This window comes from Moschus berezovskii, chromosome X (genome assembly GCF_049115385.1).
Source record: "Moschus berezovskii isolate FMDL1 chromosome X, NW_MosBer_1.0, whole genome shotgun sequence".
NCBI classification, from domain to species: Eukaryota; Metazoa; Chordata; class Mammalia; order Artiodactyla; family Moschidae; genus Moschus; species Moschus berezovskii.
Genome location: NC_142488.1, coordinates 46,909,700 through 47,053,878, shown reverse-complemented (window position 1 = coordinate 47,053,878; position 144,179 = coordinate 46,909,700). Strand labels below are relative to the sequence as shown.

Sequence of the window (144,179 nt, the reverse complement as noted above, 5' to 3'; positions counted from 1 at the left end):
GAAAAAAAATTCAGAATAATGATACTAAAGATGATCCAAAATCTTGAAAACAAAATGGAGTTACAGATAAATAGACTAGAGACAAGGGTTGAAAAGATGCAAGAAATGTTTAGAGTCCCAGAAGAAGAAGACAAAAAGAAAGACCATGAGAAAATGCTTGAGGAGATAATAGTTGAAAAATTCCCTTAAATGGGAAAGGAAATAGCCACCCAATTCAAAGAAACGCAGAGAGTCCCAAACAGGATAAACCCAAGGCGAAACACCCCAAGACACATTAAACAAATTAGCAAAGATCAAACACAAAGAACAAATACTAAAAGCAGCAAGGGAAAAGCAATAAATAACACACAAGGGGATCCCCATAAGGGTAACAGCTGATCTTTCAGTAGAAACTTTTCAGGCAAGAAGGGAATGGCAGGACATACTTAAAGTGATGAAAGAGAAAAACCTAAAAACCAGATTACTGTATGCAACAAGGATCTCTTTCAAATATGGAGGAGAAATCAAAAGCTTTACAGACAAGTAAAAGCTGGGAGAATTTAGCACCACCAAACCAGCTCTTCAACAAATGCCAAAGGATCTTCTCTAGACAGGAAACACAGAAAAAGTGTATAAACTTGAACCCAAAACAATGAAGTAAATGGCAATGGGATCAAACTTATCAATAATTACCTTAAATGTAAATGGGTTGAATGCCCCAATCAAAAAGCAAAGACTGGTTGAATGGATACAAAAACAAGACCCTTATATATGTTGTCTACAAGAGACCCACCTCAAAATAAGGGACACACACAGACTGAAAGTGAAGGGCTGGAAAAAGATATTTCATGCAAATGGAGACAAAAAAAAAGCAGGAGTAGCAATACTCATATCAGATAAAATAGACTTTGAAATAAAGCCTGTGAAAAGAGACAAAGAAGGACATTACATAATGATCAAAGGATCAATCCAAGAAGAAAATATTACAATTATCAATATGCTTGCACCCAACATAGGAGCACCACAATATGTACGGTAAATGCTAATAAGTATGAAAAGGCAAATTAACAGTAACACAATAGTAGTGGGAGACTTTAATACCCCACTTATACTTATGGGTAGAGAAACTAAACAGAAAATTAGCAAGGAAACACAAACTTTAAATGACGCAATGGACCAGCTAAACCTAATTGATATCTATAGGTCATTTCACCCAAAAACAATGAATTTCACCTTTTTCTCAAGTGCACACATACCAATCTCCAGGATAGATCACATCCTGGGCCATAAATCTAGCCTTGGTAAATTCAAAAAAAAAAAAAAAATGAAATCATTCCAAGCAGTTTTTCTGATCACAACGCAATAAGATTCAATGTCAACTACAGGAAAAAAACCTACTAAAAATACAAACATATGGGGGTTAGAAAACATGCTTTTGAATAACCAACAAATCACTGAAAAAGATCAAGAAAGAAATAAAAATATTCATAGAAACGTATGAAAATGAAAGCACAAAACCCCAAAACCTATGGGACTCAGTAAAAGCAATGCTAATGGGAAGGTTCATAGCAAAACAGGCTTACCTCAAGAAACAAGAGAAAAATCAAATAAATAACCTAACTCTACACCTAAAACAACTAGAAAAAGAAGAAACAAAGAACCCCAGGATTAGTAGAAGGAAAGAAATCATAAGATTTAGGGCAGAAATAAATGAAAAAGAAACAAAGGAGACTATAGCAAAAATCAACAAAGGTAAAAGCTGGTTCTTTGAGAAGATAAACAAAATAGGCAAACCATTAGCCAGACCCATCAAGAATAAAAGGAGAAGGATCAAATCAACAAAATTAGAAATGAAAATGGAGAAATCACAAAAGACAACACAGAAACACAAAGGATCATAAGAGACTACTGTCAGCAACTGCATGCCAATAAAATGGACGACTTGGAAGAAATGGATGAATTCTTAGAAAAGTATAACTTTCAAAAACTGAACCAGGAAGAAATAGAAAATTTTAACAGACCCATCAGAAGCATAGAAAATAAAACTGTAATCAAAAATCATCCAACAAACAAAAGCCCAGGACCAGATGGCTTCACATGTGAATTCTACCAAAAATTTAGATAAGAACTAACACCTATCCTACTCAAACACTTCCAGAAATTGCAGAGGAAGGTAAACTTCCAAACTCTTTCTATGAGGCCACCATCACTCTATTACCAAAATCAGACAAAGATCCCACACATAAAAAAGAAAACTACAGGCCAATATCACTGATGAATATAGACGAAAAATCATCAACTAAATTCTAGCAAGCAGAATCCAACAGCATATTAAAAATTTCATACGTCATGACCAAGTGACCTTTATCCCAGGAATGCAAGGATTCTTCAATATTTGCAAATCAATCAATGTGATACAACATATTAACAAATTGAAAGGTAAAGCCATATGATTATCTCAATAGATGCAGAAAAAGCCTTTGACAAAATTCAACATTCATTTATGATTAAAAAAAAAAAAACACAAACCTCCAGAAAGCAGGCATAGAAGGAACATACCTCAACATAGAAAACCCTAAAAACACCTGCAGAAAAATACTAGAGCTAATCAATGAATATAGTAAAGCTGCAGGATATAAAATCAACACAGAGAAATCCCTTGCATTCCTATACAATAACAATGAGAAAACAGAAAGAGAAATTAAGGAAACAATCCAATTCACCATTGCAATGAAAATAATAAAATACTTAGGAATAAAACTGCCTAAAGAAACAAAAGACCTATAAATAGAAAACTATAAAACACTGATGAAAGAAATCAAAGATGACACAAACAGATGGAGAAATATCCATGTTCATGGATGAGAAGAATCAATACAGTGAAAATGAGTATACTACCCAAACCAATGTATAGATTCAATGCAATCCCTATCAAGCTACCAATATTTTTCAGAGAACTAGAATTAATAATTTCACAATTTGTATGGAAATACAAAAAACTTCGAATAGCCAAAGCAATCGTGAGAAAGAAGAATAGAATTGGAGGAATCAACCTGCCTGACTTCAGACTATACTACAAAGCCACATTCATCAAGACAGTATGGTACTGGCACAAAGACAGAAATATAGATCAATGGAATATTCAGTGGAGAAAAGACAATCAATTTCTTTAACAATTGGTGCTGAATATTCGTGCCTCCTTTGTCAAAGATAAGGTGCCCATAGGTGTGTGGATTTATCTCTGGGCTTTCTTTTTTGTTCCATTGATACCTTCTCATGGAAGATTTGTTTCTTGTTTTCAGGGGAACAAAGGAGGGTCAGAGTATTCTTTTTGTACCCCATGAATCACAGCACGCCAGGCCTCCCTGTCCATCACCAACTCCTGGAGTTCACTCAAACTCATGTCCACAGAGTCGGTGATGCCATCCAGCCATCTCATTCTCGGTCGTCCCCTTCTCCTCCCGCCCCCAACCTTTCCCAGCATCAGAGTCTTTTCCAGTGAGTCAACTCGTCGCATGAGGTGGCCAAAGTATTGCAGTTTCAGCTTTAGCATCAGTCCCTCCAATGAACATCCAGGATTGATCTCCTTTAGAATGGACTGGTTGGATCTCCTTGCAGTATAAGGGACTCTCAAGAGTCTTCTCCAACACCACAGTTCAAAAGCATCGATTCTTCGGCGATCAGCCTTCTTCACAGTCCAACTCTCACATCCATACATGACCATGGGAAAAACCATTGCCTTGACTAGACGGACCTTGGTTGGCAAAGTAATGTCTCTGCTTTTTAATATAATATCAAGGTTGGTCATAACTTTCCTTCCAAGGAGCAAGCGTCTTTTAATTTCATGGCTTCAATCAGCATCTGCAGTGATTTTGGAGCCCAAAAAAATAAAGTCTGACACTGTTTCCACTGTTTTTCCATCTATTTCCCATGAAGTGATGGGACCAGATGCCATGATCTTTGTTTTCTGAATGTTGAGCTTCAAACCAACCTTTTCACTCTCCTCTTTCACTTTCATTAAGAGGCTTTTGAGTTCCTCTTCACTTTCTGCCATAAGGGTAGTGTCATCTGCATATCTGAGGTTATTGATATTTCTCCCAGCAATCTTTTTTTTTTTTTGTTTTTTAGTGCATGTATTTAAAAGACTTTCCATTCTCCATTGAATTGCCTTGGCATCTTTGTCAAAAATTGGAAACAATCCAAATATTAAATGGATTAGTCTATTTCTTGACTCTATTTTGTTCCATTGATCTAAATGTCCATCCCTAAATGATATCTAACAGTCTGAATTGCTATAACTTTATAGTTAGTGTTGAAATCAAGTAGAATAAATCTTCCAACTATGTTATTTGTTAAAATTGCTTTGGTTACTCTAAGTTCTTTGAATTTCCATATAAATCTTAGAATTGGCTTGTCAGTTTCTACAAAAATTTTTGTAGGAATTTTGATTGAAATTATTATTGAATGGTGGGGAGAATTGGGACAGAAATGGTATGGACCTAACAGAAGCAGAAGGCCAAGCATTTAATTTTAGTCTATTTCTCTTTGGTTATGAAGTAAACAAGCCTAAGCTATTACTGTTTCTTTGGCTCTAAGGGCTTTATCATAAAAACCAAAAATGGTTATTTACGAAAACTCTCCCAGCAATCTTGATTCCAGCTTGTGCTTCTTCCAGCCCAGCGTTCCTCATGATGTACTCTGCATAGAAGTTAAATAAGCAAGGTGACAATATACAACCTTGACGTACACATTTTCCTATTTGGAACCAGTCTGTTGTTCCATGTCTAGTTCTAACTGTTGCTTCCTGACCTGATACAGGTTTTTCAAGAGGCAGGTCAGGTGGTCTGGGATTCCCATCTCTTTCAGAATGTTCCACAGTTTATTGTGATCCACACAGTCAAAGGCTTTGGCATAGTCAATGAAGCAGAAATAGATGTTTTTCTGGAACTCTCTTGCTTTCTCCATGATCCAGCGGATGTTGGCAATTTGATCTCTGGTGCCTCTGCCTTTTCTAAAACCTGCTTGAACATCTGGGAGTTCACGGTTTACATATTGCTGAAGCCTGGCTTGGAGAATTTTGAGCATGACTTTACTAGCATGTGAGATGAGGGCAATTGTGCGGTAGTTTGAGCATTCTTTGGCATTGCCTTTCTTTGGGATTGGAATGAAGACTGACCTCTTCCAGTCCTGTGGCCACTGCTGAGTTTTCCAAATCTGCTGGCATATTGAGTGCAGCACTTTCACAGCACCATCTTTCAAGACTTGAAATAGCTCAACTGGAATTCCATCACCTCCACTAGCTTTGTTCATAGTGATGCTTTCTAAGGCCCACTTGACCTCACATGACAAGATGTCTGGCTCTAGGTCGGTGATCACGTTATCGTGACTATCTTGGTCGTGAAGATCTTTTTTGTACAGTTCTTCTCTGTATTCTTGCCACCTCTTCTTAATATCTTCTGCTTCTGTTAGGTCCATACCATTTCTGTCCTTTATCGAGCCCATCTTTGCATGAAATGTTCCCTTGGAATCTCTAATTTTCTTGAAGAGGTCTCTTGTTTTTCCTATTGTGTTGTTTTCCTCTATTTCTTTGCATTGATCACTGAGGAAGTCTTTCTTATCTCTCCTTGCTATTCTTTGGAACTCTGCATTCAGATGCTTATATCTTTCCTTTTCTCCTTTGCTTTTCGCCTCTCTTCTTTTCACAGCTATTTGTAAGGCCTCCTCAGACAGCCATTTCGCTCTTCTGCATTTCTTTTCCATGGGGATGGTCTTGGTCCCTGTCTCCTGTACAATGTCACAAACCTCCGTCCAGAGTTCATCAGGCACTCTATCAATCAGATCTAGTCCCTTAAATCTATTTCCCACTTCCACTGTATAATTATAAGGGATTTGATTGAGGTCATATCTGAATGGTCTAGTGGTTTTCCCTACTTTCTTCAATTTAAGTCTGAACTTCACAATAAGGAGTTCATGATCTGAGCCACAGTCAGCTCCTGGTTTTGTTTTCGCTAACTGTATACAGCTTCTCCATCTTTGGCTGCAAAGAATATAATCAATCTGATTTCGGTGTTGACCATCTGGTGATGTCCATGTGTAGAGTCTTCTCTTGTGTTGTTGGAAGAGGGTGTTGGCTATGACCAGTGCATTCTCTTGACAAAACTCTATTAGCCTTTGCCCTGCTTCATTCCGTGCTCCAAGGCCAAATTTGCCAGTTACTCCAGGTGTTTCTTGATTTCCACAGAGTCCAAAAGTCTGTTCTATACATCTGTGTCTCCTTTGCTGTCTCGGATACAGGGTTATCATGACCATCTTTCTAAATTCCATATATATGCATTAATATACTGCATGGGTGTTTTTTCTTTCTGACTTAATTCACTCTGTATAATAGGCTCCAGTTTCATCCACCTCATTAGAACTGATTCAAATGTATTCTTTATAATGGCTGAGTAGTACTCCATTGTGTATATGTACCACAGCTTTCTTATCCATTTGTCTGCTGATGGACATCTAGGTTGCTTCCATGTCTTGGCTATTATAAACAGTGCTGCAATGAACATTGGGATACACGTGTCTGTTTCAATTCTGGTTTCTTCAGTGTGTATGCCCAGAAGTGGGATAGCTGGGTCGTATGGCATCTTGAACAGACCCAGGAGATGATATCCACTACTTTTCTCAGCTCTATCTACAGTTGCCATGGGAGTCAGTAGCACTGTTCAGTAAGTTTGGGCCAGGTCCAGTGAGCACCCAGAAACACACTTAAGCTGTACGACATTATTAGTTTAGTTTCTAACTAATCCATTCCACAAGCATTCCCAGAGTTCCTACTCTGAGTTAGACACTGTGTCCAGCATCAGGGATGCAATGGAGACTAAGACCCAGTCTCTACCAGAGGAATGCTGAAACTTATGAAAAAATTATCGCAATACCTTCCATATCATTGTCACATGTCTTTTTGGGAATGTGGCAGTGTTTGAATTAATCCATACTATATGGAATATGCATATTTAAATATGTGTTCTGTTAGAGGTATGCACAGAGTGCTAGTGAAGTTCAAAAGAGGGGAAGCAGACCAGGTCTCAGAGACAAGGAGACATTTGAACTGGGACTTAAAGGACGAATAGTTTTCCAGGAAAGCTAGATAAAGGGAAATCCAAGTGGAGGAAATTCCACATGAAAAATCAGGCATGTAGGCATGTAAAGGGATGGTGTTTTCCAGAATAACAAAGGATTTCATGGAGCTAAAATATGAAAGAGGGCCTAAGGTTGAAAAGACTGGTAGAGGCTTGATTATGAAGGGCCTTGAATGCTGTGCTAAATTTGTAATTTTTTTTTAATAATAGCAAGGAACCAATGGGAAAATAAATTACTTAGCTTGGGTTTTAAAGCAAATAATCCTTAAGCAAAGGGATTCCAGGGTCTTTAATCAAGACTTAATTCTTTTTTTAATATAAATTTATTTTAATTGGAGGCTAATTACAATTTTGTATTGGTTTTGCCATACATTGACTTGAATCCACTACGGGTGTACATATATTCCCCATCCTGAACACCCCTCTCACCTCCCTCCCTATCCCCTCCCTCTGAGTCATCCCAGTGCACCAGCCCTGGGCACCCTGTATCATGCATCGAATCTGGACTGGCAATTCATTTCACATATGATAATATACATGTTTCAATGCCATTCTCCCAAATCATCCCACACTCGCCCTCTCCCACAGAGTCCAAAAGACTTCTATATATTTGTGTCTCTTTTGCTGCAAGACTGAATTCTTAAGCCATCTTGGGAGCAATGTTTCTCAAACTACAGTGAGTTCTGAAATAGACTTTAAAAAGGCCAGGTTTTTTTTTTTTTTAAATGAAATTAAAAAGAATAGATAGATAAGTTCAGAGTACATCACACATGGTAAGAGTAGATATTGTTTCATGAAACTTTTGTTTAAGGGGTGTGTGTGGCACCCCACTCCAGTACTCTTGCCTGGAAACTCCCATGGGTGGAGGAGCCTGGTGGGCTGCAGTCCATGGGGTCGCTACGAGTCGGACACGACTGGGCGACTTCACTTTCACTTTTCACTTTCATGCACTGGAGAAGGAAATGGCAACCCACTCCAGCGTTCTTGCCTGGAGAATCCCAGGGACGGGGGAGCCTGGTGGGCTGCCGTCTACGGGGTCGCACAGAGTCGGACACGACTGAAGCGACTTAGCAGCAGCAGCAGCAGCAGTGTGTGTGTGTGTGTGTGTGTGCGCACATGCATGCACATCCCCATACTCATGAAGGGGGGTAGTATGTGAAATGTATTTCTTAGTGTGGGTCTTTGTCAAAAAGTTTGAATACCCTAACCGTAGAAGCCTAGGTTAGACAAGTGGATTTACAAGGGGATTTTAGGCTCTGAGATATGAGGAATTCCAGCCCCATTCCTAAGGGGACGTTTCCCATCATTCTCCGATGGCTCTGATCTAACTCTTTCCAGGAAGTCTGCTCAAACAGGTTGTGGCAAGTCAGATCAAAAGCCCAGTACTTGGTACTGGGAAAACTCCAGAAAGGTAGGGAAAAATTCGTGTACATGGTACCAAGCCAGATGGGATATGACCTGTAGTGCAGTCTCCTTCACTTTGGTGATGTGAATGAGAATTACCAATGAGAATTATTGGTAAATCCACTTTTCTATGCCAGTCACTTGGAAGGGACATATGATCTGGAAATGAGCTGGGTTTGAGGGAGATGCTCATCACCAGCCACCTTCAGTTTTGCAGCTCTCTGAGAAAAATCATATGAATAGGATTTTTAAATATACTTTGTGGGACAGGCGGGGGATGAATACACAGAACACAGAGGGTTTTAGGGCAATGAAAACACTAAGTATGTTTCTATAATGATGGATACATGTTACTATATGTTTGTCCAAACTCATGTGCAACACCAAAAATGAACCCTAAGGTAAACTATGGACCTTGGGTGATTGTGGTATGTTGATGTTATATCATTCTTGGTAAAAGAATGTACCATTCTGGTGAGTAATGTTGATATGGTGGAGCCTATTCAAGTGTGAAGACTGGGGATGTGTGTGAAATCTCTGTAAATTCCTCTGTTTTTCTGTGAGCCTAAAATGGCTCTTAAAAAAATGAAATCCTTTTAAAACAGCTCTTTTCCACTCCTTCAGGAGAGCATTAGCCCCTTTTGCCACCACTGCAAACAGTGACTGCAATTGTACAAAAAGGTTGTGTTCAGAGGCTTGCCCCCCGCGACCATACCCTGTCTTTGAAAGAGTACTTTTTGTGTTGAATGGACTCTCGTTCTTTGTTACTTTGTTGTGCAACCTCTGGTTTGCTGTGCATTATGCTTTTGAACTGTGGTGCTGGAGAAGACTCTTGAGAGTCCCTTGTACTGCAAGGAGATCCAACCAGTCCATTCTAAAGGAGATCAATCCTGGGTGTTCATTGGAAGGACTGATGCTAAAGCTAAAAATGCAATACTTTGGCCATCTCATGCGACGAGTTGACTCACTGGAAAAGACTCTGATGCTGGGAAAGGTTGGGGGAGGGAGGAGAAGGGGACGACCGAGAACGAGATGGCTGGATGGCATCACCGACTCTGTGGACATGAGTTTGAGTGAACTCCGGGAGTTGGTGATGGACAGGGAGGCCTGGCGTGCTGTGATTCATGGGGTCGCAAAGAGTCGGACACGACTGAGCAACTGAACTGAACTGAACTGAACTGACATCTGTCAGGAGTGTCACAGCCTGAGGTTAGCTCCCCAGAGGAGACACATGGCATACCTGGGACTGTGCTCTCACAGCGCACCCATGAAACCGAGTGACCTGGACCAGGGAGGCTATTAAGATGCATGTCCCACCTTGAACGGTGCGCTCACCAAGCACCTGGTTGCCTGAGCTGCTCAGAACTGAGAAAGACACAAAACACACAGCCAACTTGGGTCTGTGCCCTTGTGGAGCACCCGAGAACCTGAGTGGCTTAGACTTGGGAAGTGCACAAATGGTAAGGTGTACCTGGAACAGTTCCCTTGCAGAGCAGCCTGTAGCCCAAACAGTGTAGACCCGGGAAGGACACATCACCTTGGGCTGTGGCAAACCCAGTGTGGCCCATTCACTGTGAGCACTCCCCACACACCCCGGAGGTATTTGTTTGCAGTGTCCACCCCCCTCCCCCCCGCAAACACAAATGAACAAGTGAGCCCAAATAAGTGGCCACCATCTCCCCCTTATGTCAGGGCAGCAATTAGACACTGAAGAGACTTGCAAACAGAGGAAGCCAAAATAAACAAATAAAAGGGAACTGCTCTGGAAGTTACAGGCGAAACAGATTAAAACCCTGCATTTAATACTGGAGATTGTATTTGAGGGGCAACTATAGACCTTGAGTGGAGACGGCAATGGCAACCCACTCCAGTACTCTTGCCTGGAAAATCCCATGGACGGAGGAACCTGGTAGGCTGCAGTCCATGGGGTCCCTAAGAGTAGGACACAAATGAGGGACTTCACTTTCACTTTTCACTTTCAAGCATTGGAGAAGGAAATGGCAACCCACTCCAGTGTTCTTGCCTGGAGAATCCCAGGGACGGGAGAGGCTGGTGGGCTGCTGTCTATGGGGTCGCACAGAGTCGGACACTACCGAAGCGACTTAGCAGCAGCAGCATAAATCTTGAGAACAAGTACAAGCTGGAACAAGGGACTATCTGACACTGAACTGACCCCACACTGCCCACAACAGCTCCAGAGAAATCCCTAGATATATTTTTACTATTCTCACTTTTTAATTTTTTAAAATAGTTCTTTATTACTACTTTAACTTTCTTTTTTAAATTTATTTTTTATTGAAGGATAATTACTTTATAGAATTTTCTGTCAAACGTCAACATGAATCAGTCATAAGTGAAGTGAAGTCGCTTAGTCGTGTCCGACTCTTTGCAACCACATGGAGTGTAGACTATCAGTCTTCTCAGTCCATGGGATTTTCCAGGCAAGAATACTGGAGTGGGTGGCCATTTCCTTTTCCAGGAGATCTTTCTGACCCAGGGATCGAAAGCGGATCTCCCGCATTGTAGGCAGACGCTTTACCGTCTGAGCTACCATGAATCAGCCATAGGTATATATATATATCCCCTCCCTTTTGAAACTCCCTCCGATCTCCCTCCCCATCCCACCCCTCTAGGTTAACACAGAGCCCCTGTTTGAGGTTCCTGAGCCATACAGCAAATTCCTATTGGCTATCTATTTTGCATATGGTAATATAAGTTTCCATGTTACTCTGTCCATACATCTCACCCTCTCCTCCCCTCTCCCCATGTCCATAAGTATATTCTCTATGTCTGTTTCTCCAGTGTTGCCCTGTAAATAAATTCTTCAGTACCATTTTGCTAGATTCTGTATATATATGTTCAGTTTAGTTCAGTCCAGTTCAGTTGCTCAGTCATGTCCGACTCTTTGCGACTCCATGAATCACAGCACGCCAGGCCTACCTGTCCATCACCAACTCCCGGAGTTCACTCAAACTCATGTCCATCAAGTCAGTGGTGCCATCCAGCCATCTCATACTCTGTCGTCCCCGTCTCCTCCCACCCCCAATCCCTCCCAGCATTAGACTTTTCCAGTGAGTTAACTCGTCGCATGAGGTGGCCAAAGTATTGGAGTTTCAGCTTTAGCATCAGTCCTTCCAATGAACACCCAGGATTGATCTCCTTTAGAATGGCCTGGTTGGATCTCCTTGCAGTACAAGGGACTCTCAAGAGTCTTCTCCAGCACCACAGTTCAAAAGCATCAATTCTTCGGCAATCAGCTTTCTTCACAGTCCAACTCTCACATCCATACATGACCATGGGAAAAAACATAGCCTTGACTAGACGGACCTTGGTTGGCAAAGTAATGTCTCTGCTTTTTAATATGCTATCTAGGTTGGTCATAACTTTCCTTCCAAGGAGTAAGTGTCTTTTAATTTCATGACTGTAATCAGCATCTGCAGTGATTTTGGAGATCCAAAAATAAAGTCTGACACTGTTTCCACTGTTTTTCCTTCTATTTCCCATGAAGTGAGGGGCCAGATGCCATGATCTTTGTTTTCTGAATGTTGAGCTTCAAGCAAACCTTTTCACTCTCCTCTTTCACTTTCATCAAGAAGCTTTTGAGTTCCTCTTCACTTTCTGCCATAAGGGTGGTGTCATCTGCATACCTGAGGTTATTGATATTTCTCCCAGCAATCTTGATTCCAGCTTGTGCTTCTTCCAGCCCAGTGTTCCTCATGATGTACTCTGCATATAAGTTAAATAAGCAGGGTAACAAGATACAACCTTGACGTACTCCTTTTCCTATTTGGAACCAGTCTGCTGTTCCATGTCCAGTTCTAACTGTTGCTTCCTGACCTGCATACAGATTTCTCAAGAGGCAGGTCAGGTGGTCTGGTATTCCCATCTCTTTCAGAATTTTCCACAGTCTATTGTGATCCACACAGTCAAAGGCTTTGGCATAGTCAATGAAGTAGAAATAAATGTTTTTCTGGAACTCTCTTGCTTTCTCCATGATCCAGCGGATGTTGGCAATTTGATCTCTGGTGCCTCTGCCTTTTCTGAAACCTGCTTGAACATCTGGAAGTTCATGGTTTACATATTGCTGAAGCCTGGCTTGGAGAATTTTGAGCATGACTTTACTAGTGTGTGAGATGAGTGCAATTGTGCAGTAGTTTGAGCATTCTTTGGCATTACCTTTCTTTCAGATTGGAATGACGACTGACTTTTTCCAGTCCTGTGGCCATTGCTGAGTTTTCCAAATTTGCTGGCATATTGAGTGCAGCACTTTCAAAGCATCATCTTTCAGGATTTGAAATAGCTCAATTGGAATTCCATCACTTCCCCTAGCTTTGTTCATCGTGATGCTCTCTAAGGCCCACTTGACTTCACATTCCAAGATGTCTTGCTCCAGGTGAGTGATCATGCCATCATGATTATCTTCATCGTGAAGATCTTTTTTATACATTTCTTCTGTACAAAAGGGCATCAGAGGGCAGACACACTGAAATCATAATCACAGAAAACTAGTTGATCTGATCACATGAACCACAGCCCTGTCTAACTCAATGAAACTAAGCCATGCCATGTGGGGCCATCCAAGACGGACGGGTCATGGTGGAGAGGTCTGACAGAATGTGGTCCACTGGAGAAGGGAATGACAAACCACTTCAGTATACTTGCCTTGAGAACCCCATAACAGTATCAAAAGTCAAAATGATAGGATACTAAATGAGGAATTCTCCAGGTCGGTAGGTGCCCAGTATGCTACTGGAGATCAGTGGAGACATAACTCCAGAAAGAATGAAGGGATGGACCCAAAGCAAAACAAATAGCCAGTTGTGGATTTGACTGGTGATAGAAGCAAGGTCCGATGCTGTAAAGAGCAATATTGCATAGGAACCTGGAATGTTAGGTCCACGAATCAAGGCAAATTGGAAGTGGTCAAACAGGAGATGGCAAGAGTGAACATAGACATTCTAGGAATCAGTGAACTAAAATGGACTGGAACGGGTGAATTTAACTCAGATGACCATTATATCTACTACTGTGGGCAGGAATTCCTTAGAAGAAATGGAGTAGCCATCATGGTCAACAAAAGAGTCTAAAATGAAGTACTTGGATGCAATCTTAAAAACGACAGAATGATTTCCGTTTGTTTCCAAGGCAAACCATCTAACATCATAGTAATCCAAGTCTATTCCCCAACCAGTAATGCTGAAGAAGCTGAAGTTGAACAGTTCTATGTAAACCTACAAGACCTTCAAGAACTAACATCCATAAAAGATATCCTTTTCATTATAGGGGATTGGAATGCAAAAGTAAGAAGTCAAGAAACACCTGGAGTAACAGTAAAATTTGGCCTTGGAATACAGAATGAAGTAGGGCAATGACTAATAGAGTTTTGCGAAGAGAATGCACTGGTCATAGCAAACACCCTCCTCCAACAACCCAAGACTCTACACACGGACATCACTGCATGATCAACACTGAAATCAGATAGATTATATTCTTTGCAGCCAAAGATGGAGAAGCTCTATACAGTCAGCAGAATCAAGACTGGTAGCTGACTGTGGCTCAGATCATGAGCTCTTTATTGCTAAATTCAGACTTAAATTGAAGAAAGTAGGGGGGCAGTCCTAAGATGGCAGAGGAATAGGACGGGGAGACCACTTTTTCCCCCACAAATTCATCAAAAAGAACATTTGAACGCTGAATAAATTCCACAAAACAACTTTTGAATGCTGGCAGAGGACATCAGGCACCCAGAAAAGCAGCCCATTGTCTTCAAAAGGAGGTGGGGAAAAATATGAAAGATAAAAAGAGAGACAAAAAAGGTAGGGATGGAGATCAGTCCTGGGAAAGGAGTCTTAAAAAAGAGAGAAGTTTCCAAACACCAGGAAACTCTCAGTGGCGAGTCTGTGGCAAGCTTTGGAACCTCAGAGGGCAACATAACTGGGAGGAAAAATAAATAAATAATTAAAAACCCATAGATTATGTGCCCAACGATAATTCCACTAGCAAGCGGGGGCTGGGCAGGGAGTCGCGGGCTGCGTTGCTCAGAGTAAGGACCGGGACTGAAAGGCCCCAGGGGCAATCTGAGGGAGGTAACTTGAGATATCAAAGTAGACTGTGGTATAGCTACCCCACAAAAAGGCGAAAAGCCCTAACCTAAGACACTGCGAGTCCATTTTAGTTCACTGATTCCTAGAATGTCGACGTTCACTCTTGCCATTTCCTATTTGACCACTTCCAATTTGCCTTGATTCATGGACCTAACATTCCAGATTCCTATGCAATATTGCTCTTTACAGCATTGGTCCTTGCTTCTATCACCAGTCACATCCACAACTGGGTATCGTTTTTGCTTTGGGTCCATCCCTTCATTCTTTCTGGAGTTATATCTCCACTGATCTCCAGTAGCATACTGGGCACCTACCAGACTGGGGACTTCCTCTTTCAGTATCCTATCATTTTGCCTTTTCATAATCATGATTGGAATGGGTGAATTTAACTCAGATGACCATTATATCTACTACTGTGGGCAGGAATCCCTTGGAAGAAATGGAGTAGCCATCATGGTCAACGAAAGAAATGCAGTACTTGGATGCAATCTCAAAAATGACAGAATGATCTATCTCAAAAATGACAGAATGATCTCTGTTCGTTTCCAAGGCAATATCACAGTAATTCAAGCCTATGCCCCAACCAGTAATGCTGAAGAAGCTGAAGTTGAACGGTTCTATGAAGACCTACAAGATCTTTTAGAAATAACACCCAAAAAAAGATGTCCTTTTCATTATAGGGGACTGGTGTGCAAAAGTTGGAAGTCAAGAACACCTGGAGTAACAGGCAAATTTGGCCTTGGAATACGGAACGAAGCAGGGCATAGGCTAATAGAGTTTTGTCAAGAGAACGCACTGGTCATCGCAAACACCCTCTTCCAACAACACAAGAGAAGACTCTACACATGGACATCACCAGATGGTCAACACCGAAATCAGACTGATTATATTCTTTGCAGCCAAAAATGGAGAAACTCTATACAGTTAGCAAAAACAAGACCAGGAGCTGAATGTGGCTCAGATCATGAACTCCTTATTGCCAAATTCAAACTTAAATTAAAGAAAATAGGAAAACCACTAGACCATTCAGATATGACCTAAATCAAATCCCTTATGATTATACAGTGGAAACGAGAAGTAGATTTAAGGGACTAGATCTGATAGAGTGCCTGATGAACTATGGACGGAGGTTCATGACATTGTATAGGAGAGAGGCATCAAGACCATCCCCATGGAAAAGAAATGCAAAAAAAGCAAAATGGCTGTTTGAGGAGGCCTTAAAAATAACTTTGAAAAGAAGAGAAGTGAAAAGCAAAGGGGAAAAGGAAAGATATAAGCATCTGAATGCAGAGTTCCAAAGAATAGCAAGGAGAGATAAGAAAGCCTTTCTCAGTGATTAATGCAAAGAAATAGAGGAAAACAACAGAATAGGAAAGACTAGAGATCTCTTCAAGAAAATTAGAGATACCAAGGGAACATTTCATGCCAAGATGGGCTCGATAAAGGACAGAAATGGTATGGACCTAACAGAAGCAGAAGGTACTAAGAGGAGGTGGCAAGAATACACAGAAGAGCTGTACAAAACAGATCTTCATGACCAAGATAATCACGATGGTGTGATCACTCACCTAGAGCCAGACATCCTGGAATGTAAAGTCAAGTGGGCCTTAGAAAGCTAGTGGAGGTGATGGAATTCCAGTTGAGCTATTTCAAATCTTGAAAGATGATGCTGTGAAAGTGCTGCACTCAATATGCCAGCAAATTTGGAAAATTCAGCAGTGGCCACAGGACTGGAAAAGTCAGTCTTCATTCCAATCCCAAAGAAAGGCAATGCCAAAGAATGCTCAAACTACCGCACAATTGCCCTCATCTCACATGCTAGTAAAGTCATGCTCAAAATTCTCCAAGCCAGGCTTCAGCAATATGTGAACCGTGAACTCCCAGATGTTCAAGCAGGTTTTAGAAAAGGCAGAAGCACCAGAGATCAAATTGCCAACATCCGCTGGATCATGGAGAAAGCAAGAGAGTTCCAGAAAAACATCTATTTTTGCTTCATTGACTATGCCAAAGCCTTTGACTGTGTGGATCACAATAAACTGTGGAAAATTCTGAAAGAGATGGGAATCCCAGACCACCTGACCTGCCTCTTGAGAAACCTGTATGCAGGTCAGGAAGCAACAGTCAGAACTGTACATGGAACAACAGACTGGTTCCAAATAGGAAAAGGAGTACGTCAAGGCTGTATATTGTCACCTTGCTTATTTAACTTGTATGCAGAGTACAGCATGAGGAACGCTGGGCTGGAAGAAACACAAGCTGGAATCAAGATTGCCGGGAGAAATATCAATAACCTCAGATATGCAGATGACACTACCCTTATGGCAGAAAGTGAAGAGGAACTCAAAATCCACTTGACGAAAGTGAAAGAGGAGAGTGAAAAGGTTGGCTTGAAGCTTAACATTCAGAAAACAAAGACCATGGCATCTGGTCCCATCACTTCATGGGAAATAGATGGAAAAACAGTGGAAACAGTGTCAGACTTTATTTTTTTGGGGCTCCAAAATCACTGCAGATGCTGATTGCAGCCATGAAATTAAAAGACGCTTGCTCCTTGGAAGGAAAGTTATGACCAACCTTGATAGTATATTAAAAAGCAGAGACATTACTTTGCCAACAAAGTTCCATCTAGTCAAGGCTATGGTTTTTCCTGTGGTCATGTATGGATGTGAGATTTGGACTGTGAAGAAAGCTGATCGCCGAAAAATTGATGCTTTTGAACTGTGGAGTTGGAGAAGACTCTTGAGAGTCCCTTGTACTGCAAGGAGATCCAATCAGTCCATTCTAAAGGAGGTCAATCCTGGGTGTTCATTGGAAGGACTGATGCTAAAGCTGAAACTGCAATACTTTGGCCACCTCATGCGACGAGTTGACTCACTGGAAAAGACTCTGATGCTAGGAAATGTTGGGGGCGGGAGGAGAAAGAGACGACAGAGAATGAGATGGCTGGATGGAATTTCCGACTCTGTGGACATGAGTTTGAGTGAACTCCAGGAGTTGGTGATGGACAGGGAGGCCTGGCGAGCTGTGATTCATGGGGTCGCAGAAAGTCGGACACGACTGAGCGACTGAACTGAACTGAATTAGTTATTACAGTGAATCAGAAGAATATCTGGAGGTTGTAAAGACCTCACTGGACCTACTCCCATAATTTACACCTTAAGATAACAGGATTAGCCTGAAGGTTTTTTCCAGAGACTATCCTCAAGCAGGATACATGATTGTTATATAACCCTAAGGAATGTAGAGAGACAAAAAAGTTTGTCTTTTCCTCCTCCTTGAGAATTCCAGACCCCTCTCTCCTTAGGGACCACTAGACTTTTTATCAATTTTTCCAGGAAATTACTCTCTCACTGCCAATGCCAAGAGGCACCCAAGGTCCCTGTGAGGGGAGCAACCAGAAATGGGGGAAGCATGTAGACCAAACTTTCCTTTCTCGGTCACCTTTTCCTGGTCTCTTTGACCATTTCATAATTGTGTGGGAAATTAGAATTACTAACCTAATCTGTCAGATCATAGACTTTAAATGGACTTGTAATTCATGCTCTTATTGTGTACTTTTACTTAGATTCCACACTTGATAGTCTTGGGAACCCAGACTTGCTAGGAACATGTTTAAGAACTAAGTGGAACTAGTGAGTCCTGGTTGTAGCTGTGCCTCCAAACTATATGGATGGAAGCGCTGCTAGTGTGCATGAGGTTTGTAAGAACATAGGTCAGGAATCCCAGTTTGGGAGTACAGTGGGCTTCTTCCTTTGGTAGTAGTAGCTCTTAGAGGACTAGATATATCTCTCCAATGGCTTACTGATGTGACAATGATTCATCACTTCTACTGTAGTCAGGACTGTGCTCAGGAATGTGAATGGGCACATGGAAGACAGATGCTTCCCCTGGTAGTACTAGCTTGGGAAACATTCCAGAAAACTACTCTGGCAAATCAAACAAAGTTGTGGTGGTATGGGACTAGAAATCAATTCAGGATGCCATCAGGTCTACCCCTGGTGCATCTCCACCCTGCCTCAGTGGTAGAACCGGGAAGGTCAAGTAAGGTGCCTGTGTCAATAAGGGACAGACTAAGTCCAGCCAGGGAAGGGAAGCTGTGGTGGAAAGTATGTCTACACTCCCATCTAGAGCAGGAAGGGATGCTTCCGATGGAAGGGAGCAAAGGTGCTGGTCACTGCTTTTTTTCTGTCTTACAGATGGGAGCTACTCAAAGTTCCAGACTTGAACCCTTGGATTGTGTGTCCTAAAAAACCAGGATAAGGTTGACCCCCAGAGTTTAAAGAAGACACACCTGACTTTCTTTTGCAAATCTGCATGCCACAATATCCGTTGGAGGTTGGCAGACAATGGCTGGTTGAAGGGTCTCTTAATTATATACTATTTTACAACTAGACCAGTTCTTTATAAGACGAGGGAAATGGGTAGAAGAGCCATATGTGTTACTTTTTTTCTCTCTGCAAGATATGCCAGACTTATATCCCAAGGGTACAGATTTGGGTTAAAGCCTTCAGCTCCCTTCTGTTCTCTTATTCTGCCTCTGTCTCTGAATCCGGAGATCACAACTGAGCAAGCTGAGGATCAAGGAATCCCTTCAGGAAGGGTTGCCTCAGTCTCAATAGAAGTTCAAACAACTCCAGTTCCAATGCAGCCTCAGACTACTTTGGTTTTAATAGGAACTCAGGCAGTCAAAGTAGAGGAGGCACAGAAAACCAAAACTAAGGATGAGACAGAGGACAAGAAAGAGGATGTGGATGAAAAAAGGCAGGTTTCTCTAATCTATCCCTGGGAACATATGTGAGGGATAGCTAAAAGGACTGAGGAACAGCCACACAACTTACTGCCTCTTCAGGAGCCCCCCACTGGGAAAATTAACCAATCCATAAAAATCCATAAGCCCTTTTCTTACCCAGAGGTACAACAGATAAAGAGAGATCTGGGAGACTATCTAGAAGATCTATAAAAGTACATAGAAGACTTTATGGGACTAACTTTACTTTATGAGCTTACTTGGAGAGATGTAATGTATGTTTTGGGACAGACGCTGACTCCTGACTAGAGAACTCGAGTTTAGGGGGAAGATACTGTTTTTGGAGATGAATGGTTTGAGTGTGAGGCAAGGGGAAAGAGGGAACATAAAATAGCTCTTCTCCCTATGGGGAGTCAAGTGTTTCTCATAGCAGAGCCAGATTGGGATTATCACAAAGAGAAAAGGATATGGGAGCAGACCCATTTCATCAATTGCATTAATGAAGGGCTTAAGAAAGCTCAAACTAAGCCTCTAAATTATGCTAAGTTGGCTGACATAGAACAAGGAGAGAAGGAAAATCCTGGCAGATTCCTAGAGAGACTTTGGGAAGGCCTTCGAAAGTTCACTAATATATCTCCTGAGAGTGCAGAGGGAGAGACAATCCTAAAAGATAAATTTCTCACTCAGTCAGCTCCAGATATCCACCATAATTTACAAAAACAGGCGTTCAGACAGAAACAGTCTTTAGAAAAACTGTTGGAACTGGCTCAGATATATTACAGTAGAGAATACAAGGAGGAAAATAAGAGGCAAATAAGAACCAGGCAAAAGACTGAAGCCCCAACAATGGCTGTTTGACCTGCTCTGAAACAGCCTGAGGGAAAATGCCCAGAGGAACCCAGGTGAAAAGGGATAGACTTGCTACTACTGTGGAAAGGAGGGGCATCTCAAGTGAAGCTGCTCTCAGGCATCTAAGCCGCCCATGGCTTCCTATCCAGTCTGTAGAGGACCACCTGGAGGAGAGATTGCCCCAAAGTTGTGGGCCCCAGAGGTCGGGCTCTCAGGACAATCAGGACTGAAGATGTCCAGTGGTCCCCACACAAGCTCCCATCCTAATAACACATGAGGAACTCTGGGTATTAGTTGCTGTGGGGGGCCAAGAAGTCGATTTTCTTTTGGACACTGAGGCAACTTTCTCTGTGCTCACTGAAGCCCCTGGTCCACTTTCCTCCCGATCCACTACTGTAATGGGACTGTCAGGATGAGTTAAATACTATTATTTCAGTCATCCTTTAAGCTACAACTGGGACTCTGTGCTGTTTTCTCACGAATTTCTGATTGTGCTGGAATCTCCCTCACCCCTCTGGGGAGGGATATACTGAGGAAGGCCTGGCCTCTGTTTTCCTGAATATGGAAGCTGCTCTTTCCCATTAAGTGAACAAAATGTAAATCCTAAATTGTGGGCTGATGGAAAAACGGTGGCTTGAGCACAAAATGCTGTTCTTGTCATTATCAAGTTCAAAGACCCTCAACTATTTCCACATCAAAAGCAGTACCCACTAAAGCCTGAGGTTAATGAAGGGTTAAAACCCATCATTGAGAATTTAAAGGAGCAGGGGCTGTTAATTCCCTGTAATAGTCCATGCAATACTCCTATTTTGGGTGTGAAAAAGTCAAATGATGAATGGAGACTAGTCCAAGTTTTACAAACAATAAATGAGGCTCTGGTTCCTTTACACACTGTGGTACCTAATCCTTATACTTTATTGTTTGAAATTCCTGCACAGGAAAAAATATTTCTCAGTAATTGATTTAAAAGATACATTCTATTCTGTACCTTTGGCAGAGGCAAGTCAATTTCTATTTCCCTTTGAGGATCCTACTCAGCTACCTTCTCAGTTAACTTGGACAGTTTTGCCACAGGGATTTTGTGACAGCTTCCATCTATTTGGGCAAAGTTTGACACAGGATCTACAAAACTTTAATAGCTCCAAGGCAGTGGTACTGCAGTACAATATGTAGATGATATTCTACTCTGTGCTGAGACAGAGGAACCTTGCTCACAAGCCTCAGATTTCTTAAACTTTCTGGCAGGTTGCGGTTATAAAGCATCAAGGGAAAAGGCTCAGCTTTGTCAACAATCTGTTAAATATTTGGGCCTAATCATATCAGAAGGGACTAGGGCCATAGGTCCCAAGAGAATTAAGTCTATACTAAATCATCCCCTACCTATGACTTTCAGACAATTGAGAGAATTGGAGGGAATCATAGGCTACTGCTGTTTTTGGATTCTGGGTTATGGGGAACTTGCCCGGCCTTTATATAAACTTATAACTGAACCTCAGCAGGTCCAAACCGACAAATTGGTTTGGTCTCCAGATACTCAAAGGGTTTTACGTCTCGTCAGATTGCTTTTCTGCAAGCTCCCACTTTGAGCTTGCCCACAGGGTCAGAATTTAAAGTGTTTGTCATTGAAAGAAAAGGTATGGCCTTGGGAGATTTGACACAACCCCGAGGGCCTCACCAGCAAACTATAGCTTACCTGAGCAAAGAATTAGATGTAGTGTCATATGGGTGGCCACATTGTCTAAGAGTGATTGCAGTGACTGCTTTATTAACACCTGAAGCCCTCAAAATAATGGGCAAAATCTTACTGTACTGACTTCTCATGATGTGAGTGGAATCTTAAAATCTAAGGTTAATACTTGGATGACAGCTTCTTAAATGTCAGTCATTGGTGTTAGAAGGACCAGTAACTAAGCTTAAAATTTGTGGAAACTTAAATCCTGACACTTTCTTTCCTGAAAAGGAAGATGAAACACCTGGTCGTGATTGTTCCCAATTTCTAACTTTAAACTATGCAGCCAGGGAAGAGTCAATGGACACCCCATTAGACAATTCTGACGTGGATATATTTACAGATGGCAGTTCTTTTGTTTGGGATGGGAAGCAGACAGCAGGTTATGCTGTGGTTACATCTGAACAGGTTTTAGAGGTAAAGTCTCTTCCTCCCAGTACAAGTGCCGAATTGCCAGAGCTTGCTGCTTTGACCCAAGCCCTAGAGTTAAGCAAAGGGCAGCGAGTAAATATCTACACTGATTCTAAATACACTATTTGACTTTACATGCTCATGCTGCAATATGGAAAGAGAGACAATTTAAAACAGCAACAGGAGAACCTATTAAACATTTCAAAGAGATTGAGAGACTTTTAACTGCTGTATATTGTCCTAAAGAAGTAGCTGTTCTACATTGCAAAGGGCACAGCAGTAACGGGAGAAAAGTAGCCAAGGTAAATCAGTTGGCTGATTCCCAAGCCAGAAAAACAGTGCTTTATGAACTCCCTCTCCTACATACGCCCTTAGTCTGGACAGGTCCTGCTGAATAAGAAACACCACAATATGCTGAAGAAGAATTAGAAAGATATGAGAAAAGAGGAGGAAAAATCACTGATAAAAATTGGTTATAGTCTGAAGATGGACGATTAATAATTTCTGAAAATGTTCAGTGGAAAATTCTTAAGGGTTTACGCCAGAGTTTTCATTTATATGTTGAAAGCACTTACCAGATGGGCCTGATAATCTATGTGGGCCTGCTTCTGCTGACTCCAGAAGTCCTGAGCCTGCCGTTTGACTCTCAAGACAATGCCTTCCTGCCCTGGGCTCATTCTTACACTGCATTCTACCATCGGTCTAATTGCTGGGTCTGTGGAGCGCTCCCCTCTTCACCAGTTGAAGGCTTCCCATGGAGGATTTCTCCATCTCAAGGAAAAGACTTTCTTCAACTCTGTGACATATATACCAGATTTGAGTACTAATGTTACTCAGTTTACTAAACACACGGACAAGATGATTCAGGCTATGGATTCTCCTGAAGCCTCAGTCACCTCACTTTGGGAAATGTTAACTAGCTCCCCGTGGAGTAAAACTATCTTAATCATGATAATTCTAATTGTTCTGTTTTTACTGTTTGCTCCCTGCATCTGTAACTGTGTAACTGGATTTCTTTCTAAACCGTCTGAAAATTTTGTTTGTTTTGGTTCCATTTCTTTTCTTTTTTTTAATTGGAGGCTAATTACAATATTATATTGGTTGGTTTTGCCATACATTGACATGAATCCGCCCCGGGTGTACATGTGTCCCCCTTCTTGAACCCCCCTCCCACTTCCCTTCTCCCCATATCCTCCCGCTGGGTCATCCCCGTGCACCAGCCCCGAGCATCCTGTATCATGCGTCGAACCTGGACTGGTGTGATTCGTTTCACATATAATAATATACATGTTTCAATGCCATTCTCCCAAATCATCCCACCCTCACCCTCTCCCACAGAGTCCCTGAAAATTTTTAAGTTACAAATGGTTGTCCAGGCTCCTACGAGTGCCACAGACTCCTAAAACTATTATTTGGGGGCCCTGGATCAGAGACCCTCAATATGAGGGTAAGGAGAATTTGTTGCCTCAACAATTTAGGGATGATACCCTTCAACAGCAGGTAGTAGTTATGGAATGAAAACGACTCCCCTTTCTCTTGGCAACATAATTACCCTAAAATAAAAGGGGGGAATGAGAGAATTCCTAGGCAGGCTGATAAGAAGCCCAGGGGTCCCCGAGGAGAGAGGGGGTATGGAATTCTCAAAGAGGAGGAAAGGACAAAATTTAAATTTTTTTTCTCTACATTCCTTAGTCTTAGTCACATTTTTTTTTTTCTTTAAGCCTGGAACTGATGTTTACACAACAAACAACTCCATTTAAACTCTGTACTAGGGATTATATAACAACAATGTATCCTGCTTGAGGACAGTTTCTCCTTCCTGAAAATCTTCTGACTAATCCTGATATCTTAGAATGTATATTATGAGAGTGGGTCTGGTAGGATCTTTCTATTGTTAAGTTCTAATCCTGTTATCCTAAAATGTAAATTGTGGGAGTGGCTCTGATAAAAGTTTTACAACCTTGACACATTCTTTTGATTTATTGTAATAACTAATTTAAAAAGTATATAATTTCCTTGCTAAAGACTAGTGAGTGGGCACTTTCCATTCCCCTTCTGATATCTATGTCAGAAGCTTTCTCTGTCCCTTTTCATACTTTAATAAAACTCTGCTATACAAACGCTTTTGAGTGATCAAGTCTGTCCCTGGTCCCGAGATCAGGACCTTCTTCAGAGATCACAAATCTGACATCATTCACTGTAAGCTATCAAGATCCCACAAGCCACGTAGTGTGGCCAAAGAACAAAAACAAAAAACAGCAGTGCTAATAAATCCTGACCTTTGATCAAAAGATATTCATGGAAATGTTAGGAGCCCTAACATCTGAGTAGCCAGGATAGGCCTGAGACCTTGCTTAGGCCTAAGTTTTGATTTCCTGGAGAGAGGGTGGAGGCTAAGTCCACAGAAACTCCTCCCTAAGAAGATCCCGCCGGTTCCAAAATTAAGAAACTCCTCCCTAGAAAAGTCCCACCAAAAGTCGGGCCAATCAGAGTAAAAAGGGAAATCCCCCAGAAAAACCCCACGCGCGCGCGTATAAACTGGCCAATGAGCTTCCGGGCGTGCATGAACTGGCCAATGAGCTTCTGCCAGCTTGATCTTTTGAACAGAAATAGATGCTTATGTAACCTGAGACTATAAAAACCGCTGTGACCTGGGCTCAGGGCTCTTGTCCCACTCCACTGCACTGGAGGAGGCATGAGCCCTAGCTCGAGCTAGAAATAAACCCCATTCTTGCTTTTGCATTGCTGCGAGTGTCTTATTCTACCAGTATGGGGGGACCGGACTCAGGGCATAACAGAAAGAATTGAGCAGCTTAGATTCTACTGTAGGTACTACGGGCAAATTCAAGTCTGTTTTCAAGTTGCTAAGGCTAGAGTGAGGATAGCTTTTTAGGACATCAAAATGCAGGCAAGGAGAGTAGAAGAGACAGACAGCATCTTTCCAGCAATTAACAGAGAAAGCCCCAGACTTCCCAAAGGAAAATTCCCCATTCCAGAAAAGAAAGCTTTCTTCCAAAAGGCCTGGCAAGAGCTTATGATGTGAGACCATTAAGCAGACTTTTCCAGGGGCAGAACTTTATTTCAGTAAAAGTTTGGGTAGAGTATTGAGGATTCCTGGGAAATGATGGTGCACTGAGGAAATATAAGTCCCAGAATGGCACAGTGGATTTGCTATATCTTTTCTCCTGTTACCCCATTCACCTCTCCTACCCCACCTCCTCCTACTCAAGGATAATGTCTCAAGAGAAGCCAAGACAATCTTACAGATGCTTCTTCCGGCCCACCCTCCCCAATTCCTTATTACGATCTCTTTGCCTTTGGAGATGATTTTCCCGATGAAGAGTATTTTCTGAGGAGGTTCGTTCAAGTCCACTTCATGCTGAAGGCTTTGGACTTGATATGTTCAGAATCATATGCCCATGCTCTCATTATCAAGTTCCTGACTGTATCTTTGGCCAAGCACTCAGAGATAATAGACCCCAGAGTGAGGCAGAAGGAAGTCTGGATCATCCCACTGGGTTTTTGGAAGGCCTGAAACCATTTCACCTCATTTGCCCATATGCCTGCATCTAGCCCATCCTACTGCACTGAGTCTTGGTTACCTATCCAAGGAAATAAAGATAGTACTTTCACAAAAACTATAATAAACAGAAACCTCAAGTAAATGGGGTCAGGAGAACAGAAGAGGGAGTTCTCACACCCTATGACATAGCAGAGCAGAACAGAAGTTTAACCTTTCAATTTGTTTGTCTGACTTATCAAAAAAAAAAAAAAAAGGCTTGGGTTAAAAACAACATTTGAGAAAAACTACAATACTACCTTAGTAGGAGTTGATGTGGTTTATTCAGGGTTTCATTCAACAAACAAGGATTAGGCTGATTGGAGTCCTGGATTTCCCCACTTCTGAAGCTTTCGTGGTCTGAAGCAGATCTGTAAACAGGTAAATTATAGCCCATGTCTGATTTTATGGGAAGCCTGGGCTTCAGAGCCGTATATACCTGGGAAGGAATTGCATTCCCTACTTTCTTTTTAATTTTTTTTTAAACTGAAGAATAATTGCTTTACAGAATTTTGTTGTTTTCTGCCAAATATCAACATTAATCAGCCATAGGTATACATATGCCCCCTCCCTCTTGAACCTCCCTCCCATCTGCCTCCCCATCCCACCCCTCTAGGTTGATACAGAGCCCCAGTTTGGGTTCCCTGAGTCATATAGCAAATTCCCATTGGCTACCTATTTTACATATGGTGATGTAAGTTTCCATGTTACTCTCTTCATACATCTCACCTTCTCCTTCCTTCCCCGCCCTGGGTCCATAATCTACATTCTTTTTTAAAAAAAATTATTTATTTTTTAATTGAAGGATAATTGCTTTACAGAATTTTGTTGTTTTCTGTCAAGCCTCAACATGAATCAGCCATAGGTATACATATCCGCTCCCTTTTGAACTTCTCTCCCATATCCCTCCCCCTCTAGGTTGATACAGAACCCATTTGAGTTTCCTGAGACATACAGCAAATTCCCATCGGCTATCTATTTTACATATGGTAATGCAAGTTTCCATGTTACTCTCTCCACACATCTTACCCTCTCCTTCCTCCCTTCCCCTACCTCATGTCCATAACCTACTTTCTTCATGGTACCACCTTAGTCCATGCAGCTGAGTTTTGGTTTTCTTATCTGCAAACTGTTTAGAATAAAACCAACTTCATAGAATTGTGAGGACTATGTGAAAGATAAAAAGAAAAGGGCAATTAAGGGGATGATTTTATTCAGGCTATAAAGACATAAGGCTTAAAGAAAAGAAAGTAAATCTAGAGTTTTACAGAGGCAAGTAAACAAAGGAGTCACCACAAGTCTATGAGATCATGAGGAAGTATGAAGAGGGTCTGACCTCAGAATATGCCAGGTCATTGTGTTACTCTACAATTTTCATCTATTTTTTAGAACAAGAAAGAGCAAAAGAGTTTCTTAACTGTGGTTGCTTTCTTGGAGCTCAGGGATCAGATAAAGTTTAATGTTATCAAGCACTTAGCATAGGGCCTGGCCCATGGCAGGCATCCAGCAAGTGTTCCTTTGCTTTTCTTCCTCCACTAGAAGAATGTATAAAGTAGTGTGGTGGTTCAGAGATGGGCCTGATGGATTTACTCTGCTTCAGAGAACTAGATTTGACAAAGGATGTCGAATATTAAAGGATAAATAGTGGTTTGCCAAAATGATGGAAGAAAGAAGAACATTCTAGATAGTGTAGTGCTAATGTAATAGACAAAGGCATAGAGGCTTACATGAGATTTGCCTATTCAGAGACCAGCTACTTCTTCAATGTGGTATAGGGAGTAACTGAATATAAGGTAGGTTAGAATCAGATTGTAAAAACCCTTCAAAAGTCATTTAATACCCAATGTTTCGGGAAAATAGTCCAGGAATTTATAATTATAACAAGATTAAGTTCCAGTTTATGAGAACCCCTTCCCTGCTGTGTATGAGATGGAGGCGGGGAGACCAGTTATGAAAGTAGTACTTGATCCAGAGAGGATCAACGCCTGAACTAGAGCAATGACCATGAGGATGTCTAGGAGAGGACTGAATTTAAAAAATAGTAGGGGAGATTCCCTAAAGCAGGTCATGCAACCCACTCCAGTATTCTTTCCTGGTGGGCTACAGTCCATGGGGTTGCAAAGAATCAGATGCAACTGAAGCGATTTAGCATGCATACATGCAAGTAAAATCTACTGAACAGATTATGTAATTGTGGGAAAGGTCAGCATGGAGATGAGGAAGTGGAATAGTGGAAGATGATACTGTTAAAAGCAGTATAAGTTAAAATGTCAAGTGCTTATAATGTGCTGAGCACAGTTCTAAGGGCTTTACACTAATCTCTTTTAATCCACATAAGCATCCTATGAAGTAAGTGTTCTTTTTCCCTCCATTTTTAAATGAATAAAATGAGGCATATAGAAGTTAAATAACTTGCTCAAGTTTTCATCAATAGCAGGTGGTGAAACAAGAATTCAAGCTGAAGTTGTTTAAGGCAGAGATTTAAGTTTGGATGGCTGTGTGAACACTGTCACCATTTAGGATTGAAGAATATTGATTGGATGGTGAAAGACATATGGGGAAAATACTTTAGTTTTGGAGTGGTTGATATTGAGTGCAATGATTAAATGGGTCTGGAGCTTCAGACAAAGATTAGGATCAGAGCTGGAAACCTAAAGGGCATCAGCCGACAGGTAGGTTGCTCAGTAGGGGACTTAGGACTTCCTTCTATGAGTGGGATACACAAAAGTGAAGGTACATAGAGGAAGGGAAATGGTGAAACATATAAGGGGAAGCAGTAGTCAGTCTTCATCCCAATCACAAAGAAAGGCAATGCCAAAGAATGCTTAAACTACCGTACAATTGCACTCATCTCACACACTAAGAAAGTCGTGCTCAGAATTCTCCAAGCCAGGCTTCAACAATACATGAACCGTGAACTTACAGATGTTCAAGCTGGTTTTAGAAAAGGCAGAGGAACCAGAGATCAAATTGCCAACATTAGCTGGATCATGGAGAAAGCAAGAGAGTTCCAGTAAAACATCTATTTCTGCTTCATTGACTATGCCAAAGCTTTTGACTATGTGGATCACAATAAACTGTGGAAAATTCTGAAAGAGATGGGAATACCAGACCACCTGACCTGCCTCTTGAGAAACCTGAATGCAGGACAGGAAGCCACAGTTAAAACTGAATATGGAACAACAGATGTCAAAGTTGTATATTGTCACCCTGCTTATTAACTTATATGCAGAGAACATCATGAGGAACGCTGGGCTGGAAGAAGCACAAGCTGGAATCAAGGTTGCTGGGAGAAATATCAATAACCTCAGATATGCAGATGACACCACCCTTATGGCAGAAAGTGAAGAGGAACTCAAAAGCCTCTTGATGAAAGTGAAAGAGGAGAGTGAAAAGATTGGCTTGAAGCTCAACATCCAGAAAACTAAGACCATGACATCTGGTCCCATCACTTCATGAGAATAGATGGAAAAACAGTGGAAACTGTGTCAGACTTTATATTTTTGGGCTCCAAGATCACTGCGGATGCTGATTGCAGCCATGAAATTAAAAGACGCTTACTCCTTGGAAGGAAAGTTATGACCAACCTAGATAGCATATTAAAAAGCAGAGACATTACTTTGCCAACAAAGGTCCATCTAGTCAAGGTTATGGTTTTTCCACTGGTCATGTATGGATGTGAGACCTGGATTGTGAAGAAAGCTGATCACCGAAGAATTGATGCTTTTGAACTGTGGTGCTGGAGAAGACTCTTGAGTCCCTTGGACTGCAAGGAGATCCAATCAGTCCATTCTAAAGGAGATAAGTCCTGGGTGTTCACTGGAAAGACTGATGCTAAAGCTGAAACTCCAATACTTTGGCCACCTCATGTGACGAGTTGACTCACTGGAAAAGACTCTGATGATTGGGGGCAGGAGGAGACGGGGACGACAGAGAATGAGATGGCTGGATGGCATCACCGACTCGATGGACATGAGTTTGAGTGAACTCTGGGAGTTGGTGATAGACAGGGAGGCCTGGCGTGCTGTGATTCATGGGGTCGCAAAGAGTTGGACACAACTGAGCGACTGAACTGAACTGAACTGAACTGAAGGAGATCCCCTGGAGAAGGAAATGACAAGCCACTCCAGTATTCTTGCCTGGAGAATCCCAGGGACAGGGAGCCTGGTAGGCTGCTGTCTGTGGGGTCGCACAGAGTTGGACACGACTGAAGAAACTTAGCAGCAGCAGCAGTAGTAGCAGCAGCAAGGAGATACCCTGGAGAAGGAAATGAGAACCCACTCCAGTATTCTTGCCTGGAGAATCCCATGGGTCGCAAAGAGTCGGACACTACTGAGCGACTACACTACACTAAGGAATGCAGAGGAAAAAAACTTTGTCTTTTTCTCCTCCTTGAGAATTCCAGACCTCCAATCTCCACTTCGAGAGCCCCAGACCCCTTTCTCCTCCTTGGGGGCCCTGAACTTCTTATCAACCTGCCTAGGAACTGACTCTCATTCCCCCCTTTTCTTTGAGGAGAATTATGTTGCCTAGGGTAAAGGGGGTCGTTCTCATTCCACAACTGCTTCCGAGCTGATAAGCGTTGTTGTCCCTAAATTGGAGAGGCAACATATTCTCCTAATCCTCAAATAGAGGGTTTCTGATCCAGGGGCCCCAAGTAATAGTTGGAGAATGCTTTGGCACTCCTAGGAGCTTGGACAACCATTTGTAACTTAAAAGCCTTTATGCAACTAGAAACAAATCCATTTACACCGTTACAGGTGCAGGGAGCAAACAGAAAAAAGAGAACAATCAGAATTATTGTAATTAAGATAGTTTTCCTCCATGGGGAACTAGTTAATGCCTTCCAAAGTGAGGCAATTGAGGCTTCAGGGGTATCCATAGCCTCAATCATCTTGTTCATGTGTTTAGTAAAATGAGTAACATTAGTGCTCATATCAGGTACACTGGGTATGAATAATGGCACAAGTTCCTCCTTGTGCAGCTGTCAGAATATCTAAAGCCGGTTTGTTTTGTAAGACCACATTTTTCATTTGTGTTTGCTAGGCATTAAGAGCTGAAATAGCTTTTTGAGAATCTTGTAATACCTGTTGAGTAAAATTAGTCAAAGCATCCACTCATAGTATAACATCTGTACTTCCCAGAAAGGGAACAAACACTGCAGCAAAATAATCATACCAGTGAAATATAAACCTTGCCCACTGAGTTTTAAGGTGGGGTAAATTAGCAGGCTTTTTTGGAAGCTCTGAAAATATAAAGCTGCGAGTAAAAGCTAGATCTAGGGTGCATCTCCCTATCTAACCAGGCGGAAGCCATGTCCATTGGTAAGAGCCACATATTCAATAGGTCCCATTTGGAGCAAGCCAGCGTGACTGAGATATCCAGTTCCAATCAGTGTCTGGCCAGCCAAAGGGAGGACTTGAATTGGGGTTTGAAAACATGGGAATGATTACAATGCATATATGCTGAGGCAAAAATTCCAATTGTTTCCAATCATTATAATTGTTGGCTAACTTCTGGGGATGGCTCTATTTGTTCCCAGCATATAGGGGCAGTAGATATTAGATGTCCTTTTTCAGGAGTTAGCCATATAACCTCATCCCATATTTGATAAATGTCAGGTAAAAAAAAAACATTAGATCTAGACCCATTTACCTTATGTGTAGCGAAATAGTCATTAAACTGAGACAATGTATAATCAAAATTAAAAGTCACATTATGCCCATAGTTAAAGTACAAAGTGTTGCCCCAGTCTGTCTTAGGGTTGTTAGATGTCATCAGTTTAAGAAGAGGCATCACATACAATTGTTGTTGAAGTTATTCATAGACTTGGAGAGTCTTTTCCTTGAAGTGTAGATGTGCACCACGGGAAGTCTTCCACTGATGAAGAGGGGAGCATTCCACAGACCCAGCAGTTAGACTGATTGTGGAATGCAGCGTAGGAGTGAGCCCAGGACAGGAAATCATTGTCTTGTCAAATGGCAGACTCAGGACTTTTGGAGTCAGCAGAAGTAGGTTTACATAGATTATCAGGTCCATCTGAAAAGTACAAAGTCAGAGCAGAGAAAGTAAAGACATAAAATGATGCTACTTAGCTCTGGTCAGTGTGTCACCTCTTAATTCGAGTGTGATGTACCCACAAATCAATTCCTTGCACTTTGACAGCTGTGGGAGAAGAAAGAATAACCTGGTAAGGGCCTTCCCAGAGGGGCTCAAGGGATTGGCCCCAGATCCAAATATTTTTATGCGGACCTTGGTTCCTGGCTCAAATAGAGGATTGCTTGACTCAGAGGCTGGGTCAAGAGTCATCTCCTGGAGTTCTGTTAATGCCTGTTGAAAAGCTGAGAGCTGAGTTTCATAATTAGTTAACTCCAAGGCTTCAGGGTCTATAACAATGTCTGTGCATAAGAAAGGCCTTCCATAAATACATTCAAAGGAGGACAGTCCCTCCTTTTGCGGGGGAGTCTGAGCCCTCATTATAGCTATGGGTAGAACTTTAATCCAATTGTCTTGCGTCTCTTGATTTATATTACACAGATGTCTTTTGATAATGTCATTAGCCTTTTCAACCTTTCCTGAGGATTGGGGTCTCTAGGAACACTGTAAGTGATATTCTATTCCTAGAGCTTTAGATATCCCCTGAGTTACAGCAGCTTTAAAGGCGCAGCCATTGTCACTCTGAAAGCTCCATGGCAGCCCAAACCTGGGGATAATTTCATGGATTAAAATCTTTATAACCTCCTTAGCCTGTTCACTATGACAGGGAAAAGCCTCAATCCATCCAGTAAAAGTATCCACTCAAACTTGTAAGCAAGAATATCCATTAACTTTTGGCATATGAGTAAAATCAATTTCCCAGTCCTCTCCAGGATACTTTCCACTTTGTTGTAATCCAAATTTTGCTAGCTTTTCAGACTTTGGGTTATTTTTCTGACAAACATCACACATTTTGATAATGTTCTTTAAAGTTTTCATTACATTTTTACCTACGGCCCTGGGGACAGTCTGTCCTCCATTGTGGTCCCTTCCAGACCGGACATGGAGCCAGGGGTGGCCTAGAGGCCTGAAGGCAATCCCCCTTGAGGTGCCCCTCCTTTCCACAGTAATAGCAAGCCCATCCCTTTTCACCTGGGTCGCTCTGGACATTTTTCTCAGGCTGTTTCAGAATGGTTCTTACAGCCATTACAAGGGCTTCTGCCTGTTCCTTTGTCTTTTTTTGCCTTTCTTTCTTTTTCTCATATTCCCTACCATAATACACTGTCTAAACCAGTTGTAACAGATTATCTAAAGTCTGATTTGGTCCATACACCCATTTTAATAGCCTACGGCAGATATCTGGAGCCAACTGAGTGAGAATCTATCTTTTAAGATCGCTCTTCCCTCTTCACTTTCGGGATCAATCTCAGTGAACCTGAAAAGGGCTTCTCTCAGTCTATTTAGGAATTTACCAATAGCTTCCTTCTCCTCCTGTTCTATGTTTGCCAATTTGGCATAGTTTAAAGGCTTAGCCTTTAAGCACACTTGCTTGAGTACTTCAAGAATACATCTGACAAAATGACTCATCCCATCTTCCTTTAGCCGTGTTACAGTCCCAGTCTGGTTTCCTGTCCTCCATCTCATCCTGTATTTCACCCTTAGTTTGTGCTGTCTGAGCTTCTCTTACTTCGATGGTCTGAGTTTCTATTGAAACCAGAGTAGTCTGAGGTCGTACTGAGACAGGAGTTGTTTGGACCTCTACTTGGGCAGTTTGAATCTCAGTTTGGGTTTTTACTGAGACCAAGGCAACCCTTCTTGGGGGGGTTCTCTGACTTTCAGTTTGCTCATTTTGGAGCCCCAGGTACAGGGGTAGCATTACAAAAGGGAAAAAACCCATTGCAGTTCCAATTTGAGTAACCTTTAACCTCAGAGATTCTCTTGGAGCTAGAGCTCCATCTAACTTCTGAACTTTCAATTCCTAGCGAGGCTAGATGCTTCCTGACTACCAATCCAAGTTTGCGACATAATTAACAGTACACATTAACAGCATAGATCACAAGACCCTTGAAAGTCTATGATCCGACAGATTAGGTTAGTAGTAGTTCACAAGAAGTTATGAAATGGTCAAAGAGACCGGAAAGTTTGACCAAGAAAGGAGAGTTTGGTCCGCACACTTTGCCCATTTTCTGTTAGGTCCCTGAAGGAGATATTGGGTACCTCTTGGCATTGGCTGGTCGGTATAAAGCCCTGACAGGTTTCTGCCATAAGCCATATGAGGTCACTGCGGAACTGCAGAGCAGGGCTCTGTAAGAATGCGCCACGGCAAGATAGAAAGAGCGCCAGAAGGGTGATCAAGAGGCTTTATTGGGCAATCGCTCTCGGGCAGAACTCCCAGGCGCGAGCAGGGAGGGGCGGGAGTCTGCAACTTCAGGGAAGGGAGGCGACACTTTTATACCCGAGTGACTGAGGATGTGGCAGATCCTTTCCATATAGGGTAAGGATCGGACCCTGAGGTGCTGGTTGGTCTATATGGCCTCGTGTAGGTTTTTAATTGGCCGGCATCTTGGCGCCTCTGTGTCCATCAGTCTGCCTGGCAACGGGCCATTGATTGGTGGATGGCTGTCTCCAGGACCTTCCTCGGGACCTTCCGACGGGGGCCTCTTGCTGGCGCTCTCCGTCCGGTACTTTCTGCCTGCGGTCAGCGTGACCTTTCAGGCTCCTCACTTGCTTCACGCAGGGCGTGTCATTCATTCATGCAAGCACACTGTAGAGTTAGCAAAGTACAGCAGAAAACGTGTTCACTAGGAGAACAAAGAACTAGAGCTCCAAGCATCTTACCTTGTCCTGAAGAAACCCGGACAGGCCCCCAAGATGAAAGGTTGTCACTGACCCATGAAAGACGCCAGGATTCTTGGCCTCTGGAAGAGAAGAATTCAATCTGGGGCCAGAGATGAGGCTTGATCACTTAGAGCTTTTGTACAATAGAGTTTTATTAAAGTCTAAAAGGGATAGAGAGAGCTTCTGACATAGACATCAGAAGGGGGCAGAAAGAGTACCCCCTTGCTAGTGTTAGCAAAGGAGTTATATACGTTTTAATTAGGTATTACAATGAATCAAAAGAATGTCTCAAGTTTGTGAAAATTTTACCAGACCTACTCTCACAATTTACATTTTAGGATAACAAGATTAGAATTTAACAACAGAAAGATCCTTGGGACCCACACCCATAATATACATTCTAAGATATCAGGATTAGTCAGAAGATTTTCAGGAAGGAGAAACTGTCCTCCAGCAGGATTGCTGTTGTATAATCCCTAGTATAGAGTTTAAACTGAGTTGTGCAATTGACTAAGACTAAGGAATGTGTGAACTGTGAACTTCCAGATGTTCAAGCAGGTTTTAGAAAAGGCAGAGGCACCAGAGATCAAATTGCCAGCATCCACTGGATCATGGAGAAAGCAAGAGAGTTCCAGAAAAACATCTATTTCTGCTTCATTGACTATGCCAAAGCCTTTGACTGTGTGGATCACAGTAAACTGTGGTAAATCCTGAAAGAGATGGGAATACCAGACCACCTGACCTGCCTCTTGAGAAACCTGTATGCCGGTTAGGTAGCAACAGTTAGAACTGAACGTGGAACAACAGACTGGTTCCAAATAGGAAAAGGAGTACGTCAAGGCAGTATCTTGTCACCCTGCTTATTTAACTTATATGCAGAGTACATCATGAGGAATGCTGAGCTGGAAGAAGCACAGGCTGGAATCAAGATTGCTGGGAGAAATATCAATAACCTCAGATATGCAGATGACACCACCCTTATGGCAGAAAGTGAAGAGGAACTCAAAAGGCTCTTGATGAAAGTGAAAGAGGTGAGTGAAAAGGTTGGCTTGAAGCTCAACATTCAGAAAACAAATATCATGGCATCTGGTCCCATCACTTCATGGGAAATAGATGGGGAAACAGTGGAAACAGTGTCAGACTTTATTTTTTGGGCTCCAAAATCACTGCAGATGCTGATTGCAGCCATGAAATTAAAAGACGCTTACTCCTTGGAAAGAAAGTTATGACCAACCTAGATAGCATATTGAAAAGCAGAGACATTACTTTGCCAACCAAGGTCCGTCTAGTCAAGGCTATGGTTTTTCCCATGGTCATGTATGGATGTGAGTTGGACTGTGAAGAAAGCTGATTGCCGAAGAATTGATGCTTTTGAACTGTGGTGCTGGAGAAGACTCTTGAGAGTCCCTTGTACTGCAAGGAGATCCAACCAGTCCATTCTAAAGGAGATCAATCCTGGGTGTTCATTGGAAGGACTGATGCTAAAGCTAAAACTCCAATACTTTGTCCACCACATGCAACGAGTTGACTCACTGGAAAAGAGTCTGATGCTGGGAGGGGTTGGGGGTGGGAGAAGACGGGGACGACAGAGAATGAGATGGCTGGATGGCATCACCGACTCGATGGACATGAGTTTGAATGAACTCCGGGAGTTGGTGATGGACAGGGAGGCCTAGTGTGCTGTGATTCATGGGGTCGTGGAGAGTCGGACACGACTGAGCGACTGAACTGAACTGAAGGAATGCAGAGGACAAAAAGTTTGTCCTTTTCTCCTCGTCGAGAATTCCAGACCTCCAAACTCCACTTCAAGAGCCCCAGACCCCTTTCTCCTCCTTGGGGGCCCTGAACTTCTTATCAATCTGCCTAGGAATTGACTCTCTCACTAGGACATGGAAGCAACCTATATGTCCACCAACAGATGAATGGATAAGAAAGTTGTGGGACATATACACAATGGAATATTACTCAGCTATAAAAAGAACACATTTGAGTCAGCTCTAATGAGGTGAGTGAACTTAGATTCTTAGGATTATTGAGCCAGGATAGATTCCATAGTGCTTGTGGTAGGCTGAATCCCCTCCCCCACCCAAAGACATCAACATCCTAATCCTGGATACTGGTGAATATTACTTTACATGGTAAAATAAATGAAAGAATGCTCTTTTACACAGTAAAATAAAACTTAAAATAAATTTAATTGCAGATAAAGATCTTATAATGGGGAGATTACCTTGGATTATCCAGATGTGCCCTAAATTTAATCAGGTGTAGTAGAGGAAGGTAGACAGAGTTCTTACACACATTGAGAAAAGGTGAAGTGAAGATGAAGCAGAGACTTTGAGGATGCTTCTCTTGAAGACTGAAGTGACGTGGCTATAAGCCCAGGAATGCCAGTAGCCTCCAGAAGCTGGAAAACACAAGGAATGGATTTTCCCATAGAGTAGCCAGAGGGACTATAGTCCTCCCAGCATCTTGATTTCAGCCAAATAATATCGACTTCTGACTTCCAGAACTGTGAGATAATTTTTATTGTTTCAAGCCACCAAGTTTGTGGAAGATTGTTATAGCAGTCACAGGAAACTAATATGGTGCCTCCTCAAAGCTATCACTACTTAACAGACTTGATACAGTAATTTCTAATTCTTAATAGGTCTCAGGCCTCATTTTCCATATACTAGACATGGTTCTCTTAAGTGCTTTGGTCAAGTTTTCTTGGAACACATCGTTCTTTGGATTCATGGAGAAGGAATAGGGAAGCATAGGGCCCTTTACCTGAAAAGTACTATAGAGTATCCCATGAACTATACAGTAAATAGAATTCTCCAGGACAGAATACTATAGTGGGTAGCCTTTTCCTTCTCCAGGCGATCTTCCCAACCCAAGGATAGAACCCAGGTCTCCCACATTGTAGGCAGACTCTTTACCAGCTGAGCCACCAGGGAAGCCCTACCTGAAAAGTACTATCCAAAAATAACCTCTAAACCACCAAAATATTCATAAATGAGTTCTGCAGACCTGGCAGCTCTTCTGCCTGATTTGGATCTTAAGGGCTCATATAAGCCATCTACCCATCTTTGCCTGCACACAGCTAAGATTCTGAACATGGCAAGGGTATCTGGTTTCTGGAAGATGCTTGGGCTGCTCAGAACAGAGTAACTGTCATTCAAGAACTATGGGCAGACTAGATCTTAGGAGAAGCTGGCTGGAGAAAGAAGCACATAGAAAATGGATTGGAATTTATTGCTATAAAGTGAAAAAGAATTACTCCCAGCAATGCTGCTGGTGTGTTAGCAACAGTTCTCTCTCAAGTGTTAGATTAGGAAATAAATTCTGTGAAAAAAAGATTAGAACAGAGTCTTGAACACATTTTAACCAGCCTGTAAAATTCAACCCTGAATATTCATTGGAAGGATTGTTGCTGAAGCTCCAATACTTTGGCCACCTAATGGGAAGAGCCAATTCTTTGGAAATCACCCTGATGCTGGAAAGACAGAAGGCCAAAGGAAAAGAGGATAGCATAGGATGAGACAGTTCATTAGACTGTATAACCGGACTCAACGGACATGAATTTGAGCAAACTCTGGGAGATAGTGGAGAACAGAGAAGACTGGTATGCCACAATCCATGGAGTTACAGAGTTGGACACGACTCAATGAACAATAACAACAACAAAATTAGAAGGGCTTCATAATATTGCTTTCCCCTCCAGAAAGCCGGAATCCCAAGGAACCGTGCAGAAGAACTAAGTATACCTTTGTGGATGTGGTAACCAACATAGCAGTGGAATGCCGGCAGAGTAAAATCCTACGATTTTCAGCTATAGAAAAGAACCTAGAAATTACCCAATCTAAACTCCTCAGTGTACAGGTGTGAAAACCCAGCAGATTTTTTTAACCCAAATTTAGTTATTTAGATACTAGATGATATTTGCTGTGTAGTCTTGCTTTACTGTCCACAGTGTTTTACTGGATCAGGGGCTGATTCACGGCAATAAAAGCAGAAGCGCATTTCCAGTACACTGAACGACCATAATCCCGCCGCCGCCCGCCAAGGAGCTCAAACTAAAACTCCTCCTGCCGTCCAGACACGTCCCGCCGCCGCCCGCCAAGGAGCTCAAACTAAAATTCCTCCTGCCGTCCAGACACGTCCCGCCAGGTACCAGGAAATTAGCGGAACGTTGGGGCTGAACGTTAGGACGATTGCAGTTAGGACGATTGCTTTAACGAAAGAACACTTCCGGCTCGCGAGGCGTTTCCCTAGCCTTTAGCTCTCGCGTTTCGATTTGCTACGCTAACGCTGGGAGGCGGGCTTGCGTCGGGGTCACGCTCTCCCATTGGCTGCTGGTACGGGCGGAGGTTTGGCGTGTAGCACGTTGATATGGAGGCCGATCATGAGATGGAGGCTGATCTTCAGTGTGGAGGCGCAAGGCCTGAGCTCGATGTTGAGCCCGTTGAGCCCGTTGAGCCCGGTGTTGAGTCCGATGTTGAGCCCGATGTCCGATCGGAATCCGAGATTGAGCCAGGTCTGGGTCCCCGGGGAATGGATCTTGTGTGGAGTGCGTGGTGCGGGAAGTGCGTCAAAGAGAAAGGGTCGTCGCCACTCTGGGCCCAGCGCATCGTGGTCGCCTGGCTCAGCAGGGCCGAGTGGGATCAGGTGATGGTGTATCTGTTCAGTGACGACTATAAATTGCAGCGGTACGCGCTGAACCGCATCACGGTGTGGAGGAGCAGGTAAGGCGGTTGGCTTAGCCCTCCTGCCTGCGTGCTGGTGGCACTTCACTTCTTTCTCTATAGGATTTCTTAAGGCCTTACAATCTAGTCTTCTCCTAAATGCTTAATGGTTCCCCCCCCGCGCGGTTTGGGCATTGCTTGTCTCAGTGTGCCTGGGGGAAAGTCCCAGCAAAGCTCTTGCACTAATCCCATTTGCGGAAAGAAACGGGTGTGCCTCAACAGCCCTTTTGTCAAATCTGTGAGCTTTAACCCTTACCTTCTCTCATCTTGGGGTGGGTACTGAAGGAACTGCTGTGGCTGAGCCAGGCAGGGCTTAAGGATTTCTATTCGAATTAGAAAGGGTGGTGGGAGCTTGCCTGAAAAATCCATGTTTGAATGGGGCGCTTCAGTCTAGTTGGTGAGATTGAGTTGGGAGCAGACAAGGGACTAGTGTCTCCAAGAATAAGGTTTTTTTCCTAGCTGAATGAGTTGAGGGTGAAAGGGGTGTGTCCACACTTAACTGTTGATTGGTTGTGTAGCGGTTAGGCATCCTGTATACTGTTGGATCCCAGGGACATTACCTACCCACCCCACCCCCCCAGCCCCATCTTTCCAGCTTCTTGATTTGTGTCTGTTAACACACTCTTTAGCCAGTATATAATTGGAATAACCTACAGAAAGCTAGATTCTGAGGTGGAGGGTGGGCCAGTGTAAAGGACCTTTATGATGGTGCTGGACTGTGGCCCTTTAGGTTAGGCAACGAACTCCCCCTGGCAGTGGCTTCTACTGCTGACCTGGTACGCTGTAAGCTCATGGATGTAACTGGTGGCTTGGGCACTGATGAACTTAGACTGCTCTATGGCATGGCATTGGTCAGGTAAGACCTACATGGGTAGGGGTGTGTGGGGGGTGGTTTTGAGGGTGGGGGGCATGGGGCTTGCACGATAAGCCGAGTTTGGCTTTGGGTGCTCCCTGAAGCAAAATGCTTTGTGTGTCCTTGTGTATGGGTCACCCTGTGATTGCTTAACTTGACAGCTTTTGGTAACCCCCTGTTAACACACATTCCTCTTTTTTCCTGAGAGCCTTCTCTCCTCAGTTGTTCTTCCCCTCTCTTTGGAATATAGGGTGAGGGTGATTTAGACCAAATGGTCTCTTTGGGTCTCTTCCAGGCTTTACAGTTCGATTTATTTTCTCCCTTTTACTCTTTTACCTAGAGGAACCTTTCTGAATGCTTCGATGTTCTTGACCATGATTAAATGTGGTTTTTCTAATCCTACCCTTGTCTACACCTTTATCCCATTCTCTTTACGAACACTGAAAGGTTGCTGAGTTGTGGAAACCGAGATGTGGGCCAGGAGTTCCTGACTTAAAGAGTGGCTCAGAGTGGGTCTAGCTGTCTCATGTACCTCAAGAAAAAGGTTGCATCTGTCAAAGTTTTTGCTTAGCTCATATTGTTTCCCTTGTTTGCCTTAAGGTCCTCCTTAGCTCTTCTTACCTTATCCATTGTTTAACTGTGCTCCCCATATCGTTTGATGTAGTCATTTGTTCTAGCATTTATAACATATTATGCCCTAGCATAGTATGTTATATTATGTCATGGTTATTTATCCTAGACTGAGCTCTTCAAGGCCAGAGCAGTGTCTTATTCATCTGTATGGCTTCAGTATAGGGCAGACTCAGTAATGTTGGACTGGATGGAACCATTCCTGCTCTGGCTGACACCAACCATAAGAACAGGACAGAACAGTCATTGGAAAAGTTGTGGAAATGCAAGGTGTTAGTAACTCAGCAAGGTGTTTTGAAGCCCCACTGGTTTGAATAAAGCAGTTACTTGGGCTCTGCCACTTATTTCTCCCCCAAACTCAGGTTTGTGAACCTTATCTCGGAGAGGAAGACAAAGTTTGCCAAGCTCCCTCTCAAATTCCTGGCTCAGGAGGTGTGTATGATAAAGTGGCCTTGCTCAATTCTCTCTCCTCAGAAGGGCTCACTAAATGGGTCATTTAGTGGGTACAGTCAGACTAGCTTATCCCACCACTGTCACCCAAGCCCAGCAAGAACCCCAGAGCCTCAGCTTTTAGCTTGAAAGAAGTAGACTTGCTTTCTTGCTCATGGCTGCTGTCTTCAATGGGCTTGGCCTGCCCAGCTTTCTGGGTATGGACCAGGTGAAGCTGAGGCACCCCAGTGCACCACTGGGTGGGGACAGGAAAGAGGTGGCAGTTAAAGTGCCTGCCCTCTGGCTGTTGACAGTCTGAGGGAGGAGACAAATCCAGCCAAACAGCGTGAAAATGTAAGACATTTCTGCTTTGGGTGAGTATATGAGGTGTGTAGAGACCCAGATGGCAGACAGGTTCTCAGCCATCAAGAGAAGCTTCCTGGAGGAAGTCTGGGAGGGAAGGAGGAAGGAAGGGAGAAAGAGAAGGGTAGAGGGTACCCTGGGAGAGGAACTGGTACAGGCAGGGCAAAAGGAGGCTGAAGAAGGTGATTATTAACACTCATTCACAGGAATCTTATTCATTGGAGGAAGGTAGTTGGTGGTTGGGGGAGGCAAGTATCTTCTGATTTTCAGGATCACCTCCACAGAGCCTAAAGAAAATCAGGAGTCCTGGTTTCTAATTTTGCTTTGCCACTAAGACCAGAACCTCCTCTTAGGACCTCCATTTCTCTATCTGTAAAATGGGGAGAAGCCAGGCTAATTCATCTCTGTGGCCCTTTCTGCTTTAATATTTTCTAATTTCTGCGCGCACACCCTCCTCCACAATCAGGTGAACATTCCGGATTGGATTGTTGAACTTCGCCATGAGTTAACCCACAAGAAAATGCCCCATATAAATGACTGCCGTAGGGGTGAGTCCCCAGGGAGTATACATATCACAGTTAAGCCCAGAAGCCTGGGCTGGGTGGCACTGTGGGGAGAGAGAGAGGGAGGAGGGTCTTCACATGGGGTCAGAGCTGAGACTAGGGTGAGGCAAGTGAAGCATTCACCTTGGACACAAACTTTAAGGGGATGTCAAAAGCTCAGTAATCAAGATAAATAACATTTAATATAGAAAAACTTAGATGATCAAAATACCAAACATTTTGAATAAAAATATGATTAATAATACTGATTTCTCCTTTTGCTTTAGGCTCCAATATAGTGTGGCAGGGCACTCTTCTGATCTTGTTTTATTGTCTCAATTATTGAGTTTTTTTGGCATCCCCTTAAATTTTGTGCCTGAGGAGGGGAATGGGGAGTGGGTTGAGAGGTGTGAGCTATCAAATATCATGAGTCCAGGAGTTCTTTGGACACCCCGTTCCAACTAAGAACCCCTGATTCAGCCTAACCCCTTCATGTTGGGGAAACTGAGATCTAGAAAAGGGAAGAGACCTGATTGGCTAAGGCTGTGTAACTAGCTAGTGGGGCTGGGTCTCTATTCTTCCACTTGCTAGCCCCAATCCATTTTTGGCATCCCATGTTCAAGTCTGGTATTAGTTTTTTTCTAGGAAATGTGCTGGTGAGTGGGAGGAAGCAAACAGCAGGGGGATAACCCAGAGCAAGAGGGGCTGTTTCTGGATATGTGAGATTTGTGTCTTCTTGGAGCCAAGCCTCTTTCCCTGGGACTTTCCCATAATGTTTGCAAGATGAGACTGGGGGCCTGCTGAGGAGCTGCTTGCCTATGACTGTTACTATGGCACTGCTTTCCTTCCTCCCCTCCTTTAGGCTGTTATTTCGTCCTGGATTGGCTCCAGAACACCTATTGGTGCCGCCAAATGGAGAATAGCCTGAGAGAGACCTGGGAGTTGGAGGAGGAGAAGGAAGAGATAGATGAAGAAGACCAAAAGGAAGATAAGAAAATTGTTGTTGATGACATCACAGAACAGAATCCAGAACCTAAGGATGAGGAGAAAGGTGTAGAGCTGAATGTCAAGGCTGATGGAGACCGCGAAGGCAACAAAGACAGCAAAGAGGTTGATCCGCTTTTACAAAAGGCTCTGAGACATAAACAGTTGTATGGTAGGTGTCTGGTGCAGAAAGGGGCTTGGAAGACTCAGGCTTATGATTGACTCTGGTTATTTCACTGGCTCGGTATTTCCTTTGGGATTGTGGTGAGGCTTAGCTTAAAAAAATTACTGTCAAAAAGCATCTTCGTTGAGCCTTGTGAAACAAGAGAGCCAAGAATTCTAGTTCCCATTTTACAACTCAGGAAATGAGGTGAGGGGGCTCAAAATTCCACCAGGAGTAGGACACAGGGTTGGCTGCTCTATCTGTTCCCCTATTCTATTTTCAGAAAGAGCCCGAGAACTGCTGGTATCCTATGAAGAGGAGCAGTTTAAGGTAGGAATGTGCCCTTGACTTGGCCTGTTGTCACCTGCCCTAGCCATTTCTTCCCTCTTACCAGCTACCTGAGAGAAATCCTGAGAAGGAAATTGAAAGAAAAGTGGCAAAGCTTGAGGGAACTTCTTAGAAATGAGGAGGGGGGGAGTGGGAACCAGATAAGAGGAGCAGAGTTCGGTTGGCTGACCTTCCCCATCAATGGAAGGGAGCAGATGATGGAAGTTTGTGGATAATTGGCCCCACTGTGTGGTAGGGAACAACCAGATGTAAGTGGTTGCACAGACCTACTGTATTGCAGCTGATCAGCAAATGGTGTCCAGGAGCCTTCCTAGATCAGGTGAGCTTATGGGTTGCTATTTTAGCAGGAAGGCAGGTAGCTTACAAACCATTCAGCTCAACTCTTCCTTTTCACAGATGAAGAAATTGAAGCCATGGATGAGTGAAGGGACTGGCCTAAGGTCACATATGCATTTAGTGATAAAACCAGGAGAAGAACCTGGGTCTCCTGATTCACTTTCTTCCATAACTCATTGCTTCCTCTCACCCTTTAGTCCAGGCGTCTCTGCCCAACTCCAACCAAATGCCCCCATTGGATGTATATGTATTATATTATTTGGTTATTGGGAGCTGCAGGGAATTTAGGGGGTGGGGAGGGAGGAAGAGGAAGAAGAGAAAATCTGGAGCTTGAGGGTCAGGATATTTTTAGTTGCAGAGCCAATAGGGACATTGTGAGCTCACCCCTGCATACCCTGCCATATCCCCTGAAGGGAAGTGCTGAGAGGTCCTATGAGAAGGAATCCTGGAGGTGGGGGAGGGTTACCTGGCTGAACTAGCCTTCTGATGGGACCCTCTTTGCTGGCAGGTGCTGGAGAAATATAGGCATTTACCTCAGGCCATTAAAGCGTGGAATAACCTGTCCCCACCTGTAGAATGCATCATGGCAGAGCTCAAGGGCATTACATTCGAGAACAGGTGTGTAACTAGGTAATCAGGGGCTGCTACTCTGCTAGGGCAGCCCCCCTGAAATTGGTTTTCATATCCCAGCTTGCCAGCCTCTGCTATAGGAAATTCCAGGGATAATCCTGACCCGCCGTGGGTAACCCTGTATTTCGCATGATCCACTTTTGGAAGCCCTGCAAGCTACCAGGTGTGGTTTGCCTACTCTGAGTCACAGAAATGTCTACAGGCAGTAGTGTTTACTGTCATGCCTCCCCTGGCCAGCTTTGTTTCTCTGTGTCCAATGGTACATGAAACTCTTGGCAACTAGGAAGCGCCCTGAATCTTTTGCTTTTTCACTGCCTATCTCTTATCTGAGTTTGAGATAAAGGATATTTGGTAGGCACTGCCGGTTTCTTAAACTGCTATGAGAGGGTGTCAGCATCCCCTGGATAGTTGTGGTTGAGGGGACAGAGGAGGGTCCTTCCCAAGGCCTGGATCATTGAAAGACTAAGTTCCCACTGACCCACCCATTATGGCCATGAGTCTTGTTTCCCCCCCAAAGTAGTACTTGGTTTAACCAGAACAGACAGTGTCTATTCATTCCTCTCCTCCCTGGCTCTTTGGGGCTTGCTACCTAAATTCAGCTGGAAAGGGCTTTGGGAAGAGGTTGGAAAGAATCTGGGATGAAGCTGACAGTATAGGAAGGTGGTGTAGGTGACAGAGTGGGCCTAGGTAGCAGGCAGTAACTGCAGCACAGATTAGGGTTGTTCCTAATGTCTTTATTCCTAGGACACTGATAGTTCAGATGGTGTTTTTATCAGTGTCTGCCCAGCCTAGGCTTCTTAGCTGTACCCGTCAGGAAGGAGGTGAGTGGTGACTACCTCAGTAGTTGGGAAAACTATCATTGTGCTATACAGTAGTGTCTGCCTGATCATGCTGAGCAGGCAATTGGTTGACTGTTTTAAGTGCTATTCCTGGATATTGACCTGAGGAGACAGGAGATGGATAGGACAACTCTTTCCTCCTTGAGCCTGAGCATGACAACCCAACCATCCAGACGTTGAGACACCTTGAGAGCTCTTGTTCCCCCTCAGCCCAGTCAGCTAAGAGAGACTCACTTAGGGAACTTCTAGCTTCGGAGGACACAGCTGATGCTGATGTTGGTTTGAGCTAGATGGGAATGAGAGATTACCCCTATTGCTTAGGCTTCAACCTCTGTATCTTAGTTCTGGATTCTTGCAGTCCATAGGAATGAGAATAATATTTGTTCCAGCAATTGAGTCCCCAAAGTTTCTGCTTCTAAGATTTGAATGAAGGCAACCAGGGAGAAAGGGAAGGGTAGGAGACTGGGCAGCTATCAAGAGAAAAGACTGAGCAGGACCTTGACACTATGACCGCAGGCATTTAACTTTGTTGTGGGCCTGGGACTTTCCTTCATCTGTGCTTTCGGGCTTGTTCAGCTATTGCTGCCTTTGTTATGGGCCTTAGATTAGTATGTGCTTAGTAGGTGCTTGTTCAAAACCCACTGATCCCAGTTTTTGGCTCAGCCCTTGACCCAGGAGGCAGGGGCCTGAAAGCTCAACTGTCAGCTGCCTTCCTTTTTTCCCATGCTGGTTTGGCCTTTGAGTCAGAGGCATTGGCAGCCTTGGGAGTGGGTAGGGGAGTAGAAGGGGGTCTTCTGCCTGCTTCAGTTTACTTAATTTAGTGTCCTCTTGCTCCAGGGAGGCTGTGCTAGATGCTTTTCTGGATGACGGCTTTCTCATCCCCACATTTGAACAGTTGGCAGCTTTGCAGATAGAGTATGAAGGTAGGGTCCTGGAGACTCACTACAGCCTTAGGGTACAGGTATCCTGGACAAGAACACCAGGGGTGGGCTGGGTGGCCCTGGACGGGGCGTAAGGGCTCTTTCCTGCCATTCCATAGCTACTGGAAGCCCCTCCTGGCAGAGCGGAATGTAGCCCCACTGAAAAGTAGTTGTTGGTTTGGGCTATTCTTAGGTGGCCTGGAATTGGGTGGGGTGAGATGGGGTGGATTGGGATTGGGGTGGGGGGTCTTAATGCCATTATTTTGCTATATTAATTGTGATTTAGCCACTTGCTAGAGAGCTAGAACAACAGAACTGGAAGGGCCTTGTAAGGTCATGTAGTACAACATCCTCATGTTACAGATGGGCAGACTGAGGTCCAGAGAGGGGAAGGTACTGACCCAAAGTCACACAGTGAGTTATTGACAAAGTTGAAGCTAGAACCAGAGCTCTCTTTCTTTTGTACTCTGTTTTGAGTCAGTTGTTGTTTGCCAGATACTAACTGGTTTCTCTCCCTGCTGTTCTGCTCTCATGTTTCTTTTTGTTCTGCGGTGGCAACTCTGTTATTATTGGTGGGGCCCCCCTCTTCTTCTCCCTCTCTCTACTCGATTTCTTCCCTTCCTTCTCTCTCTCCCTCTTCTCTCCTCCTCCTTCCCTCTCACTCCCTGCCTCCCCTTTTCCTGTCAATGGATGTTTCTCACAAACCAGAAAACTTGGACTTGGATGACATCGTGGTGCCAAAGCCGTTCTCTCAATTCTGGCAGCCCCTGCTTAGGGGCCTGCACTCCCAGACCTTCACGCAGGCCCTGTTGGAGAGGATGCTTTCTGAGCTGCCAGCCTTGGGGAACACTGGGATCCGGCCCAGCTACATCCTCAGATGGACCACTGAACTGATTGTGGCTAACACCAAAACTGGTGAGGAAGGACTAGTCCTAGCCCCAGGGCTTAATGCAGCCCAGGCAAGAGCATCTGCTATTGTCCTCATACTAAATAGCACCAGGCATATACATCCCGTGTTAAAGGCTAAAACTTTTAGGTCAGCCCAAGAGGGCCCTGCAGCAGCAGTGGACAAATATCCCTTCACCTTTCTCTTCTCAGAGCCAAGTAGACTGGGCTGGGGCCAAGGGTTCTGAATGCTTTGAGCAATGGGGAGGTTTAGAATGAGGAGTTGAAGTCTGGTGGGACAGGGAAGGACAGCTAAACTTTTTAGATGCAAGATTGGGTGGGGGGGCTTTCTCTTTCCTTCTTCTCAGGCCCTGTCTCCTTTCTCAGGACGGAACGCCCGCCGGTTTTCTGCCAGCCAGTGGGAAGCAAGAAAGAACTGGAGGCTCTTCAACTGCTCTGCCTCCCTTGACTGGCCCCAGGTGGTTGAGTCCTGTTTGGGCTCACCTTGCTGGGCCAGCCCCCAACTCCTTCAGCTGTAAGTCTTTTGAATACCATCCAGTAAGAGGGTGAGATGCTGCAGGCCTCAGGGCCACAGGCCTAGAATGGCAGAGATGGTTGAGCCCTTGAAAAGACCCCCCTCCTTGCAAAGATCTCTCCTCCAGATGAGAGAATTATTCTGAGTCCCAGAGAGGGAAGGGGTAGGATATATTCTTGCCTAAGATCACAGAGATTAAGTTAAAGTGGCTGAACTGAGTCCAGTATGAAAATGGATAAAACACCCCCCTATAGTGCTTAGCACAGTGGCCTGTACAGAGTAAGTGCACAATAAATGGTAGCTGCTGTTGATTATTGAATCCATTTCACTGACTCTATACCCAGTGGTGTCTCTATTATCTTCCCAAAATGTACCTCTGATAGGTACTTAACAACCTTCAGTCGCTCCTTATTGCTTTCCTAATGAAGACTAGGCTTCTTAGCCTGACATTCAAAGATCTCTCTGCTTCTGCCCCAACCTATTGTGATAATCGTACCTCCTTGACTCCCCTTTGCCCAGTCCAGTCTGAGCACTATGGTCAAAATGAATATTGCACTGGTTCTGTAGATACATGTGGTTGTCTCCCTTTCCTTTTTTCTGTCATTTCATGACCCCACACCACTCCCCTCATACTCACGGAAGGCTTTAGGACCCAATTCTCTTCCTGCTTTTTGGAGCAGTATTTGTTTAATTTGAGTGATCCATCTGACACTGCAGTTCCTCAACTTCAGTGACCTTTATCCTCCACTACACTGAGCAACTCATTTCCATTACTCAAAGCCGTTCCACCTCTGAAAGCTTACATCCCAGCATCCCACTTTGTGACTACCACCTCTTGTCCTACCAGTTCTCACCCTTGCATCCCATAGCGTCTGTCTTTGCCTGCATCCACACCTCCATCCCTCCATTTCTTACCTGCCTCAGTCTTGCTTCTACTCAGTCTTGTCTTTGGTTGATCACTTCAGTCACCTATCATCAACACCCTCCACTCTGCCCATCCTTTGGCATATCTGACTTACAAACCGCCAAGCTGGAATTGATCCTTCCCAGTCTACTTCTCCCACTCCTCAGCTCAGGTAGCTGAGCACTGCTGGAGAAAACCACATAGCCCTGCAGATTGCTACCACTGCAGAGGTATGATTTTTTATCTCAGGCCAGGTCTCAGTTTGGCTTGTCTGAGCTTTTACTTGTTTTCTGCCCACTTTCTCTCCTGTCTCCTGACTGTTCGAAACCCTTACTAGTCACCTCAAACCCCTCCCCCATTTTACCCTAGTTTCCTCGAGCACATGGAGGCCTCTGGCAGGGCCCCCATGACCTGAGGTCCAAACCTCATGAGCTGATCTGCGGCTATGCTCAGCATTGTCGCTAGTCTCAAGATGAGGTGGCCTTACCCAACCTCAAAGCCTATTCCTCCACCTGTTCTTTGGAGCTACCTCTACCAGCATCACTGGGGCCTCACCCCAGCCTCTCGCTTGCTCTACTGACTCTTGTTCTTCAAGCTGTGAACAGTGTCTGAATTTTTCTTATCTTAAAACAACAATACAAGCCAAATCTCCTTTGACCCTGCATCCCCCTATTGGGTTATCAGCAACTTAATCACTCTTTTCTCTCCTGTCAAAACATCCCAGAAAAGTAGTCTACATTCAGCAGTCTCAGTTTCCTCACTACTTTCTTACTCCTCAACCTGCTGCAATCTGGCAGTCACCCCTAGAGGTGCTTTGACCTAATTACCAAATCCAGTGGGCCCTTGTCCATTGCCTGTCTGCTGCATTGATACTGTTTGCTACTCCTTCCTTGAAATGCCTGTGCTTTTTTAAAAAAAAACTATTTCCTGTAAAGTACCAAGGCCCAAATCTCTTTATCTAACTCAGGCCTTTCCCCAGAAATTCAACCTCCTGTATTTGACTGCATGCCAGATATTTCCCCTTGAATGGCCTCTAGGCACCTTACTGTGACTGAAAGAGCATTAGTTGTCTTACTCCCCACTCCAGCCCCAAAATGATCTTCCTGCTCTGCTCCCTGTCTCACTTGGTGGTAACACTATCTACCCTGTCATTTTGATACTCTCAAGTGTTTCTCATATCTGAGATTTTCTCTTGTCATGTCTATTTCTCCTAGTGTCTCCTTCCCTCTGTCAGACTAAGCTTTTCAAGGGCAAGGGCTCTGCATTAGCCATTTATGTCCCAGCACACTTGCAAGTCCAGGCTCTGAACAAACCTCAGCAAATATTGTTGAACTAAATTATACTCTGCTGTCATTGCCAGCAGTGTTCTCTTTGGTAGGAGTTGAAGAATAAATGAAGTGGGAGTCTGGATGCTCAGACTGTTTTAGCCCCCCTTATCCTCTCCCCATGGAGTCAGAAAGTCTTGAATCCTAATGACATTTGGGTCACAGTTGTATCTTATAAGTAACTTAAAAGAGAAAAAAGCAGTCTTGTTGACAAAGTCATCAAGTGCAAGACCTCCAGGAGATGGGACGGAACCAAACAGCTAAATCTCCAGATTTGTCTGCTATAGACTGAAAATGATACAAATGGGTGGGAAACTGGGAGGAGAACCAGAAAGTCCTAGAGGCATTTGAGCAATTCCAGCAAGAGAAAAAGGAAATTTCAAAGTTCTGAAGGAATATGGCATGTGTATGTAATGGGGGAGGGAATGAAAAGAGCAGCATGGAGAGGTTTGGATAGGTGGCCTTTAAAGTACTTTCCAGTACTAAATGTCTGCAGAGTAGAAGCTGCTGGTCTTGGAGAAGTCTGGACCACAGAGATCTTCTCCAAACCCAAGCATACCAGAGGGATGCGACACATGCCAGCAGTAATAGCGGCTCACTTGGGTATGATTTCTTGTACACAGATCCTGCCTTTCCTAGATAATCAGTGAGTTGAGTCCTAATCACACCAGTACACAGGTTGGGAAATGGGATTTCCTCAGGTATTATGCTGTAAGTCAGTAGTTAAGTCTTCAGGTCAGAGCTGGGACCAGAATCCAGATATACTGTCCTTCCTCCTGTGTTCTTTATACAGTGTTCCATTAGATTGCACATATAGAACATGACTTCTGTTTTCCACAGAGGAAAAGTAAAATATACCATTGGCAGTTAAGTGTCAGACAAGTATGCTGTGTTTGTAGGAGCTTTTTCATTTGACACAGCAATCTTTTGGAGTCAGAGATATTAAAGACACTGAATTTAATAGATAAGAAAGACACTGAGGCTCTGAATAGAGTGAAGTGACTTATCTAAAAGTCATACAATTTGTTGATGGTGGGACAGTGATTTGGGCCCAGGGCTTATGAGTCCAGAGTTCACCTTATTTCCACCAGTGCGATCTGTGACCTTCTCAGTCCCTAGATGTAACCAGGCTAACCTGAGGAAGGAGATGGATTTTAGGATTCTTATCACCCGTATACCTCAGTGGTCAGACTAGACAGCTTAAGAGGGTAATAATCAGTAGTTATATGGTGTCTTGCCAAGACCAAGTGCCTAAGAATATTTATTATTAATCGTACTAATGGACCGCAGTGAGAGGGAAGAAAATTTCTCTCTGGCTTTGCTTCTTAGTAAGGCTAGAAGCTTTTTTGAGAGCTTCCCCCCACCCCCACCAGCCAGCCAATATCAATTCACTTTGAGCCAGTGCCATCTTAGAATATGAAATTAGCCCTGCAGAGAGGGTCTCCCAGTCTCCCAGTGGAGTCACTAGCTCTCAGCCTTGTCCCCAGCAGCCAGTGACCAGCAACCACACCTATGTGGCTGGTCTGCATATGCGCCCCAGAGAGAAAACAGTCCACTGAGCACATGGCCCTTCCTTCCATGAGCAACCTACAAATCGAACTCTATACACTTAGAAGGAAACTATCCATCTATGCATCCTTCCCATGCCTCCAGCAGTGATCAGGTGTCTACTAGGTGCCTGGTTCTCTGTGAGGCTCTGCAAGGGATACTCACCCTCTTCCTCCCCAGGAGCTCTCCTTCCCAGTGGCTTTGTATCTGTTGTTGGTTTTGCTGTTAGCACTGTCCTTTGTGTGCATGATGTCATCATCTTTAACTTTCCTCTGCCTGTCCCCTACCATCTGGTCAGCAAGCCCTGCTGTCTTTCTGTCCGTTCTTCACAGCTTCTCTCTCCCCATCTCCACTGCCAGTGCCCTGTGTCAGTCCTCACTGACTCCCTGGTCTCCCTGACTTCAGGCTGCCCCACCCAGGCCATCCTCCACATGGTCACCCTGGCGATCTTCAGAAAGGCAGCCTTCACCTGTGCTCAGAAACATCCGATGACCCCCTCCACCCAACATACATACACCCTAACCTTTGCAGGCTTCTCTTGCTCCCACAGCTCCTCAGCAAAGCTCTACTCCTCCAGCCAGGCTAGTCTCACTGCATACACACAGCCCTGTGTGCTTGCTCTTGTCTCTGCACAAAGCCCTCCCTTGATCTTTCCTGCCCACCTTGTGCTCTCTGCCTCCCCCCAGCTATTGTAGTGCCTGAGTCTTCAGTGCTCATCTGGCCTCCCTTCCACACCCTGCTTTGTCTTGTCAGCTGCTGCTTTTCCTCCATTCCAGGCTTGGCTGTAGTTGTTCCCAGAAAGGGATCACACTTTGTTTTCCATGAGGAAGGAGTACCGCATACTTCCAGTATATCTTTGGAGCTCAGGATAGATTGCCTAGCTAAAGAAAGGGATCTGCCATTTTCATGTCCAGCCCTGCAGGCATGTTGGCTAGTTTCTCTATTTATATAGCCTGTCAGTACAGTTAATAGCTATCATTTATTGCTTGCTCACTATGTGCCAGGCACTCTATGTGAGCTATCCTATTTACTTCATTCAACAACCCTTTGAGTTAGGTACCGTTATTGTCCTCATTTTACTGAGAATGGAAGTGAACCACAGAGATGAATTATAGAGCTTATTCAGGGTCCATGGTCCTGTGTTCTGTCTGCTCTTCTGAACTGCCTTTCAGGGGAGGTCTGGAAGCTCAGAGACCAAATTCAAACTGGAATTTGTGTATGAAGTGACTTGAGATTTTGAATCTTTCTTACTCCATTCCTCCCTTTGCTTAGCATCTTCAAAGCCATGGGGCAGTTCCTGCCAGACGAGGAGCAGGAGAAGCTGCTACGCATCTGTTCCATTTATACCCAGAGCGGAGAAAACCTGGTGCAGGAGGGTTCAGAGGCTTCCCCCATTGGGAAGTCTCCGTACACAGTGGACAACCTATATTTGATCCTCAAACCAGCAGGCTCAAGCTCTGGGCCTGAAGGAGAAGCCCAGCAACAGGAGGAGCAGGGCAGCCTGAATGATGTCAAGGAAGATGAGAAGGAGAACAAAGAAGCCGTGGAAGACCAGGTAGAAGAGGATGAAGAAGAGGAAGAGGAAAATGATCACCAGAAGTGGGAAGAAGAGGAGGAAGATGATGGTGACGATGACAACGATGATGATGATGAAGATGAGGAAGAAGACAGGATGGAGGTGGGACCTTTCTCTGCAGAGGAAGAGTCCCCCACTGCCGAGAATGCCAGGCTCCTAGCCCAGAAAAGAGGAGCTTTGCAGGACTCTGCATGGCAAGTTAGCTCAGGTAAGAAGCCTGTTAACCACTTCTCCCCACATATATCTTCCCTCTCTGGCTGGTTCTTGAAGCTTCCCTTCACCTCAAGAAAGGATGGCAAGTAGCAGGAAGTAGCCAGCATCAGGCAACCTGGTGTGTGGATGACAGCTGGTTTCCCTCCCCCTTAGGATGGAACATGTGAGCATCAGGGACCTTAGCACTGTCATGCTGCCAGCTGCCCCATGCAGAGAGTGCATTCAGAGGAGTTGGTGTAGATGTAGGCACTGGGCAGCAAAACAGAAAGTGACAAGTTGGGGTTGGATATATGTGTGATTCTGCATGTGTGTTTTGCATGCAGTGATTAGGTGCAGGGAGCTGAAGTATAGTGCTGTCTGTGTATACCTGAATGTATATGGACATGTGGAGGCTGAGTGGTGATAGGACAGGATTTTGCTGTATGTATGAGAAAGAAGGAACCCAGAGGTATTTAGTTAGAGGAAGTGGAAATGAGATCAGAAGGGGGAGAATAAGGAACAGGACAGTGTTTTGGTGAGCATACAAGTTAGTGAGACAAAGCCAGTAGGGAGCAGGGGACTTGGATGATAGGTGGGAGGAACATGAATCTGCTCCTGAGGGTGGTGAATATCCTCGTTTGGGTTTGGGAGCAGGGACCTTAAGGCAGGGGGATGCCAAAGGAATGAAAAGTCTGAGATGTGCACATAGGCATGTGTACACACTTGAAGCAGGGGTAGTTGTTGTGCATAGCCTGTGTGATGGAGCCTGGGGGAGGGAGGGAAGGAAAACAGCTGGGACTGGGTGTAGTGTGGGGTAGACATGGTAGATTATAGAGGGAGAGGGGGAGGCAGTGAAGGAGCTTAGGGTAAAAATGAAGTCTTTGCTTTTACATGGATGGAAGGGCTGAGACCCTGAGTACTAGGGACCAGGGAACATGTTTATGTTTGCGTGTATGCCCATGGGTTTGTGCTTGCATGTGCTGGACACACCAAGGCACAGTGACAGAGAACTGTCTTAGGATAGGTAGGACTGTGCTTGAAAATATCTAAAGGGAGGGGCAGTGACTGAGGAGAAGTGTGTATGTGTGTGTGTGTATGAGAGAGAGAGAGAAGTAGGGGGAGGGAGGGAGAGAGAGTAAGGGTTGTAGAAGGTGTGAAGTGGGCTATCAGTGCATCTGTGCATACGTACATGGTCATATATGATTTTGGAAAAGGAGACAGGGTTGCCAAGACCCATGGGGACCAGGAGGCATATGTATGTGGGAGAGAAATGGAAGCAATAAGGGAGGGAGTGATATGGAAAGGCCTGAGAACAGGCAGTGAAACAGCCATCCATGGATGGCCTGTGTGGTCTGTGCTATCACTGAGGGGACATGTACAAGGGTATAAGGCTAGAGGGGCAGGGGCAATGATGTAGACATAATTGGGAGCATTAGTGATGGGGAGGGAGGAAGGATGGTCAGGTCAGTGACAGACATGGAGGGGAGTGGTCCATGTGTACAGAGGTATCTTTGTATGCATAGGGCAATGCAGTCACAAACTCCTTGTAAGAGAACCAGGGGTTAGGGAATGGGCAGGCAGAGGTACATCCCTTCCTGAGGGAGTTCTTTGAGTCACATAAAAGTTTGTAGTCCTGGGTTGATACTTCCCAGAATGCCAGGGGAGAATTCTTTGGGTACCAGGGCGATGCAAGAGGCCAGAAACTGGATCTGTTTGGAAGAGCTCACCAGTGAAGGCTTTGCTTGCAAACACTGAATGCACTAGTGTAAGGATGGGGAGGGGATTCTTTTTTTGGGGGGGTAGGTTAATATAATACTGTGTGGAAGGTACTTAAATGATAAGACATAATAGGTGGGGAGTGCCTGACATCATCCATTCCTAAGTGGAGTATGGGGGGCTGGGCCAGGGGGTGGTGGTGGTGTTATGAACAGGGAAAGGCTAGGGCATTGAAATCTTTCTCTCTCCCCCTCGCTGTTGCTTTCTCTGTATGTGTATATACATATGTGGGGATGCAGGGACATTAAAATTTCTGGTTTGTGTATGAGAGGCAGAGAGTAAAACTGGAAACACTGAGTGGAGGGTTAGGTCTGTGTGCTTATGTATGTATATTTAGGCGTCTGTAGAGCATGGGATATGCAGTGATACAGCCCTTCCTTAGAGAAGGGATGTTCTTTGTGTATGCATCTGGGGGCAATAGGACCTTGCAGTGGGGAGGAAGAGCATGATACCTCTGAGAGAATATTCACCGTGAGGTAGTATGTGGGCCTGTATATGTATCTTATATGTATCTCTCAAGGCAAGGCCACTAAGAAATGGTGTGGCTCTCAGACATATTGGGGGGACATATGTATGTAGGGTATCTAGGTTATTCAGATATATAGAGGTATCTGGTTTTGAGGAGGAGATGCAGTGGGAATTCTGTTTGTGTAGGGACATATTTGGGGAAATGGAAGAAGAGCAGAGAGGAACAAAAATGTCTATAGTTGTGTACATGGTATGCAGGGGGTGGGCTGTGGTGGGGGTGCTGAACACAGAACAGCCACAAAGAGTATGGGGTACTATGGAAGAGATAGGGAGTGCTAAGGTGGAGAAAAGCTCATGAGAAATGATGCGTAGAGGAGTGGGGTTGGAGTTACACACACAGAACCTGTGCTAAGTGGGGAAGTAAAGTGGGTCGATGGACAGGATACGTGGGCTTGTGCACCCATCAGAGAACTAGCTCATCAGCCCTCACTTGCCTCCTTTTGCTCCACAGAAGATGTGCGATGGGACACTTTCCCCTTAGGTCGAATGCCAGGTCAGACTGAGGACCCAGCAGAGCTTATGCTGGAGAATTATGACACCATGTATCTTTTGGACCAGCCTGTGTTAGAGCAGCGGCTAGAACCCCCAGCATGCAAGACTGGGTGAGTGCCCATGGCAGCAGGATTTCTCACTCCTTTCTTTGCCTTCTGCAGGAGGGAGGAAGGGAGGGAGAGAAGAACATAGAATGGAGTGGATTGGGGAGGTAACTGTCCCCAGTCAGGGTCTAAATGAATGAAGTATAAGCTCCAGTCAGTCCCTGGCTGGGCCCTTGTGTGGTTTGTGTGTGTCTGGTTTGTGTGTACATATGTGCATGTGTGTGTTCGTATGTATGTATGTGTCTGTATTTTGGGAAGGGTCCATAGCTTTCAACAGTTTCTCTAAAGGGATCCTTACTCCTAAAAAGTCAAGAACACCTGGGTGCTCTAATTCAACTCTTCATGTTCCTGAAGCAAAAACTGAGGCGCAGAAAAGGGTAGGGATTTGAGCAAAGGTGCACAGAGTGATCAGTAGGCCTCCCTGCACTGTCCAGGCATCTTGGTAGCCTATGCAGGGCTCCATGCTGTCCCTCAAAACTGACCTCTGGATCACAAGTGTAGGAGCCCTTGGGTCATCAGGGAGTCAGGAACCAAGCAATCCTTGCTGTGGGGTTCTGCTAGTAACACAAAGGAGCTCATCCAGAGGGCCTGTACATTCTGAAATGCGGGGCTTTTGTGACTAGGACAATCCTGTGAGTACAAGACAGAGACCTCTGTGGGCCCCTGAAACAGTCTGTCCCTGTGCCACCTGCCCACTTCATAGGAGATGAGCCCTTCTTCCTCTAGACATTCAGAGAGTGAGCTATGGAACCCAGGGACCCCAGCAGCATGCCAGGCCCCAGGCAGTGTTGTGGACTCTGTTGTAGGTTGGGGCAGCAGGCCTCTTGGAGAGGAAAGGAAGCAGCTGGGAAGCCAGGTGGTCTGTAGTTGGGAGTGGGTCCCATATGTCTTGCGAGAGAGACCTCCTCTCCTTTGGGTAAGGCTGTCTTGATGAATATCAAGTTATCAAGGGTGAAGTGTGGGCAGGTAGAGCTATTCAATCCAGAAGGAGGCCCAGTCCTACATCCCTTGTAGTTGGGAGAATTCTTTAGCTGGGGCTGGCATGCCCACTCCTGCTCCTTGTCTCAGCTCTACTCTGATTTGTCTGTCTGACCTTGAGCAAGTCCCTTCTCATCTCTGAGCCTCAGTTCCCTTGTCTGTGAGATGGTGAGTAGTGGGAGGGGATGAGGCTAGATCATCTTTCTAAGGATTTTTCAGCTACATTAGTGTAACCATGGATCTGCCTGAGAGGAAGGATGATGGCTTTGCTCTTAACTTTCACCCTTATCTACCTGGAATGACTTGACGTGCAGGAAGAAGGGGAAGCAAAGAGTATTCTGAGCAGGGCCAAGGAAGGGGTAGGCAGACTTCTCCCTAGGGTAACTGTGCAATCCTAGGATGGGAGCTGGGCCAAGCCCTGCAGCCTACACCTGGCTGTAGGCCCCTTAATCAGCTATTGGAGTGGGAGGGATCCAACCCACTGTCCTCTGAGCCCCCAAGATCTAGCACCTTAGAAGAAAGCCTTTTAAGGCAGCCACTTTCAGTACCTCCCTGGGAGTGGGGTGGTGTGGTCTCCCTTTCCCACTTCAACCCAAATAGCTCTGCTTTAATCTGATTTATGCACTGGGATTCTAGATAAAGTTTCATTTGAAAAGTTCTATTCCTTTCCCTCTTTCTTCAACTGAGGGGAAGGCAGAGCCACCCCTGGGGCCCATCTTGAAGTGGTTTCTCAGATATATTCCAGACTCTTTGTAAAGCCAGGCAAGAAGGGAGGTCCTTCCCATAGACACACACACATCAAGCACCCTTAACCCCTCCAGAGCCTAAAACTGCCTCCTTCCCTGACTGATCACTCTTCTCCCCTCTCTCTGTAGCGCCCTAGGCCTGAGCTGCAGCAGTGGCAGCAATGACAGTGGCAACTTGGACCAACTTCTCTGGAGCCAGGAAGAGCTTCATATGCTCAAAACTTGCGTACAGCTCTTCTGATGACTGCCCTGGTATAGGTGTTCATTAAGTGTTAGTGGGCCAATAGCCTACCCTCCTTTACTCCCCCAGTGTACCTACCTAATTCTCCAGAAAACAGCCTGGGAGATAGCCTGTATCAGCCATATCAGCTCAGCGTTCCATCATAGTAGAATTTTGAATATATGTTGTTTTATTTTGAAAAACAATAAACAGGCCACTGTTGTTTTGATGTTTGTGAGATCCGGGGTTGTGTGTTTCTCCCTTTATTTTGGGGGCTCCTGAGAAGGTGGGATCATAATAGCCAAAGTGGGTCTACTGCCCCTTTTAAGCCTTTTTTCTGACTCAAACCATTTTTACTCCCTTCACTCAAATGTAGTGTGGGGCCAGCTCACTTAGAAGCATCAGACCTCAGAAGAGACATTGGTCATAAAGCCCAGCCAGCATCAGGGGAATCAGCTCAGAACCTCCCTGACAGCTGGAAGATCCAGATCTTCCTGTTGCTACCCAGCATGCTTCTGACCCATTTCCCTGCCTTCCCTCACTGGGCACCAAACAACAGTTGAAAGCCAAAGAGAAATCTTCCTTTTGTCACTTTTCTACTCCTTTTGCCTTGAAAAGATAAAATGGACTTCCCTGTGGTGGGCACTGGAGCAGAGAAATGTCCTAGGGACTGACCCAGAGCTTTTCTGTGGTCACCCAATTCCTTCAGACCCTCAATGCCTACCCTGTCAGCCCTGAGCTGTCAAGAGACAGGGATGAATAAATTATGTTCTCACCCCTCAGAGCCCTCTGCCCAGTGAAAAAGAACAAAATTCGCCAATTATGATAACCTGATGCCTTTGTTAAGTGTCTTAAGAAAGCCCTGTTGTACCCAAGTTCTTTGTTTTTCTCAGGTGATATTTCCAGGGTGGTAGTTGGCTGAAGGTAAGATTGACTATAATATCCCCCACTCCAACTCAGGAGAGTGATAGCTGGCTGAAAGAGTGGGCAACTGCGGGGCCCGGTTGGGCCTGCACAAGGTGAAACAAGGGACAGAACCAGGCCATATTCCAGCCAAGATGCTCACTCCGTAAATGACTGAGCCAAGGAATGATGAAGAGGAGAAGGCATATGCTATAAAATGCTAAGTAGGAATTGAATGGACGTGTCCTGCCAGAGACCAGTCAAGGTTTTAAACTTGAGTTAGGACACTTGGGAGTTCACTAGAGGATATCCTGAATATCTTTGTGGGTATGTGTATGTGATCATTTTTCTAGAGCTAGTTCACAGATTTAATTAGATTGTTGAAGGGATCCATGAGCCCAACAGCCCCAAAGGTTGAGATTTCCTGTGCTGTGTGGACCCAACTATCAGGCAAGGGCAGAGCAGTCTGTATAGGTTAATGCACAGGTAAGTTTCCCTCCAACTCTTCCCTCTCCTGCGAAATGCTAAGTCTTAGCAGCCAAAAATGTCAGAAGAGAGCCCTCAAGGAGCATCTAGGCCACATCTTGTCAAGGGATTTGCAAATATATATTCTGGGACATAGCCTCAGCATCTGCTCTGTGGGAAGATGGCTGCTGCAGACCCTTGGTTCCTCTCCAGCGCTTCTCTAAAGCACCCTGGATTTTTATTGTGTATGTATTGGTATTATATATAAAATTTATATTTTTTCAAAATGGGCTTTGATGCTAAAAAATATTTGGAAACCTAGTCCCCTAATTTAATACACTGAGACATTAATTCAGAGAAAAAGGGTAGGGGTTTGCCCAAGGACACAGGTTAACAGTTTGGTGTAGATCCAAGTTTCTGGTAATATCAGTGCCATCTGGGTAATTGTTGTTTAGTTACTAAGTTTTGTCTGACTCTGCGACCCCATGGACTGCTGCACAACAGGCTTCCATATCTCCTGGAGTTTTCTCAAACTCATGTCCATTGGGTTGGTAATGCCATCCAACCAACTCATCCTCTGTTGGCCCCTTCTGCCTTCAATCTTTCCCAGTATCAAGGTCTTTTCCAATGAGTTGGCTCTTTGCATCAGGTGGCCAAAGTGTTGGAGCTTCAGCATCAGTCCTTTCAATGAATATTCAGGGTTGATTTCCTTAATGATTGACTGGTTTAATCTCCTTCCTGTCCAAGGGACTCTCAAGAGTCTTCTCCAATACCACAATTCAAAATCACCAATTCTTTGGTGCTCAGCCTTCTTTATGGTCCAACTCATATCCAAATATGATGGCTGGAAAAATCATAGCTTTGACTATGTAGACCTTTATCAGCAGGATGATTTCTCTGCTTTTTTAAAATGCTGTTTATGTTTGTCATAGCTTTTCTTCCAAGGAGCAAGTGTTTTTTAACTTAATGGCTGCATTCATTGTCCCCAGTGCTTTTGGAGCCCAAGAAAATGAAGTCTGTCACTGTTTCCATAGATTGTCCATTTACCATGAAGTAATGGGACCAGATGCCATGATCTTTGTTTTTGAATGTTGAGTTTTAAGCCAGTTTTATCACTCTCCTCTTTCACATTCATCAAGAGGCTTTTTAGTTCCCTCCTCAGTTCAGTTCAGTTCAGTTCAATCGCCTCCTCACTTTCTGCCATGAAGGTGGTATCTGCATATCTGAGGTTGTTGATATTCCTCTTGGCAGTCATGAATCCAGCTTGTGATTGATTCATCCAGCCTGGCATTTGGCATGATGTACTCTGCATAGAAGTTAAACAAGCAGGGTGACAATAGATAGCCATGATGTACTTCTTTCCCAATTTGGAACAATTCTGTTGCTCCGTGTCTCGTTCTAACTGTTGCTTCTTGACCTGCATATAGGTTTTTCAGGAGACAGGTTAGGTGGTCTGGTATTCCCATCTCTTTAAGAATTGTCCACAGTTTGTTGTCATCCACACAGTCAAAGGCTTTAGTATAGTCAATGAAACAGATGTTTTTCTGGAATTCACTTGCTTTTTTGATGATCCAACAGATGTTAGCAATTTGATCTCTGGTTGCTCTGCCTTTTCTAAATGCAGCTTGTATATCTGGAAGTTCTCAGTTCATGTAATGTTGAAGCCTAACTTGAAGGATTTTGAGCATTTACTTGCTAGCATGTGAAATGAGCTCAGTTGTACAGTAGTTTGAACATTCTTTGGCATTGCCCTTCTTTGAGATTGGAATGAAAGCTGAGCTTTTACAGTCCTGTGGCCACTGCTGAGTTTTCCACATTTGCTGACATACTGAGTGCAGCATTTTAACAGCATCATCTTTTAGGGTTTGAAATAGCTCATCTGGAATTTCATCACCTCCACTAGCTTTGTTTGTAGTAATGCTTCCTAAGGCCCACTTGACTTCACACTCCAGGATGTCCAGCTCTCAGTGAGTGACCACACCATCAAGGTTATCCAGGTCATTAAGATCTTTTTTTGTACAGTTCTTCTGTGTATTCTTGCCACCTCTTAATGTCTTCTGCTTCTGTTAGATCCTTGCCATTTCTGTCCTTTATTGTGCCCATCTTTGCATGAAATGTTTCTTTGGTGTCTCCAATTTTCTTGAAGAAGTCTCTAGTCTTTCCCATTTTATTGTTTTCCTCTATTTCTTTGCATTGTTCATTTAAGAAGTCTTTCCTATCTCTCCTTGCTATTCTTTGGAACTCTACATTCAGTTGGATATATCTTTCCCTTTCTCCTTTGCCTTTTGAATCTCTTCTTTTCTCAGTTATTTGTAAGGCCTTCTCAGACAACCATTTTGCCTTCTTGCATTTCTCTTTGAGATGGTTTTGGTCACCACCTCCTGTACAATGTTACAACCTCCATCCATAGTTCTTCAGGCACTCTATCAGATCTAAACCCTTGAATCTATTTGTCACTTCCACTGTATAATCGTAAGGGATTTGATTTAGGTCATACCGGAATGGTCTATTGGTTTTCTGTACTTTCTTCAATTTACGTCTGAATTTTGCAATCAGAAGTTCATAATCTGAGCCATAGTTGGCTCCATATCTCATTTTTTTTTTGACTGTATAGAGCTTCTTCATCTTCGGCTGCAAAGAAAGAATCAATCTGATTTCAGTATTAACCATCTGGTGATGTCTGTGTGTATAGTCATCTGTTGTGTTGTTGGAAGAGGGTGTTTGCTATGACCAGTGTGTTCTCTTGAAAAAACTCTGTTAGCCTTTGCCCTGCTTCATTTTGTGCTCCAAGGCCAAACTTGCCTGTTACTCCAGGTATCTCTGGTCTTTCTACTTTGTATTCCAATCCCTTGTGATGCAAAGCACATCTTATTTTGGTGTTAGTACTTGTTAGACATACAAATGACTGAACCTCACTCCAGATCTACATCAGAATGGTTGACAGTGGCCAGCAATCTGGTTTAACAAGCCCTTCAGATAATTCTGAAGCACACTGACGTCTGAGTTGCTCTAGTGTAGAGGAAGACGCTACCCAAAAATAAAGGTTCCAGGCCTTGGAAGAAAAGAGCTGTGATGAACCTAGACAGCAAATTAAAAAGCAGAGACATCACTTTGCTGACAAAGGTCCATATAGTCGAAGTTATGGTTTTTCAAGTAGTCCTGTATGAATGTTAGAATTGGACTATAAAGAAGGCTGAGCACTGAAGAATTGCTGCCAACCCTGAATATTCTTTGGAAGGACTGATGCTGAAGCTCCAATACTTTGGCCATCTGTTGTGAAGAGCCAACTCATTGGAAAAAACCCTGATGCTAGGAACGATTGAGGGCTGAATGAGAAGGCGGTGACAGGATGAGATAGTTGGATGGCATCACCGACTCGATGGACATGAGTTTGAGCAAACTCTGGGAGATAGTGAAGGACAGGGAAACCAGGCGTGCTTCAGTCCATGGGGTTGCAGTGTTGGACATGACTGAGCGACTGAACAACACACTCTACTACTTAATGAGAACAACCTTGGGCAAATCATGCCAGTTTCTTCATTTGTCAAAGAATATTTGCCTCATGGGCTTGTAAAGATCAAAAAGATCATAGATATGAAGTTTCTCTTAAAGCTTTGTATGTGTGATTTCTGTGGATTCATGCCAGGGTTGGTAGCCTTGAACTCAGGACTCAAGTCTTCATATAACCCAGGAAAAAGTGCTCTTCTGTAGCCCTCAAAGACTGACCTAAAGATAAGAAGTAGGCTATTGAAGTCCATTTCTAATCCAGGTCCATGGAGAGTAAGGACCAAGGGCCATTGTTGGTTGGAGTCCTCCTGAAACCTGAGATTTTTGAAGCCAGGTTCATGGAAGAGCAGACACCACTGTGATAAAGAGCTCACTAGCTTGAGAGCAATAAGGCCTGGGGTTCTACTCTTGGCCCTGTTCAGCCTCAATCAAATCTCTTCAGTTCTAGGTGCCTCAGTTCTCATACCTATACCTTGATGGAGTCCATACAGCTGAGCACTCCCCACAGTCCCCACATGACTTCTCTATGAACTATAGGGTTCTCTAGGCTGCTTCTAGCTCTGATATTCTGGCTAAGGCTCAGCAGATGATCTCTCTGTGGACCTGAGGCTATTCAGTGGGGAAACAGTAGGTCATTTAGAGAAATAAGCCTGAGCCCTTATCCCTCCACCAAGTTCTAACCCACCAGTTGGAGGCCTGGTCCAGTCCAGCCCTGTTGGAAAAGCCAATTGATTTGCACTTATATCTGTGTTAGTATAAACAAATTAGAGGGCATATGTTTACTGTGAGGGCTTCTCCGGTGGCTCAGTGGTAAAGAATCTGCTTGCCAATGCAGGAGATGAAGATCCCCTGGAGAGGGAAATGGCAACGCACTCCAGTATTTTTGCCTGGAGAATCGCATGGACAGAGGAGCCTGGCAGGCTACAGTCCATGGGGTCACAAGAGTCAGATATGACTTAGGGACTAAACAAAAGCAATATTTACTGTGACAGAATTCAGATGAACTCATTGGGGAGATCCCTCCTCTTATTGCTTATCTCAAGATGTAAATCCAAGGACAGAAATCTAATTTTTTAGGAGTTGAGTGTGTATTTGTAGGTGTGGTATGGCTTTTGTTGGTGATATTTGTAAAGAAACAGAGCCATTAGTGGTGAGTAAACAAAAAGTTTATGCAGTAATTAAATGTAGTTACAGTTCATTGTTGTCAAGAATACAGCATTTTCCATCATGATTATACGTGAAACAAATTAAAACCTCATGAAATAGTCAGCACATTCATGCCAGTGAAAACATATTGCAAAGCATTGCACATGCATTTTAGGTGCAGACAAAACTGGGAACAGGATATATTTTCACTCTTCTCTGGTTAGCTTTGTGCACTTTGTCATTAAGACTTACATTATGTTTGGGTCAAACGTAGAACCCAAAGATATTTTATAAAAAGCTTACAGCCATTATACAGTATCATTTAATCCCACAAATGGATAAAGCAAACTTCTATAGCTCAATGATATGCAAACCAGGACTAAAAGTAGTCAATCTGCCTATGTATATAGCTAGCTGCACTATGATAGATATGGAATATGCTGAGTCTTTTGGCATCAACTACTTAGACAAGCAAGTTCCCAAAATATACTGGTTTGATTTCCAATGAGAACTAAGTGTAGTGCCATTTTAGTTGAAGATTATACACACCTCAGTGTCAGGCCTGAGGATAAACCAACTAGGGGAAGGTAGAGAAGGGTTGGAAGGACACCTGAGCAGGGCTCTTTGGACAACTTAACATTACTTTCCCTGTGAAGCTCCAGACCTGGTTCCCAGAGTTAAACAAAGTGTATTGAAATTGTTGGCCCTCAAAAAGGGTGTTTATACAAAGTCCCATACTTAAAGCATACATAAAACAGTAACTGAGTGCCTCTCAAAATGAGCTCTTCTGTATAAGAAGAAAACCCAGTGCCAAGAGTTAATGGATGAAAGTGTTTGAATTACTGTATAAAGATAATTTATTCTAAAATAGAAAAAATGGATTTAGAAGTATTCTCCTGGAAACTAGGAGAGAGACTGTGTATATATATATATATATATATATATATATATATATCCACATTTCATTACTTAGAAGAAAAGTTTTGTATACCATTTCCATAAGGCATGTGTCATCCCCCCTTCCATTTCTTGTACCTTAAGAGAGCATGCAATGGCTGTATGTTAACTTTGAAAAGGCTCCTTTTCCTTTGAGCCATCTTACAGAAATGGTGCCCTAGATTGACTATGCCACTCCAGAGTCACACTTCTTCAGGTTGAAATAAAAATAACAATAAAACAACAAAATCACAAAAAGAAAACAATTCACAAAATCTACAAAATCTAAGGCCTGAACAAGCACAGACTTGCTATGAGTTCAGAAACTCAGTGAAAGAATTAAAATCACAAAGCACCTCTTGCAAAATATACTTCTTGAAAACCACACAAAACAGTGTGTAGTAACCCCTACTTAGTACTTGGAGGTAAGTATCCTGAAGAACACACACTTAGCCCCAGGATGGAAACTTGATTTCATTATCAAGGAAGCCAAAGGGGTTTCAATGTTTCTTTGTATTTGCTGTTTTATAATTGCAGACAAAATGGAACAGTCAAGAAGTGTGCAGACCTCAATATAAACAAGCTCAATTTATGCATTCATAATTGTACAGCTCCATTTATAGATTCTTACAGATGAACAACTAACACAATTTTGTACACAAAATTTCGTTCGCAAGGACATATTAAATTTAAAGGCTAAAGAGAAACTTATGCCATATAGTGCTTGAAACTATGCACAATATCTGTTGCACATAGTAATCAAGAGGCCTTGAAAAATTGTCTTTGTCTATAAACTACTGCCCTTTGTAAATAAAAGCTCCCTCATGATCCTGGGGTACTCCCTTGTGACACACAGTGCCACAAACATCATAATGAAAAGTCAGTACCAAATCTAGTTTAAGATGAGTTTTGTACATTTGTTTCTATACAGTCAGGAGAAAAAGAGATACAATTTGTATCAACAGAAGGTCATTTCTGGTTATTTGAGGCATTGCTCCTAGCTGCTTTGATTCATACACATTTTATGAGAAGAATGACAATTGTTTTTAGGAAATAAATACATATGCTACCTTAAAAAATATTTCCTGTATTGGGAGGATCTTACAATATTTTTTTGAGTGCTGAACATAAACATGTTCCAGATGAACTGCAGCTGAGAAGATTAATCTTGTGCTTCCCTGTACAGTGTGCAGCTAGTGGATACTGTGGTACCATTTATGGTTTTTGTAGGAAGGTATGGTTTTTGTAGGAAGGTGAACTAACTGGCACAAAGGCAGTAGAGTCATCTAAGATCATCACATACCCTGACTTAGACATGGGAGAGATTTAGAAGGTCCAAGAAGTTGAAGGTATGAAATGGTGTTTGTGTGAAACAGCAAGCACTTCACTCTCTATGGACCTACCTGGCAGAACATAATTTTACTCCTCAGTACGCTGGGAGATAGAAAGATCAAAGGGTAGGAGATGAATGTGAACTGTGGTAAACTGAAGAGAAACACTGAGAGGAAGTTTTGATCAACCAGGACAGAGACAGAAAGCCAGAAAGCAGCATGCAAGCCGTTATCAAACCACCAGAAATAACCCTGACTACAGTCTCACATTCGGAGTGTTTCACAGTAAGAAACATTTATAGGCAGTGTCACACCTTCTCATGAAGAAACAAAAGGCCAAGACCAGGCCTTCTCAACTTTCATGAAAAAAACCACCATAGAAATTAGCAAGTTCCAGCTCAAGAAATAGTGAGCTGGTCATGGTTCAAAATGTTGCAATATACAATTCAAAAAGGGGTTTATTTAGTGCAGCTGTTTAAAAAAACAAAAACAATAAACGCCTCCTCTAGAGGCATTTAGCTACAAAGTTTCCCACCCTGAGCAAGATACAGGTTGCCTATATAGTGCTGTCAATCCAAAGTCCTGCCTTCCTTAGTAATCCATTTAAGAATTACCTAAAGTCAAGTGCACCCTTTGCATGCATTTGAAGTAGGTAACTGAGGCAGCTATTAGCAAAGATGTGGTATCCCCTTTTGGAAGATTTCTCCACCTAGAAAATCCCTTGATTTTGTTTCCTAAAGAAGTTCTGCTCCACCATTGATAGACCTTATTGCCCAAAGGTTAGATGGCAGGAGAAAGTGGATTACACGACAGTGCACTGTCCTTCAATGCATTTCATCCTGTGATGTTGAATACTGCATAGGTCAGAAGTCCAAAGAGCATCCATTGGACCCCCCTTGAATGCAGCTTTTTGTGTTCATCATTTAATCTCTCCTGGGATTAAGAGAAGCAAATTCTGGTAGTAAATCCCTTGGTCCTGGTCCAACTCTTCTGTGCTTGTCTAGCACATGAAACTACTATGCTTGGAACTTGAGAGTATCAAACTTGGAACTATCCATCACCTCTTCTTCAGAAGAAGGCTTCAATCTGATCCCTAATTTACTAAGGTGAAGAGACTTAAAAGTGAAGAACTCTCAATAAATGTTGACAAGTAAAAAGTGCAAAGGAAATAGAGCCAGTTTGCTCTGGCGCCTAAGAAAGCAATATTCAAATATTGGGATGTAGTTTCACTTTCAAAACTAGTTGAAACTATGAAATATGATGTAAAATCATCAAGTCAGATTTGTGATCTATACAGCTGTAGACTAAGGACTGTGCAAAGTCTGTCTTTTTTATCACCACTATACAAAAGGTTATATAGAGATACACAAACACACACACCTCAAACTAAATACATACAGTCTTACATGCAATATAATTGCTAACAATAGGTTTGAAATATAGCTCTAGAAACTTCAATGTGACCCTATATCTCAGTTAATAAAGGTATTGAATGGTCAGATATCCATGCAATAAAGTATGTCTTTACTTTTAAATAGATTTAAATATTCTTATTAAAAATCCTAAATGGTTAATTCAACACATGGATTGATCCTGATACTCTTGCTCTCTAAATTAGATATGTCATTGATACTTCATAATATAGAGTGTGTGACTAAGAAAGCAGTTGGTAATGGAATCCCTTGGGGTCGCTTGCATTTAGGCCTTTCCCCTGGATTTTGTCCTCCATTACCTGCATGGTGCAGTGCAAAAGGGTATAGGACTTGGAGTTAAGAGGACTTGGGTGTGAGTCTTGATTGATCACTTGCTAGCAGTGTGACCTCAGCAAGTCACTTTTGAACTCACTGAGCTTCAGTTTCCTTGTCTAGAAAACAAGACATTAGTAAGACTTTCCTCACAGGGTTGTTATGCACTTCAATGATATAAACAGTCTGTAACTTGTAAAGTATAACACAAAACTATTAGTTACTATTATCATAGTATTAGTGCATTATTGGTATTCATATTTATATAAAGAAATAAGTCCTATGTCATGTCAACGTGCAGCCCTAAGCTTAGAAACAATCAAGGCTGCTAGTTGCTGGGCATCTGCTGTGTGGGGATTCTTTTCCATCACTGCAAGAACAATGTTTGAAGGGAAAATATTGCAGAGGTTCTTGTAGGTTTGATACTGGTGCTCTGGGATCATTTGCTCCCTGGAATCATTGCACATTCCAACCCAAGGATTCATCCAAAGCTGCTCCATCTTTTCAGGCACACTCCGTACCATGACTGGCTCATAGCATGGTTGCATGAGGCTGTTACTCAAAGGATAGGAGTGGTAGCCATAGGAGTCAGTTGCACAGGGCAGTGGGTCCCAGCTGGCATGCTGTTCCCGACACAGAGGAGGACGTCTTTGCCTCATGGGATTGTTCTCATATAGGCGAGAATCAGAAATGCTGTCCATCCGAGTCATCACCAGGGCACGTCCTGGCTGGGGGGTTGCCCCAGCATGCATATTGGGAGGCATGGGATAGTCTCCAGGACAGCTGGAGCGTGCTCCAGTTGTTGGGTGCTGGGCATGCAGAACTAAGTGGGAGACTGATTGCTTGAGGGGGGCTTGCTTAGAGTCTTCTGGGCCATAGCTCTGCACTCGCGTTAAGGCTTCATGGTAACCATGAGGAAAAGGCTGAAGATGGTTCTGAGATGCTGAGCGATGCAGCTTCAAACTGCCTTCAGGATGAGTATCAGCAACAGCCAAGTACAGGTTGTTGTAAGAGGAATAGTTGTCGTTCCTGGTATGGCTCATACGATTGTCAGGACAGAGGTTGGGATTCCGGGCATACAACCCCCGGTCTGCTTCAGCCATGTAGTACTCTCGATTATGCATGCTGTTGATGTTCAGTTTGGAGAAGTCGCCTAACACTGAATAGTAGCTGTGGTCCCCTAAGGGCTCAAACTTTGGGTATTGCTCAGCATAGCTAATAGGGGTCCCATGGCTATTGGTAACCAGAATGGGCGGGTACTGCATGCTGGTCATGTGCTCCAATGAGGACTTCTGGTGAGAGAAATGAGAGGATCCTGGCACTGGGCTGCTGGCTGAACGGGTGTTGAGGGCACCCACTGCATGGCTTTTGGGGGGTGGGATTGTGGGGACACTTAAAGCAGTCACAAGTGAGGGGACAGAGCTGGCCTCAGGCTTACGGGCAATGGACAGCCATTCCTCAGGCTCCACAGCCACGGACCGGATGCTGGGATCCGATTGACGCTTGGGGGTCACGCGTTTGACTTCTGAGGTTATGTCACCTTTGGCACTAGACAGCCCTGTGCCACACTTGGCCAGGGTGCCTTCACTCATGGTTTTTACTGTGGACAGTTTGGCACTGATGCGGAGCTCATCAGCCACCGAACGCTGCGGTTGGTTGGCCCGCTCCGGATGGTAGTATTTGCACTTGTGGCCGTAGGTGCATTTTTTGCCTGAAAAATAATGCCCTGGGGTAAGACTCTCTCTCACAGTGGTGCAACTTTCTGTGCCAGAGGCTGTTTTAACAATCTGGTCACTCAGGTTAGAGTTTTACTTTTGGGGTTTAAGACAGAAAATTAACTGTTCTTAAAGACGGGAGACAGACAACACCACGGTGGCATCACACACTGTGAGCGGAGAGGAAAGAAGTGGAAACCTAGGGAGGAAACTGCAGTGTGAAAGGTAAGAATTGTCATTGAACAGCCTTCATTTTCCTGAAATTCACAACTTTGTCTAGGCATAACCTGCATGCTGAGGCAGTGTAGAGTAGTAGCAGCATTGGCCTGGAGGCTGGTCAGATCTGAGCTTTAATTCCAGCTATGTCACTTACTAGCCATGTGACCTTGGTAAGTGATTTTTAATTTCTGTGCCTCATTTTCCTATTCTGTAAACAAGGTTCATAATGCCTTTATTATAAGGTCATTGTGAGAATTAAATCAAGATAGTGAACATGAAATACTCTATGATATGAATAAATGATAGTTGAGAACAAACACCTAGATGTCTTATAAATAAATGATTATTCAAAAACAGTGAACATTCAAATTTGCCTCAGACCAGGCAGCATATGTCTTACTGTTAGGCTCACAAATTTGTGTCACAGGGACTTGGGTAAGATCATGAAAGCACTCTAGAAAACTATATTTATTTACTTTATTTTATTTTAAATTAATTAATTTAATTTATTTTAATTGGAGGCTAATTACTTTACAATATTGTAGTGGTTTTTGCATACATTGACATGAATCAGCCATGGATGTAAAAACTATATTTAAAATAGGAAAAGAAGATAAAGTTTGGAAGCAAACTGGAAAATGCAGATTGGATGAGAAGGGTAATATTGACAGAGGGCGCAGTCACCTGCCTGAAAGACACATCCTTCTTGGGGCCAAACGCAGTTTGTCATTGCCCTTTCTTCTTCCAAGTAAGTTTCTGCACTTCCCTGCCCCCAATAACACTGCTCAGGACAGAGACAGTTAGAACATATGAATCATTTTAACTAGTGACAATTATTCTTTCCTTCAATTCTAGTTATTTTTTTCTCAGGAAATTTCTAGGATGGTTCTTTAAATGCCTAATTGAAAATATATGAAGACACAGACTTTAACTCACAGAGAGTGGACAAGCCAGGATTTTCCCTTTGAAAGGGAAACCTTGAACAGAAAAGTATTCACAGACTTCTTCAGTTTTGCACATGGGTACTCACCATAAGGACATGGTTGCTTCTTGTGTTCAGGAACAACGGGTCTCTTTCTTAAGAAGTTTTCAAGGCTTGGGCCATGACGTCCTAAAGGATCATCTGGAGGCATAAATCTGAAAGCAAGCAAGCAAGAGGTAAATGATCCCTTATCAGGAGTTCAAGCCTTCATTACATGTTGCTTATACTATTGGCATAGCCTTCTAATAGCCCTTTCTGCCTCAAGTCTATCTTCTGCTAAGTCAGCAATTCTTCCCTCTGTTTCCGCTTGAACACAAGAAAGGAATGATTTTTCCCATACATCATTCTTCTGTGGTTTATAAGTTACAATCACACTGACATGTCTGCCGGTTCCCCCAACGTACAACCCATTTTCACATCTTTATAGCTTTATTCATGATGTTCTCTTTACTTATAATGCCCAGAAGCCCTCTTTCCTCTGTCTGTAAACTTCATCTCGAATGTTATTTCCTCTGTGAGACTTTTTCATATCATTTCAAATAGACAAAGCAATTAAAAATAATAATTTTAACCATAGAGTTTATCCCAACACGTTGTGAGAATCTCTTCTCTAAGTACACTTTGAGCTTCTTAAGAGTGAGTCTTGTTACTTATTCAGGCTTTTATTCCCACAGCGACCAGCATAATGCACAATATACAGTAAGTGTTCAGTAAATGTTTACTGAAATGAAATTAAATCTGTCGTTAGTGGTATTAGGCTATTCAGAACCTATAGGAAAGAAACGTACTTGTCATTCACAAAAGAATACATCAGCAAGCGCTCCTCTATAAACTTCTTCCATTCTGGCTTTTCGACTTGAAGGTCTCGGTAGTTATCATTGGATACAATGATGCCATCAGAATCAAAAGCCAGTTTGACTATGAACCGGTCATCATAGCAAACAACTCTTCTGCCCTGGACCCTTCGGGATGGTGTGAAGACAAGAATCTTTTCCTTCTCCAGTTTACGTAGGATATCTTGATCTGTTGAAATATGGATTATATGCCACAGAATAGAAATCATCTTTGGAAATTAACAGCATTATTCCCATATTAAAAAATATAAAAGTTGGTAATAGATTAATAAATTATTTGCTCTTAGAGAGAATGTGGCCACTGTTCCTGGCTATGGCACCATTTTGGACTGTGATTTTAGCCAAGTTGCTTTCCCCTTTCCACTCCAGTTTTCTTTCTGATAAAGGAAATAGATTAAATGACATCTAAGTTTTTAAAAACTAGCATTAACAGTAAGAAATAACATTGATATCCTAACATTTTTAAGGCTTATTTTGCCCTTTGGCTGTAGCACCAGGTTTTGGTTGCTGAAGAAACCAGGGAAGTATGATGAGGATGTGTCTGCCAGGAGGAGAATAATGTATCTTTCTTAGGGACTAACATTTTTGCCTTCTGCCTGAAGGAAAGCCACGTAGCATATGAGTACTGACACCCTTTCCTTTTAGCTTCTTTATTAATGAAGAAAGAAGTCTGAGTAGGGCCAGGATCCACTCTCAGACTGAGGCTGGCAGCCTGTTCAGCAGTTAGCAGACAGCCCCATGACTCTGAACCTTCAGTCATTCACTGAACCTTCTCATTCTGTACATAAGGCAAGACCTGATACTCAGAGAATTGGGATAGTGATGCTCTCAAATGCTGTTAAGAGCTAGCTTTATATACGATTATAAGTGAAAGTAGTGATCCTCCTGCCAATAGGGCCACATCATAACTTTTGTGGACTTTAGGCACTTTTGCCTTCGTGGGTCTTTTCTTCCATAAAGAAATGTTAAGTTTATACTTTACAACTATGTTGGTATAAACACAAATAATCCAGTTAAGTACATTATTATATATTTATTGTTATATTCAATTTTCCCCTCTGATGTTATAAAGCTAATAAAATTAAACCATTTACATAGGATCCTAAAAGTATATATTATGAACCCTAGGCACTTGGCCTACTGTGCTTCATGGACAAATTAACTTTGAATGCCATGAGACTTTTCTTTTTTTCTATTCTAACCTCTAATTTGCAAATCCCACAGTAACTTATCTGCTACAGGATGAGATTTATTGTCTATGGTGGTTTCTTTAGTATTTTAGAAAACTCAGTCGTGTTTGTAACCAGATTCATTCCCCTTTTTGTCTGAAGCTTATGATCAAATAGAAACAAACACTCTTTTTTTCAACTATGTGCTTTATTTTTTGCTTGAAATTGAAATCTCTATTTAACTTCTCTGTGCCACAGCACAACAGATCATTTGGATCAAGAATAATCTGTTTTAAAATACAAAAAAAAAACCCAAACATTTAAAGTGTATTTAATAGATTTAGAAAAGTACTTATCTAATTTAGAAGCATTGGGCTCTCCCCAAACTATCTTCCCAGCTTTGATTCTGGATGAGAAGATATGTTTTAATTGAATTAGTACCTGTAATTGGTGCATCAGGGCGGGATTGCTCTTTTCTCCATGCAGGCACAAATACAGTAATATCTTTATGGCCTTTATCTAGGAACCAATCCACAGCAAGTTGTATTCCTCTGCAGGAGAACTCTTCTTTATTCCCATGGCTTCAGGAAGATAGGGAATGAGAGTAGAGAGGATTGATAACAAGTAACAAAGAAATACTCCAAATAGGCTTTTTCTTAGTGTGAAGACATTAACAACAGATATATTACTTTTTGAGGATGCCAAAAATGTATGTTTTTAAGAGAACAAATATAATTCTGTAAAAATTTCCATTATTACAAATATTACCAATATCATTACACATTCATTCAAGGCCACAGATGGTTAATAACAACTCTTAAATTATAGCAGCCCTGGTGGCTATTTCTTATCATTATTTCCATTTTCTCTCATCTCTTTCTGTTTCTATTACCATCTCCTTTTCAAAGATTCTGATATTTATCAGATGAAAAGAGAAGTGTCACTAGAGGTTTGGATAAAGTTTATAGAGAATTAGTTGGAAATGAATTTTAAGTACATATAGTAAGCTTAAAAATTAACATTGATAGAAGAAAGATACACTGAAATGCTGACTGAAAATAATTATCACAATTAATTAAATATGATTTGCCAACAAAAATTAGTCTTGAAAATTTTAAGGTGTGGGAAATGCTCACAATATAATGCTAAAAGAGAAAAGAAAGGATTTGGACTACATATAATGTAATCCAAATTTTATAGAAGAAAGTCTATGTACAGTATCTCCCTTATTTGGTTTCATGATGCACATTTTCATTTAATGATTGTTCAAAGACATTAAATGGAAAACTCCAGAAATAAGCAATTCATAAGTTTAAAATTATGCACCATTTTGAGTAGAGTTATGAAATATGGTGCCATCCCATTCTATCCTGCCTGAGGTGAATCATCCCTTTGTCCAGCATACCCCACCCACAAGTCACTTTGTTCAGTTCAGTCACTTAGTCACGTCCGACTCTCCGTGACACCATGAATCACAGCACGCCAGGCCTCCCTGTCCATCACCAACTCCCGGAGTTCACTCAAACTCATGTCCACAGAGTCAGTGATGCCATTCAGCCATCTCATTCTCTGTCGTCCCCTTCTCCTCCCGCCCCCAAACTTTCAAGCATAAGAGTCTTTTCCAGTGAGTCAACTCATCGCATGAGGTGGCCAAAGTATTGGAGCTTCAGCTTTAGCATCAGTCCTTCCAATAAACACCCAGGATTGATCTCCTTTAGAATGGACTGGTTCGATCTCCTTGCAGTCCAAGGAACTCTCAAGGGTCTTCTCCAACACCACATTTCAAAAGCATCAATTCTTCGGCAATCAGCTTTCTTCACAGTCCAACTCTCACATCCATACATGACCACGGGAAAAAACATAGCCTTGACTAGATGGACCTTTGTTGGCAAAGTAATGTGTCTGCTTTTTAATATACTATCAAGGTTGGTCATAACTTTCCTTCCAAGGAGTAAGCGTCTTTTAATTTCATGGCTGCAATCAGCATCTGCAGTGATTTTGGAGACCCAAAAAATCAAGTCTGACACTGTTTCCACTGTTTTTCCATCTATTTCGCATGAAGTGATGGGACCAGATGCCATGATCTTTGTTTTCTGAATGTTGAGCTTCAAGCCAACCTTTTCACTCTCCTCTTTCACTTTCATCAAGAGGCTTTTGTGTTCCTCTTCACTTTCTGCCATAAGGGTAGTGCCATCTGCATATCTGAGGTTATTGATGTTTCTCCCAGCAATCTTGATTCCAGCTTGTGCTTCTTCCAGCCCAGTGTTCCTCATGATGTACTCTGCATATAAGTTAAATAAGCAAGGTGACAAGATGCAGCCTTGACGTACTCCTTTTCCTATTTGGAACCAGTCTGTTGTTCCATGTACAGTTCTGACTGTTGCTTCCTGACCTGCATACAGGTTTCTCAAGAGGCAGGTCAGGTGGTCTGGTATTCCCATCTCTTTCAGGATTTTCCACAGTTTATTGTGATCCACACAGTCAAAGGCTTTGGCATAGTCAATGAAGCAGAAATAAATGTTTTTCTGGAACTCTTTTGCTTTCTCCATGATCCAGCAGATGTTGGCAATTTGATCTCTGGTGCCTCTACCTTTTCTAAAACCTGCTTGCACATCTGGGAGTTCACGGTTCACATATTGCTGAAGCCTGGCTTGGAGGATTTTGAGCATGACTTTACTAGTGTGTGAGATCAGTGCAATTGTGCGGTAGTTTGAGCATTCTTTGGCATTGCCTTTCTTTGGGATTGGAATGAAGACTGACCTTTTCCAGTCCTGTGGCCACTGCTGAGTTTTCCAAATTTGCTGGCATATTGAGTGCAGCACTTTCACAGCATCATCTTTCAAGATTTGAAATAGCTCAACTGGAATTCCATCACCTCCATAGCTTTGTTCGTAGTGATGCTTTCTAAGGCCCACTTGACTTCACATTCCAAGATGTCTGGCACTAGGTCAGTGATCACGTTATCATGACTATCTTGTTCTTAAGATCTTTTTTGTACAATTCTTCTGTGTATTCTTGCCACCTCTTCTTAATATCTTCTGCTTCTGTTAGGTCCATACCATTTCTGTCCTTTATCGAGCCCATCTTTGCATGAAATGTTCCCTTGGAATCTCTAAGTTCCTCTAAGAGATCTCTTGTTTTTCCTATTCTGTTGTTTTCCTCTATTTCTTTGCATTGATCACTGAGGAAGGCTTTCTTATCTCTCCTTGCTATTCTTTGGAACTCTGCATTCAGATGCTTATATCTTTCCTTTTCTCCTTTGCTTTTCACTTCTCTTCTTTTCACAGCTATTTGTAAGGCCTCCTCAGACAGCTTGTTATCAGGTTGACTATTTCAGAATCACTGGGCTTGAGTTCAAGTAACTAATTTTACTTAATAATGGTTCCAAAGCACAAACATAGTGCTGCTGGCAATTTGGATATGCTGAAAAGACTATAAAGTGAAAAGGTGAAAGTTGTTAACTTAATTAAGGAAAGAAAAAAAGCTCATATGCTGAGGTTGCTAAGATCTACTGTAAGAATGAATCATCTCTTCACGAAATTGTGAAGAAAGAAAAAGATGCTGTAAAGAACAATATTGCATAGGAACCTGGAATTTTAGGTCCATTAATCAAGGTGTATTGGAAGTAGTCAAACAGGAGAATGCAAGCGTGAACATTTAAGAATCAATGAACTATAATAGATGGGAATTGGTGAATTTAATTCAGGTGGTCATTATATCTACTACTGTGGGCAAGAATCCCTTAGAAGGAATGGAGTAACCCTCATACATAACAAGAGTAAAAAATACAGTACTTGGGTACAATCTCAAAAATGACAGAATAATCTCGGTTCATTTCCAAGGCAAGCCATTCAACATTACAGAAATCCAAGTCTACATCCCAGCCACTAATGCCAAGAAAAATGAAGTTGAAAGGTTCTATGAAGACCTACAAAATCTTCTAGAACTAACACCAAAAAAGATGTCCGTTTCATCATAGGGGACTGGAATGCAAAAGTAAGAAGTCAAGAGATACCTGAGTAACAGGCAAGTTTGGCTTTGGAGTACAAACTGAAGCAGGGCAAAGGTGAACAGAATTTTGCCAAGAGATCACACTGGTCATAGCAAACAGCCTCTTCCAACAACACAAGAGATGACTCTACACATGGACACCAAATGGTCAATGCTGAAATCAGATTGATTATATTCTTTGTAGCCAGAGATGGAGAAGCTCTATAGAGTCATCAAAACCAGGAGCTGATTGTGGCTCAGAACATGAACCCCTTATTGTAAAATTCAGACGTAAATTGAAGAAAAGAGGGAAAACCAGTAGGCCATTAAGGTATGATGTAAATCAAATCCCTTACAATTATACAATTATTTATATATATATATATATATATATATATATATATATAAAATTATACAGTGAAAGTGACAAATAGGTTTAAGGGATTAGATCTGATAGAATGCCAGAAGAACTATGGACAGAGTTGTGCAACATTGTACAGGAGGCAGTGATCAAAACCATCCCCAAGAAAAAGAAATGTGAAAAGGCAAAATGGTTGTCTTAGGAGGCCTTACAAATAACTGAGAAAAGACAAGAAGCAAAAGGCAACGGAGACAAGGAAAGATATATCCATCTGAATGCAGAGTTCCAAAGAATAGAAAGGAGCGATAAGAAAGTCTTCCTAAATGGTCAATGCAAATAAATAGAGGAAAACAACAAAATGGAAAAGACTGGAGATCTCCTTTAGAAAATTAGAGATACCAAGGGAACATTTCTTGAAAAAATGGGCACAATAAAGCACATCAATGGTATGGACCTAACAGAAGCAGAGGATATGAAGAAGAAGTGGCAAGAATACACACAAGAACTATACAAAAAAGGTCTTAATGACCTGGATAACCATGATGGAATGGTCAGTCACCTAGAGCCATACATCCTGGAGTGTGAAGTCAAGTGTGCCTTAGGAAGCATTACTATGAACAAATTAGTGGAGGTGATAGAATTCCAGCTGAGTTATTTCAAATCTTAAAAGATGATGCTGTTAAAGTGCTGCACTCAATATGTCAGCAAATGTGGAAAACTCAGCAGTGGCCACAGGACTGGAAAAGGTCACGTTTCATTCCACTCTCAAAGAAGGGCAATGCAGAAGAATGTTCAAACTATTGTACAATTGTCCTCATTTCGCATGCTAGCAAGACAATGCTCAAAATCCTTCAAGCTAGGCTTCAACAGTACGTGAACTGAGAACTTACAGATATACAAGCTGCATTTAGATAAGGCAGAGGAACCAGAGATCAAATTGCCAATATCTGTTGGATCATTGAAAAAGCTTGAGACTTTCAGAAATACATCTACTTCTGCTTCATTGACTATTCTAAAGCCTTTGACTGTGTGGTAATAGCAAATTGTGAAAATTTTTTAGAGATGGGAATACCAGACCACCGTAACTGCCCCCTAGGAAACCTGTATGAAGCAACAGTTAGAGCTGGACATGGGACAATAGACTGGTTCAAAATTGGGAAAGGAGTACATCAAGGCTGTATATTTTCACACTCCTCATTTAACTTACATGCAGAGTACATCATGAAAATTGCCTGGCTTGATAAAGTTCAGGCTGGAATCAAGATTGCCAGGGGAAATATCAGTAACCTCAGATATGCAGATAATACCACCCTAATGGCAGAAAGTGCTGAGGAACTAAAGAGCCTCTTGATGAAGGTGAAAGAAGAGAGTGAAAAACCTGGCTTAAAACTCAACATTCAAAAAACTAAGATCATGGTATCCAGTCCCATCACTAGCATGACAAATAGATGGGGGAAGATGACAACAGTGACAGACTATTTTCTTGGTCTCCAAAATTACTGTGGATAAGGACTGCAGCCATAAAATTAAAAGATGCTTGATCCTTGGAAGAAAATCAATGACAAATCTAGACAGTGTATTGAAAAGCAGAGACATCTCTTTGCCGAAAATGCCCATATGGTGAAAGCTATGGTTTTTCCATTGATCATGTATGAGATAGAGAGTTGGACCATAAAGAAGCTTGAGCACCAAAAAATTGATGCTTTCAAACTGTGGTGTTGGAGAAGACTCTTGAGAGTCCCTTGGGAAGCATTGAGATTAAAACAGTCAATTCTAAAGGAAATCAACCTTGAATATTCACTGGAAGGACTGATGCTGAAGCTAAAATTCCAATACTTTGACCACCTGATGCTAAGAGTCAACTCATTGGACAAGACCCTGATGCTGGGAAAGATTCAAGGCAGGAGGAGAAGGAGACAACAGATTAGATAGTTGGATGATGTCATGAATTCAATGAACATGAGTTTGATCAAACTCCAGGAGATAGTGAAGGGTAGGGAAGCCTGGAGTGCTGCAGTCCATTGGGTCGTAAAGAGTTGGACACGACTGAGGGACTGAGCAACAACAATGACAACAACAAAACAATAAGAAATTGCTTGAAGTTATAATCTGAACTAAAAAAGGCTGCTAGCACTGAGTCTGCCTCTCCCTCTACTCTTCCCATATATCCTTTTCTATTTCAACTGCCTGGATCAGACAGTTTTTCTCTTCCAACTCTTCTCCCTCCTGCTTCTTCCCTTTTCCCAGAAAAGGAAGATAAAAAATCAGAAATTATTATAGCTCCCTTAAGGAGAAATCTATTACAGGGAGAAATGAATTGTCCTTGTTCTTTCCTATACATCCAGAATGCAAACAGAACCTAGAACGTTAGCTAAGAAATTTCACAGTCCAACTCAGAATGCATTGGGATTTGCTGAAAATTTTGAATTAACCATCCGGACTTATGAGCCCAGGTTTTCAGATCCATATCAACTAATACAGCTGTTAGTTTCTGAAAGCAAAGCAAGGGAATGAATGGAGAAAGCAGGATGGAAATGACCCTTAATGGAATTTTGGTCACATAGTCCAGAGGCTTGTACTGAAGGAATTAACTTAGAAATTACTCAAACCTATCCCAGAGCTTTATCCAAAAACCATAAATTGGACAAAGGTTCAACAATGCTAGAGAAGATCGAATGAATCAATCCAGACTATTATGGGAGATTGGGAAAGAAACTTTTAAGCAATATTTGGACTTGACACCTGAATCATTCTCTAACCACCAAAATGATCCTTTGCTTAACTCTGCCCTTCAAGAAGGCTTAGATGAGAATTTGTCTACTCTAGTAAAAAAGACAGTCCTGGTTGGTCTGAGTCATGCACAAAACACCCTTCTTATATTGGCTAACCAACTTTTCAAAACCATTAAAGGGAAAGAAAAGGAGGTATCTATGAAAATTCATTTGCACCAAGTTAAGTACATAATGCCAGTTTAAAGTTAACCAGTCCCCAACCAGTTTAATTACCAAACAGTAGAGAAAGTTTCAAGGAAAAATATTTCCTTAGAATTCTTGCCCAGAGGGAAGAGAAATTGATTTTCCCTCCCTATGCCTCTAGACCAGAGCTATCTGGATATCTTATCTGCTGCTGCTAAGTCACTTCAGTCGTGTCCGACTCTGTGTGACCCCATAGACGGAAGCCCACCAGGCTTCCCCATCCCTGGGATTCTCCAGGCAAGAACACTGGAGTGGGTTGCCATTCCCTTTTCCAACGTGTGAAAGTGAAAAGTGAAAGTGAAGTCGCTCAGTCGTGTCCGACCCTTAGCGACCCCACGGACTGCAACCTACCAGGCTCCTCCATCCATGGGATTTTCTAGGCAATAGTACTGGAGTGGCTTGCCATTGCCTTCTCCGGGATATCTTATCTAGACCATCTCTAATTCCTAAAACTGAGTGGGGGAAAAAGGGAATGAAGACTTTTAAAATTTTCTTATGCAAATTGGTATTTACAATTAGTGATTTTTATATTGTGATATCTGATTCATGACTACGTTTTAAAAATGAACCTAGATCTCACATTGTGTCTGTCTGGATATGTGTATGTCTCAGCATGTGTCTTTGTCTTTGGCTAATATTGCTGAGGTTAATTTGTGAATGAGCTCTAATCTAATTGGCCTAAAGACAATTCTAAATACAAGAGAAATTAGCCTAAATGTATTTCAGGTTCACATGAACTGGGAAATATTCAGTATTAAATACTTGGTATTAATATTTGTTCATCTAATTAATGTAGACATGTCTGAGTCATTAATATTAAGCATAGCATTTTCATTGTGCCTAGGTTTAATATAAGTTATATCTGTTCCAAGTTTGTCAGCAAGGAAATTAACTTGAGTTAGGAAACTTTTAAGGAAAGAAAATGTAAATGAGATAGGAGCTTTTAGATAAATTCTATTAAAAATAAAATATACTTTAGGAATGTCTGTCTAAAATAATCTTTCCAGATTTGGGTAAATTAAGTGATGAAAGTTTATTGAATAGTTAGGTCATTTCCAAATAAAATAAGATTCCATAACATTAATTACTGAACACCAACTTCCTCTTACAGAGAAACTAAAGAGATTTTTGACTATTAATGAATAATGTTTGGTGCAATCTTGAGATATTCTCTATAAAAAAGTAAATGTTTTTAGAAATTATCATTGATATTTACACTCACCAATCTACAGAATTCTAACGCAAAGGACAGTTCATGGCTGCTTAAGGAAAGTAGCATGTGTGTTTTCAGTAAAGAAGGCGTGAGGAATGAAATTGCATTTTGTTAAGGGAAAAGGAAGTAAGTCTGACTTACAAGTGTCTATTTCTGAATGGGAAAATAAAATTATGAATACAGAAAGTGTAATAAGGTTTGTGGAAAGTGGACCATGAGAAAAGAGTTTTGTGCATGGTCAAGACTGACTCAGTTTAAAATCAATTTAATTAAGTAAGTGAATTTAAAAGTAAGTTTCTGTAAAACTTGAATTTGACTTTTCTCTTGGTTAAGAGGACAAGCTTTCTTCAGATATTGAACTGCCTTTGATAAAAAAATTTTTTAACTTTCTTTATCTCATAAATGATCTCTTCTGTATTTGACTTTGAAATTTTATTGTTACTTTCGCTAAGTGAGTAACTATTGTTTCATAGTGACCTATGATCCTATCTGAGTATTTTAAACCCTTTTTTTATTTATTGAGAAAACTTCCTAAATAAAATTCTAACGAAGCAATTTTGATCTCTAGCTAACTTTGGGATGCTTCAAGGGCCCCTGAAACATCCCAAGGAGAGATATTCAGCTAATTAGGCCAATTTGATATGTTGGATTACATGGGACAGATTGTCAGATGAGTAATAAATCTCCTCAGGTTATGTTGTGTGGTAAATATTACTAATATAGATATTCTAGAAATTATATGGAGTTCCTAAAATTCTGATATGTCCTGGGAAAATGTTATCAGCCATAATTCTAGATACTATCTTAAAGTGTTGTCACAGCAGTAAACAAATTTCTTTGTTAATGCATTGTAATAAGATTTTAAACATTCCTTCTTAAGTCTTTTGTCATTATAGACAGTTATGGTTTTATTTTGCTGCTTTTGCAAAAATGTTTCCTCTTCAAGAAGATTTATAGAAAATGCTTTTGGATTTCTGACTTTTGGACCATAATTCTGGACTGGGAAAGAAATTAAAAAATTCTATTAGGAAGCCTGATTGCTTCTTAAAAGATTTTAAAAAAGGACTCAATTAATGGGTGAATATGTTTATAACTTTTATAGTTTCTAGCTGAAAAATTACTGATTTGAATCCGTGTTTTCCAAGTGTAAGGAATCCCTTCCCCTCTAGTTATGACTTAGAGTAATTAGTGAAATTATACTTTTGAAAGCAAAACTAAAACATTCACCTTTTCTATTAGATCCCTCCAGAGATTGGAAACTCTTAGGTTTCCAGTAGCTTTATCAGATAAGCCAGGAAGACCGTCTCAATAACAGGTACAGAAATCTCAAGGAATTTTGGAGACCTTGAGAAGGGAGAAATTCACCTAGATCTGTTAGGCGAAATGTGTGATGTGTCTTTGGTGTGACTTTCCTAACCCTGAGATATTTTTTGAAAGTTCAGTTTGAGACTCTTTATAAAAGTTTCAGCAAAACAAAAAAAGTCTATGATCAATTATGTTTATATAAGTCATCAGGCCAAATTTATTGAAACCAGACTTATTTTTCAAACAAACTAGTTTAGTTTGGTTATATTTGGTAAAAATGAGGGTAATTTTAGGGAGAAAAAGATGTTTCAATGAATGTTAAATTGTTTGTTAATGGAGGGCTGTATCTACTAACACTCACTTCCTGGATAGTTCTTTGCTGTTATACTACATAAATGTAAAATTTAATTGAATTGTTAAAGGACCCTCTAAGGTTTTTTTTCTGAAGCTTAGCTCAGTAATCTTTGGATGAAGATCAGATATCCCAAGATATGAAACAAGGAAATTGTGTATTATATACTCAGTTTATACTAGAAAGACATAAAGGGCTGTATCCAACCTGGATGGAAGGACATTTTTATCAAGTACTCTTAACTAGCTCAAGTTCAGGGAAATTGAAGGGAAATTGACTGCTGGATTAATTTCCAATTTCAAAGGCCTCTACACTGAGAGGACTGCTGATTTCAGACTCATTTTACAATGACACTCAAATAGAGGAGGAGCTACACTCACACCAGGACAAGAAGAAGATGACATCAGAAGTAGACAGCATGCCAAAGATGCTGGACCTGAGTCATATAATCATTTATAACATTTTCTTGACTTCTTGGACTTTTGCATGTAAATCAAATGTTTTCTATCATGGACATGATCCTATGGTAATTTTAAAAAATCAGTTCAATTGTTGGGTTTGTGGCCAATTATTAATACTTCTAAATTATCTTAATGTATTTCTCCACTCCAAGGCTCTAATTGGATGACCCTTAGGAAGATTATTTTAGAAGAAGGAGAATTCAGTCCTGTTCTGCCTACTCATGATACTGCTAGAGGGACCTGGCCAATTAATAATACCTGCTCTGACCCTGGCTATAGATTTAAATTTTCTTTTAAGGTTACTCAAGTTCAATAAGAATGACAAGCTAAGTATCAATCAAAAACTGTAACCTCTCATCTATTAAAAGGAAAGCTCCCACCATTATGGGATGAATCTATATGGTTAACACCAGGCTATAGTCATTTAAGTTTAAAGGTTCCTTTATGTTGGGAACAATTAAATCATACTAATGATGATCAAACTAGTAACATTAGGAAGCTAGGCTGGATGCCTTATGAACAATGCCTACATATTATTACCCTTAGAGACAAGGATTAACATGGAACTGATTGGATCAGACCAGAGATTCACTGGGTTGTACCTAATGGAACTCAGTGGATTTGTAGTACTAATTTGTGGCCTTGGCCTCCACCTAGATGGATAAGAAGGTGTATCCTAGGATTCCTGCGGACTCAAGGTCACATATGTAACAAATTAGAGGTGACCCCAGCCAATCTACAATTGGTGTGAGCCCAATGGGTCAAGAGATCTCTATTACACTTGCACGACTATTGGCAGCTATTTTTGTGTTTTCAGTATGATTGGAAGATACAATTGGCCATCTCAAAGTCTTGAAAACTTTTACTCAACAAACTAAATGATAGTAACCAGGCTATTAATCTGTTGAATTCTGAGGTCTCTATGATGGAAAAAGAAGTGTTATAAAGCTGCATGACATCCTTATAGCATCTTGTGGAGGTGCCTGTGCCATAATTCAAGGTGAATGCTGTGTTTTCATACCTAATGATTCCTCTAATATAACACATTTGAGAAACCATATGAAAAACCATATTTCTGCCTTAAGTGACCCATTCCCTATACTTGAAAAAGTTTTCAAAAAATGGTTTGGTGTGGAAAGATCTTGCCTGAAATATTTACTTATAACTCCATTAATGTTCAGTTCAGTTCAGTTCAGACGCTCAGTCGTGTCCGACTCTCCGCGACCCCATGAATCACAGAACGCCAGGCCTCCCTGTCCATCACCAACTCCCGGGGTTCACCGAAACTCATGTCTACAGAGTCGGTGATGCCATCCAGCCATCTCATTCTCTGTCGTCCCCTTCTCCTCCCACCCCCAACCCTTTCCAGCATCAGAGTCTTTTCCAGTGAGTCGACTCGTCGCATGAGGTGGCCAAAGTATTGCAGTTTCAGCTTTAGCATCAGTCCTTCCAATGAACACCCAGGAGTGATCTTCAGAATGGACTGGTTGGATCTCCTTGCAGTACAAGGGACTCTCAAGAGTATTCTCCAACACCACAGTTCAAAAGCATCAATTCTGCGGCGATCAGCTTTCTTCACAGTCCAACTCTCACATCCATACATGACCACGGGAAAAACCATAGCCTTGACTAGACGGACCTTTGTTGGCAAAGTAACCTCTCTGCTTTTTAATATACTATCAAGGTTGGTCATAACTTTCCTCCCAAGGAGTAAGCGTCTTTTACTTTCATGGCTGCAATCAGCATCTGCAGTGATTTTGGAGCCCCAAAAAATAAAGTCTGACACTGTTTCCACTGTTTCCCCATCTATTTCCCATGAAGTGATGGGACCAGATGCCATGATCTTTGATTTCTGAATGTTGAGCTTCAAGCGAACCTTTTCACTCTCCTCTTTCACTTTCATCAAGAGACTTCTTAGTTCCTCTTCACTTTCTGCCATAAGGGTAGTGTCATCTGCATATCTGAGGTTGTTGATATTTCTCCCAGCAATCTTGATTCCAGCTTGTGTTTCTTCCAGCCCAGCGTTCCTCATGATTTACTCTGCATATAAGTTAAATAAGCAAGGTGACAATATACAGCCTTGACGTACTCCTTTTCCTATTTTGAACCAGTCTGTTGTTCCATGTCCAGTTCTGACTGTTGCTTCCTGACCTGCATACAGGTTTCTCAAGAGGCAGGTCAGGTGGTCTGGTATTCACATCTCTTTCAGAATTTTCCACAGTTTATTGTGATCCACACAGTCAAAGGCTTTGGCATAGTCAATGAAGCAGAAATGTTTTTCTGGAACTCGCTTGCTTTCTCCATGATCCAGCAGATGTTGACAATTTGATGTGTGGTGCCTCTGCCTTTTCTAAAACCTGCTTGCACATCTGGGATTTCACGGTTCCCGAATTGCTGAAGCCTGGCTTGGAGAATTTTGAGCATGGCTTTACTAGCGTGTGAGATGAGTGCAGTTGTGAGGTAGTTTGAGCATTCTTTGGCATTGCCTTTCTTTGGGATTGGAATGAAGACTGACCTTTTCCAGTCCTGTGGCCACTGCTGAGTTTTCCAAATTTGCTGTCATATTGAGTGCAGCACTTTCACAGCATCATCTTTCAAGATTTGAAATAGCTCAACTGGAATTCCATCACCTCCATAGCTTTGTTCGTAGTGATGCTTTCTAAGGCCCACTTGACTTCACATTCCAAGATGTCTGGCACTAGGTCAGTGATCACGTTATCATGACTATCTTGTTCTTAAGATCTTTTTTGTACAATTCTTCTGTGTATTCTTGCCACCTCTTCTTAATATCTTCTGCTTCTGTTAGGTCCATACCATTTCTGTCCTTTATCGAGCCCATCTTTGCATGAAATGTTCCCTTGGAATCTCTAAGTTCCTCTAAGAGATCTCTTGTTTTTCCTATTCTGTTGTTTTCCTCTATTTCTTTGCATTGATCACTGAGGAAGGCTTTCTTATCTCTCCTTGCTATTCTTTGGAACTCTGCATTCAGATGCTTATATCTTTCCTTTTCTCCTTTGCTTTTCACTTCTCTTCTTTTCACAGCTATTTATAAGGCCTCCCCAGACAGCCATTTTGCTTTTTTGCATTTCTTTTCCATGGGGATTGTCTTGGTCCCTGTCTCCTGTACAATGTCATGAACCTCTGTCCATAGTTCATCAGGCACTCTATTAGATCTAGTCCCTTAAATCTATTTCTCACTTCCACTGTATAATCATAAGGGATTTGATTTAGGTCATATCTGAATGGTCTAGTGGTTTTCCCTATTTCCTTCAATTTAAGTCTGAATTTGGCAATAAGGAGTTCATGATCTGAGCCACAGTCAGCTCCTGGTCTTGTTTTTGCTAACTGTATACAGCTTCTCCATCTTTCGCTGCAAAGAATATAATCAATTTGTATTTTGCCTGTTTTACAGGATTGTTTTTCCTTGCAATTACCAATTATGGAACTGAGCCTCCAGCAAAAATAATGACTAGGTGGCTTGCAGCAGTTGATCAAATATATAGTTCTGTATATTATCAATGATTGTAAGACCATAACTCTAGATATCGGAAGATGCAGTAAGAGGGAACATTTTCCTGGACCATAACTAGAAGACAGGTGTCCAGAGATATTCAACAATTAAGACCTAATCCAGTAACACCACACTGAGTGGCCTATTAGCAAAATCTTCTCCAGAACTAGGAATGAGCCTTCTTAGCACTGTGGGATGAAATGGTCATGAGATGACTCCCAAAATATGGTCGAATTTATTACCATGAGCAGAGCCTGTCAACTACAAATTGGCACTTGCCAAGGGCATTTGCAATCTGCCTCTACAGAAATTGAATCCTGTGCTGCTGCAGCTGTTGAACTTTGGCACACACCGAAGGGAGTTTAGGGTGGAGAATGAGGCACTTTGTGGTCTATTGAGGCTTGTGGAACAAGTCTTTAGATAGTTAGATATTTTCAGGAATTGATTTCATGATCCCAATCCTTGCATCTCTTCATATCTAGAAAAGCACTAAATCCCATCATGGTGACATCAGCTCCTCATAATTAGCAGAAAAACTTTTGTAAAATCAGTGCTTGATTGCAGTGAACTTCACCAAAACCATATATATTGACCACCAAAATCATATATTGAATTTCTCCCACTACTTCTTTGGAGCAACTTCTCAGAGATATCTGAGGTGTCGTCTCCCCAGCTGAAGTCCTCATTTTGCCCCAAATAAAACTTAACTCGCAACTCTCACGTTGTGCATCATTTTATTTTATTTTTTTTAGTTTTCAGGAAAATATATTTAACTGCTAAACAACTACCACTGATTTCTTATAAAAAAATGAGTGAGGAAATTGGAGAAGCCCAAGGCTCCTAAAGGGTTATTATTGGATGAATCCTGTATAAAACAGACATGCAGGGCAGATACTCAGCTGTGATTTTTCCCACTGCTGTAGTGCTGATTAGTATAACATGAACTCAAGACAGTCATCAGAATTGCCATTACAGGGGAGATTTGGAGGAAGGGAATGAGATTTCATTTCACTTGACTCTTCAGTGTTACAAACAGTCTAAGACCAGAAATAAATGCAAGAATAACCATATCTGTTGGATACCCAATAGCTATCATATTTTATCCTTGTTTAAAAGGTCCTTTCATTACTATAAAAGTAATACATACTTATACAATGTAGAAAATACATAAAATATAAAGGAAAGAAAGAAAGAACCCTTGCATAATCCAACCATTTTACTACCACTGAGAGACACTTTTAAAATGTTGTTAATGCATCTATATTACAATACTAATTTTTAAAAAAATTATTCATATTTTAATTAAAAGATAGTTGATTTACAGAATTTTGTTGTTTTCTGTCAAACCTCAAATGAATCAGCCATAGGTATACATATGTTCCCTCCCTTTTGAACCTCCCTCACATCTCCCTCCCCATCCCACTCCCTTAGGTTGGTACAGAGCCCCTGTTTGAGTTTCCTGAGACATACAGCAAATTCCCACTGGCTATCTATTTTACATATGGTAATGTAAGTTTTCATGTTATTCTCTATATACATTTCACCTTCTCCCCTCTCCCTGTGTCCATAAGTCTGTTCTCTATGTCTGTTTCTCCACTGCTGCCCTGCAAATAAATTCTTCAGTACCCTCTTTCTAGATTCCATATATATGTGCTTGTATACAATATTTATCTTTCTCTTTCTGACTTACTTCACTCTGTATAATAGGATCTAGGTTAACTCACCTCATTAGAACTGACTCAAAGGTGTTCCTTTATATGGCTGAGTAATATTCCATTGTGTATATGTACCACAACTTCTTTATCCTTTCATCTGTCAATGGACATCTAGGTTGCTTCCATGTTCTAGCTATTGTAAACAGTGCTGCAGTGAACATTGGGGTACATGTGTCTTTTTCAGTTTTGGTTTCCTCAGGGTATTTGCCTAGGGGTGGGATAGCTGGGTAATATAGTGGTTTGATTCCTAGTTTTTCAAGGAATATCCATACCATCTTCCATAGTGGCTATATCAATTTACATTCCCACCAACACGGCAAGAGTGTTCCCTTTCTGCACATCCTCTCCAGCATTTATTGCTTGTAGATTTTTTGATGATGGACATTCTGACCAGTGTGAGATGATATCTCATTGTAGTTTTGATTTGCATTTCTCTAACAATAAGTGACGCTGAGCATCTTTTCATGTGTTTGTTAGCCATCTGTATGTCTTCTTTGGAGAAACGTCTGCTGAGGTCTTTCCCCCACGTTTTGACTGGGTTGTTTGTTTTTCTGGTATTGAGCTGTTTAAGTTGGTTGTATATTTTGGAAATTAATCCTTTGTCAGTTGTTTCACTTGCTATTATTTTCTCCCATTCTGAGGGTTGTCTTTTCACCTTGATTATAGTTTCCTTTGCTGTGCAAAAGCTTTTAAGTTTAATTAGGTCCCACTTGTTTACTTTTTTTTTTTTTTAATTTCCATTACTCTAGAAGGTGGGTCATAGAATATCTTGCTTTGATTTATGCCATTGAGTGCTCTTCTGACAATGTTTTCCTCCAATAGTTTTATAGTTTCTGGCCTTACATTTAGGTCTTTAATCCATTTTGAGTTTATCTTTGTATATGGTGTCAGGAAGTGTTCTAATTTCATTATTTTCCATGTACCTGTCCAGTTTTCCCAGCACCATTTATTGAAGACGCTGTCTTTGCCCCATTGTATATTCTTGCCTCCTTTGTCAGAAATAAGGTGCCCATACATGCATGGGCGTTTTTCTGGGCTTTCTATCTTGTTCCATTCGTCTATATTTCTGTTTTTGTGCCAGTATCATATTGTCTTGAAGGAATGTTGATTCCTCCAGCTCCATTCTTTTTTCTCAAGACTGATTTGGCTATTTGGGGTCTTTTGAGTTTCCATATGAATTATGAATTTTTTTGTTCTAGTTCTGTGAAAAATGACAGTGGTAATTTGATGGGGATTGCATTGAATCTCTAGATTGTATTTGATAGTATAGTCATTTTCAGAACATTGATTATTCCTTCCCAGGAACATGGAATATCTTTCCATCTGTTTATATCATTTTGGTTTCTTTCATTAGTGTCATAATTTTCTGTATACAGTTCTTTTGTCCACTTAGGTAGGTTTATTCCTAGATATTTGTTTCTTTTTGCTGCAATGGTGAATGGGATTGATTCCATAATTCTTTTTCTGATTTTGCATTGTTAGTATATATGAATGCAAGTGATTTCTGTGTATTGATTTTGTATCCTGCGACTTTGCTAAATTCACTGATTAGCTCTAGTTCTTCTGATATTATCTTTAGAGTTTTCTATGTATAGTATCATATGTTCTGTAAACAGTGAGAGATTTACTTCTTTTCTGATCTGGATTCCTTTTTTTTTTTCTTCTCTGATTGTTGTATCTAGGACTTCCAAAACTATTTTGAATAATAGCAGTGAGAGTTGACACCCTTGTCTTGTTCCTGATCTTAGAGGGAATGCTTTCGGTTTTTCACCATTGAGAATAATGTTTTCTGTGGTCTTATCATATATGGCCTTAACTGTGTTGAGGTAGTTTCCTTCTATGCCCATTTTTGGAAGAGTTTTAATCAAATGGGTGCTGAATTTTGTCAAAGGAATTTTCTGCATCTATTATGATTATCATGTGGTTTTTATCTTTCAATTTGTTAATATGGTTTATCACATTGATTGACTTGCATATATAGAAGAATCCTTGCATCCCTGGAATAAACCCAACTTGATCAATGTGTATGAACTTTTGATTATGCTGTTAAATTCTACTTGGTAGACTTTTTTTTTTAAAGGAAATTTGCATCTATATTCATCAGTGATATTGGCCTGTAGTTTTGTTATTTATTTATTTTTGTGTTTGTCTGGTTTTGATAAACGGATGATGGTGGCCTCATAGGATGAGTTTGGAAGTGTTCCTTCCTCTGAAATTCCTTGAAAGAGTTTTATAAGGATAGGCATTAGCTCTTCTCTAAATGTTGGATAGAATTCTCCTTTGAAGCCATCTGGTGGTGGGCTTTTGTTTTTGGGATATTTTTGATCACATTTTCTATATCAGTATTGTGATTGTGTTGCTCATAATTTCTATTTCTTCCTGGTTCACTCTTGGAAGATTGAATTTTTCTAAGAATCTGTCCATTTTTTCCAGGCTATCCATTTTATTGCCATATCAGTTCAGTTCAATTCAGATCAGTCGCTCAGTCGTGTCCAACTCTTTGCGACCCCATGCATCACAGCATGCCAGGCCTCCCTGTACATCACCAACTCCCAGAGTTCACGCAAACTCATGTCCATCGAGTTGGTGATAGCATCCAGCCATCTCATTCTCTGTCGTCCCCTTCTCCTCCTGCCCCCAATCCCTCCCAGCATCAGAGTCTTTTCCAGTGAGTCAACTCTTCGCATGAGGTGGCCAAAGTATTGGAGTTTCAGCTTCAGCATAGTCGTTCATAATTGTCTCATAATCCTTTGTATTTATGCACTGTCTTTTGTAACCTCTCCTTTTACATTTCTAATTTTGTTGATTTGATTCTTCTCTCTTTTTTCTTCATGAGACTGGCTAAGGGTTTGTCAATTTTGTTTATCTTCACAAAGAACCAGCTTTTAGTTTTATTAATCTGTACTATTGTTTCTTTCATTTCTTTTTGATCTATTTCTGCTTGGATCTTTATGATTTCTTTCCTTCTGCTAATTTTTTTTTTGTTGTTGTTGTTCTTTCTTCCACTTGCTTTAGGTGTAAAGTTCTGTGTTCTATTCAATGTTTTTCTTGTTTCTTGAGGTAGGATTGTATTACTATAAACTTCTCTCTTAGAACTGCCTTTGATGCATCCCATAGATTTTGAATTGTCGTGTTTTCATTGTCATTTGTTTCTAGAGTTTTTTTTTTTAATTTCCCTTTTGATTTCTTCAGTAACCTGTTTGTTATTTAGAAATGTGTTGTTTAATCTCCATGTGCTTTTTTTTTACAGTTTTTTTTTTTTCTTCTTGTGGTTGCTATCAAGTATCATAATGTTGTGGTCAGAAACGATACTGATAACAATTTCAGTCTTCTTAAATTTACTGAGAAATTTCTTAAATTAAATTTACAATCTTCTTAAATTTTCAATTTTCTTATATTTACTTAAATTTACATAAATTTCTTAAATTTGTTGTAGTTTGATTTATGACCCAAGATGTGGTCTATCCTGGAGAATGTTCCATGTGCACTTGAGAAAGAAGGTGTATTCTTCTGTATTTGGATGGAATGTCCTGAAGATATCAATGAGATCCATCTCATCTGATGCATCATTTAAGACGTGTGTTTCATTATTGATTTTCTGTTTTGATGATCTGCCCATTGGTGTAAGTGGGATGTTAAAGTCTCCTATTATTATTGTCTTACTGTCAATTTCTCCTTTTATGTCTGTTAGTGTTTGTCTGGTTATGTATTGAGGTGCTCCTATTTTGAGTGCAAAGATATTTACATTTGTTATATGTTCCTCTTGGATTGATCCCTTGATCATTATGTAGTGTCCTTCCTTATATCTTGTAACATTCTTAATTTTAAGGTCTACTTTGTTTGATATGAGGGTTGCTACTCCAACTTTCTTTTGCTTTCCATTTACATGGAATATATTTTTCCATCCTCTCACTTCCAATCTATATGTGTCTTTAGGTCTGAAATGGGTTTCTTGTAGAAGGCATATGCATGGATTTGTTTTTGTATCTATTCAGCCAGTCTGTGTCTTTTGGTTGGAGCATTTAATGCATTTACATTTAAATGAATTATTGATATATATGTTCCTATTGCCATTTTCTTAATTGTTTGGGGTTGATTTAGTAGATCTTTTCCTTCTCTTGTATTTCTTGACTATATAAGTCCCCTTAACATTTGTTGTAAAGCTTGTTTGGTGGTACTGAATTCTCTTAACTTTTGCTTGTCTGAAAAGCTTTTTATTTCTCCATCAATTTTGAATGAGATCCTTGCCAGGTAGAGTAATCTTGGTTGTTGATTTTTCCCTTTTGGTGCTTTAAATATATCCTGCCATTCCCTTCTGGCCTGCAATGTTTCTGCTGAAAGATCTGCTGTTGAGCATATAGGGCTTCCCTTGTATGTTACTTGTTGCTTTTCTCTTGCTGCTTTTAATATTCTTTCTTTGTGTTTAATCTTTATAAGTTTTATTATTATGTGTCTTAGTGTGTTTCTCTTTGGGTTTATCCTGTATGGGACTCTTTGCACCTCTTGGACTTGATTGACTATTTCCTTTTCCATGTTGGGAAAATTTTCAGCTATAGTCTCTTCAAAAATTTTCTCATACCCTTTCTTTTTCTCTTCTTCTGAGACCCCTATAATTCATATGTTGGTCTGTGTAATATCGTTGCAGAGGTCTCTGAGACTTTCCTCAGTTCCTTCCATTCTTTTTACTTTATTCTTCTCTTCAGCAGTTATTTCCACCATTTTATCTTCCCGCTCACAGATATTCTGCTATTGATTAATTAATTCTAGAGTATTTTCAATTTCAGTAATTGTGTTGCTTGTCTCTGTATGCTTATTCTTTAATTCTTCTAGGTCTTTGTTAATTGATTCTTGCATTTTCTCCAATGTATTTCCAAGGTTTTTGATCAGCTTTACCATCATTATTCTGAATTCTTTTCCAGGTAGTTTGTCTATTTCCTCTTCATTTATGTGGACTGGTGTATATAGTTTGTTTCTTCATTTGTTCAGTATTTCTCTGCCTTTTCATTATTTTTTTTAGCTTATTGTATTTGAAGTCTCCTTTTCCCAGTCTTCAAGGTTGAATTCATTTTTCCTTTTGATTTCTGCCCCCATAAATTTGGTCCAGTGGTTTCTCTAAGCTTCATGTAGGGTGAGATTTCTGCTGTTTTTTTTTTTCCCTCTGATAGGCTGAGTGAGGTGATAATCTTGTCTGCTGATAATTTGGTTTGTATTTTAGTCTTGTTTGTTGTTTGGATGAGGCATCCTGCACAGGATGCTCCTGCCAGTTAGGTAATGAGAGGTCTTGCATACAAGTGGTTGCCTTTGTGGGAGTTCTCACTATTTGATACTTCCTAGGGTCAGGTGTCCTCTGGTAGTCTAGGATCTTGGAATCAGTGCTCCCATTCCAAGGTCTAAGGGCTTCATCTCTGGCCAGGAACAAGGATCCCACAGGTGGTTTTTTATGACATTAGATGGGATTAATACAAATACCCAGAAATGATAAACCAATGATGAACTCCAGACAAATTGCAGTTACAAAATTAAGTAAATAATCATTAAAATAGTGGAATATGCACACATATATACACATATATAAAAACCCACAAGCAAATTCAAATAGTCCAACAAAAATAAAGATTGACATGGAGAACAAAGGAAACCAAAAATTATGTCCACAAGTAAAGAGTAAAACTAACTAAAGCACAAACTAGAAAACAAAACTAAGCACGGTGCCAACTGGGGAATAAAGCAATGAAAACAAAAGTAATAAATATGGTGAGAAAAAGAAAGGTAAGAAAGAAAAAATAGAAATGCAAAATTAAATCGAGGTAGACAAAGAAGACATATATTATAAAGATTAGCTTCAATGCGAAAAGAACAGGAGGAAAAGCAAACAAAGGAATAAATGTAGAAAAAATAAAAATAAGTTTAAAAATTTAACATTTAAAATTAAAAAAAAAGAGAAGAAGAAGAAGAAACAGGAGAGAAAAAGAAGAAAAAAAAAAAAAAAGGAAAACTCCACAGAACTGCAAAAAGTCACCCTAGAGACAGAGGTTTATAACAACAAGAAAAAGTGTGATTGAAAAGAACATAAAATTAAAAGCATAATTAGATTTCATAGTGCTATTAAAATCGACAACTACAACACAGGATACAAAAGTTAAAAAAAAAAAAAACGAAAGAAAAAATCCAAAAGAAATTACAGAGCAAGTCAAAATACATGAACAATACATGTTCCTCTTGAGTCTCTTCTGTCAGCGTCCTTTCTCTCACTGGGAGTCACAGTCCACAGTCGCCTCCCTAGGATGCCCTCCAACACTGCCCTGGTCTCTGGACCTGCTGTGAGGTCCAGACTCAAAATCTGGTCCTACTCCTTTGTGTTCTTACCTCCAATGTCCACGGGTATCAGAACTAGTGCTTTTTCTTTTGTGAGAGTTCTCAGGGTCCTTTTATATATTCCTTAGACATATCGTCTGCCTAGTTGATCTTGTGGATTTAATCTGGAGCTTGTACAGCCAGTGGGAAGATTTTGGGTCTTCTTCCTTAGTCACACTGCCCCTGGGTTTCAACTATGGTTTTATTTCCACCTCTACATGTGGCTCATCCACTGGGGTTTGCTCCTGAGGCTGGCTGGAGGACTTGGGTCTGCCCTAGTGAGCACCAGGAGTGGAGGTGGTGCAGCTCCTTTGGTGCAGGGGCTCTGGTGGCACCAGGTACTCAGGGGAGTTGGTGGCTAGGGCAGCAGAAAATACAGTGCTCTCGAAGGGTATGGCAACCCACTCCAGTATTCTTTCCTGGAGAACCCTACTGGCAGAAAAGCTTGGCAGTCCACAGGGTTTTAAAGAGTTGGACATGACCAAAGTGACCTTGCGTGCACAGATGCAAGACTTTTTTTGCTTGTGACAGCTCTGCCCCAGTGAGTGTTGAGCATGAAGGTAGTGCAATTGCTTGGGTTACAAGGACCATGAAGGCTTCAAGTGTGCAGGGTCACAGACTGCCTCAGCTACAGGAGTTATGGCCCTATCAGTCTTTTTTCGAGTCTCTGGTATCTGGTGATCAGAAGGCCTTTTTGGCTAGTCTTTCTCCATAGCTCTGCTCATTCAGGCACTTTGAGGGCTCCCTTGCCTGAGGTTCTTCTCTGTTGTTTGGCACATCAGGCACATAGAGGGCCTGCCAGCCCACTTCCCCAGCCCCGCCCCCGCCCCTGGCTGGGGTCCTACTCTGTAGATCAGCACATCAGGCACTTAAAGGGGCACCCTAGGTGGGGTCCTACTCTATTGTTCGACGTACCAGGCACTTGATGGGCCAGACTTTATCTTGTTCAGCTGAGGATGCTGGCATTTGGGGAAAGAGAGGCTATGGTGATGGTTCCAGCCCTGTGCATGACTCAGCAGGATTGCCTTGCTTCCATGGCTGCTTGACTTTCCTCCACAGGCTTTTCCCACCACAGTCTCCTCCCTCACATCTCCTCGATCCATCTCTCCACAGTCAACAGCAGCCCTTCTTCTGGGATTGCTCCACAATCCCTGTGCTCTAGCTCCCAGCCACTAAACCTTCTAGGGGACCTGCATCCCCGTCTGGAGTACCTATGACTGTGGCAAGGACTGTCTGATTCTCATGCCATTTAGGCTGCCACAGATCAGCTGCTTCACTCTCAGCCTTAAATGTTTCTTCTCTGATCCAGACACTTGCCCTGATATGGGAATCAGACCCCTAGTTCAGTTGCCCAACTCGCCAAGGGCAGGTCCAATCCTACTAACACTCATGTTTTTTCCCCTACTTCCTTCATCCTACAGAGTTTTGCATAGATCTTTTCTGCTGGTCAGGTACTCCTGTTTGCTCTCAGCTGGTGTTCTGCCTATAATACTAAGTTTTTAACATAGTGAGAACAGTTGTGTTAAGAAAAATTGTAAAACACCTATAATATTCCATTGAGGATATATTAAAATTACACCATTGGAGTATCCCATGTTGTTGTTTAATGACTAAGTCGTCTCTGACTCTTTTGTGACCCCATGGACTGTAGCCCACCAGACTCCTCTGTTCATGGGATTTCCCAGCGAAGAATACTGGAGTGGGTTACCATTTCCTTCTCCAGGAGCATCCCACAAATTTCACCAAATGCCCAAATAGACATTTCAAGTTGGCAATGAAGTCCTACAAAAGGGCCTAGTATGCAGAGTTTAGAGATCAGTAAACCTTTAAAGAATAAATAAATGAAAAATGATAACTTTCTTAGTCAGATAAGGGAAGAGATGCTAACAAGGACACAGTTGACAATTAGAAAAAAAGATCATGTGACCCATTATGCACTATTTTAACATGTTTTTAAAAATAAGGTTGAGTGCTGATTTATTTGCTTTATTTAAATTGTGTGAGGTAGATTTAATGTAGCAAATCAGCTACTACAAATTGCAAAATTTCATCTTCTGGGACTTCCCTGATAGTCCAGTGGTTAAGACTTTGCTTTCCAATGCAGGAGGTGTGGGTTCAATCTCTGGTGGGCGAAGTTAAGATCTTACATGCCTCATGGCCAAATAACCAAAACATAAACAATAGAAGCAATATTGTAATAAATTCAATAAAGACTTTAAAAAATAGTTCACATAAAAAAATTTAAAAAAAAGAAGTTCATCTTCCTATCAGCATGACAGTTTACTACCAGCACTGACTAGATGTGTTGAAACTAATTACCTTGGTAATTAATCTCTTCATTATTCCTTACAAAGCAAAATAACCATAAAGTATCCTTTATAATCAGTAATCCTTTAACATAACTCCAAAGACAAGGCAGATCTTATGTCACCATGAAGTCAAAATTCTCAAAGAAGTTCTGGGATCTTCTCATCCTCACCTCCAAAGCACAAAACACTTAAAGAAGGGCAGATCTTGGAAAATAGGTCCAATCTAAAGTATTTTGGGTGGTCTGATCTGGTAAAAAATTGATTTTAGCAGATTCATACCTCTTCTCCCCCAAGAATTACTCCAATTTATGCCTATTGAGGGGGGGAAACAAAGATATCTTTGGTCCTTTGAACACAGGAATCACCCTCTGCTTTTCACTGCCCACTGCATTATTCTGATTACTGGAATATTGTGCACAGGTTATTCAACTTTCTTGTTACTATGCTTCTATTTTCCCTCATTAAACAGGGGGCAAAATCTAGCCCTCTTTATACAATGTATTATGATGCTATGATTTTTAAATATATTTGAAAATGGGAGAAGCAATCTTGAGGAAAGAGGACATTGAGCTCACCTCCCACCCCCCAACAAGCACAGTAAAAACGGTGGTGTTACTCTCACTGAAAACTAACTGGAGGTTGGAGAAGTTCTGGGATCTTCTCATCCTCACCTCCAAAGCACAAAGCAGAAAGTCTCTTCTACAACCAAGACTGTCAAGAAAGATCCACAAGGAGTCAAGTAAGGAGGAGAAATGATCATGTTGGGACCTACACCACTAGCAGGGGACACAGAAGGGGAGGGGGTTGTCATAAGCTTGGAGATACTTCCTATGGAGTGAGAGATTCTAGCCACATGTTTGGCACCACAGCCCTGGGACCTGACACTGGGAGGATGAGTCCCCTCATCTGGTTTGAAAATCAGTGGGATTTACTATAGGGGCTATGAGAAATTAAGACTTTATCATGAAGAGTATGCACACACACTTTCTTACTCCCAGGAACATGGCAAATAAAGCATATTAAAAACAGCCTGGGGCTCTGGTATATTTCTCACAACTGCCCCAGAGTGCACTCCAGCTCTCACACGGCTACTGTTCAAGCTCCACTTGCTCTGGTTCTGCTCTCCACTAGGGTGGAGGTGCTGTTGTTAGGGAAGAATGCACACTTAGAGGGAATGGACCAGCTGGAACCCAATCTTTAGGGCTTCTATTCCAGCACCTTGGACCTCAGCCCCATGTCCAATAAGGTGGTAACCACCATTAAGCATAGAAGAAGCCCCAGCTCACATCTGCCTCTGTCTCTAGCCTCTCCATATTTAACCCTACCTCCAACTAAGGTGGTAGCTGTCAGAACACCCAGGGGAAGATGTGACCTGTGCTCATTTCAGATCCAGCTCTCCCACCAAAGCCACTGGGCATACACAGACTGCATAGGGACACTATCACACAAGGACACCCCTTCAAGATCAGAGTACTAACAGTTTCACTTAATTCTATAGAAAGAAATTTAAACAAAATGAAAAGATAAAGGAATATGTTTCAAATGAAAGACAAGATCACTTTCTTCCCCCAAAACCCTGACAAAACAAAGATAAATAATTTACCAGATAAAAAGTACAAAGCATTAGTAATAAGAATGCTAAATGAACTTGGAAAAAGAATAGATAAGCTCAGTGAAAATTTTAACAAAAAATTAAAAAATATAAAAAAGAACTGGTCAGATCTGAAGAATACAATAATTGAAATAAAAAACACACTAGAAGGAATTAACAGCAGACCAATGGCACCCCACTCCAGTACTCTTGCCTGGAAAATCCCATGGACAGAGGAACCTGGAAGGGTGTAGTCCATGGGGTCGCTGAGGGTCGGACACGACTGAGCGACTTCACTTTCACGTGATACAAACAAATACATAAGTGAACTAGAAGATAGTATAACAGAAACCACCCAATCAGAACAGTAAAAAGAAGAAATTTTTAAAAATAAGAATAGCTAAAGGGGTCTATGAGACATCAACCATAGTAACATTCACATTAGTGTCCTGGAAGGAGAAGAGAGAAAGAAGTAGAGAATGTAGTTGATGAAGTTATGGTTGAAAAATTGCAGAAGAAGAGATTACTTGGTACAGGAAGAATAGTAATCATAAACATGAATTCAGACACATTATAATTAAAATGGCAAAAGTTAAAAATAAAGAAAAAATTTAAAGGCAACAAGAGAAAATAAGAATCACATATAAGAAAACTCCTGCAAAACTATCAATTGATGTTTCTACAGAAACTTTGCTGGTCATAAGGGACTGGCATGATATATTTAAAGTGCTGAAAGGAGAAAACCTACAACTTATGATACTACACTCAGAAGATTTATTCAGAGTTGAAGGAGAAGAAAAGCACTTCTCAGACAAAAGCTGAAAGAGTTAATCAATACTCAACTGACCCTATAGGAAGTATTAGAAGGTATCCTCTAAAGTAGAAAAGAAAATGTTACAAGAAGTAAGAATTTATAGGAAAGAAAAAATCCCACTAGCGAAAGCTAATATATAGTAGATGTGGTGGATCAACCCCTTACATGAGCAACTATGAGATTAAAAGACAACAATTGTAAAATCACCAAAATTAACAGTTAAGGGGTAGACATGAACATATAAAATAAGACATAAAAACATAAAATGTGGGGGAAGAGAGTATAAAATGTAGTTTCCTAAGCATGTATTTGAACTTTAGTGACTATCAGTTTAGAATAAGTACAGGAAGGAGAGGGAGGGATGAAATGAGAGAGTAGCATTGACATATCCAGTGGATCAGAGAGTAAAGAATCTGCCTGTAGTGCAGGAGACCTAGGTTCGATTCCTGGGTTGGGAAGATCCCCTGGAGGAGAAAATGGCAACCCATTCCATTATTCTTGCCTGGAAAATCCCTTGGACAGAGGAGCCTGGCAGACTACAGTACATGGGGTTGCAAAGAGTCGGACACAACTGAGCGACTAACATACACATATATACTACCATGCAGTATATATAAAATAGATAGTGAATTGGCAGCTGCTGTATAGCACAGGGAGCTCAGCTGAGTGTTCTGCCATGATCTAGAGGAGTGGAATGGGGAGAAGTGGGAGGGAGGCTCAAGACCCAGGGGATGTATGTATACATAAAGCTGTTTCACATTGCTGTACATCATAAACTAACACTACATTGTAAGGCAGTTATACTCCAATTAAAGAATGATAATGGGGGCTGGGGGAGGGGGTTCTAAGATGGTGGAGAAATAGGACGGGGAGATCACCTTCTCCCTCACAAATTCATCAAAAGATCATTTGAACGCTGAGCAACTTCCACAAAACAACTTCTGAACACTGACGGAGGACACCAGGGACAAAAAAGGCAGCCCATTCTCTTTGAAATGAGATAGGAAAAAATACTGGAGAAGGCAATGGCAAACCACTCCAGTACTCTTGCCTGACAAATCCCATGGACAGAGGAGCCTGGTAGGCTGCAGTCCATGGGGTCGCTAGGAGTTGGACACAACTGAGCTACTTCGCTTTCACTTTTCACTTTCATGCATTGGAGAAGGAAATGGCAACCCACTCCAGCGTTCTTGCCTGGAGAATCCCAGGGATGGGGGAGCCTGGTGGGCTGCCCTCTATGGGGTTGCACAGAGTTGGACATGACTGAAGCGACTTAGCAGCAGCAGCAGCAGCAGGACAAAATATAAAAGATAAAAAGAGAAGCAAGTGTTAGGGATGGAGACCCACCCTGGGAGGGAGTAGTAAAGGAGGAGAAATTTCCAAACAACAGGAAACCCTCTCACTGGCAGGTCTGTGGGGAGTTTTGGAATCTCAGAGGGCAACATAACCGGGAGGGAAAAAAACCCCCACAGATTACATGCCTAACCACAACTCCTAGTGGAGAAGTAGCCCAGACACTCATGTCCCCCAACAGTGAGTGGGGGTGAATAGGGAGACGCTGGCTGCATGCTTAGGGTAAGGACCAGGCCTGAATGCTCTGAGGACAATCTGAGGGAGCTAACGTGAAACAGGAACACAAACAGTGGGATAGCCAGAGAGAGAGAGAAAAACAGAGAGAGAGAGAGAGAGAGAGAAATTTCCCATGAAAAGCTCTGACCTAAGGCACTGCCAGGCCTGCTCACAGAACAAAGAATTGAGAGAATACCAGAGGAGAGCTAGCCAGCTGCAGATTGGCCCATCGTTCCACCAGAGGCAGAGAGGCAGGTGGGTGACAGCCAGAGCCGGAAGGTTAACGACCATCTCATTCCCAGAGATGGCATCCTTCACCAAACCATGAGCAGGCTCACAGTTGCAAACCAAGTCCTCCTGGGATCCTGGATGGTTGACATCTTCCAGGACAGTTGCAGTCAGAGATCAGCTCCCCAGAGGAGACACACGGCACACCTGAGATGGCACTCTTGCTGCGCACCCCGGAAACCAAAGGGCTGGGACTGGGGAGGTGATAAGATGCACTGCCTTCCGGGGAGAGTGTGCTTGCCAAGAACCTGGTTGCCTGAGCTGCTCGGACCTGGGAAGGGCAAAAAATGCAGACCCAACCGAATCTGTGCCTTTGTGTAGTACAAGAGAACCTGAACCTGAGCAGCTTAGACCTGGGAAGTGCATGCAATCCAGGACCTCCTTTAGACAGTTCCGCTGCAGAGCAACCTGGAGCCTGAGTAGTGTAGAACAGGAAAGCACACACGCCATGAGCAGGGGCAAACCCAGTGTGGCCTAGACACTGTGAGCACTCCCCACATATGCCAGGGATATTTGTTTGCACTGTTCCTCCCTCCCTACAGCACAACTGAACAAGTGAGCCTAAATAAGTGACCACCTTTGCCCCTTTGTGTCAGAGTGGAAATTAGACACTGACGAGACTTGCAAGCAGAGGAAACCAAAATAAACAAAGAAGAGGGAACAACTTTGGAAGCGATAGATTCAACAGATTAAAACCCTGTTGTTAGCATTGACTACACTGGACGAGGCCTATAGACCTTGAAAAGAAGTATAAGCTGGAACAAGGAACTATCTGAAACTGAACTGACGCAACATTGCCCTCAACAGCTCCAGAGAAATGCCTAGATATATTTTGCTATTATCATTCTTTTAATTAAAAAAAATTGTTTTTCTTTATTGCTCCTTTAATTTTCATTTTTATAACCTACTATTAACTTGCAAAATAGACCCTGTATTTAAAGCAAATTTCATATATATATATATATATATTATAATTTTTGTGATTTTAGTTTAAGATTGTATTTTTGAGAGTCTAACCTCTACTCTAGATTTTTAATCTTTGCATTTTGGTATTTGTTATCAGTTTTGTACCTTTAAGAATCCAATTTTCAGTACGCATTTCATTACCTCTCTGAGTGTTCCAGATGCTGGAGAGTACATCGGGAATTAATTACTGGCTGGATTGCTCTCTCCCCTTTTGATTCTCCCTCTTCTCCTTCTGGTCATTTCTATCTCCCTCCTCCCTCTTCTCTTCTCCATGTAACTCTGTGAACCTCTCTGGGTGTTTCTCACTGTGGAGAATCTTTTTACCATTAACCTATATGTTTTATCATCGGTGCTGTATGGATGGAGATGTGTTTAGGCTACTGCAAGAATAAGACTGAAAGTCAGAGGCAGGAGGCTTAAATCCAAAACGTGAGAACACCAGAAAACTTCTGACTCCAGGGAACATTAATTGAAAAGAGCTCATCCAAAAGCCTCCATACCTACACTGAAATCAAGCTCCACCCAAGAGCCAACAAGTTTCAGAAAAAGATATACCATGCTAGTTCTCCAACAATGAAGGAACATAACCGTGGGCATTAAAATACAGGTGGCCAAAAGTCACGCCAAACTCATAGACAATTCAAAACTCACTACTGGACATTTCATTGCACTCCAGAGAGAAGATATGCAGCTCCAGAACACAGACACAAGCTTCCCTAACCAGGAAACCTTGACAAGCTACTCGTCCAACCCCACCTACAGGGAGGAACCTCCACAATAAAGAGGAACCACAAACCTCCAGCATACAGAAAGGCTACACCAAACACAGCTATCTAAACAAGATGAAAAGCCATAGAAATATTCAGCAGGTAAAGGAACAAGATAAATGCCTTCCAAACCAAACAAAAAAAGAGGAGATAGGGAGTCTACCTGAAATAGAATTCAGAACAATGATAATAAATATGATCGAAAATCTTGAAAACAAAATGTAGTTACAGATAAATAGTCTGGAGACAAGGATTGAGAAGATGCAAGAAATATTTAACCAGGATCTAGAAGAAACAAAAAAGAGGCAAACAATAATGAATAATGCAATAACTGAGATCAAAAGCACTCTGGAGGGAACCAAGAGTAGAATAATTGAGGCAGAAGATAGGATAAGTGAGGTGGAAGATAGAATGATGGAAATAAATGAAGCAGAGAGGAAAAAAGAAAAAAGAATGAAAAGAAATGAAGACAACCTCAGAGACCACTGGGACAATATTAAATGCCCCAACATTTGAATCACAGGAGTCCTAGAAGAAGAAGACAAAATTTAAGGCCATGAGAAAATACTTGAGGAGATAGTAGTGGAAAACTTCCCTAAAATGGGGAAGGAAATAGCCACCCAATTCCAAGAAACCCAGAGAGTCCCAAATAGGATAAACCCAAGGTGAAACACCCCAAGACACATATTAATCAAATTAAAAACAAAGAACAAATATTAAAAGCAGCAAGGGAAAAACAGCAAATAACACACTGGGGAATTCCCATAAGGATAACAGCTGATCTCTCAATAAAAACTCTTCAGGCCAGAGGGAATGGCAGGACATACTTAAAGTGATGAAACAGAAAAACCTACAACCCAGATTACTGTACCCAGTAAGGATCTCATTTAAATATGAAGGAGAAATCAAAAGCTTTACAGACAAGCAAAAGCTGAGAGAATTCAGCACCACCAAAACAACTCTTCAACAATTGCTAAAAGATCTTCTCTAGACAGGAAACAAAGCAAAGATGTATAAACTCAAACCCAATCAACAAAGTAAATGACAATGGGGTCATACTTATCAATAATTACCTTAAATGTAAATAGGCTGAATACCCCAACCAAAAGACAAAGACTGGCTGAATGGATACTAAAATAAGACCCTTATATATGCTCTCTACAAGAGACCCACTTCAAAACAAGGGGCACATACAAACTGAAAGTGATGGGCTGGATAAAGATATTTCATGCAAGTGGAGACCAAAAGGAAGCAGGAATGGTAATACACATATCAGATAAAATAGTCTTTGAAATAAAGGATGTGAAAACAGACAAAAAAGGACACTACATAATGATCAAAGGATCAATCCAAGAAGATAAAACAATTATAAATATATATGCACCTAGCATAGGAGCACTGCAATATGTAAGGCAAATGCTCACAAGTATGAAAGGGGAAATTAACAGTAACACAATAATAGTGGGACATTTTAATACACCACTCACAACTATGGATAGAGAAAGTAAACAGAAAATTAGCAAGGAAACACAAACGTTAAATGATACAATGGACCCGTTTGACCTAATTGATATCTATAGGACATTTCACTCCCAAACAATGAATTTCACTTATATCTCAAGTGCACACGGAACCTTCTCCACGGTAGATCACATCCTAGGCCATAAATCGAATCTTGGTAAATTCAAGAAAATTGCAATAATTTCAATCCTCTTTTCTGATTACAATGCAGTAAGATTAGATGTCAAACACGGCGGGGGGGAAGCTACTAAAATTACAAAGACATGGATGCTAAACAACATGCTTCTCAATAACCAACAAATCATAGAAGAAATCAAAAAAGATCATAATATGCATAGAAATGAACGAAAATGAAAATACAAAAACCCTAAGCCTATGGGATTCAGTAAAGCAGTGCTAAGGGGAAAGTTCATAGCAACACAAGCTTACCTCAAGAAACAAGAAAAAATCAAATAAATAACCTAACTCTACACCAAAAACAACTAGAAAAGGAAGAAATGAAGAACTCCAGGGTGAGTAGAAGGAAAGAAATCATAAAAATTAGGGCAGAAACAAATGAAAAAGAAATAACAGTGACCATAGCAAAAATCAACAAAGCTAAAAGCTGGTTCTTTGAGAAGAAAAATAGACAAACCATTATCCAGACTCATCAAAAATAAAGGAAGAAGAATCAAATCAAGAAAATTAGAAATGAAAATGGAGAAATCACAACAGAAAACACAGAAATACAAAGTATCATAAGAGACTACTATCAGCAATTAAATGCCAATAAAATGGACAACTTGGAAGGAATGGAAAAATTCTTAGAAAAGTATAACTTTCCAAAACTGAACCAGGAAGAAATAGAAAATCTTAACAGATCCATCACGAGCACGGAAACCAAAAGTGTAGTCAGAAATCTTCCAACAAACAAAAGCCCAGGACCAGATGGCTTCACAGCTGAATTTTACCAAAAATGTAGAGAAGAGCTAACACCTATCCTACTCAAATTCTTCCAGAAAATTGCAGAGGAAGGTACAATTACAAACTCATTCTATGAGGCCACTATCACCCTAATTCCAAAACCAGACAAAATGCCACAAAAAAAGAAAACTAAAGGCCAATATCGCTGATGAACATAGATGCAAAAATCCTTAACAAAATTCTCGCAAACAGAATCCAACAACACATGAAAAAGATCATACATCATGACCAAGTGGTCTTTATCCCAGGGATGCAAGGATTCTTCACCATTCGCAAATCGATCAATGGGATACACCACATTAACATATTGAAAGATAAAATCATATGATTATCTCTATAGATACAGAGAAAGCTTTTGACAAATTTCAACATTCATTGATGATAAAAACCCTCCAGAAAGCAGGCACAAAGGGAACATACCTCAAAATGATAAAAAACATATATGATAAATCCTCAGGAAACATCCTCAGTGGTGAAAAACTGAAAGCATTTCCCCTAAAGTCAGGAAAAAGACAAGGGTGCCCACTCTCACCACTACTATGCAACGTAGTTTTGGAAGTTTTAGCCACAGCATTCAGAGTATAAAAATAAAAAGAAGTAAAACTTTCACTGTTTCCAGACAACATGATCTTCTACATAGAAAACCCTAAGACAAAAAAAAAAGAAAACCCTAAGACGTCACCAGAAAACTACTAGAGCTAATCAATGAATACAGTAAAGTTGCAGGATATAAAATTTATGCACAGGAATCCCTTGCATTCCTATACAACAACAATGAGTAAACAGAAAGAGAAATTAAGGGAACAATACAGTTCACCATTGCGACGCAAAGAATAAAACACTTAGGATTAAACCTACCTAAAGAAAAAAATGTGGCATCTGGTTCCATATTTTCATGGGAAATAGATGGGGAAACAGTGGAAACAGTATCAGACTTTATTTTTTTGGGCTCCAAAATCACTGTAGATGCTGATTGCAGCCATAAAATTAAAAGACGCTTACTCCTTGCAAGGAAAGTTATGACCGACCTAGATAGCATATTAAAAAGCAGACACATTACTTTTCAACAAAGGTCCGTCTAGTCAAGGCTATGGTTTTTCCAGTGGTCATGGATGGATATAAGAGTTGGACTGTGAAGAAAGCTGAGCACTGAAGAATTAATTCTTTTGAACTGTAGTATTGGAGAAGACTCTTGCGAGTCCCTTGGACTGCAAGGAGATTCAACCAGTCCATTCTGAAGGAGATCAATCCTGGGTGTTCATTGAAAGGACTGATGCTGAGACTGAAACTCCAATACTTTGGCCACCTCATGCGATGAGTTGACTCACTAGAAAAGACTCTGATGCCGGGAGGGATTGGGGACAGGAAGAGAAAGGGACAACAGAGAATGAGATGGCTGGATGGCATCACCGACTTGATGCAAATGAGTTTGGGTGAACTCCAGGAGGTGGTGAGGGAAATGGAGGACTGGCATGCTGCGATTCATGGGATCACAAAGAGTCAGACACGACTGAGTGACTGAACTGAACTGAAAGAAAAAAAGGACGTGTATATAGAAAAATATAAAACACTTATGAAAAATATCAAAGATGACACAAATAGATGGAGAAATATGCCTTGTTCATGGGTCAGAAGGATCAATATATTGAAAATGAGTACACTACCCAAAGCAATCTATAGATTCAGTACAATCCCTGTCAAGCTGCTGTTGCTGCTAAGTCGCTTCAGTCGTATCCGACTCTGTACGACCCCACAGACGGCAGCCCACCAGGCTCCCCCGTCCCTGGGATCCTCCAGACAAGAATACTGGAGTGGGTTGCCATTTCCTTCTCCAATGTATGAAAGTGAAAAGTGAAAGTGAAGTCGCTCAGTCGTGTCTGACTCCTAGCGACTCCATGGACTGCACCCTACCAGGCTCCTCCATCCATGGGATTTTCCAGGCAAGAGTACTGGAGTGGAGTACCATTGCCTTCTCCACCTATCAAGCTATCAATGTTATTTTTCAGAGAACTAGAACAAATAATTTCACAATTTGTATGGAAATACAAAAAAACCTCGAATAGCCAAAGCAATCTTGAGAAAAGAGAATGGAACTGGAGGAATTGACCTTCCTTACTTCAGACTACACTTCAAAGCTACAATTATCAAGGCAGTATGGTACTAGCACAAAGACAGAAATACAGATCAATCGAACAAAATAGAAAGTCCAGAGATAAATCCATGCACCTATGGACACCTTATCTTTGACAAAGAAGGCAAGAATGTACAATGGAGAAAAGACAATGTCTTTTAACAAGTGATGCTGAGAAAACTGGCCAACCACTTGTAAAAGAGTGAAACTAGAACACTTTCTAACATCATACACAAAAATAAACTCAAAATGGATTAAAGATCTAAATGTAAGCCCAGAAACTATAAAACACCTAGAGGAAATCATAGGCAAAACACTCTCTGACATAAATCACAAGAGGATCCTCTATGACCCACCTCCCAGAGTAATGGACATAAAAGCAAAAATAAGCAAATGGGAACTAACTAAACGTAAAAGCTTTTGCACAACGAAGGAAACTATAAGCAAGGTGAAAAGACAGCCTTCAGAATGGGAGAAAATAATAGTAAATGAAGCAACTGATAAAGGATTAATCTCAAAATTATACAAGCAGTACATGCAGCTCAATTCCAGTAAAATAAACTACCCAATCAAAAAATGGACCAAAGAACTAAACAGACATTTCTGCAAGAAGACATACAGATGGCTAACAAATATATGAAAAGATGCTCAACATCACTCATTATCAGAGAAAAGCAAATCAAACCCACAATGAGGTACCATCTCATGCTGGTCAGAATGGCTGGAGGGTGCAGAGTAAAAGAAACCCGCTTACACTGTTGGTGAGAATGCAAACTAGTACAACCACTATGGAGAAAAGTGTGGAGATTCCTTAAAAACCTGGAAATAGAACTGCCATACGACCCAGAAATCCGTCTGGTGGGCACACACACCGAGGAAACTAGAATTAAAGAGACACGTGTTCCACAATGTTCATCACAGCACTGTTTATAATAGCCAGGACATGGAAGCAACCTAGATGTCCATTGGCAGACAAATGGAAAAGAAAGCTGTGGCACATATGCACAACAGAATATTACTCAGCCATTAAAAAGAATGCATTTGAATCAGTTCTAGTGAGGTGGATGCAACTGAAGCCTATTGTACAGAGTGAAGTAAGTCAGAAAGAAAAACACCAATACAATATACTAAAGCATGTATATGGAATTTAGAAACATGGTAATGATGACTTTATGTGCGAGACAGCAAAAGAGATACAGATGTAAAAACAGACTTTTGGACTCTGTGGGAGAAGGCAAGGGTGGGAAGATTTGAGAGAATAACACTGAAACATGTATATTATCACATATGAAATAGAGTGCCAGTCCAAGTTTGATGCATGAGACAGGGTGCTCAGGGCTGGTGCACTGGGATGACCCTGAGGGATGGTATGGGGAGGGAGGTGGGAAGGGGATTCAGGATGGCAAACAGATGTACACCCATGGCTGATTAATGTAAACGCATTGCAAAAATCACTGCATAATTGTAAAGTAATGAGCCTTGAAAATCAAAGAGGACACTAATAGATGGAGAAATATACCATGTTCATGGATTGGAAGAATAAATATTGTAAAAATGAGTATACTACCCAAAGTAATTTATACATTCAATGCAATCCCTATCAAGCTACCAACGATATTTTTCACAGAACTAGAACAAATAATCTCACAATTTGTATGGAAATACAAAAAACCTCGAATAGCCAAAGCAATCTTGAGGAAGAAAAATGGAACTGGGGGAGTTAACCTGCCGGACTTCAGGCTCTACTACAAAGCCACAGTCATCAAGACAGTATGGTACTGACATAAAGACAGAAATATAGATCAATGGAACAAAATAGAAAGCCCTGAGATAAATCCACGCACCTATGGACACCTTATCTTTGACAAAGGAGGTAAAAATATAAAATGGAGAAAAGACAGTCTCTTTAACAAGTGGTGCTGGGAAAACTGGTCAGCCACTTGTAAAAGAATGAAACTAGAACTCTTCCTAACACCATACACCAAAATAAACTCAAAATGGATTAAAGATCTAAATGTAAGACCAGAAACGATAAAACTCCTAGAGGAGAACATAGGCAAAACACTCTCCGACATAAATCACAGCAGGATCCTCCATGACCCACCTCCCAGAATATTGGAAATAAAAGCAAAAATAAACACATGGGACCTAATTAAAATCAAAAGCTTCTGCACAGCAAAGGAAACTATAAGCAAGGTGAAAAGACAGTCTTCAGAATGGGAGAAAATAATAGCAAATGAAGCAACTGACAAAGGATTAATCTCCAAAATATAAAAGCAGCTCCTGCAGCTCAATTCCATAAAAATAAATGACCCAATCAAAAAATGGGCCCAAGAACTAAACAGACATTTCTCCAAAGAAGACATAAAAATGGCTAACAAACACATGAAAAAATGCTCAACATCCCTCATAATCAGAGAAATGCAAATCAAAACCACAATGAGATACCATTTCACACCAGTCAGAATGGCTGCTATCCAAAAGTCTACATGCAATAAATGCTGGAGAGGGTGTAGAGAGAAGGGAACCCTCTTACACTGTTGGTGGGAATGCAAACTAGTACAGCCACTGTGGAGAGCAGTGTGGAGATTCCTCAAAAAACTGGAAATAAAACTGCCATATGATCTAGCAATCGCACTCCTGGGCATACACACCAAGGAAACCAGAATTGAAAGAGACACATGTACTCCAATGTTCATTGAAACACTGTTTATAATAGCTAGGACATGGAAGCAACCTAAATTTCCATCTGCAGATGAATGGATAAGAAAGTTTTGGTACATATACACAATGGAGTATTACTCAGCCATTAAAAAGAATGCATTTGAACCAGTTCTAATGAGATGGATGAAACTAGAGCCTATTATACAGAGTGAAGTAAGCCAGAAAGAAAAACACCAATACAATATACTAATGCATATATATGGAATTTAGAAAGATGCAAATGATAACCCTGTATACAAGACAGCAAAAGAGACTCAGATATATAGAACAGTCTTTGGGACTCTGTGGGAGAGGGTGAGGGTGGGATGGTTTGGGAGAATGGCATTGAAACATGTATATTATCATATGTGAAACGAATCGCCAGTTCAGGGTCGATGCATGTTACAGGATGCTCGGGGCTGGTATGCGGGGATGACGCAGAGGGAGGATAAGGGGAGGAGGGAGGTGGGAGCGGGGTTCGGGAGGGGGAACTCATGTACACCCGGGGCGAATTCATGTCAATGTATGGCAAAACCAACCAATATAATATTGTAAAATAATTAGCTTCCAATAAAAAAATAAATTAAAAAATGATTATAAAAATGATATAAAAAATAAAATTGTGTATAAAAGCAAGTACATATAGTTACAGTCAATATATACAAACCCCATGCTAACCTCAAAGCAAAAACTTACAATAGATACACAAAAATCTAGACATGAACACAAGGATACCACTAAAAAGTCATCAAACTACAAGAAGAAGACAGGAATAGAGAAGAACTATAGAAATAACCAGAAAAACAGTAACAATATGGCAATAAGTACATACCTAGGTACAATCACTTTATATATCAATAGATTAATGCTCTAAATCAAAAGATACTATATAAACAAAACATTAAATTCTCCAGAATAAAATACTAGAACTAATATATTCAGTAATGTTACAGAATACAAAAATTACTATTAAAAATATGTTGAATTTCTATACACTAACAATGAACTTTCAGAAAGTGAAATTCAGGAAACAATCCCACTCATCATCTCGTCAAAAGAATAAAATAGTTAGGGATAAAGCTACCTAGATTTACCAGATAAAACTACCAGGTATGACCTAGATCAAATCCCTCATGACTATACAGTGGAAGTAAGAAATAGATTGAAGGGACCAGATCTGATAGAGAGCGTGTCCAATGAACTATGGACAAAGGTTTGCGACATTGTACAGGAGACAGGGATCAAGACCATCCCAGAAAAAGAAATGCAAAAAAGCAAAATGGCTGTCTGAGGAGACCTTACAAATATCTGTGAAAAGAAGAGAAGCACAAAGCAAAGGAGAAAAGGAAAGATATACCCATTTGAATGCAGAGTTCCAAATAATAGCAAGGGGAGATACGAAAACCTTCCTCAGTTATCAATGCAAAGATTTTGAGGAAAAGAATACAAAGGAAAGACTGCTGCTGCTGGTGCTGCTGCTAAGTCACTTCAGTCGTGTCCGACTCTGTGTGACCCCATAAACGGCAGCCCACCAGGCTCCCCCATCCCTGAGATTCTCCAGGCAAGAACACTGGAGTGGGTTGCCATTTCCTTCTCCAATGGGAAAGACTAGAGATCTCTAAAAGAAAATTAGAGATATCTAGCGAACATTTTATGAAAAGATGGGCTCAAGAAAGGACAGAAATGGGACCTAACAGAAGCAGAAGATATTAAGAAGAGGTGGCAAGAATACACAGAAGAACTGTGCAAGAAAGATCTTCACGACCCAGACAATCATGATACTGAGATCACTCACACTCACCTAGAGCCACACATCATGGGATGTGAAGTCCAGTGGGCTTTAGGAAGTGTCACTATGAACAAAGCTAGTGGAGGTGATGGAATTCCAGTTGTGCTGTTTCAAATCTAAAAGATGATGGTGTGAAAGTGCTGCACTCAATATGTCAGCAAATTTAAAAATCTCAACAGTGGCCACAGGACTGGAAAAGGTCAGTTTTCATTCCAATCCCAAAGAAAGGAAATGCCAAAGACTGCTCAAACTACTGCAAAATTTCACTCATCTCACATGCTACTAAAGTGATGCTTAAAATTCTCCAAGCCAGGCTTTAGCAATACGTGAACTTTAAACTTCCAGATGTTCAAGCTGGTTTTAGAAAAGGCAGAGGAACCAGAGATCAAGCTGCCAACATCCGCTGGATCATGGAAAAAGGAATAGAGCCAGAAAAACATCTATTTCTGCCTTATTGATGAGAGAGTCATTTCCTAGGCAGGTTGATAAGAAGTCTAGGGGTCCCCGAGGAGAGAGGGATCTGGAATTCTCAAGAAGGAGAAAAGGACAAACTTATTTATCCTCTACATTCCTTAGGATTATGTATTCTGCCTGAGGACAGTCTCTAGCTTAAACCTGGCTAATCATGTTATCTTAAAATATAAATTATGGGAGTAGGTCTGGTCTTTACAACCTCCAGACATTCTTTGGATTCACTGGAGAGTATATAACTCCATTGCGAACACTAGCAAGCCGGTACTCTTTCTACCCCCTTCTGATGTCTATGTCAGAAGCTTTCTCTATCTCCTTTATACTTTAATAAAACTTTATTACACAAAAGCTCTGAGCGATCAAGCCTCATCTCTGGCTCCGGATTGAATTCTTCTCCTCCAGAGGCCAAGAATACCACTGTCTTTGCGTGATTCAGCAACAACCTTTCACTGACTATGCCAAAGCCTTTGACTGTGTGGATCACAATAAACTGTGGAAAATTCTTCAAGAGATGGGAATACCAGACCACCTGACTTGCCTCTTGAGAAACCTGTATGCAGGTCAGGAAGCAACAGTCAGAACTGTACATGGAACAACAGACTGGTTCCAAATAGGAAAAGGAGTACGTCAAGGCTGTATATTGACCATGCTTATTTAACTTATATGCAGAGTACATCATGAGGAACGCTGGGCTAGAGGAAGCACAAACTGGAGTCAAGATTGCCGGGAGAAATATCAATAACCTCAGATACGCAGATGACATCACCCTTATGGCAGAAAGTGAAGAAGAACTAAAAAGCCTCTTGATGAAAGTGAAAGAGGAGAGTGAAATAGTTGGCTTAAATCTCAACATTCCGAAAACTAAGATCATGGCATCTGGTCCCATCCCTTCATGGGAAATAGATGGGGAAACAGTGGAAACAGTGGCTTACTTTATTTTTCTGGGCTCCAAAATCACTGCAGATGGTGACTGCAGCCATGAAATTAAAAGACAGTTATTCCTTGGAAGGAAAGTTTTGACCAACCTAGACAGCATATTAAAAAGCAGAGTCATTACTTTGTCCATAAAGACCCAGATAGTCAAGGCTATTGTTTTTCCAGTGGTCATGTTTGGATATGATAGTTGGACTATAAAGAAAGCTGATCGCCGAAGAATTGATGCTTTTGAACTGTGGTTCTGGAGAAGACTCTTGAGAGTCCCTTGGACTGCAAGGAGATCCAACCATTCCATTCTAAAGGAGATCAATCCTTGGTGTTCATTGGAAGGACTGATGCTAAAGCTGAAACTCCAATACTTTGGCCACCTGATGGGAAGAGCTGACTCATTGGAATAGACCCTGAAGCTGGGAAAGATTGAGGGAAGGAGGCGAAGGGGACGACATAGGATAAAATGGTTGGACAGCATCGCTGACTCAATGGACATGAGTTTGGGTGGACTCCGGGAGATAGTGATGGACAAGGAGGCCTGGTGTGCTGCAGTTCATGGGGGTCACAAAGAGTCGGACACGACTGAGTGACTGAACTGAAAGCTACCTAAGAAGGTAAATGGGATGTGCTCAGAAAACTGTAAGATGATGAAAGAAATTAAGGAAAACACAAACAGATTGAAAGATACACCCTGTTTTTGAATTCAGTTCAGTTCAGTTCAGTCGCTCAGTCATGTCTGACTCTTCATGACTCCATGGGCTGCAGCACACCACACCTACCTGTCCATCACCAACTCCCAGAATTTACTAAAACTCTAGTCCATTGAGTAAGCGATGCCATTCAACCATCTCATCCTCTGTCATCCCTTTGTCCTCCTGCCTTCAATCTTTCCCAGCATCAGAGTCTTTTCCAATGAGTCAGCTCTTCGCATCAGGTAGCCAAAGTATTGCAGTTTCAGCTTCAACCTCAGTCCTTCTAATGAACACCTAAGACTGATGTCCTTTAGGATGGACTGGTTTGATCTCCTTGTAGTCCAAGGGACTCTCAAGAGTCTTCTCCAACACAACAATTCAAAAGCATCAATTCTTCTGCACTCAGTTTTCTTCATATTCCAACTCTCACATCCATATATGACCACTGGAAAAACCATTGTCTTGACTAGATGGACCTTTTTTGGCAAATAATTGTCTCTGCTTTTTAATATGCTCTCTAGGTTGGTCATAACTTTCCTTCCAAGGAGTAAGCGTCTTTTAATTTCATGGCTGCAATCACCATCTGCAGTGATTTTGGAGCCCAGAAAAATAAAGTAAGCCACTGTTTCCCCATCTATTTGCCATGAAGTGATGGAACTGGATGCCATGATCTTAGTTTTCGGAATGTTGAGCTTTAAGCCAACTTTTTCCACTCTCTTCTTTCACTTTCATCAAGAGGCTTTTGAGTTCTTCTTCACTTTCTGCCATAAGGGTGGTGTCATCAACATATCTGAGGTTATTGATATTTGTCCTGGTAATCCTGATTGCAGCTTGTGCTTCCTCCAGCCCAGCGTTATTCATGATATACTCTGCATATAAATTAAATAAGGAGGGTGACAATATACAGCCTTGACGTACTCCTTTTCCTATTTGGAACCAGTCTGTTGTTCCATGTCCAATTCTGTTGCTTCCTGACCTGTATATAGGTTTCTCAAGAGGCAGGTCAGGTGGTCTGGTATACCCATCTCTTTTAGAATTTTCCACAGTTTATTGTGATTCACACAGTCAAAGGCTTTGTCATAGTCAATAAAGCAGAAATAGATGTTTTTCTGGAACTCTCTTGCTTTTTCTATGATCCATCAGATGTTAGCAATTTGATCTCTGGCTCTGCTGCCTTTTCTAATACCAACTTGAACATCTGGAAGTTCATGGTTCACATATTGCTAAAGCCTGGCTTGGAGAATTTTGAGCATGACTTTACTAGCGTGTGAGATGAGTGAAATTGTGTGGTAGTTTGAGCAGTCTTTGGCATTTCCTTTCTTTGGGATTGGGATGAAGACTGACCTTTTCCAGTCCTGTGGCCATGCTGAGTTTTCCAAATTTGCTGGCATATTGAGTGCAACACTTTCACAGCATCATCTTTCAGGATTTGAATTAGCTCAACTGGAATTTCATCACCTCCACTACCTTTGTTCATAGTGGTGCTTTCTAAGGCCCACTTGACTTCACATTCCAGGATATCTGTCTCAAGGTGAGTGATCACACCATCGTGATTATCTGGGTCATGAAGATTTTTCTTTGTACAGTTCTTCTGTGTATTCTTGCCACCTCTTCTTAATATCTTCTCCTTCTGTTAGGTCCTTACCATTTCTGTCTATTATCTAGCCCATTTTTGCATGAAGTGTTCCCTTGGTATCTCTAAGTTTCTTCAAGAGATCTCTAGTCTTTCCCATTCTGTTGTTTTCCTCTATTATTTTGCATTGATCACTGAGGAATGCTTTCTCATCTCTCCTTGCTATTCTTTGGAACTGTACATTCAGATGCTTATATCTTTCCTTTTCTCCTGGCTTTTCACTTCCCTTCTTTTCACAGCTATTTGTAAGGCCTTCTCAGACAGCCATTTTGCTTTTTTGCGTTTCTTTTTCTTGGGGATGATCTCGATTCCTGTCTCCTGTAGAATATTGCAAACCTCCGTTCATAGTTCATCAGGTACTTTGTCTATCAGATCTAGTCCCTTAAATCTATTTCTCACTAAGTATTAATATTGTTAAAGTGTCTGTAATACTCAAAATAATCTACCAATTAAATGCCATTCCTATCAATACATCAAAGGAATTTTCACAGAAAATAAACAAATAATTTTAAAATTTGTATGAAAAAATTACCTCAAATAGCCAATGAACTTGAGAAAGTACAAAGCTGAGAAGTCATGTGCTCTGGCTTCAGAATATGCTATGAAACTACAGTAATCAAAGGAGTATGGTACTGGTTCAAAAACAGACACAAGCTTAATGGAACAGAATAAAGACCCCTGAAAAACATCCCCATACACTTATGGTCAATTAATCTACAATAAAGGAGGCAGGAATATGCAATGGAGAAAAGACAGTCTCTTCAATAAGTGATGCTGGGAAAACTGGACAGCTATATGTAAGAAAATGAAATTAAAGTCATAAACAATCAGAGCATCTTATACTGGCAAGTTTTTCATTTGATTATCCCATTGTCTTTGAGGGCAGGACCTTGTTTTATGTTTCCCTATTTTTTCCCCACAGTACATAGCTCAATAATGGATGTTTCCACATCTCTGGGGATGGGGGCAAGTGTTTTGAGCCATACATGGAATATTTAGCAGGAATTGCTTAGCAGGCTATCTGAAGGTACATTTTAATATATAGTTCCGTATATTCTTCATAAAAGCTGTATTTTACAGATGAGAAAACTAGAGTTCAGCCAGGTTAAATGACTTGGGAACACTTGTTATAGATAATATGTACAAAGTGCGAACTTAAGTTTTCTGACTTCAGATGAATAACATGAAACTAATATCTATAATCTATTCTGTGCCAAGTACTTTGCATATTCTGAGTTAGCCTGCAGATGAGCAGAGATTGAGTTCAGAGATTGAATAACTGCCCAAGGCCACACAAATTATAAATGACAATTTGTATTAAAATCTGACTCCAATGCTCCTGCAATATACTGTGTGGCCAGTAGTGTTATTAAGAACACTTGACATAATTTCTAATAGCAGGGAATGCATTTACAGAATCCTTTCTTCAAATATTATATTTTTGTTAAAGTATAGTTGTTTTACAATACTATATTTCTTTCATGTGTACAACATAGCCATTCAATAGGTAGCATCAGTCACTCAATGGACATAAATTTGAGCCAATTCCAGGAGATAGTGAAGGACAGGGAAGCCTGGTGTGCTGCAGTCCGTGGGGTTGCAAAGAGTTGGACATGACTTAGTGACTGAACATCAGCAAAGTTTTTTTTTTTTTAATAAAATATTGACTATATTTTTCTGTGATGTAAAATGTATCCTTGTATGTTATTTATTTTATACATAGTACTAGGTACTTTTCAATATCCTAACTCTATTTTGCGTCTCCTCCATCTTTCTTCCCAGTAGTAACCACTAGTGTGTTCTTTACATACTTGAGTCTGTTTTCATTTTGTTATATTCCATTTTATTTTTAAATTACACATATAAGTGATAGCATACAGCATTTGCCTTTCTCTGTCTTACTTTTTCACTAAGCATAATACACTCTAGATTCACCCATACTGTTGCAAATAGTCAATTTTCATTCTTTTTTTATGGCTGAGTAACATTTCATTGCATATATACCACAGTTCCTTTATCCAGTCATCAGCTTATGGACACTAAGTTTGCTTCCATATCTTGGCTATTGTAAATAATGCTACTGTGAACATTGGGCTATATATATATATATATATATATATATATATATATATATATACATTTTTTTTTCAAAATCAGTGTTTTTGCTCCCTTCAGATATATACACAGGAGTGGAATAGTTGGATCATATAATAGTTCTATTTTTACTCTCATGAAAAATATTTTTGCTCTTTTTATAATGGCTATACCACTTTACATTCCCACCAACAGTACAGTAGGGCTCCCTTTTCTCCACATCTTCACCAACACACTTGATTTTTTCTGTGTGTGTGGTCTATTTGACAATAGTCATTCTGACATGTGTGAGGTGCTGTCTCACCTTAGTTTTGACTTGCATTTCCCTGATTATTAGCAATGTCGAGCATTCTTTCATGTGCCAGTTGGCCATCTGTATATCTTCTTTGGAAACATATTGATTCAAGTTTTATGCTCGTTTTTAAATTGAATTGTTTGGTTTTTTAAAATATTGAATTGTATGAACTGTTTGTGCATTTTGGACATTAATCCTAACAGTCTTATCACCAGCAAAAATTTTCTTCTATTCAGTAGGTTTTCTTTTCATTCTGTCAAAAGTTTCCTTTGTTATGCAATAGCTTTTAAGTCTAATTTGGTACCATTTGTTTACTTTTACTTTTATTTCCTTTGCTTTAGGAGACAGGTTTAAAAGCATATAGCTGTGATTTATGTCAAAGAGTATTCTGCCTATGTTTTCCTTTAGAAATTTTATGGCTTATGGTCTTATATTTAGGTATTTAATTCATTTTTACTTTATTTTTGTATGTGGTATCAGGGAAGCCATAGCTCAGTTGGTAAAGAATCTGCATGTAATGCAGGAGACCCCGGTTTGATTCCTGGGTCAGGAAGATCCGCTGGAAAAGGGTTAGGCTACCTATTTCAGTATTCTTGGGCTTCCCTTCTGGCTCAGCTGGTAAAGAATCCACCTGTAATGCGGTTGACCTGAGTTCAATCCCTGGGTTGAGAAGATTCTCTGTAGAAGGGAAAGGCTACCCACTCCAGTATTCTGGCCTGGATAATTTCATGGGCTGTATAGTCCATGGGGTTGCCAAGAGTCGGACACGACTGGAAGACTTTCACTCACTGGCTCAGGAGATAAAGAATCTGCCTACAATGCAGGGGACACAGGAGATGCAGGTTCATTCTCTGGGTCAAGAAGATCCCTGGGTTGAGAATACTCTCCAATATTGAGAACACTCCAGTATTTTTGCCTGAAAAATCAAGATATTGACAAGGCTGTGTTCTTTCTGCAAGCTGCAAAGAAGAATGCTTCCTTTAACTTCTTCAGTTTCTGTAGGCTGCTCACATTCCTTGGCTCACTGTCTCTTTCTTACATCTCTCCAACTTCTTGTTTCTGTCATCAAATCACCTACTATTCATTCTGATCCTGTTGCCTCCCTCCCTTTTATAAGGACCCTTGAGGTTACATTGAGCTTACCATAAAATACAGGATAATTTCCCCCATCTCAAGGTCATTAGCTTAATCATATTTGCAAAGTTCCTTTTTATCATGTAGGAAAATATATTCTCAAATTCTAAGGATTAGGACGTGGACATCATTAGGGGACTATTATTCAGTCTACCATGTTACTTCAGCTCAGAGACAATCATTGGGATGAGAAAAGTCAGAATGGTACTTGTGGTTGCAATACAACTTGAAGGGTATAGAGATAAGGAGGGATCACTCCTAGACTGGAAAATGACATAAACCCATGTAGTGGGGATAGGAATCATCACAATTTACACGGAGTTTGTTAAAGAGATTAATATAAATGTAGTATGCATGAGAGATGCAATCAAGTGGGAGGAGGGAAAGATCAAATCACAAAGTCAAGCAAAGGGATCCAAATTTGAGGTAGGCTTGGAAATTTTGAATTACTTAAAGTTCCCAAGTAAGCCCCCAAGTGACATTATAAAAGCACTATTTTCAGGATGATTTGTTCAGCCAAGTAGAGGTGGGAAAGGGGACCTCAAGAGGAACAAATGCTGATTGGTTACATCTTCTCTGAAGTATCACTGATGTCTAAGGTGCTTTCAGAACACCTGAAAACAAGATTGCAACAATTTCAAAGGCAATATTAAAGGCCAGTCAGGATATCATTTTAGCTTCTGTCCATCAAGAGAAGCACAAATCACAGACAACTAAAGGCCTCCTATATTTTAAAGGAAGCCAATTTCTATGAGGTCAAGGCAGTTTTAAAGAAAGAGAAAGAAAATATACCAGTCTTACCTCATTGCCACATTACTTCCATCTATGACAACTGGCCTCAAATTGTCACTGTTGTCTATTTCATCTTCAAGAGACAGCTCAGGGCTTGCGATCTCTCTGGAGCTGGGCCCCCGAGGCCCTAACAGATTCAAGTTGACTTGGCCTTCCAAATCACCTTTGTTCCCAAGTCTGACAAGCTCTGCCAATACATCATTAATAAGTGATTCTGGACCCAACTTGTTCAGCACTGATTGAATCTGTTCCTCTGCATAACCCAACTTTAAAGCAAAATCCATCTTGGTTTGGTATTCTTTTTCCAAGTCAAGTTTCCCATCATGTAGAATGCTGCTCTGGGAGAAGCTTGGATGATCTAAGCAGGGTGACCTACATAGCTGGCGGTGTGGCTTAGAAAGGATCTCCTTTTTATTCAGTTGAACATCTCCCAGTTGACAGCTATTGTCATTGTTGCTGTTTTTAAGGCTCATTTGTTCAGGGTCACTCTCAGAGCCCAGCCACTCTTCAGAATCAGCATTGCCCTGCTCTGTATTCTCTTGCTTCGACTGCTGCTTCTCTTCCTTGGAGGCACTCTTCTTCATTTTTGGTGTTTCCACTGCAGCGGTAGCTGTCATCCCGTTCAGTGGGCAGTCTAGGGTCTAATCAGCTTTTTTTATTTTTAGCCTGCTTGGAATTCATGTACTTTGGCATTCCTTTGCATAAAATGTGGTGGCAGTGGTGGCACAAGACTTTGCCTGTTTGGTTTGTTATGTTTAGATGTTACCAGTTCCTACAAATAAACACACATATCATAATGATGTTTAGTAAACTTATGGAAAGTTATTTTAGAATATGGTGCTTTCTTCCTAAGAAACTATAGGCTGTCTGATATATTTTTCTGCTTAAAATGATTGGACTCAAAATAATATTAAATATCTTTTCAGAACACAACAGTATGAGACTATAAAATCAACTACAAGAAAAACAACTAAAAGAAAAAAACAAACACGTGGAGTCTAAACAGCATGCTACTAAACAACCAATGGGTCATTGAAGAAATCAAAGATAAAATTAAAAAATATCTTGGGATAAAAATGTAAACACAATGACACAGAAATCAATAGGGCTGCAGGAAAGTAGTTCTAAGAGGGAAGTTTATAGTGATTCAAGCCTACCTCAGGAAACAAGAAAAATCTCAAACAAACCAACCTAAGTTAAAGGAATTAGAAAAAGAAAAACAAACAAAACCCAGAGTTAGTAGAAGGAAATAAATAATAAAGATTAAAGCAGAAATAAATGAAATATAGACTAAAAAGCAATAGAAAAGATTAATGAAAGTTAAGAGCTGGTTCTTTGAAAAGATATACAAAATTGAAAAACCGTTAGCCAGAATTAATCAAACGGAGGGTTTCCCCAGTGGCTCAGATGGTAAAGAATCTGCCTACAATATGGAAGACACAGGTTTGATCCCTGGGTCAGGAAGATCCCCTGGAAAAGGGACTGGCTACCCACTCCAGTATTCTCACCTAGAGAATCACATGGACAGAGGAGCCTGGTGGGCTAGAGTACATGGGGTCTCAAAGATTTGGACATGACTGAGTGACTAACAGACACATCAAAAGGAGAGAGGGCCTAGATAAATAAAATAAGAAATGAAAAGAAAAATTTACAACTGACAGCACAGAAATACAAAGAATTATAAGAAAATTACTATAAACAAATATATGGTCCAATAATGGACAACCTAAAAGAAATGGATAAATTCTTAGAAATACAGTCTCCCAAGACTAATCAGGAAGAAATAGATAAAAACACATACAAACCAATTGCCAGGAATGAAATTAAATCTGTAATTTAAAACTTCTCAACAAACAAAAGTCTAACACCAGATGGCTTCACAGATAAATTCCACCAAACATTTTAAAAAGAGCTACTGCCTCTCCTCCTCAGACTATTCCAAAAATTGAAGAGGAGAAAATGCTTTCAATGCTGCTTTCAAGCCAGTATTACCCTGATTTAAAAAAAAAAAAAGACAAAGATAATCTAAAAAAGAAAATTGTAGGCAAACATCACTAATAAACATAAATGCAAAAACACTAACAAAGTATTACCAAACTAAATTCAGCAGTAAGTTAGAAGGTTCACATACCATGATTCAGTAGTATTTATCAATGGGATGCAAATATCTTTCAATATCCGCAAATCTTTGTGATTCAACACATTAACAAATTGAATAAAATCATATGGTCACTTCAATTGATGCAGAAAAAGCTTTTGACAAAATTTAGCGTCTGTTTCAGAGAAGGCAATGGCACCCCACTCCAGTACCATTGCCTGGAAAATCCCATGGACGGCAGAGCCTGGTAGGCTGCAGTCCTGGGGTAGCACAGAGTTGGACACAGCTGAGCGACTTCACTTACACTTCTCACTTTCATGCATTGGAGAAGGAAATGGCAAACCACTTCAGTGTTCTTGCCTGGAGAATCTCAGGGACGGGGAAGCCTATTTGGCTTTCATCTATGGGGTTGCACAGAGTTGGACACGACTGAAGCGACTTAGCAGCAACAGCAGCAGCAGCAGTGTCTGTTTATAATAAAACCTTTCCAGATAGTGGGAATAGAAGTAACATACCTAAACATAATAAAGGTCTTACATGCCCCTACAACCAACAATATACTCAATTGTGAAATTCAGAAAACACTTCCTCTAAGATCAGGAAAAATATGTTTGCCCACTCTCACTGCCTTTATTCAAAAGTATTGTAAGTTCTAATCACAACAATTATACAAGAAAAAGAAATGAAAGTAATCCAAATTAGAAAGAAAGAAGTCAAACTTCTTGCAGATGACATGATACTATATAAAGAAACCCTTAAAGAGTCCACCAAAAAAACAACTATTATATCTGATAAATGAATTCACTAAAGTTACAGGATACAAAATTAATATACAGAAATCTGTACTTTTTCTATACAATAAAAGGCTATGGTTTTTCCCATGGTCATGTATGGATGTAAGAGTTGGACTGTGAAGAAAGCTGATCACCGAAGAATGGATGCTTTTGAGCTGTGGTGCTGGAGAAGACTCTTGAAGGTCCCTTGGACTGCAAGAAGATCCAACGAGTCCATTCTAAAGGAGATCGGTCCTGGGTGTTCATTGGAAGGACTAATGCTAAAGCTGAAACTGCAATACTTTTGCCACCTCATGTGACGAGTTGACTCACTGGAAAAGACTCTGATGCTAGGAGGGATTGGGGGTGGGAGGAGACGGGGACGACAGAGAATGAGATGGCTGGGTGGCATCACTGACTCTATGGACATGAGTTTGAGTGAACTCCGGGAGTTGGTGATGGACAGGGAAGCCTGGCGTGCTGTGATTCATGGGGTCGCAAAGAGTCGGACACGACTGAGTGACTGAATTGAACTGAACTGATCAGAAAGAAAAATTAACAATCCCACTTATAATTGCATCAAACAGAATCAAATACCTAGGAATAAATTTAACTGGGGTGGTGAAAAGCCTGTACTTTGAACAGGATAAAACATTGACAAAAGAAATTGAAGAATACACAAATAAATAGAAGATATACCTTGCTCATGGATTAGAAGAATTAATATCGTTAAAACATCCATATTACACAAAGCGATCTACAGATTCAATGCAATCTCTATCAAAGCATCAATAGCAGTTTTCACAGGACTAGAACAAATAATTCTAAAGTTTATATAGAACCGTGAAAGGCACTGGATAGTTAAAGCAATTTACAGAAGAAAAAAAAATCTGGAAGTATCACACTCCTTTACTTAAAACTTTACTACAAAGCTATAGTAATTAAACCAGCATGTAACTTGGTACAAAAAGACACATAAATCAATAGGAGAGAGCCCCCAAATTAGCCAATGCCTATAGGATCAATTAATTTATGACAAAGGAGACAAGAATATACAACGGGGAAAAGAGAGCTTCTTCAATAAATGGTGTTGAGGAGGAGAGAGTGGGATGAATTGAGAAGGCAGCACTGACATATATACAATACCAAGTGCAAAACAGATAGCAAGTGGGAAGCAGTTGTATAGCACAGGGAACTCAGCTCAGTGCTTTGTGATGATCTAGAGGGCTGGGATTTGGGTGAGGCAGAGGGAGGCTCAAGAGGGAGGAGATACAGGTATACTTATAGCTGATTCACATTGTTGTGTAGCAGAAACCAACACAACATGGTAAAGCAACTATACTCCAATTAAAAACAAATTTTAATTCTGGCTTCCTCAGCAAAACCAACCAAGATAATATTGTAAAATAATTTGCCTCCAATAAAAAATAAATTAATTACTTAAAAAAAAGAAAAAAAAGAAAAAATAAAAAAAAACAAATTTTAAAAAATGGTATTGGGAAAAATTCAATACCTGTATGTAAAAGAATCAAACTGGACTAAATTTTTATACTACATACAAAAATAAATTCAAAATGGATTAAAGATTAAAGATTAAAGTGTAAGACCTGAAACCATAGAACACTTAAAAGAAAACATAGGCAGTATGTTCTTTGCCATCAGTCTTAGCAATATTTTTTTTGTGTGTGTCCTTACAATCCTGCAACAACAACAACAACAAAATTAAACAAATGAGACGGCATCAGACTAAAAAGTGCTTACATAGTGAAGGAAATTATCAACAAAAGAAAAGCAGCCTACTAAATAGGATAAGATATCTGAAAATAACATGCTTGATAAAGGCTTAATATCCAAAATATATAAATAATTCATACAACTCAATAACAAAAGAAAACCCCAAACTTTCTGATTAAATAATGATCAGAGGACTTGAGTAGACATTTCTCCAAAGAAGACATACAGATGGCCAATCTCTGACACATAAAAAGATGTTTAACTTCATTAATCATCAGCGAAATGCCTCAAAACAATATCACTTCCCACCTGTCAGAATGGCTATCACTGAACAGACAACACATAACAAGTGTTGGTGAGGATGTGGAGAAAAGGAACTCTCTTGCACTATTGGTGTGGATGTAAATTGTCACCGGCAATATGGAAAATAGCATGCAGACTCTTCAAAAAATTAAAAAATAAAACTATCAGTATTCCCACTTATGGATATAAAGCAAGCAAAAACACCAACTCAAAAAGATATATGCAACCCTATGCTCATTGGAGCATTATTTACAGTAACCAAGATATGAAAGAAATTTAAGTAACCATCAATAGATGAATGGATAAAAATATCTGGGAGATATATATGTACACACACACAAACAATGGAATATTATTCAGCTATAAAAAAGAAAGAAATCTTGCCTTTTGACACAACATGAATGGACGTAGAAGGTATTACTTTTTGTTTGTTTTTGCCTTGCAGTGCAGCTTGTAGGATCTTAGTTCCCCAACCAGGAATCAAACCTGGGTCCTTGGCAGTGAAAATGCAGAATTCTAACCACTGTACCTCCAGGGAATTCCCTAGAGGTTAGTAAGTGAAATAAAGTCACACAGAGAAAGACAAATACTATAAATGTCACTTATATGTGGAGTCTAAAACACAATTACTGAAATTAAAAATACTCTAGAAGGAACCAACAGCAGAATAACTAAAGGAGAGGAAAAGATAAGTGAGCTGGAGGAAAGAATGGTGGGAATAACTGCTGAAGAGCAGAATAAAGGGAAAGGAATGAAAAGAACTGAGAATAGTCTCAGGCCTTTGGGACAAACTTAAACACACCAACATTAGAATTATATGGGTCCCAGAGGACAAAACAAAGGCACTGAGACAATATTTGAAGAAATTACAGTTGAAAACTTCCCTAACATGGGAAAGGAAATAGTCAATCAAGTCCAAGAAGCACAGAGAGTCCTTTACAGGATAAACCCAAGGAGAAACACATTGAGACACATATTAATCAAGCTAACAGAGATTAAGCACAAAGAAAGAATACTAAAAACAGCAAGGGAAAAGCAACAAGTAACATACAAGGGAAAACCCATACGATTAACAGTGGATCTTTCAGCCGAAACTCTGCAGGCCAGAAGAGAATTGCAGGATATATTTAAAGTATTGAAAGAGAAAAAATCTACAACCAAGATTACTAGACCTGCCAAAAATCTCATTAAAAATTGATAGAGAATCAAAAGCTTTACAGACAAGCAGAATAGAATTCAGCACCACCAAACCAGCCTTGCAACTAATACTAAAGGAACTTAAATAGCCAGTAAACACAATAGAAAGGAAAGACCTACAAAAACAAACCCAGACAACCAAGAAAATGCCAACAGGAACATACATATCAATAATTACCTTAAATGTAAACTGATTAAATGCACCAACCAAAAGTACAGAAAGACTGAATGGATGCAAAAGCAAGACCCATATATATATACTGCCTTCAGGAGACCCACTTTAGACCTAGAGAGGCATACAGACTGAAAGGAAAATGATGGGGAGAGATATTTCATGTGAATGGAAAAGAAAAGAAAGCTGGAGTGGCAATCCCTATTTCAGACAATATAGATTTTAAAATAAAGAATATTATAAGAGACAAAGAAGGACACTGCATAATGATCAAGGTATCAATCCAAGAAGAAGACATAACAATTCTAAATATTTATGCACCCAACATAGGAGCACCGCAATACATAAGACAAACACTAACAGGCATAAGAGGGAAAATCAGCAACAACACAGTAATAGTAGGGGTCTTTAACAGCCCACTTGCACCAATGGACATATCATCAAAGCAGAGTATCAATATGGAAACACACACTTTAAATGAAGCATTAGACCAAATGGACCTAACTGATAGTGTCAGGACTGTCCATCCAAATGCAGAAGAAAACACTTTCTTCTCAAGTGCACAGGGAACATTCTCCAGAATAGACTACATCTTGGGCCACAAATCAAGCCTCAATAAATTTAAGATAATTGAAATTGTATCAGGTATCTTCTCTGACCACAACACTACAAGTCTAGATATAAGCTACAGGAAAAAAAAAAAACTGCAAGAACACAAACTCATGGAGATTAAACAAAGCATTAGTAAATAATGAAGAGGCTACTGATGAAGTAAGAAAGGAAATAAAAAGATTCCTAGAAACAAATGAAAATGAAAACACAACAACCCAAAACCTATGGGATTCAGCAAAAGCAGTTCTAAGAGGGAAGTTTATAGCGATACAATCATACCTCAAGAAACAAGAAAAACATTGAACAGACAATGTAACTCTACATCTAAAGCAGATGGAAAAAGAAGAACAAAACCCCCCCAAAGTCAGCAGAAGGAAAGGAATCATAAAAATCAGCAGAAATAAGTGAAAAAGAAATGAAGGAAACAATAAGAAAGATAATGAAACTAAAAGCTGGTTCTTGGAGAAGATAAACAAAATTAAAAAAGCACTAGCCACACTATCAAGAAAAAAAGGGAGAACAATCAAATCTACAAAATTAGAAAAGAAAAAGGAGAGGTTACAACAGACAACACAGAAATACAAAGGATCATAGAGAATATTATGAGCAACTACATACTAATAAAATGGACAATCTAGAGGAAATGGACAGATTCATAGAAAATGTTAACCTCCCAAGAATAAAACAGGAAGAAACAGAAATTGTGAATAACCCAATTACAAATACTGAAATTGAAACAGTGATAAAAAATCTCCAGAAACAAAAGTACAGGGCCAGATGGCTTCACAGGGGAATTCTATTAAACATTTAGAGAGACAGAGCAAGATGACAGAGGAGTAGGTAGACATGGAGTACATCTCTCTCCATGAATCATCAAGAATACACCTTTAGACACAGAAGTGCATACAGAACACCAGCTGAGAGTGGAGAGGAATACCTGACCAGAGAAAAAGAATATATGGAACCATGAAAACTGGGTAGGACAAAGGAACTAGGGGGAAAAACAAGAGTGTTAGTAGGACTGGACCTGCCCTTGGTGGGTTGGGAAACTGAAGCAGGGGTCTGATCCCTACAGCAGGGCAATTGTCTGAGTCAGAGGAGAGACATTTAAGGCTGACAGTGAAACAGCTGATCTGTGGCAGCCTAAATGGAATGTGAATCAGAAAGTTGCCACCGTCATACATACTCTGGACAGGGACACAGGTCCCCTTGAAGGTGCAGCAGCTGGGAGCTGGAGTTTAGGTATTGTGGGACAATTCCAAGGTGAGGGATGCTGTTGACTGCAGAAAACTGGATTGAGGGGATGTGAGGGAGGAGACTGTGGGCAGAAATGCCTGTGGAGGGAAGCTGGGCAGCCATGGAAGCAAGGCAATACTGCTGAGTCATGTGTATGGGGTGGAGTTATCACTGTAGCCTCTCTCTCCCCACACTCCAGCATCAGCAGCTGAACAATAGACAGGCTGGCCAATCAAATGCCTGACACACCAAATAACAGAGAAGAACCCCAAGCAAGGGAGCCCTCTAAGTGCCTGAACAGGCAGAGCTATAGAGAAAGACTGGTCAAAGAGGCCTTCTGATCGCCAGCTACAAGAGGCTCAAAAAAAGACTTCGATAGGGCCATAACTCCTATGGTGGAGGCAGTCCATGTTCCTGCACATTTGGCACCACCAGGATCCCTGCAAGACAAGCAGCTGTGCCACCTTCACGCTCAACTCTCACTGGGGAAGAGCTGCCATAGGCAAAAAGCACCTTGTGTCTATGCGTGCAGGGTCACTTCAGTAGTGTCTGATTCTTTGTGACCCTGTAGACTGTGGCCTGCCAGGCTTCTCTGTCAGGGGGTTTCTTCAGGCAAGAATACTGAAGCGTATCGGCCAATATTAGTTGCCATACCCTTTGAGAGCACTATATTTCCCACTGCCCTAGATGCCAACTCCCCTTCGTACCTGGTGCTGCCAGAACCCCTGCAACCCAAGCAGCTGCACCACCTCCACAACTGGCCCTCACATTCACAAGTCCAAGTATTCCAGGACAGTTTCAGGAGCAAGCCACAGTGGATGACCCATATGCAGAGGTGAAAATAAAACCACAATTGAAACCCAGGGGCAGTGTGGCTAAGGAAGAAGACCAAAAACCTTCCCACCAGCTGTACAAGGTGAAGATTAAATCAACACTATCAGCTAGGCAGACTCTGTTTCTATGGAATATATAAAAGGACATTGAGAGCTCCTACAAAAGAAAACTCACTAGTTCTCATAGTTGTGGACATTGGAGGCAAGAACACACAGAAGGAGGACCAGATGAAAATCTGAGCTGCCCCCACAGAGATTGGAACAGTGATTGGCACAGTGTTGAAGGACATCATAGCGGGGAGGTGAGGCGGACTGTGACTCCCAGCGAGGGAAAGGACTCTGACAGCAGTTACTCTAGGAAAACATTTATTATTCTTATGTTTGACATGTTCTGCTGATTCTTCTGAATTTCCCCGCCCCGCTTTGCACTTGTCAATTTTATTGGCACTGAAATATAATTAAGCTTTTGAGTTTTTTTCTTCCCTCGTCATATTTATTATTGTTGTTATAAACCTCTGCCTCTATACTGGGCTTTTGAAGTTATGTGGAGTTTTCCTTTTTTCTTTCTTCTTTTTTTTTCCTCTTTCTTATAATTTCAATTTTTAAAAGTTTTTATATTTTTTCTATATTTATTCCATTTTCCCCCTTCCTACTATTCTTTTCCCTTTGAAGTTAATCTTTAATGTGTATAAATCTTCATCTACCTCTATTTAACTTTGCATATCTATTATTTCTTTTCTTTCCTTTAAAAATATTTGTTAGTTTTGTTTTCATAGCTTTATTCCCAACTTGGCACCTTGTTTTAGTTTTTTTTTCCAGTTTGTGTTTTAGTTGGATTTGTTTTTAACTGGTAAATATAATTTTTGATTTCTTTTGTTCACCAGGTCAATCTACTGTACTTTATTTTTGTTGGACTGTTTTGACTTTACTTGTGGGTGTATATGTATGCTTAGTTGCTCAGTCATATCTGACTCTTTCTGACCTTGTGGACTGTAGCCCACCAGGCTACTCTGTCTACGGGGATTCTCCAGGCAAGAATACTGGAGAGAGTTGCCATGCCCTCCTCCAGGTGATCCCCCCAACCCAGGTATCGAACCTGCATCTTCCGCATTGCAGGCAGATTCTTTAACGTCTGAGCCACAAGGGAAGCTTCTCTTGTGGCTCAGCTGGTTAAGAATCTGTCTGCAATGCAGGAGACCTGAGTTTGATCCCTAGATTGCAAAGATCCCCTGGAGAAAGGAAAGGCTATCTACTCCAGAATTCTGGCCTGGAGAATTCCACAAACTATAGTCCATGGGGTCGCAAAGAGTCAGACATGACTGAGCAAGTTATATATATATATATATATATAGGGTATATATTTTTATATTCCATTATTTTAATTATTATTCACCTGATTATGTAACTGCCCTTTGTCTGGGGATCATCTTTGGTTTCTCGTTTTGGGGTATTTGTTTTAGTTTCATGTAATGCCACAACAAACGACTTGTGGAATCTTTGTTCCTGGCCAGAGATCAAGTCCTGAGTCTTTGGAGTGGGAGCACTGACTGCAAGACCCTAGAATACCAAAGAATGAACCCTATTGAGTATCAAATAGTGAGAACTAACACAAAGGAAACCACTTGAATACAAGACCTGGTATCACCCAACCACCAGTAGCACCCTGTGCAGGATGCCTCATCTAAACAACGAATAAAACAAAAATACAAACCCAATCATCAGCAGACAGGATTACCACCTCACTGAGCCTTGTCCATCAGAGGGAGGGAAAAAAAAACCTCAGCACAAATCTCACCCTGAATGAAGCTTACACAGATCATTGGACCAAACTTAGGAGGCCATAAACCAAAAGGAAAAAAGAATTCAACATCGAAGGCTGGGGAAAAGAGACCTCAAACACAATAAATTAAAAAAGAAAAAAGCACAAAATAATGAAAAGGCAGAGAAATACTACACAATATAAAAGACAAACTAGAAATACAGAAGTCCAAATAAATGAAGAAGAAATAGAAAAATTACCTAAAAAAAGAATTCAGAATAATAATAGTAAAGATGATCTAAAACCTTGAAAACAAAATGGAGAAAATGCAATAATCAATTAATAAAGACCTAGAAAAATTAAAGAATAAACATATAGAGACAAATGCCACAATTACTGAAAATAAAAATACTCTAGAAAGAATTAATACCAGAATATCTGAAGCAGAAGAACGAATCAGTGAGCCTGAAGATAAAATGGTGGAAATAACTTCTGAAGAGCAGAATAAAGCAAAAAGAATGACAAAAACTGAGGATAGTCTCAGAGACTTCTGGGACAATATCAAATGCACCAACATTCAAATTATAGGGGTCCCAGAAGAAGAAGAGAAAAAGAAAGGGTATAAGAAAATTTCTGAAGAGACTGTAGTTGAAAATTCTCCCAACATGGAAAAGGAAATAGTCAATCAAGTCCAAGAGACACAAAGCATCCCATGCAGGATAAACCCAAAGAGAAACACGCCAAGACACATACCAATCAAACTAACAAAGATTAAACACAAGGAAAGAATATTGAAAGCAGCAAGGGAAAAGCAATAAGTAACATATAAGGGAAATCCCATACACTTAATAGCTGATCTTTCAGCAGAAGTTCTGTAGGTAAGAAGGGAATGGCAGGATATATTTAAAGTACTGAAAGGGAAAAATCTACAATCAAGATTACTCTAACTGGCAAGGATCTCATTCAAAATTGATGGAGAAACAAAAAGCTTTTCATACAAGTAAAAGTTAAGAGAATTCAGTACCACCAAACCAGCTTTACAACAAATGTTAAAGGGACGTATGTCATCAAGAAATACAATAGAAGAAAAATGATCTACGAAATCAACCCCAGACAATTAAGAAAATGGCAATAGGAACATATATATCAATAACTACTTTAAATGTAAATGGATTACATATTCCAACCAAAAGACACACAATGGCTGAATGGATACAAAAACGAGACTCATATTTATGCTGTCTACAAGAAACTCATTTCAGACTTCAAGATACATATAGACTGAAAGCGAGAGGATAGAAAATATATTCCATGCAAATGGGAAACAAAAGAAAGCTAGAGTAGCAATTCTCATATCAGACAAACTAGACATTAAAATAGAGAATATTACAAGAGATAAGGAATGACATAACATAATGATCAAGGGATCAAGCCAAGAGGAAGACATTACAATTGTAAATATCTATGCACCCAACACAGGAGCACCTCAATACATAAGACAAACACTAACAGACATAAAAGGAGAGAATGACAGTAACACAAATATAGTAGGAGTTTTTAACACACCTCTCACACCAACGGACACATCATCAAAACAGATAATTAATAAGGAAACACAAGTCTTAAATGATACATTAGATGAGATGGATCTCATTGATATCTTCAGGACATTTGATCCAAATGAAAAAGAATACTCCTTCTCCTCAAGTGCACATGGAACAATCTCCAGGACAGAAAGCATCTTGGGTCACAAATCAAACCTCAGTAAATTTAAGAAAAATTGAAATCGTATCAAGCATCTTCTCCAACCACAATGCTATGAGACTAGATATCAGTTACAAGAAAAAACTGTAAGAAACACAAAAGCATGGAAATAAAGCAGCACATTTCTAAATAACAAACAGGTTACTGAAGAAATTCAAAGGGAATAATAAAAAAATCTAGAAACAAACGACAAAGAGAACACGGCAACTCAAAACCTATGGGATGTAGCAAAAGTAGTTCTAAGAGGGAAGTTTATAGTAACACAATCCTACCTCAAGAAACAAGAAAAACATTGAATAGATAACCTAATTTTACAGTTAAAACAAGTGGAAAAAAGAAAAAAAAATAGTAGGATGAAATAAATCATAACAATCAGAGGAGAAATAAATGAAAAAAAAATGAAAGAAACAATAGTAAGGATTAATAAAGCCAAAAGCTTGTTCTTTGAAAAGATAAACAAAATTGACAAGCCTTTAGCTAGACTCATCAAGAAAAACAGAGAGAAGAATCAAATCAACAAAATTAGAAAAGAAAAAGGAGAGGTTACAACAGACAATGCAGAAATGCAAAGGATTATTAGAGACTATTATGAACAAATATATGGCAATAAAATGGATAACCTGGAAGAAATGCACAGATTCTTAGAAAAATTCAATTTTCCAAGACTGAACAAGGAAGAAATATATGAACAATTACAAGCATTGAAGTTGAAGCTGTGATCAAAAATCTCCCAAACAACAAAACCCCAGGACTAGATGGCTTCACAGGAGAATTCTTTCCAACATTCAGAGAAGAGCTAATGCCTATTCTTCTAAAACTATTTCAAGAAATTTCAGAGGAAGGAACATGTCCAAACTCATTTTACAAGGCTACCATCACCCTGATAGAAAAAGCAGACAAAGACAACACAAAAAAGAAAACTACCAGCTAATATCATTGATGAAATGCAAAAATCCTCAACAAAATTTTAGCAAACCGAAATCACCAACACATCAAAAAGTTCATACACCATGATCAAGTTGGGTTTATTCCAGGGATGCAAGGATACTTCCATATACACAAGTCAATCAATATTATACACCATATTAACAAATTGAAAGATAAAAACCATATGATAATCTCAATAGATGCAGAAAAAAACCTTTGACAAAATTCAGCACCCATTTTTTAAATTAAAACTCTTTAAAAATTGGCATAGAAAGACCCTACCTCAACATAGTAAAGGCCATATATTTTAAGCCTACAGGAAACATTATTCTCAATGGTAGAAAACTGAAAGAAATCTCCCTAAGATCAGGAACAAGATGAAGGTATCCACTTTCACTACTATTATTCAACATATTTCTTGAAGTCCTAGGTACAGCAATCAGAGAAGTAAAAGATATAAAAGAAATCCAGATCAGAAAAGAAGAAGTAAGATTCTCACTGTTTGATGATGACATTATATCTGTACAACCCCAGAGACGGCAGCCCACCAGGCTCCCCCGTCCCTGGGATTCTCCAGGCAAGAACACTGGAGTGGGTTTCCATTTCCTTCTCCAATGCATGAAAGTGAAAAGTGAAAGTGAAGTCGCTCAGTCGTGTCCGACTCTTAGTGACCCCATGGACTGCAGCCTACCAGGCTCCACCGTCCATGGGATTTTTCAGGCAAGAGTACTGGAGTGGGGTGCCATTGCCTTCTCCAATACTGTATATAGAAAACCCTAAAGATAGTATCATAAAATTACTAAAGCTAATCAGTGAATTTAGCAAAGTTGCAGGAAACAAGTTCAGTACACAGAAATCACCCACATTTCTGTATACTAACAATGAAAAATCAAAACCAAAAAGAAATCAATATTATTCACAATTGCAACAAAAAGAATTAAATATCTAGGAATAAACTTACCTAAGGGGACAAAAGAACTGTACACAGAAAATTATAAGACACTGATGAAAGAAATAAAAGATGACATAAACAGATGGAGATATTTTCCATGTTCCTGGTTAGGAAGAATCATTATTCTGAAAATGACTATACTACCAAAGAAAATCTACAGTTTCAGTGTGATCCCGATCTAATTACCAATGACATTTTTCACATAACAAGAACAAAATATTTCAGAATTCATATGGAAACACAAAAGACCCCAAATAACCAAAGCAGTATTTAGAAAGAAGAATGGAGCTGGAGGAATCTACCTTCCTGCTTCAGATTATACTACAAAGCTACTGTCATCAAGACAGTACAGTACTGGTGCAAAAACAGAAATATAGACAAATGGAACAAGATAGAAAGTTCAGAAATAAACCCATGCACCTATGGGTACCTTACTTTTGACAAAGGAGACAAGAATATACAATGGGGCAAAGATAGCTTCTTCAATAAATGGTGCTTGTAAAACTGGACAGCTACATATAAAAGGATGAAATTAGAACACTTCTTAACACCATACACAAAGATGAACTCAAAATGCATTAAAAACCTAAATGTAAGGCTGGAAACTATAAAACTATTAGAGGAAAACATAGGCAGAACACTCGAAGATATAAATCAAAACAAGATATTCTATGACTCATCTCCTGGAGTAACAGAAAGAAGAACAAAAGTAAACAAGTTGGACCTGATTAAACTTAAAAGCTTTCGTACAGCAAAGGAAACTATGAGTAAGGTGAAAAGACAGCCCTCAGAATGGGAGAAAATAATAGCAAATGAAACACCTGACAAAGGACTAATTTCCAAAGTATACAAGCAGCTCATACAACTCAATACCAGAAAAACAAGCAACCCAATCAAAAAGTCGGAAAAAGACCTAAGCAGATATTTCTCCAAAGAAGACATATAGATGGCTAACAAAAACATGAAAAGATTCTCAATATCGCTCATTATTAGAGAAATGCAAATCAAAACCACATTGAAATATTACCTCACACCACTCAGAATGTCCATCATCAAAAGTCTACAAACAATAAATGCTGGAGATGGTGTGGAGAAAAGGGAATGCTCTTGCACTGTTGGTGGGAATGTAAATTAATACAGCCACTACGGAAAATGGTATGGTGATTCCTTAAAAAACTAGGAATAAAACCACCATATAACCTAGCAATCCCACTCCTCGGTATTTACCCAGAGGAAACCAAAATTGAAAAAGACACATGTACCCCACTGTTCATTGCAGCACTATTTACAATAGTTAGAACATGGAAGCAACTGAGATGTCCATCCACAAATGAATGGATAAAGAAGTTATGGATAAAAATGGATAAAGAAGTTGTGATACATATATACAGCAGAAAATACTACTCAGCCATAAAAAAGAACGCATTTGAGTCAGTTCTGATGAAGTGTACAAACCTAGAACCTATTATACAGAGTAAAGTAAGTCAGAAAGAGAAATATAAATATTGTATACTGACACATGTATATGGAATCTAAAAAAATCACACTGATGAATTTATTTTCAGGGCAGCAATGAAGAAACAGACACAGAGAAGAGACCTATGGATATTGATGGTCAGGAGGTGGGAGAATAGGATATGTAACATGCAAATGGAGAGAGTAACATGGAAATTTACAATACTATATGTAAAATTGATAGACAATGGCAATTTGCTGTATGATTCAGGGAACTCAAAAAGGGTCTCTGTAACAGGCTGAAGGGTGGGATCAGGAGGAAGATGGGACGATCAGGAGGGAGAGGACATGGGGGCACCAATGGATGATTCCTAATGTATGATCAGTTCAGTTCAGCTCAGTCGCTCAGTTGTGTCTGACACTTTGCGACCCCAAGAATCACAGCACTCCAGGCCTCCCTGTCCATCACCAATTCCCGGAGTTCATTCAACTCATGCCCATGGAGTCGGTAACGCCATTCAGCCATCTCATTCTCTGTCGTCCCCATCTGCTCCCGCCCTCAATCCCTCCCAGCATCAGAGTCTTTTCCAGTGAGTCAACTTGTCGCATGAGGTGGCCAAAGTATTGGAGTTTCAGTTTTAGCATCAGTCCTTCCAATGAACATCCAGGATTGATCTCCTCTAGAATGGACTGGTTGGATCTCCTTGCAGTCCAAGAGACTCTCAAGAGTCTTCTCCAGCACCACAGTTCAAAAGCATTAATACTTCGGCGATAAGCTTTCTTAACAGTCCAACTCTCACATCCATACATGACCACAGGAAAAACCATAGCCTTGAATAGACGGACCTTAGTTGGCAAAATAATGTCTCTGCTTTTAAATATGCTATCAAGGTTGGTCATAACTTTCCTTCCAAGGAGTAAGCGTCTTTTAATTTCATGGCTGCAATCAGCATCTGCAGTGATTTTGGAGATCAAAAAAAAAAAAAAAAGGTCTGACACTGCTTCCACTGTTTCCCCATCTATTTCCCATGAACTGATGGGACCAGATGCCATGATCTTTGTTTTCTGAATGTTGAGCTTCAAGCAAACCTTTTCACTCTCCTCTTTCACTTTCATCAAGAGCCTTTTGAGTTCCTCTTCACTTTCTGCCATAAGGGTGGTGTCATCTGCATATCTGAGGTTATTGATATTTCCCCCAGCAATCTTGATTCCAGCTTGTGCTTCTTCCAGCCCAGCGTTCCTCATGATGTACTCTGCATATAAGTTAAATAAACGGGGTGACAATATACAACCTTGACACACTCCTTTTCCTCTTTGGAACCAGTCTGTTGTTCCATGTCTAGTTCTAACTGCTGCTTCCTGACCTGCATACAGATTTCTCAAGAGGCAGGTCAGGTGGTCTGGTATTCCCATCTCTTTCAGAATTTTCCACAGTTTATTGTGATCCACACAGTCAAAGGCTTTGGCATGGTCAATGAAGCACAAATAGATGTTTTTCTGGAACTCTCTTGCTTTCTCTATGATCCAGCGGATGTTGGCAATTTGATCTCTGGTGCCTCTGTCTTTTCTAAAACCTGCTTGAACATCTGGGAGTTCATGGTTCACATATTGCTGAAGCCTGGCTTGGAGAATTTTGAGCATGACTTCACTAGCGTGTGAGATGAGTGCAATTGTGCCGTAGTTTGAGCATTCTTTGGCATTGCCTTTCTTTGGGACTGGAATGAATACTGACTTTTTCCAGTCCCGTGGCCACTGCTGAGTATTCCAAGTTTGCTGGCATATTGAGTGCAGCACTTTCACAGCATCATCTTTCAGGATTTGAAATAGCTCAATTGAAATTCCATCACCTCCACTAGTTTTGTTCGTAGTGATGCTTTCTAAGGCCCACTTGACTTCACACTCCAAGATGTCTGGCTCCAGGTGAGTGATCACGCCATCGTGATTATCTTGGTCATGAAGATCTTTTTTGTACAGTTCTTCTGTGTATTCTTGCCACCTCTTCTTAATATCTTCTGCTTCTGTTAGGTCCATACCATTTCTGTCCTTTATTGAGCCCATCTTTGCATGAAATGTTCCCTTGGAATCTCTAATTTTCTTGAAGAGGTCTCTTGTTTTTCCTATTCTGTTGTTTTCCTCTATTTCTTTGCATTGATCACTGAGGAAGGCTTTCTTATCTCTCCTTGCTTTTCTTTGGAACGCTGCATTAAGATGCTTATATCTTTCCTTTTCTCCTTTGCTTTTCGCTTCTCTTCTTTTCACAGCTATTTGTAAGGCCTCCTCAGACAGCCATTTTGCTTTTTTGCATTTCTTTTCCATGGGGATGGTCTTCGTCCCTGTCTCCTGTACAATGTCACGAACCTCCGTCCAGATTTCATCTGGCACTGTCTATCAGATCTAGTCCCTTAAATCTATTTCTCACTTCTACTGTATAATCATAAGGGATTTGATTTAGGTCATATCTGAATGGTCTAGTGATTTTCCCTACTTTCTTTAATTTCAGTGTGAATTTGGCAATAAGGAGTTCATGATCTGAGCCACAGTCAGCACCTGGTTTGTTTTTGCTATCTGTATAGAGCTTCTCCATCTTTGGCTGCAAAGAATATAATCAATCTGATTTCGGTATTGACCATCTGGTGATGTCCATGTGTATTGTCTTCTCTTGTGTTGTTGGAAGAGGGTGTTTGCTATGACCAGTGCGTGCTCTTGGCAAAACTCTATTAGCCTTTGCCCTGCTTCATTTCGTGCTCCGAGGCCAAATTTGCCTGTTACTCCAGGTGTTTCTTGACTTCCTACTTTTGCATTCTAGTCCCGTATAATGAAAAGGACATCTTTTTTGGGTGTTAGTTCTAAATGGTCTTCTAGGTCTTCATAAACTTCGGCTTCTTCAGCATTACTGGTTGGGGCATAGGCTTGGATTACTTTAATATTGAATGGTTTGCCTTGGAAACAAACAGAAATCATTCTGTCGTTTTTAAGATTGCATCCAAGTACTGAATTTCGGAACCTTTTGTTGACCATGATGGCTACTCCATTTCTTCTAAGTGATTCCTGCCCACAGTAGTAGATATAATGGTCATCTGAGTTAAATTTACCCATTCCAGTCCATTTTAGTTCACTGATTCCGAGAATGTCTATGTTTACTCTTGTCATCTCCTGTTTGACCACTTCCAATTTGCCTTGATTCATGGACCTAACATTCCAGTTTCCTATGCAATATTGCTCTTTACAGCATCGCACCTTGCTTCTATCACCAGTCACAAATACACAACTGGGTATTTGTTTCACTTTGGCTCCATCCCTTCATTCTTTCTGGAGTCATTTCTCCACTGATCTCCAGTAGCATACTGGGCATCTACCGGCCTGGGGAATTCCTCATTCAGTATCCTATCAGTTTGCCTTTTGATACTGTTCATGGGGTTCTCAAATGAATGATAGCAAACCACAAAATTCTATAAAGCAATTATCCTTCTATAAAAAAATGGTAATAAAGAAACAGAGATATTTCTTAGCTGACAAAGTCCATATAGTCAAAGCTATGGTTTTTCAATAGTCATGTAATTATGTGAGAGCTGGAAAATATAAAAGGCTGAGTGCTAAATAATTGATGCCTTTCCGCTGTGCTGGAGAACACTCTTGAAAGTCCCTTGGACAACAAGGAGATCAAATTAGTCAATCCTAAAGGAAATCAACCCTGGAAAATTCATTGGTAGGACTGATGCTGAAGCTGCAGCTTCAATATTTTGGCTACCTGATGTGAAGAACTGACTAACTGGAAAAAATCCTAATGCTGGGGAAGATTGAATACAGGAGAAGGGGATGACAGAAAATGAGATGGTTGGATGGCATCACAGACTCAATGGACATGAGTTTGAGCAAACTCCAGGAGATGATGAAGGACATGGAAGCCTGGAGTGCTCCATTCTATGGGATCACAAGGAGTTGGACTCAACTGACTGACTGAATAACAAACAAATGTAAAGATACACTCTGTTGTTTAATTGGAAGATTTAATATTATTAAAATGACTATAGTACCAAAGGCAATCTATATATTCAATAAAATGACCAATGCAATCCCTATCAAAATACTAAGGGTATTTTTCCCCATAGAAGTAGAACAAGTAATTTTAAGTATGATATGGAAGCACAAAAGATCCTGAATGGTTAAAACAGCTTGATAACACAGCTGGAGGAATCATTCTGTCTGATTTCAAACTATTATAGAAAGTTACAGGAATCAAAACAGTATAGTACTGGTTCAAAAATAGATGCAGCTCAATGAACAGAACAGAGAGCCCAGGGAAACCCCACACACTTATGATCAATTAATCTATAACAAAGCAAGAATATACAATGCAGAAAAGATGTTCTTTTCAATAAGCAGTGTTGAGAAAACTGAACAGTTTAGTTGAGTTCAGTCTCTCAGTCATGTTCGACTTTTTCCCACCCCATGAACTGCAGCACACCAGGCTTCCCTGTCCATCACAAACCTCTGGAGCTTGCTCAAACTCATGTCCATCTAGTCGGTGATGCCATCCAACCATCTCATCCTCTGTCGTCCCCTTCTCTTCCTGCCTCCAATCTTTCCCAACATCAGGGTCTTTTCCAATGAGTCAGTTCCTCACATGAAGTTGCCAAAGTATTGAAGCTTCAGCTTCAGCATCAGTCCTTCCAATGAATATTCAGGACTGATTTCATTTAGGATTGACTGGTTTGCTATCCTTGTAGTCCAAGGAACTCTCAAGAGTCTTCTCCAGTACCACAGTTCAAAAGCATCAACTCTTCAGTGCTCAGATTTCTTTATAGCCCAATACTCACATCCATACATGACTACTGGAAAAATGTTAGCTTTGACTAGATGAACTTTTGTTGGCAAAGTACTGTCTCTGCTTTTTAAATGCTGTATAATCTGTTCATAGCTTTTCTTCCAAGGACCAAACATCTTTTAATTTCATGGCTGCAGTCACCATGTACAGTGATTTTGGAGTCCCCAAAAATAAAGTCCCTCATTATTTTCATTGTTTCCCCATTTATTTGCCATGATGTGATAGGACTGGATGTCATGATCTTAGTTTATCTAATGTTGCATTTTAAACAACTTTTTCACTCTCTTTCAAATTTGTCAAAGGCCTTTTAGTTCTTCATTTTCTGCCTTAAAAATGGTGTCATCTGCATATCTGAGGTTATTGATATTTCTCCAACCAATCTTGATTCCAGTTTGTGCTTCCTCTAGCCTGGCATTTGACATGATGTGCTCTGCATATAAGATAAATAAGCAGGGTGACAATATACAGCCCTGATGTACTCCTTTCCTGATATGGAACCAGTCTGTTGTTCCATGTCCATTTCTACCTGTTGCTTCTTTACATATATAAAGATTTTTCAGGAGGTAGATAAAGTGGTCTGGTATTCCCATCTCTGGAAGAATTTTCCACTGTTTGTTGTGATCCACACAGTCAAAGACTTTGGCGTAGTCAATAAAGCAGAAGTAGATGTTTTCTGGAACTCTCTTGCTTTTTCAATTATCCAACGAATGTTGGAAATTTGGCCTCTGGTTCCTCTGCCTTTTCTAAATCCAGTTGGAACATTTGGAAGTTCACAGTTCACATACTGTTGAAGCCTGGCTTGGACAATTTTGATCTTTACTTTGCTACTGTGTGAGATGAGTGCAATTGTGTGATAATTTGAACACTCCTTTGCATTGCCTTTCCTTGGAATTGGATTGAAAAATGACCTTTTGCTATTCTGTGTCTACTGATGAATTTTTCAAATTTGCTGTCATATTGAGTGAAGCAGTTTCACAGCATCATCTTTTAGATTTGAAATAGCTCAACTGCAATTCCATCACCTCCACTAGAGTTGTTTGTAGTGATGTGTCCTACAGCCCACTTGACTTTGCATTCCAGGATGTCTGTCTCGAGGTGAGTGATCACACCATCATGATTATCTGGGTCATGAAGATGTTTTTTGTATAGTTCTTATGTTTACTCTTGCCACCTGTTCTTAATATCTTGTTTCTGTTAGGTCCATACAATTTCTGTCCTTTATTGTGCCCATATTTTTATGAAATGTTCCCTTGGCAGCTCTAATTTTCTTGAAGTGATCTCTAGTCTTTCCGATTCTATTGTTTTCCTCTTTTTATTTGCATTGATCACTGAGGAATTCTTTCTTATCTCTCCTTGCCTCTTTGGAACTCTGTGTTAAAATGGCTATATCTTTCCTTTTCACTTTTGCCTTTAGTTTCTCTTTTCTCAGCTGTTTCTTAAGCAGCCTCAGACAACCATCTTGCCTTTTTGCATTTCTTTTTCTTGTAGATGGTCTTGATCATTGCCTCCTGTACAATGTCATGAACCTCTGTCCATAGTTCTTCAGGCACTCAGATCTAATCCCTTGAATCTATTTGTCAGTTTCACTGTATAATCATAAGGGATTTGATTTAGGTCATACCTGAATGGTCTAGTGGTTTTCCCTACTTTCTTAAATTTAAGTCTGAATTTGGCAATTAGGAGTTCATGATCTGAGCCACAGTCAGCTCCTGGTCTCGTTTTTGCTGAATTTATAAAACTTCTCTGAATGTAATCAGTCTGATTTTGGTATTGACCATCTGGTGATGTCCATGTGTAGAGTCTTCTCTTGACTTGTTGGAAGAGGGTGTTTGCTATGAACAGCACATTTTCTTTGCAAAACTGTTAGCCTTTGTCCTGCTTCGTTTTGTACTTCATGGCATATACTCCTTGCTTGTTACTTCAGGTATCTTTTGACTTCCTACTTTTGCATTTCAGTCCTGTATCATGAAAAGGACATCTTTGTGTGTGTGTGTGTTAATTCTAGAAAGTTATGTAGGTCTTCAGAGAACAATTCATCTTTACCTTCTTTGTCATTAGTGGTTGGGACATAAACTTGGATTAATATGATATTGAATGGTTTGCTTTGGAAATGAACAGAGATCCTTCTGTCGTTTTTGATATTTCATCCAAGAACTGTGTTTCAGTCTCTTTTGTTGACTATGAGGAGTACTCCATTTCTTCTAAGGGATTCTTGCCACAGCAGTAGATTTAATCGCCATCTGGATTAGATTCACCCGTTCCAATCCATTTTAGTTCACTGATTCTTATAATGTCAATGTTTACTCTTGCCATCTCCTGTTTGACCACTTCCAATTTATCTTTACTTTTGGACCTAACATTCCAGGTTCCTATGCAATTTTGTTCTTTATAGTTTGGGACTTCCATCAGCAGTCACTTCCAGAAGTAAGCACTGTTTTTGCTTTGGCTTAGTCTCTTCACTCTTTCTGGAATTATTTCTCCACTCCTGTTCAGTAGCATATTGGACTCCTTACCGAACTTGGAGTTCATCTTTTGGTGTAGCATCTTTTTCCCTTTTCATGCTGTTCATAGGGTCCTCA

The 144,179-nt window shown here is 40.9% G+C and overlaps 2 protein-coding genes across 6 annotated transcripts; one reads left to right on the top strand and one right to left on the bottom strand.

The window, feature by feature from the left end:
* Positions 1-39,074: 39,074 nt before the first annotated feature.
* Positions 39,075-58,540, top strand: LAS1L (LAS1 like ribosome biogenesis factor). 5 transcript variants are annotated; one of them, XM_055438501.2, is made up of 14 exons: positions 39,075-39,456; positions 40,187-40,312; positions 41,302-41,371; positions 42,198-42,279; positions 43,136-43,429; positions 43,704-43,750; positions 44,613-44,722; positions 46,411-46,496; positions 46,857-46,907; positions 47,202-47,408; positions 47,766-47,913; positions 52,963-53,474; positions 56,217-56,364; positions 58,212-58,540. In XM_055438501.2, exons 1-14 carry the CDS (start codon positions 39,104-39,106, stop codon positions 58,321-58,323), a joined length of 2,346 nt encoding a protein of 781 aa, XP_055294476.1. In that variant the 5' UTR covers positions 39,075-39,103; the 3' UTR covers positions 58,324-58,540. The 5 variants fall into 5 exon arrangements, with proteins under 5 accessions (XP_055294476.1, XP_055294475.1, XP_055294479.1 ...); XM_055438500.2 differs by having other exon boundaries at positions 56,214-56,364; XM_055438504.2 differs by lacking the exon at positions 46,857-46,907.
* A 10,085-nt stretch (positions 58,541-68,625) lies between these two features.
* Positions 68,626-121,577, bottom strand: ZC3H12B (zinc finger CCCH-type containing 12B). The gene is made up of 5 exons (XM_055438528.1): positions 120,970-121,577; positions 73,716-73,855; positions 72,040-72,274; positions 71,300-71,406; positions 68,626-70,046 (listed from the first exon to the last, which is right to left on the bottom strand). Exons 1-5 carry the CDS (start codon positions 121,575-121,577, stop codon positions 68,626-68,628), a joined length of 2,511 nt encoding a protein of 836 aa, XP_055294503.1.
* Between the last annotated feature and the right edge of the window lie 22,602 nt (positions 121,578-144,179).

Coding starts and splice junctions, on each gene's coding strand:
- LAS1L (XM_055438500.2), top strand. CDS start 39,104: ATGGAGGCCGATCATGAGATGGAGGCTGATCTTCAGTGTGGAGGCGCA. Junction 42,280..43,135: donor TATAAATGACTGCCGTAGGG/GTGAGTCCCCAG, acceptor CCCCTCCTTTAG/GCTGTTATTTCGTCCTGGAT. Junction 56,365..58,211: donor CCCCCAGCATGCAAGACTGG/GTGAGTGCCCAT, acceptor CTCTCTCTGTAG/CGCCCTAGGCCTGAGCTGCA.
- ZC3H12B (XM_055438528.1), bottom strand. CDS start 121,577: ATGACAGCTACCGCTGCAGTGGAAACACCAAAAATGAAGAAGAGTGCC. Junction 72,275..73,715: donor CCCTGATGCACCAATTACAG/GTACTAATTCAA, acceptor ATATTTCAACAG/ATCAAGATATCCTACGTAAA. Junction 70,047..71,299: donor GAAGCAACCATGTCCTTATG/GTGAGTACCCAT, acceptor ATTATTTTTCAG/GCAAAAAATGCACCTACGGC.